This window comes from Girardinichthys multiradiatus, chromosome 7 (genome assembly GCF_021462225.1).
Source record: "Girardinichthys multiradiatus isolate DD_20200921_A chromosome 7, DD_fGirMul_XY1, whole genome shotgun sequence".
NCBI classification, from domain to species: domain Eukaryota; kingdom Metazoa; phylum Chordata; class Actinopteri; order Cyprinodontiformes; family Goodeidae; genus Girardinichthys; species Girardinichthys multiradiatus.
Window position 1 is genome coordinate 30,958,892 of NC_061800.1, and position 121,267 is coordinate 31,080,158.

General features: G+C 40.6%; 2 protein-coding genes and 1 long non-coding RNA gene across 6 annotated transcripts; 1 reads left to right on the top strand and 2 right to left on the bottom strand.

Moving 5' to 3' along the window:
- Positions 1–8,295: 8,295 nt before the first annotated feature.
- On the bottom strand, positions 8,296–59,373 carry si:ch211-45c16.2 (mitogen-activated protein kinase kinase kinase 13). 3 transcript variants are annotated; one of them, XM_047370691.1, is made up of 15 exons: positions 59,260–59,373; positions 39,498–39,573; positions 25,524–26,224; positions 24,000–24,183; positions 23,730–23,921; positions 23,007–23,165; positions 22,698–22,856; positions 22,503–22,611; positions 21,279–21,388; positions 21,070–21,186; positions 20,635–20,778; positions 15,273–16,011; positions 14,248–14,318; positions 13,812–14,103; positions 8,296–12,411 (listed from the first exon to the last, which is right to left on the bottom strand). In XM_047370691.1, the coding sequence occupies exons 3-15, from the start codon at positions 26,149–26,151 to the stop codon at positions 12,310–12,312; spliced, it is 3,006 nt and encodes a 1,001-aa protein (XP_047226647.1). In that variant the 5' UTR covers positions 26,152–26,224; positions 39,498–39,573; positions 59,260–59,373; the 3' UTR covers positions 8,296–12,309. The 3 variants fall into 3 exon arrangements, with proteins under 3 accessions (XP_047226647.1, XP_047226648.1, XP_047226649.1); XM_047370692.1 differs by lacking the exon at positions 59,260–59,373 and adding an exon at positions 59,083–59,252; XM_047370693.1 differs by lacking the exons at positions 39,498–39,573; positions 59,260–59,373 and adding an exon at positions 36,491–36,796.
- A 5,230-nt stretch (positions 59,374–64,603) lies between these two features.
- Positions 64,604–94,291, bottom strand: trpm2 (transient receptor potential cation channel, subfamily M, member 2). 2 transcript variants are annotated; one of them, XM_047371476.1, is made up of 32 exons: positions 93,947–94,291; positions 92,805–92,976; positions 89,609–89,789; positions 89,365–89,528; positions 89,102–89,282; positions 88,950–89,008; positions 88,670–88,870; positions 87,854–87,956; positions 85,963–86,084; positions 81,564–81,920; positions 80,103–80,240; positions 79,889–80,018; positions 79,672–79,817; positions 78,722–78,834; positions 78,505–78,603; positions 78,134–78,347; positions 76,290–76,408; positions 76,074–76,206; positions 74,617–74,788; positions 74,315–74,495; positions 74,057–74,238; positions 72,328–72,460; positions 71,831–71,918; positions 71,573–71,657; positions 71,328–71,473; positions 69,907–69,971; positions 69,781–69,810; positions 69,616–69,702; positions 69,459–69,537; positions 69,274–69,375; positions 67,172–67,288; positions 64,604–67,084 (listed from the first exon to the last, which is right to left on the bottom strand). In XM_047371476.1, the coding sequence occupies exons 1-32, from the start codon at positions 94,108–94,110 to the stop codon at positions 66,968–66,970; spliced, it is 4,380 nt and encodes a 1,459-aa protein (XP_047227432.1). In that variant the 5' UTR covers positions 94,111–94,291; the 3' UTR covers positions 64,604–66,967. The 2 variants fall into 2 exon arrangements, 1 of the variants encoding a protein (XP_047227432.1); XR_007039136.1 differs by lacking the exons at positions 64,604–67,084; positions 67,172–67,288; positions 69,274–69,375 and having other exon boundaries at positions 69,513–69,537; positions 69,891–69,971.
- Positions 94,292–117,076: 22,785 nt separating this feature from the next.
- LOC124871949 lies at positions 117,077–120,581 on the top strand. Its single transcript, XR_007039168.1, has 7 exons — positions 117,077–117,325; positions 117,669–117,729; positions 117,818–117,950; positions 118,020–118,352; positions 119,065–119,375; positions 119,449–119,603; positions 119,745–120,581. It is a non-coding gene; the product is annotated as an uncharacterized LOC124871949 (long non-coding RNA).
- Positions 120,582–121,267: the final 686 nt, after the last annotated feature.

Consider the following 121,267-nt stretch of genomic DNA (forward strand, 5'->3'; position numbering starts at 1 on the left):
TTCCAAAATTCCTGACTTTTCCAGAGTCCTTTATTTTTTCACTGTTCTCAGACTGTTTTATGTAAAATTCTAGACATTTGAGTGCAAAGCTTTTATTGGGTTTGTTTATCTAACAACTGATCTAATTGATTATAATAATCTAGAGGTCTAAAAAGCAGTGAAATGAAACTTGGATGGTGCTGGCTCAAAAGCTACTCATTGAATAGACATCAGTTTGTACAAATAAGTCAACACATAAGTCAACATAGGGAAATTAGATGCGGAGTACCACAGGGGTCCGTATTAGGACCAAAGTTATTTATATTGTACATTAATGACATATTCAAAGTATCAAAATTATTGAAGTTATTGAAACTTATACTGTTTGCAGATGATAGAGATATGTTTTGATCTGGGAAAAGTTTCCAGCATATCATAGAAATGATTAAATGTAAAAAAACTAATTAAAACTATAGTTTGACAGAAATAAACCAGAGTAAAACAAAGATTATTTTTTTTGGAAGGCATAAAACAGAACCTAATGTGGAATTAAAAACTGAAAACACACAAATAGAACTAGTTACAGAAGTACTCTACAGCAGATATGCACGCTTCCGAAAAAAGTAATAAGGATAATACACAAAGTTAGATCCAAAGAACAAACAACTCTGTTGTTTTTAAAATCATGTACATTGAAATTTCTGTATTTGGTTAAATATAAAACAGCACAGGTAATGTACATAGCAAGATATAATCTATTGCCAAAACATATTCAGGAAATGTTCCCAGAAAGAGATGAAGCATACAATCTAAGGAGAGATATGAATTTTAGAAAACAGAAAATAAGAACAATACAAAGTATGTGTATTTCAAGCTGTGTAGGATAGTTTGCCATGTGGTGGGGATCCTCAAACTTTAAGTTTGTGCCTAATTTAAGTTGTATAAATTTGTTACAAATTAGCTGTTTGTTGACTTGGAGGACACTCATTGCGGCAGGGTTCATCATCCAAGGATAATGACACATACTCATGACAACAGATTCAGTTTCTTACATGTAAACTGGGGATAGGTGAGAAGTTTGGCTATTGGCACACATTACACAATATTCATGGCAAGAGGTAACACCAGTTTGAACAAATGTTTCCAAAGATCCTTTTAATTTAGAACAAACCCACAAAGAGGGGGTGGCAGAGGAGCACCTGTTGCACTTTTCAGTTGCCAAGAAAAAAATAGCTAACATAGCTCTATTTAAGTGCAGTCTGTGAAAGACTTCACTGGAGAAATAACTGACTCATGGTCCATTGTTTCCCCACTAAGAGTCTCCAACAATCCAGTCCAAGTCTTTTTTCCTATTATCATTTATCCTTTTCTGAATAAGGGTAAAGTTCAGCAGTAAATGCCCTTAATTTGCTATATTGTCCGAGACTGGATGGCCCCTAGTAAAGAGCCACCGATTCCATACTCCTGGAGCACCCCCCACAGGGCATCACGAGGGACACAGTCGAATGCTTTCTCCAGGTTCACAAAACACATGTGGACCGGTTGGGCAAACTCCCATGAACCCTCGAGTACCCTGTAGAGGGTATAGAGCTGGTTCAGTGTCCCACGGCCGGGACGAAAACCACACTGCTCCTCCTGAAGCCGAGGTTCGACTATCGGCCGGACTCTCCTCTCCAATACCCTGGCGTAGGCCTTACCAGGCCTAAGCATCCGGGGATCGGGCCGCCGAGGTCTCCACCTTTGTCCACCACCCAATCCTCTTTGCACCGGTCCCTCACGGTTCCCCCTGCAGGTGGTCGGCCCACTGGTTGAGATTGGTTGAAAATAAATGAAACAAAAAACTTTTGAGTGGATCTGGGTTGATGCGTTTCTTTTTAAGGTAGACTTGTTAAATAAATGAGGTAGAAATCTATCCAACAACTAAAATCTTAGAAGTCCAGAGAACCATCAATGACGCCCAGCCTGAAGGTATGAAACATGTCAGAGATGCCGCCAGTCAGTTGTTTCCCCTCAGATCTTTTTGTCAGCACTTCTGGACCTTCAGCTGGTGCAGAGCAGCTGCGTAGAACCACAGTTGCCAGTTTTCCAGGGAGCCGTCCTGCCTGCAGGTTCAGCCTGAGGTCAGACTGTGCAATGTTCAGAGAAATTTAAAAAGAGAGAATTTTATCTCAGACTTTTTAGGCTTCATGTTTAAAGATTGTGGCAGTAAAGGGAGAAAATGACTGAAGAAGTACAGCTCTGGAAAACTTTTCCAAGAGGGAATACTTCTTTTAAAAGAGAAAATAACAGCAAAAACAGGTGATTTTTACATGTGGATATGTTTGAACATAACTAATTATGGAACAATAAGGAAGAACTAAATCTGATCAATTTGATCAAAATTAAGTACTGATGTTCAAAATAAATTTTAAGTATTTATTATATATTGGGATCCAAAATCGTTATAAAATGTAGACAGGGTTGTCTTTCTTTAAAGCCTTATTGCAAAGTTGTGTTATACTGTTTAGAAGTTAAATGTAGGTTGTTGTTTTTTTTATTGGTACTGCAGCTCATATCAACATGCACAAAAGTTTCCCAGGAAACAAAATATTACTAAATAATTTACACGACTATAAACTTTTTACTCTCTTGTTGCAACGTGGAACATCAGTGTATTCTAATGGGACATTCTTCTATGCGACAGACTAACACAAACTAGTGCATAGCTGTGAAGCGGAAGAAACTTCATACTGTTTTACAATTTTTAATAAAGACAAACCTGAAATGTGGGATGTGGATTTCTTGTCAGGCTCATTAACAGCTACCACTGAATAAAATCCAGTGGTACTGAAAGCCTTCAGAAGATATCTAACTAGTAAATAGGGTCAACTCCTGTATGTGATTTAATCTCAGTATAAATCCAGTTGTTCTATGAGGGCCCCTGAGATTTGTTAAAGAAGATTAGTGAACAAACATCATCATGAAGACCAAGGGACACGGTGGACAGGTTCAGGAAGGAAGTTGGGGAAGTTCAAAGCAGGGTTAGGTTATAAATCAATATCCCAAACTTTGTCACTGAGCACCATTCAATACATCAACCAAAAATGTAAAGAGTATGGCACAACGTCACACCCACCAAGATATGGCCGTCTGCTTAAACTGGGAGGCCGGGCAAGGAGAGCAGTACCAGAGAAGCAGCCAAGAGGCCCATGGTAACTCTGGAGGAGCTGCAAAGATCTACAACTCAAGTAGGAGAATCTGTTAACCGGACAACTATTATTCATGCACTCCACCTATCTGGCCTGTGACGAAGCGTTATGAGAAGAAAGCCAGAACAAGTCCCGTTTTCAGTTTGCTACAAGCCATGTATGAGATGCAGCAAACATGTGGAAGAAGGTACCAGAATGAAACGTTTTGGCTCACATGGTGTAGAAAAGGCCCCAAAGTCACCAGGGTGAGCTCGCTCAGGGGGTTGGTCGCAGTGTTAGTGACGTCACTGTTTAACTTCGTGTAAGAAATCGAATGAGAGGCTACAGTTGTGGGAGACCCGAATACTAGTTAGCGTAACGTGTGCGTGAATGACAAGTGAGTGTAATTACGGATTGAATTAGATATTCTTTGTTAACTGCTGCAAATGAAGGTACGGAGCTTCCTTACCCTATATGGCTCAGTTACCTGCGCCTGCTGATTAGCCACTAGCACATCGGCGCCTGCAGCTTGGGTGTAAATGCATTATGTTCATGTTGACTAACACTTTTATGTTCATTGTCTGGTTTCAGTACAGCTCCCAGAGTGTTATCCCTGCACAAATATGTGTCGTAATTAGTTTAAGCTGACCTTTTATCGGCCGTTGTTCAAAGCTACTGTTAACACTAACCGGAAGTAGCTTGCATGGCGTTTCACAATAAGAGCGCCATGCCGTTTCCGTTACAGGAAGTGCAACATTAACATTGACAGTGGCTTGACACATTTGAGATATCTGTATGTATAGTTTAATGTTCTGTTTATGATGTATTGAGGAGGAGGGATATTGTAATCTTTAATTTACCAACTTTATTTGTTTTATGCTGTTTATACCAGTCTGTTGACAGTAATTGGTTAAGCTAATTTCTGGATATGTTATTATTATAACCTAAGTTGTGTTTGTTGTTTTATAGGAAATCACACATACAGGTCCTTCTCAAAATTTTAGCATATTGTGATAAAGTTCATTATTTTCCATAATGTCATGATGAAAATTTAACATTCATATATTTTAGATTCATTGCACACTAACTGAAATATTTCAGGTCTTTTATTGTCTTAATACGGATGATTTTGGCATACAGCTCATGAAAACCCAAAATTCCTATCTCACAAAATTAGCATATTTCATCCGACCAATAAAAGAAAAGTGTTTTTAATACAAAAAACGTCAACCTTCAAATAATCATGTACAGTTATGCACTCAATACTTGGTCGGGAATCCTTTGGCAGAAATGACTGCTTCAATGCGGCGTGGCATGGAGGCAATCAGCCTGTGGCACTGAGGTCTTATGGAGGCCCAGGATGCTTCGATAGCGGCCTTTAGCTCATCCAGAGTGTTGGGTCTTGAGTCTCTCAACGTTCTCTTCACAATATCCCACAGATTCTCTATGGGGTTCAGGTCAGGAGAGTTGGCAGGCCAATTGAGCACAGTGATACCATGGTCAGTAAACCATTTACCAGTGGTTTTGGCACTGTGAGCAGGTGCCAGGTCGTGCTGAAAAATGAAATCTTCATCTCCATAAAGCTTTTAAGCAGATGGAAGCATGAAGTGCTCCAAAATCTCCTGATAGCTAGCTGCAATGACCCTGCCCTTGATAAAACACAGTGGACCAACACCAGCAGCTGACACGGCACCCCAGACCATCACTGACTGTGGGTACTTGACACTGGACTTCTGGCATTTCCTTCTCCCCAATCTTCCTCCAGACTCTGGCACCTTGATTTCCGAATGACATGCAGAATTTGCTTTCATCCGAAAAAAGTACTTTGGACCACTGAGCAACAGTCCAGTGCTGCTTCTCTGTAGCCCAGGTCAGGTGCTTCTGCTGCTGTTTCTGGTTCAAAAGTGGCTTGACCTGGGGAATGCGGCACCTGTAGCCCATTTCCTGCACACGCCTGTGCACGGTGGCTCTGGATGTTTCTACTCCAGACTCAGTCCACTGCTTCCGCAGGTCCCCCAAGGTCTGGAATCGGCCCTTCTCCACAATCTTCCTCAGGGTCCGGTCACCTCTTCTCGTTGTGCAGCGTTTTCTGACACACTTTTTCCTTCCCACAGACTTCCCACTGAGGTGCCTTGATACAGCACTCTGGGAACAGCCTATTTGTTCAGAAATTTCTTTCTGTGTCTTACCCTCTTGCTTGAGGTTGTCAGTAGTGGCCTTCTGGACAGCAGTCAGGTCGGCAGTCTTACCCATGATTGGGGTTTTGAGTGATGAACCAGGCTGGGAGTTTTAAAGGCCTCAGGAATCTTTTGCAGGTGTTTAGAGTTAACTCGTTGATTCAGATGATTAGGTTCATAGCTCGTTTAGAGACCCTTTTAATCATATGCTAATTTTGTGAGATAGGAATTTTGGGTTTTCATGAGCTGTATGCCAAAATCATCCATATTAAGACAATAAAAGACCTGAAATATTTCAGTTAGTGTGCAATGAATCTAAAATATATGAATGTTAAATTTTCATCATGACATTATGGAAAATAATTAACTTTATCACAATATGCTAATATTTTGAGAAGGACCTGTACACATACAAATATCCTCTCCTCATATGTTTCGTGGAAATAAAGAGAAGAAGAAATTATTGGATAAGTCTCCAGCCCTTTTCTGACCTGTACTCTGAATGGCCTTAAGAAGTGCTCTGGCTGGCACCCTAGTATGAACTTGATGATTAAACCTAGACTAGCACCTTAGTCTCTCCAGTACACATGAAGAGCACTTTAATTGGGGGAAAAAACTAACATGTCACATCTTCCCAAACACACAGTAAAACAAGGTGGTGGCTGCATCATGCTGGGGGATGCTTTTCTTGACTGAAGTTAGGAAGAATTGACGAGAAGATGGATGGAAAAAGTACCTTTCAATCCTGGAATAAAAAACAACTGTTAGAAGCAGTTGAAGGCTTGAGAGTGGCGAAGAGGGTCAAATACAGCCAGAGGTACAATGGGACATTTTACAGCAAAGGATATTCCTCTGAGAATGGCCTAGTCAAAGTCCAGACCTAAATATAATTGAGAAGTGGCAAGACCTAAAAAAAAAAAGTCAATGCTCACACAAGTTCTTAAAAACCTTGACACTTCTGCATCTTTCTTCTTGCACTTCACAGTTATGCACCACTTTGTGTTGGTCTAACACAAATGTGTCAAACTCAAGACACTGAGGCCCAGGATTCTGCGACATTTAGATACATCTCTGATTCTAGATGTCGAAATCAAATAATTAGCTTATTAGCAATACTAGAACTTGACTGCATGCTGGGAAGACATTTACAGGTCCTTCTCAAAATATTAGCATATTGTGATAAAGTTCATTATTTTCCATAATGTCATGATGAAAATTTAACATTCATATATTTTAGATTCATTGCACACTAACTGAAATATTTCAGGTCTTTTATTGTCTTAATACGGATGATTTTGGCATACAGCTCATGAAAACCCAAAATTCCTATCTCACAAAATTAGCATATTTCATCCGACCAATAAAAGAAAAGTGTTTTTAATACAAAAAACGTCAACCTTCAAATAATCATGTACAGTTATGCACTCAATACTTGGTCGGGAATCCTTTTGCAGAAATGACTGCTTCAATGCGGCGTGGCATGGAGGCAATCAGCCTGTGGCACTGCTGAGGTCTTATGGAGGCCCAGGATGCTTCAATAGCGGCCTTTAGCTCATCCAGAGTGTTGGGTCTTGAGTCTCTCAACGTTCTCTTCACAATATCCCACAGATTCTCTATGGGGTTCAGGTCAGGAGAGTTGGCAGGCCAATTGAGCACAGTGATACCATGGTCAGTAAACCATTTACCAGTGGTTTTGGCACTGTGAGCAGGTGCCAGGTTGTGCTGAAAAATGAAATCTTCATCTCCATAAAGCTTTTCAGCAGATGGAAGCATGAAGTGCTCCAAAATCTCCTGATAGCTAGCTGCATTGACCCTGCCCTTGATAAAACACAGTGGACCAACACCAGCAGCTGACACGGCACCCCAGACCATCACTGACTGTGGGTACTTGACACTGGACTTCTGGCATTTTGGCATTTCCTTCTCCCCAGTCTTCCTCCAGACTCTGGCACCTTGATTTCCGAATGAAATGCAGAATTTGCTTTCATCCGAAAAAAGTACTTTGGACCACTGAGCAACAGTCCAGTGCTGCTTCTCTGTAGCCCAGGTCAGGCGCTTCTGCCGCTGTTTCTGGTTCAAAAGTGGCTTGACCTGGGGAATGCGGCACCTGTAGCCCATTTCCTGCACACGCCTGTGCACGGTGGCTCTGGATGTTTCTACTCCAGACTCAGTCCACTGCTTCCGCAGGTCCCCCAAGGTCTGGAATCGGCCCTTCTCCACAATCTTCCTCAGGGTCCGGTCACCTCTTCTCGTTGTGCAGCGTTTTCTGACACACTTTTTCCTTCCCACAGACTTCCCACTGAGGTGCCTTGATACAGCACTCTGGGAACAGCCTATTCATTCAGAAATTTCTTTCTGTGTCTTACTCTCTTGCTTGAGGGTGTCAATAGTGGCCTTCTGGACAGCAGTCAGGTCGGCAGTCTTACCCATGATTGGGGTTTTGAGTGATGAACCAGGCTGGGAGTTTCAAAGGCCTCAGGAATCTTTTGCAGGTGTTTAGAGTTAACTCGTTGATTCAGATGATTAGGTTCATAGCTCGTTTAGAGACCCTTTTAATGATATGCTAATTTTGTGAGATAGGAATTTTGGGTTTTCATGAGCTGTATGCCAAAATCATCCGTATTAAGACAATAAAAGACCTGAAATATTTCAGTTAGTGTGCAATGAATCTAAAATATATGAATGTTAAATTTTCATCATTACATTATGGAAAATAATGAACTTTATCACAATATGCTAATATTTTGAGAAGGACCTGTAATTCCTTTGATTTAGTCGTGGACGACCGAGGAACACACCACACCAGCGGACTGGACTTTGACATCCCTGAACGAACACACAAAACCTCAATAAAATAAATTTGCTTATGGTTTAATAATGCAAAACGTGGAACGGTTCAAGGTGTATCATTACTTTTACACAGCGCTGTAAATGCCCAGTTTTTTTGGGATAAATAAAGACAAACTGCAGTGTTCTTGGTACAGTACATGAGCATTTATTCCATGCAATTTCTTTGCTTTGATTTTATTCTCCTATTGCACTGTACACTGAATAATACAGAAAAATTACAGGATTGGTTGATCATAATGCCATTCAACAGGGAAGAGGGTTGGAAATGAGAGAAACAAAGAAACAGATGTTTGCTAAAAGGAATGATGTAGCAATTTCACAGAAATCCAGACAGAAGTATTTTAGATTTTGATTACAAATGTGAAGGAATCGCTGCAAAAGTACAGAAATAATTGGCTCCTGACATGTTCCCTGGGGCTCATCTACCCTGCTGTAATTCTAACAACCAACCAGAGGATGGAAAAAGCTGGAGGAACACTTGATTCTGCTAACTACTTATTCAAAACTTTAAACTGCAATGATAAATCTAAAACATGAGTGGTCCTTCTAGAGGGTCAAACAGTGATATTGTTGCGCTTTTGTTCATCCACACAAATGCTGCCCTCCTTCTCACACCCATTCATTGTGCTTCCTTCAAAAGGAGAAACTGTTGGTCACGACATTTCTGAAGCTGCCTGAAATGAAAAAGAAAACTACTCCTGATGACTCATTCCAAATAAATTAATTCAATAATTGTGTAGGCCAGCTACAAAGAGGAGAAAAAAAAACAACAATAAAAAGATCACATTTAAATTAAAACTTCATGACAATCGTTCTTCACAGAATAGACGCCAGAGAAGACGAATGTTATTATCAGCTCGATCAGATTACATGAGGTTACTTTACATGTACGTAAACAGAAAAGAAGGTAGATGGAGCATTTTAAAGCTCTCGAGCACATTTAATCAAGATTCACGTTCCTGCAGTAGTGTTCAATACTGATATAAGGATTACATCCTCCTGCCCAACCACTCGGCAGCTTGTCGGAGCTGTGCGACACATTAACGAAAGAAGACGGAAAACGGATCACATTGCATTTACATTTATATACAGGATTAACACTGAGATATATGGTTGGTGAAAACCAAGAGCAGCTTAAAGCTCCATGGCCTCCTCTCTGGCTTGTGTTCCTTATGCAGATTCACAACCGTCCGCACACACGTCTGAGCTGACATCATTAACACTCAATCCCACCCTGACTGATGGGATTACTACAAATATGGATGCCTGACAAGGATCAAAAAAACTAAAATAATGCATTCATAAATGCAGTATCTCTCTTTTTTTTTTTTTTAAGATGATAAATTGAAAAAAAAAAAAGGATTATTGCTGGGATTATGAGACTTAAAAAAACAGATGTGGATGAGTTTTACATGAGAAAATGCAAAAATAAGTGTGTAAATGTCGCCATCTAGTGGCAGCTGATATATTGCTATCATTCAATAACACAAAACCTGAGAATCAAACCTCAAAAAGGCAAGTTGGAAAAAAAGAGAGAAAGGGATTAATTTCAAAATATATCCACTCAACGCTCTCATCTAACCCCCGGTCACCATGGTTACATCAAGTCTGCTGGTCTAACCCCCTCCCTTACTGGTCACCTGAGAGCTAACCTGCTATTTATTTTTGCTGTGCAGCCAACAGACAATATTTACAGGTGCATCACAATAAATTTGAATATCATCAAAAAGTTAATTTACTTTAGTGATTAAATTCAAAAAGGGAAACTCTTTATATAGATTAATCACATACAGGATTTCTAGTTCAGTAACTTCAATTTAAGACTTTAAGACCTTTTTAAGACCATTATGGTTTAAATTTAAGACCCACATAAATTAATAAAAAGAACTTATCAAATGAATACTTTACATACTCAATAACTTAAACTTAGCTTAATTAGTCATTTAAGTTACATGTATCTTTATAAACTTATCTTGGTATTTTTTGTTTTTGTTGTGTGTTTTTATTCATTTTGTCCTTAAGTTACCCACTTTTAACACCTTTTACACACTAACCCTCAATATTTATACACAAAACGTTTTAGCAAACAATCGAAATCTACGTTTTTCAAGCCAGACCTTGTCAAATATACACTTTTCCATGACCAATTAGCTGGTAGCGAATAAGGTTAAAAGAACTAACAACTATAAGCCAGTTTCACAAGCAGGTATCTTTCATTTTTTAGGGAAAGGCTGAAAGCTGAATCAAGTGTTACAGCATAACAACAACCTAATTCCCTATCCAGAACTACAATACATGGGACAAATAATTGCTACAAAAGCATTTCACAAAAAGATTTTTTTTAAATTATAATCAGAGGAAGAAGCATATATTTGCAAATTTAATACATAAATAAATTAAATTTAAGACCCATAATGCAAAATCTGGACATATATATTTTTGTTTTGAGACCTAAAAGTTAAATTATTAAATTTAAAACTTTTTAAGACTCAAGCCTTTATTTCTGTTATGCACTTAAGGCTGCAGTTATTGGAATTGTTGTGTGCTTTTTCTACCACACTTTTTCCTTCTACTAAACTTTCCTTTATGATATGCTTACATACAGCACAGGGAAAAGCCTGGTTCTTTAGCAGTAACATTTTATGGCTTATCCTGCTTGTGGAGGTTGAGGTATAATATCTTTATGAAAAATACTATTTAAAAAAATGTATTTATGAAATATATAAATAGATTTTCATTAGCTTTAAGCCCTAATTATTGTAATTAACAAGTTGTAATGATGAAATATTGACTGTGCCTGCAATGAAACTATATTAATTCCCATTTTGACGGTATTTGGTTAAATAAAATAAGTTTTTCATCATATTTTTATTTATGGAGATACACCTATATCATTATGAATCAGATTAAGTAAATAACCCTGCAAGAAAATGGCGAATGGTACGCTTTGGTACGTTCCAGGAAAAACAACACAAGATAAAAAGAGATACTGCATTTGAATGGCAGCTAAAAAACACCTACAGCACTAAAGGGTTGAACATGAAGGCTTTTCTTGCAAGAGCTTTTTTTGTTTTTAAATGCCTGGATGGTCCTTTATATTGACATGTGCCAGTCGAAAAACATTCTTTCACACAAAAATTGGTCCAATCCAGTTTCACAGTCCTCGAGCTATCCTGAGATGAGACTTGAAACTGCAATGTCTGATGGTTGAGGAAGGGGGGCTTATGCGAACCAACACACACCTTCTTCCAAAGCTCCTGTCATGACGTCTGATTGCTGATGCCGTCTCAGAAAGAAGGATGAGAGCGTCCTTTATTTTGTTTGTTTTGAGCTCTCAGATGAGTCGTCCTCTCCGTTGCCTGCTCGTCTGCTTCATCCAGTCCTTCTAAAATGCTTTGCATCTTGCGAGCATGCTCTAATAGCTATGCGGGGATCCTGATGATGAGACACATATAGAGTTTCCCGTTGCAATTTGCAAGGCGAGTTGTTCATGCTGGTGTTGACACTGTTTCCATGAGCTCATTGTTCCCTGTGTCGGCCACAGTCGTGACAAGAAGAAAGTGAAAGGATGTGGGATACCGGGTCACTGCGCTGTAAACTCACATCGAAGAGATTGCTTATTTTTCTTTATTTTTTGTTTTTCTTTTGACGGATTACCAACACGAAGATGCTCAGAGCGACTAGCAAGATGAAGGCCTGTAGTGATGCTCAGATGCATCAGTGCTTCTACACATCCATCCTCTCCTATCTTCTGCACCTTCATCCAGACGTAGTTTCTCACAAAAACACACTCAGTTTCAAAATGTCAGTTTCTTATTTCTCTGTTCGGATCAGAGAATCCTGAATTTCTCTTCAAAACTCAAGACAAAAATAAATTAAGAACGTTAGAACTATCTACTGTACATTATATCATTCAAAAGGGAATCCCTGGATGCAGTGCTAGTCGAGATGAGGTTAGGAGGGGTTGGGAGGGGATTACGCGGGACTTTGCTATAGGGTTTTGTTCACCATGTTGTCCTCTTATTGCTGTGTTTTCTGTGGAGGCCTCTGATCCAGACATGATGGCCACTAGGCAACAAAACCCCCCAAAAAAACCATCAAAAAACAAAAACAGATTCAAAGCCCTGCAGAGAGTTTCACCACGAGGATGGAGCCCCGACTTTGTTGTTTCTGATGGTGGTATCGGAGCACTCTGCCTCTGATGAATCACAGTCCGATTCCCCGAACTGCAGCGGGTTCTGAAGACAAAATGAGAAAACAACACGAGTAAAGATCCAGCAAGATGGATGCCTGTAAAATTAGGAAACTAGCTAGCTATCTTTCTGGGACAATTTGTGATAATTAAGCATGTGAAGGCAGCAAAACCAACTACTAGTGGTTGTCTTAGCCCAAAACCATACCGCTTTCTGCTATAATGCAAATAGTTTGAAAAACTGATATACTATCGTTAAATTAAATGTAAGTAGTTGTGCTTTATGCCAACTGAAATCTGGCCGCTAACTGCCATTTTGGGGCAAAAGAAAAAAACCCAAATTGTGATTCTTAGAAACTAGTTTTTGGAGCAGTTTGCACATGAAGTACATACAGCTCGGGTAAAAAGAAAGTACACCCTCTATCGATTCTAAGGTCTTATGTATCAGGAAACATAAGAGGAATGATCTGATTTCTACCAGGTTTTTAAAATTGTTTAAATCTAATCTCAAATGTACAAAACAGCTACAATTTATTGAACAGAAAACAAAAAAGTTATGTTTGGAAAACTAAACGCATCCTTGCTGCTTCTACAGGATTTAAGAAGTGAACATGTTTGGAGAAATTCAAACACAGCACATCGACACAAACACCTCACACCAACGTGTGAAACACGGTGTTGGAGGGGTGATGGTTCCGACTCGTTTCTCAGCCGCATGATCCAGGATCCTTGCCATCCTTGAGATGTGATCTAAAGCTTGGAGCAACCTGGGTCAATAACAGCAGCAAATCTACGACGGGTAGCTGAAAATAAAAGAGCTGTGGTGCTGCAAAAGCCCAGTTCAAATCCAGACTTCAGTATGACTGAAATGCCAAGGAGGGACCTTCAGAGAGCTGTGAGGAAATTAATGTCTGTGAACCTCGTTGAACTAAAGCACCGTTGTAAAGAAACATGAACTGAAATCCTCTAACTGATAAAGAGAAGCTGAAAACAACTAATTAAGGGTTACTGCTGTTTTTTAACCCTTCTTTTTCATTTTGGCCTCATCTTCGTTTTATAAACAACAACAGGGTGGAACCTGTGTTGTTGTGGACTTCAGATAACACCTAAATCATTTTAGAATCACCAAAGAACTGAATCTTTTATTGTGTTCTGATACAATAAAAACCTATAGCTGAAATATTTTCTTATTACAATGAATGTTTTTCAAGTTATTTGTACTATAGTGACCCTCGGACATCTTGACCTATTTAGAGACAGATTTGAGGCGAAAACACCCATACATTCTACAGTTGTTCTGTTTTAGAGCACAGTTCCACTTTTGTTGTCACTCAAAGCGCTTTAATATGTTGTAGAACTGAGTTCATTAAAAACAGGCAGCACATGAAAATATGTAATCTATTTTTCCATTAACGGTTAAAATAAAAGCTAAAAAACTCCACTGGCCTCATAGCTGTGTTCGTCAGAGCACAGTTTCCCCAGCGAGATCTGGGTCTTCACCCTGCGGACGGCGCACTCCTTGTCGGAGAGGCCGTCAGACTGGGTGGAGATGTCGATGGGGATGTCCGGTGTGTGAGACAGCAGCTCGTCCAAGTGCTCCTCCTGACTGGCGCTCAGCCTCTCCAGGGGTCCGCTGTGCGAGTGGTCGCTTGTGTTCCCCTCCTCCCCGTCAGACACCGACAGGTTCTCTGAGCTGAAGGTGGAGTAGGACTGGAAGCTGCTCATACAGCGGTGGGGCCTGTAAGGAGTCATGGGGGAAATCATTTAAGTATATTTTTTAGAGTCGTAGTCTTGCTTCATCTTGATTATGATGTGGAAAAGTTGCATTGATTGATTTAACAGTATTATGAGACATTAAAGGTCAGCTTGCAAAGTATTTTACCTCTGTCGCCTTGGAAACTCCACTTCACTGTCCACCTCTCCCTCCTCCTCTTCAGATGACTCATCACCACCCTGAAAAGAGAGGCAACAATGGCTGTTAATAAACAGATACTGACGATACAGACACAGTGCCTTAAAGTATTTATACACCACCTTTTCACATTACTACCTTAAACTTTGTTTAGTGTATTTTCATTGTTAGAGCCTAGCAAACGTATTCATACCTCTTAAGGTTTTTTGTATTTTTTCCCTTACAGCCAGTTTTTTTATGGATTGTTTTTTGACAGTAAGCTGACAGAAGAGGGATGGAGAGAGGGGGAAGACATGCAGCTAAGGTTGTCGGGAGACAGACGCTTTTGAACATGGATTGTGCATTTTTACCCCTGTGCCAGTGCCGCGCCTGTTTTTATGGATTTTATTGGGATTTGTATGTGAAAGATAAACACAAAGTATTGCATAACTGAATTGAAAGGACATTTCTTGATGGTTTAAATGTGGGATATGTATGTCCCTACCAGCTTTTACACATCTAGACACATTTTTTCTCAACATGGCTTGTAGCAGACCAGTAGGTTTGCAGTCACGTCATAGTCTTTCCATTTGAAGACTTGAACAGTGCTCCTTGAGATGTTCAAAGCTTTGGATATTGTTGTACAGCCCAATCCTCTCTAAACCTCTCCACAACTTCATTGCTCTTTGTTCATGAATGTTCTTCAAAGCACATCAGAGGCTTTCACAGAACAGCTTGATTTATACTGAAATTAAATTACACACAATTTCCCAAATGAATACCTTCTGAAGGCAACTGGGAACATTGAAATCAATTTTGGGGCATCAGAGTAAAGCGCGTTGAATGCAAATGAATGCCACGCTCTGTAATGACGCTCTGCAATGATGCAGTACTTGTGTTGGTCTATTAAATAAAATCCCGGTAAAACTTGGTAAAGTTTGTGGTTTTAATATCACAAAACGTGAAGTAGTTCGAGGGGTGTGAATATGTTCGTGCCGTGATTCAGGGCTGCTCACCTTTCCGAGTGGTCTGAGGGTGCGGGGCAGCGCAGAGGGCAGCAAGTGTTTGGACTGGGTGTGATCCTGCTCCTGCAGGGCAGCATTACTAGTGTCTTCTCCATTTGAGGCTGCCTCTTTATTGGGTGGACCCAGAGAAGACTGGTTGCTTTCTTGGGTGCTATGCAGCGAGTAGTGCGGTAATTCTGGTTGGCGCAGTGTGGGAGGCGTCTCCTGACAGTGCAAACAGCCGGGCAGAGGGTGAGCCTGGCAACAGGGACATAGTGAACCAGCACCAGCACATGGTATGGGGTTGGAGCTGATGGATGCATTCACAGCTGTGGAAATGAGGTCAGGGCTAGAGTCAGAAACGCGGCGTTGCAGGTGGTCGGTCTGAGGGCTGCGGAGGGGGGCAGCGGGGCCAAAGTAGCGCAGATTGTTGGCACAGTTGACAACGGCCTCCTCGCGACCTTTTAGGGGAAGAAACTGTCCCTCAGCTGATGGGTGGTTGCGGTGATGATGATGGTGATGGTGGAACGGTTCTTGCAAAGACTGGATGTCTTCTGAGGCTCCGGCAACAGGCTTCGAAGCGCCTGGGAACTCGTTGTGGCTTCCTTTGCTGTTGGCCCGGCGGTGGCGAGGTTTGCTTCTGTAGCGGGTCTTCCCGGGGGGCGTGGAGACTTTGGGGCTGGCCGACAGAGGTGAGGGTGAGGGAAAAGGGTCAACGCTGGGAATGCCGTCAGAGCGCAGCAGGTCCGGCCTACAAGAGATGCATTTAGGTTTTACAGGTTATGACCAAATAATACAATCTGTTTTAGACTTTATCTGCTTATTGCACTTTCACAGAAATAACTGAAAAAGCAGCTTTGCTGGGGAACAACTGGGGAAGAAAATTAAAATAGTAAAACAAAGAAAAGACAGTGCCCTCCACAATTATTGCTACCCCTGGTAAAGATTCGTCAAGAAGTTTACTGCAGGACTCAAACAGATTGTATTTTAAAGAGTTCATAATGCTGCACCCTATAATAATCTTCAAAGCTTATTTAACAAAACAAAGCCTCTGTAGAGTGTTTGTTGCCGAAAAGCTCAATCACACAGAAGCACATGGTTCTAATTTTAAAGTCTCAGGTTGAGCAAAAAATAAAGTTGAGCCCAAAATTCTTCATACACTCGACAGATTTAGAGTTTAACCTCTTAAGCCCCACAAGCTTCAGGTTCTTTTTTTTTCTAGGTTTATTGCTCAAACTTCCCTTAATTAAACATAGACATGTGTGGTATCCTATGAAACATCAGACTCTTGGCTAAAAGCTGATGTAAACCATTTCTACGAACACCAAACACAGTTAAAACTACAAGCAGTTGAATCAGAAAAATGCAGGAAGTGAACGCACTGCACTCTACAAAATGGATTCACCGGAAATCTCGGCCTCTGCTTCCTGATTGGTGGGGTTGACGTGAAGGACGTGTAGATAACTTTATTCTAGTGGCTCTAAGGATGAAAAGGAGGGATCATTTGTGCAATTCGGCCAATCCAAACTCGAGTTATTGGCGTGCGTAATGCAGGTTGTTAGTGTAAACAAACACTGAGTATGCTGTACCACAAAGCGCAGTCGCCACAGCTGTTACGCACCGGACCTTCCTACCTCTGGCTGTTTATGTACTGTGGTTATCATTTCGCATGTTCGAGTGTTTGTTTTTGAAACACAATGGCTTCTTGCACAAAGTTCTACACCGTCGCTGAAGCTTTGGACCTAATTACAATGGACTGCGGTACTGAAGTCTGTGCAGAGGATTCCTCATCTGAAGACGAAGACCTTATTTATCCCGACAAGATCAATGATGAGCTGGATTATGCAGTTCCGCCGCTTGAAAGGTATGTGATTTTAATTTTATTGTGAAATACGTTTAAAGATTGATTTTCTTTTTACACTAGTTCTTTGTGATGTCTCGTAATAAATGGATTTGTAAGCCACACAGTGGAAGATAGTACTGAAATGTTTGCATCTGTAATTAGTCCCGACACACCAACCTCCACCTGCCCGGTTAACAAGGGCGTTGTGAACACATACATTCATTCCTAGTTATTTTATTTTTAGCAATGCTGTTAAGTCAAGTCAAGTTTATTTATATAGCGCTTTTCAGCAACAAGGCACTCAAGGCACTGTTACGTATTTTATTGCGAAGATTGGTTTTTTTGTTTTTACACTGGTGCTTCCTGTTCAATAAATGTGCTCCAGTATGATTTAACATAGCATTTTCTTGTTCTATTGAAAATTATTAAAAAAATAAATGTGGATAATAAAACCTAAAAAATCCGAAACAGGCTGTTTTAGACATGTAAAAATGTAGTTTATTACATTTTTCAAGTAAAAACACAAGAAACCTCCACTTTTGCAGATGGTGCCAAATTGTGCCATATGGTGCCAAAAGGAAAAACGCCTACGTACGTCTTTACTAAAACCTCGGTAACTTTGCTTTGGTATACCTCAGCTGCATGAAACGTTGCACAGGTAATGTCCACAAGTTGATTTAGGGTTTTCTAAAGTTTGTAGCCTTCTTCATGATATTTCTAAAAGGTTTATATACTGTGCAATGCAGGAAACGTTTTGGCGAGGGAAAAAATCTTCATTTTTTTCTGTGTGCCATCCTCATTATCTGTGAAACAATAGCTGCTACTGTGATATTTACACTTATGATTGAATCTCCAGAGTGTTACCTTTAATTTGACACCAAGCTTATTTAAATAGAGTTTGTAGTTGCTGAGAAAAACTCTATTACATTTGGCCATGTAATTTTGAGCACAAACTTCACAAAAACGCTTTACAGTAAAGTAATAATTTTTTTTTTTACCAACATCTTTCTTCTGAGTTGAAGTAACATTAATGTTTTAAAGTCTTGACTTGAATTCATTCATAGCTAAAGATTAGGGTGATGGTGAGGAGCCCTTTAAACTTCAAAGATCAGGAGATCATCATCAAAGGTGTCATTTGCAGTTGGAACATGCAAAGGGCAGGTCAGCCAATGTCACCAATAAAGATTACTTAAATGTTCTCTTGTCTTTCCCATTTTGAATGGTTTTAAGAGAAATCTGACTCTGTGTATGTCATGGAAACAGAAGTCATACATAAAAGTTCTTGACACTCTGATCTTAAAAAAGTAAAGGTTAATAATATTTATTTCAAAGTGATTGTTAGGGGTGCCAATACGTTTGGTATCTGTTATTTTATTAATTAAAAACAGGTATTTCTTATTAAGGAATAGATGATGCCACTGCGATTAAAGATGCATTTATTTAAAGGCTTTCTGCACAACTATAAAGGTGGTGCCATAATACTTTGGGATGGACTCTATAACTTTTGCAAATTGATGTTTTCTCTCACTTTCTTTCCCTGATGAAAGCCGCTTCCTGTTTTCACGAGCTACAATGTAATAATAGATGGAAAATACACAGAACGGCTTTTTAGTGCAAAATTTTAAAAACTCAGGGGGGAAGGGTTGTTAAAAAAAGAAAATTCAGATGTGACAGTTACAAAAATATGAACTTTTTTGAATTAGTTTATGGGGTTTAATTTTTGTCTACATGTAAACTGGTTACTAATTTAAGGATTTGTTTTTTAGATAAATGTTTTCTACACTAGTTTCATACAAACAACTACAGGTCCTTCTCAAAAAATTTGCATATTGTGATAAAGTTCATTATTTTCCATAATGTCATGATGAAAATTTAACATTCATATATTTTAGATTCATTGCACACTAACTGAAATATTTCAGGTCTTTTATTGTCTTAATACGGATGATTTTGGCATACAGCTCATGAAAACCCAAAATTCCTATCTCACAAAATTAGCATATCATTAAAAGGGTCTCTAAACGAGCTATGAACCTAATCATCTGAATCAACGAGTTAACTCTAAACACCTGCAAAAGATTCCTGAGGCCTTTAAAACTCCCAGCCTGGTTCATCACTCAAAACCCCAATCATGGGTAAGACTGCCGACCTGACTGCTGTCCAGTAGGCCACTATTGACACCCTCAAGCAAGAGGGTAAGACACAGAAAGACATTTCTGAACGAATAGGCTGTTCCCAGAGTGCTGTATCAAGGCACCTCAGTGGGAAGTCTGTGGGAAGGAAAAAGTGTGGCAGAAAACGCTGCACAACGAGAAGAGGTGACCGGACCCTGAGGAAGATTGTGGAGAAGGGCCGATTCCAGACCTTGGGGGACCTGCGGAAGCAGTGGACTGAGTCTGGAGTAGAAACATCCAGAGCCACTGTGCACAGGCGTGTGCAGGAAATGGGCTACAGGTGTCGCATTCCCCAGGTCAAGCCACTTTTGAACCAGAAACAGCGGCAGAAGCGCCTGACCTGGGCTACAGAGAAGCAGCACTGGACTGTTGCTCAGTGGTCCAAAGTACTTTTTTCGGATGAAAGCAAATTCTGCATGTCATTCAAGGTGCCAGAGTCTGGAGGAAGACTGGGGAGAAGGAAATGCCAAAATGCCAGAAGTCCAGTGTCAAGTACCCACAGTCAGTGATGGTCTGGGGTGCCGTGTCAGCTGCTGGTGTTGGTCCACTGTGTTTTATCAAGGGCAGGGTAAATGCAGCTAGCTATCAGGAGATTTTGGAGCACTTCATGCTTCCATCTGCTGAAAAGCTTTATGGAGATGAAGATTTCATTTTTCAGCACGACCTGGCACCTGCTCACAGTACCAAAACCACTGGTGAATGGTTTACTGACCATGGTATCACTGTGCTCAATTGGCCTGCCAACTCTCCTGACCTGAACCCCATAGAGAATCTGTGGGATATTGTGAAGAGAACGTTGAGAGACTCAAGACCCAACACTCTGGATGAGCTAAAGGCCGCTATCGAAGCATCCTGGGCCTCCATAAGACCTCAGCAGTGCCACAGGCTGATTGCCTCCATGCCACGCCACATTGAAGCAGTCATTTCTGCAAAAGGATTTCCGACCAAGTATTGAGTGCATAACTGTACATGATTATTTGAAGGTTGACGTTTTTTGTATTAAAAACACTTTTCTTTTATTGGTCGGATGAAATATGCTAATTTTGTGAGATAGGAATTTTGGGTTTTCATGAGCTGTATGCCAAAATCATCCGTATTAAGACAATAAAAGACCTGAAATATTTCAGTTAGTGTGCAATGAATCTAAAATATATGAATGTTAAATTTTCATCATTACATTATGGAAAATAATGAACTTTATCACAATATGCTAATATTTTGAGAAGGACCTGTATGTCAATATCTGTTAATATTTCTTTCCACCAGTTTCTGCTTGTATTTTTCCAAGATGAAATAAAACAAAATCTTAGCATTTTAAAAAGAAAACATAAATTAGCTGCTGGGTTAAATTGCAGACCTTTTAGTAGACGGCATCCCAGGTTTGTGTGAGATGCTTCCTTTTTTCTTGATGAGCTTTTCAACAGCGTTGGACCTGACGATGGGCCGGACCAGGTGACGTTTGTAGCTCCCCGGATATTTCTTCTCCACTGCCTGTTCTCTCCTACAGAGACAACAAAGGTTTGTTTGGTTTCACAGGATGGGGATGTGAGGGAGAACGAAAAACACTCGCCTTACAGGCAGAGGCTGAAATATTCCTCCAGGAACAAAACCCTTGAAACTTCAGATCAAATTTTTAGAGTTGTGTTTACAAAGCAACATCATAGCAATTGACTCTATATATCGCTGGGGAAAGAGGAAACACTGATGCAGCACCAGCTAGTAAAGGCTTACTATAAGGAAATGACAGTAAGGCGAAACAACGCCTTCTGCACTGAAAAATATATCTCCGTACTTCATCAGTTCCTTCTCTCGGACCTCCAGCTGCAGCATGATGGCACTGAGCTCCATGTAGAGGTTGTTGGCTCTCTCCAGTTTTCTCTCATAGTGTTCTCGGATGTCCAGAGCATGCCTGAAAGAGAAAATGGGGGAAGAAAATCAGCATTATATCTATAAACCAGCGTCCTGTTCACCACCTAAATTCATCGTCTTTGTTACACAGACCTGAGTTCATCCCTCCTGCGACGGATCAGCTCCTCGTCCAGCCTGTGGATGCAAGTGCCTTCACTTTTGATCTTCTCAAAATGCTTCTTCACCTCCTCTCTCCACTCAGCCTGTAACATAAATGGAGTAAGAACCTGAAAGTTCAAATGCCTGCAAGCAAAACTAAAGGTTTGAACAGTACTTTCACATTTTTCAAACTTTAGTGTATTTCATTGGGATTTTATGCGTTAGAGCAACACAAAGTAGTGCAGTGTTGTGAAGTGAAAGCAAAAGGATACATAGCTTTTAAGATCTTATACAATAAAAATCTAAAAAGAGTGGTTTGCATTTGTCTACGTACCTCTTAACTCTGATACCCCTAAACAAAATACAGTTCAACCACTTGCCTTCAGATGTCTCCTAATTAGTAAATAGACTCAGCTTGTGTGTAATTTAATCTACAGCGGTTCTCTGAAGACATCGGAGGTTTAGTAGAGAACATCGGTGAACAAACAGCAACATGAAGACCCAGGAGCACAGCAGACTGATCAGAGTTAAGGTTGTGGAAAGTTTATAGCAGGGTGAGGTTACAAAATCATCTCCATAGCTTTGAACATCTCCCAGAGCACTGTTCAATCCATCCATTAAAAATAAAAAAAGAGTATGACAGACCACAGTGACGACTATTATTCATGAATCTGGCCTTTATGGAAGAGTGACAGGGAGAAAGCAATTGTTGAAAGAAAGTCATAAGAAGCCCATTTGCAGTTGCCACAAGCTCCTTTTTGGCCTGCAGGGGAAACACTGTGCGTGGCAGTAAACCAACCCTGGACATCTTCCTCACCACACAGTGAAACATGGTGGTGGTGGCAGCAACAAGCTGTCGGGATGCCTTTCATCAGCAGGGGCAGGAAATGTGGTGAGAGTCGATGAATGAGAAAAACTAAATACGACTTGATGTGCTGAGCTGTTGAGAAATAACCCAAAACGCTTGGAGCTGTGATTTCAGCAAAACGTGGGTCTACAACTTATTGATGCTAATGCACATCACGCTTTTCTGACTTTAATTTGTGAAAAAAAGTGCAGAACTATGTATCCTGGTCCTTCTACTTCACAATCCCACGTTACTTTGTGGTGGTTTTTCTGATAAAATTCCAAGGAAACACAAAGATGTTAAACAAAACCTGAAAAAGTTGCTGTACTGTGTGAAGTGTATTCAGCAGGCATTTTGTCTGAAATCCAAACCTGAGATTTGAAGTAGGTCTCCTGAGGAGTTCCTAAAACATCAGCAGAGGCAATGTCGAGATGGAGGAGAATCTGACGAAAGGAAGGCCTATTCCTGGGCTTGCCTTGCCTGGAATTAAGAAAAACACTGAAAGAATTAGGACTGATCTCAAAGTAAAAACACAGCAGATGTCACAGTATCAGGTCCAAACTCACCATGTTTGTTTCATGAGGATTTTAAATCCATCTGGGCAGGTCGAAGGGACAGGAAGGTGTAGGCTGTTGCTGCCCACACCCCAAATGATGGCGGACGAGTCCACATCTTTGTAGGGTATTTCTCCTGTGAGCAGTTCCCATAACACAACTCCAAATGACCTGCAAAACACAAGGTAAGAAAGACTCAAGTCTCAACATCCCCCAGATGGCGCCAATGTCTGATTTCAGATCTCATCAATTGCAGCAAAAAAAGCTTTTATCCCCTTTTCTTTATTAGACTGTGAACATATTTAAATATTTAAAACTCACCAGATGTCTACTTTTTCAGACACCGGCTCGTTTCTTATGACTTCCGGGGCCATCCACGCCACCGTACCCGCAAATGACATCTTTGTACTTTTATCGCTGAGCTCTTTAGACGTTCCAAAGTCGGAAATTTTCACAGTGTCGTTGTGGGTCACCAAAACACTGAAACGCAGAAAGAAAAATGTTACAGAAAGAGCTGATTTAGGCTAAACTATTCAGTTTGTCGATGAAGCTTCTTCCCTGATATTCCACTGAATTTAAAGAGCTAAATGGTGTTTTTTGTGGCATACTCAACTGTTTTCTTTTTCAGAATAGCATTTCTGAATCATCCCATTACCTAAATGAGACTGACCATTTACAGTGCTTTCAGCCAGCTATCATTTTGCTGACTAATACAGTGTTTGCTGCTGCAGCATGATGATATTGATTAGAGAGACAGAGCTACAGACACGACTGCAGAGGATGAGATAGAAGGAGGAGGAGCAGAGCGCCGTGCTTTTATTAACGGTAGCATTTGAGCAAATGTCACACTGTAAAAAGCTGAAGGGATGAATTGTTGCTGCAGCTTTCATCCAAAACATCTCAAATGGTATTACCGCAGTTCCTACAAACTGATTGTCAAATTCTAAACTAAAATTACAGGAGTACCTGTGTGGTAACAGCTAAGCCTGGGGGGACGTTTTTTTTACCCCCTTATGTGACAATAGCAGTAAACCAGCGGCTCACTTGGGAGACTTGAGGTCTCTGTGGATGATCTTGTGCAAGTGTAGGTAGTTCATGCCACCGGCGATGCCCGTGGCCCAGTCCACCAGCAGCCTGGGGGTCACCTTCCTCCCAGCCCTCAGCACTTCATACAGCTGACCCTGGGCGCAGTACTCCATGATGATGCAGTAACAAGGCGCCTGGGTGCACACCCCTCTGATATAGACAGAACAGGAAACATGTTTAAAAACCAGCATTAGGTAACAAATACAAAATTCTGCTTCTAGACCTTACTTGAAACTGATGATGTTGGGGTGCTTGAGCTTTCGCAGGGGTTTGATATCTGTCTCTTTCTGCTCCCGCACTTTCTTGATGGCCACTTCCTCAGAGCGAAACTTGCCCAGGAAGACGGCTCCCTGTGCACCGCTGCCCAGCCACTGTAGCTCTGAAATCTCCTCAAACGGGACCTCCCACATGTCTGCAATCCAGTTAATTACATTTTATCATTCTGTCAGCTACACTACTTTGTCCTGAAGAAACTATTCTTTGTGTTATTGGTTTATTTACTCTGTAAGAAGAACAGCACCTTTATACTAATCTTATATCTCTAAAGAAAAGCACAGAGCACTCAGGTCTTTGTCAGGTTAGCTTGAAGAAGAAGGATATTTTTACAATCTATCCAAGCAGGTAGTTTAAACATCTTTTTTAGACAGACCACCTTTTAACTGAGATCATTTGCAACGTATTGGCAAACTATGGCTTTAGCTAAATAATGCAAATGATCAAATGGAAAATCTTACAAGGACAGCAGAACTTTATTTCACGAGTTAAATTCACTATAACTGAAGCTCAGTGTGAAGACGTTGTTTCTTCTTAACACTCACCCCCTTGAAAAACGGATTTGCTTGTTTTGTTGTTGTTTTTTTTTCAGTTTTGTACGTTCTGTCACACAAAGTGGAAAAGAATGTAATCATTTATCATGGTGTTCTTTGTTTACATCACAAAAACATGCATTTTAAGAGGTGCGTCTATAGCTGCTTTGGACATGGGCAACATGGGCAGTTGCCTGGGTGGCAGTGGAAGGAAGCTGTGAGGCAACAAAAACGGAATAAAAAACAAAATAGATTTATCTCTCAGGAGTTTTGAATTATTATTATCATTAATAGTAGTATTTACATGTGCAGGAAGTGGGGGAGTTGGCACCCCCCTGCACTAATTTGCTTCAGACATTCAATCAGATCAACATGTATGTTGAGACACTGCTTATGGCAAGAGTGTCTCAGCGCTTTGTTTTGCTACGGTCAGCCAGGAAATCTGAAGAAACGACATAATCACTAACTGGGACTACTTCTGTTTACTGTATGTCACTTAGACGTGCAGATCAACATCAACGTAATGCCGTGCACAACGAACTACAACTCTTTCCCTGTTGTGTGCTGCTTCACTAGCAGTGATGATCAGGAGAAGTTATGCTGCCTCACTTTCCAGCCCACTGCATGGCTGAACAAGGCAAAGCTTCAGCCCATTTGTTCCTGACCTCCACGCACATCCTTTAGCCTGCGCATCAAGTCTATACAGGCAGCCCTGAAGCAAGGTGACTCTACCTTTACCCACGACCTTAATTCTAACCGACAGCAGCACAGCAGCCTCATACTAAAGCTGGGGACAGATATTCAGATACGGTTTCAGGAGTATATTACAAGACAGACACGTTTGATTGTTTTCTCAGAAGAGTTCAAGGGAGAGCCTTTTAATTAAACAGAGAGGATTTAGTTTGTTAAACCGACACCGTGCAGAGAGGTGAAACCAAGAGCTAACCTTGCTGTTGAAGCTTGTATTCTGTGGAGTAAGTTTTCCCAATAATGTTCCAGACGGGCCGAAGACAGCCGAACAGCCCCTCCAGGAAGCCTCCTGACCCAGGCCCGGCTCTTTGGAAGTGCAGCTTAATGTCGTCAGGGTGACGCGGGTGGCTTGGTCTCCCCTCTCCGCTGTGGTCCATAGGACAGTCCCCCTCCCCCATTTGCTCATCCATGCCACTCCCACACCCACCGTGCTCACAGGAAGCTGGTGAACCTGCTTCCTCCTGCTCTTGCTCCTGCAGCTGGAGCACGCTGTTGTCAAAATGTCCGCCTTCGCTCCGTGTCGAGTCCACGCTCAGGGCTGTGTTTCCTGGGCTGATGCCCCCCAATACAGAGTCCTCATCCTGGCCGGGCGTGTGAAGGGGAATGGGCAGGTTTGTTGGTGGGGCGAGGTCTGTGATAATCTGAGGAGGTAAAGTAGCAGGCAGAGCCTGAGGAGGCTGGGGTTGGACATTAGGAGAGTTGGATTTTTTCATGGCGTCCCCAACCACGGTGAGTTTAAGCTCCTCCTTCAGCTTCCCCACCAAAAGACTGGGGCAGGAGGTCCAGGAAAGCACCTCTGGGGAGCTGCCCATGGTGTCGTGCATGTGAATAAGCAGCCCAGTTACAGTGGGAGGGATGCGTCCTAATGCACAGGTTTCTATGGATGCTGAAAATCACCTGCAGAATAAAGAGGAAGAGGGGTATAAGAAGACAATTTTTACTAATAAAACACATGATGACACAATTACTTCCACAAACTGAAACTTTATCCTCTCATCTTCTTTCACAGATCTGAGACTGAGAGAGGCTACATTAATGATTATTATTTCAGGCCATGAAATGCAAACATGGCAGAGTGGATCACCCAAGAGAGGCTTTAAATCAGCACATGAACAGAGTGAACACAAACAATACTGTTTAGAGAGGGAAACCAAACGCAAACAGCTAGACCAAACCAACGGCACACAGAGACAGATGAGACTGGAGCTTTTCTGGGATCTCTGTGACCAGTAACAGTACAGAAAGTATTAAAGGTTGAGAGCAAACACATCTGGCACATACGGCCCATTCTCTCTGCTCAACCAGCTGTGCTGACCACAGCTTCTGAGGTACCAGAACCACAAAACACTGCAGCTACTGAGGTACCAGAACCACAAAACACTGCAGCTACTGAGGTACCAGAACCACAAAACACTGCAGCTACTGAGGTACCAGAACCACAAAACACTGCAGCTGCTGAGGTACCAGAACCACAAAACACTGCAGCTACTGAGGTACCAGAACCACAAAACACTGCAGCTACTGAGGTACCAGAACCACAAAACACTGCAGCTACTGAGGTACCAGAACCACAAAACACTGCAGCTACTGAGGTACCAGAACCACAAAACACTGCAGCTGCTGAGGTACCAGAACCACAAAACACTGCAGCTACTGAGGTACCAGAACCACAAAACACTGCAGCTACTGAGGTACCAGAACCACAAAACACTGCAGCTGCTGAGGTACCAGAACCACAAAACACTGCAGCTACTGAGGTACCAGAACCACACAGAACTGCAGCTACTGAGGTACCAGAACCACAAAACACTGCATCTACTGAGGTACCAGAACCACAAAACACTGCAGCTACTGAGGTACCAGAACCACACAAAACCGCAGCTTCTGAGGTACCAGTACCACAAAACACTGCAGCTACTGAGGTACCAGAACCACACAAAACCGCAGCTACTGAGGTACCAGAACCACAAAACACTGCAGCTGCTGAGGTACCAGAACCACAAAACACTGCAGCTACTGAGGTACCAGAACCACACAGAACTGCAGCTACTGAGGTACCAGAACCACAAAACACTGCATCTACTGAGGTACCAGAACCACAAAACACTGCAGCTACTGAGGTACCAGAACCACAAAACACTGCATCTACTGAGGTACCAGAACCACAAAACACTGCAGCTACTGAGGTACCAGAACCACACAAAACTGCAGCTACTGAGGTACCAGAACCACAAAACACTGCAGCTACTGAGGTACCAGAACCACACAAAACTGCAGCTACTGAGGTACCAGAACCACAAAACACTGCAGCTACTGAGGTACCAGAACCACACAAAACTGCAGCTACTGAGGTACCAAAACCACAAAACACTGCATCTACTGAGGTACCAGAACCACAAAACACTGCATCTACTGAGGTACCAGAACCACACAAAACTGCAGCTACTGAGGTACCAGAACCACACAAACTGCAGCTACTGAGGTACCAGAACCACAAAACACTGCATCTACTGAGGTACCAGTACCACACAAACTGCAGCTACTGAGGTACCAGAACCACATAAAACTGCATCTACTGAGGTACCAGAACCACATAAAACTGCAGCTACTGAGGTACCAGAACCACACAAACTGCAGCTACTGAGGTACCAGAACCACACAAACTGCAGCTGCTGAGGTACCAGAACCACATAAAACTGCAGCTACTGAGGTACCAGAACCACACAAACTGCAGCTACTGAGGTACCAGAACCACACAAACTGCAGCTGCTGAGGTACCAGAACCACACAAACTGCAGCTACTGAGGTACCAGAACCACACAAACTGCAGCTACTGAGGTACCAGTACCACACAAACTGCAGCTACTGAGGTACCAGAACCACATAAAACTGCAGCTACTGAGGTACCAGAACCACATAAAACTGCAGAAGCAAAACAGAATTTTACAAAATCAGTATCAACACCTTTTTGGATCTTTAAAGAGAATAAACACTTAAAGACAGAATTCACAAGAAATAACTGTGCCAATAAAACTGGCAATCTACCCAGAGATATCAAACAGGGGTTTCCTTCAGTACAATAATTAATGAAAAAAGTATTATATTGATTTGTCTAAACAAAAAAAGCATCATCAATCTGCTCTAGGCTCAGAATCCTTATTCAAATACTGTTAAAGATGTTAAGGATCTAAAGTGATTCTTTGGAATTTAAATTTAAAATTTTCTATATTTTTAAATAGTTTTTACATTTGCTTTGATATTCCTGACATTTATTGGCACATGTTTCTTTTAATTATTGCTTTATCATGTTATTTTCTTCAAATTATGATTATGTTTATTTCACTTGCTTTGCTGTATTGTCTATTTTACCTACGTGGACAAATAAAGTAACCTGAAGACTTGTTCCAGCTGGATGGAGAATATTGATTCAACAGAATATAAAAAGACACTAATAAAATATTTATCCCAAAGTCACAATTAGGTTTTATGTTTAAATAAGGTAGTTCAACATGACATGTTTTTTTTTTTTTTAAAGAAACTGCTGCCCTGTGAAAGCAAAAAAGCAAAATAAAAAAACAAAAACCACATTGAATTAACATTAATATGATGCAAAAAGCAAATGACATTATTTTCATTCTTTCTGCTCTTTATCTTAGTGACCTGCGGCCAGATTCATTTGTAACACTTTATGTCAGGGTGTCTTTATTTCCAGCACTGCCTCTAGGAGCTTTCAAGACTGAAAATGCTCAAATATTTCTTCACACTGTGGCTTTGAACTAGCTGCAAATTATGCCACATACTGAATTTTCAGCTGTACAGATACCTGGATCCTTGTACAAATAATAAAAAACCAAAACCTTCACAACCTAATTAAGGTTTTCTGCAGGCAGCAGAAAAGTGAGGGCAAAGATAGAGAGCATGTGAAAACAAATGAGATCAAAGTCCTTCAGGGAGGACACAAAGCTTTAAGTTGGCTTTTTATGGAGAAAAGGACAAATATTGTCCAATCATAACTCCTCCGGAAACAACTCAGTGCAGACGTGTTTGATGTTCAAATGCTATAAAACTAAGACTCATGCATGCATTCCTGATGAAAATAACGTCACAAGAAGGAATAAAAGTTGTAATTAAGCTCATCAAAAGGACTAGAGATGCACAGAGACATTTACCATATTTAGATTGATCCGCCCTGATTGGTGAACAGTTGAAAATGAAAACGTTTTTATCTTTTTCTGATTAGTGGACAAACCAAACCCAAGTGCTACTGACAGCATCCCTCTTGGATCTGAAATATGTTACTCAGTGAAAACGACCCAATTCTTTCAGTATCAGTGAGTTGTTTAAAGTTTATTCAGAAGATATATAAAGCTATTTAAAGTGAAGCTGTATTTTTTCCAAAATATTACAACCTGTCTGCAGTTTATCCGGGCTGCTAAAGAGCCAGAGAGAGCAGGACTTTCAGCAGATAACAGGAAGGCTGAGCAGAGCACGGCAAAGTTCTCTGAGATTTCCTAAAGTACATCCTCTAGGGGACATGACTGTTTAGCAATGCTAACAGTGCTAATCGTTAATAAGAGATGCTAAAAAGTGTTTAAAAATACAACTCTTATTTTCTCTGTTTAAGTTTGTAAAAATCTGTTTTAAAGCTACTGTTTTCTCACACACAGTATGACAATATTAATCATTTATACACTATAAGTTATTGACCATTTATGGCAGGAAGAGTAGAAAAACATTTAAAATGCTGTTCTGATATGTTATACAATGGTTCTTTAAGATAAGTCCGAATCAGTTAAAATCGGTATCAGCCGCTCAAAGCTTTAACTGGAGATTGAAAACTGTTCATAAATATCTGATTAATGCGTCTTTACAAAAGGACTTCAAAGGGACAAGTTAAAGCTCATCCATTTAAGGATATCCATTCTGATATAGTACTGTAAAAACCTGCCTTAATTTTTTTATCTGTTTTACTTCCAGCAGCCAAACTCTTATTTTCTTTGTAAGTGGTTTTAATAAACAGTTATTAAAGTTAAAGAAAAAGTTGGAAAGATGTTCAGAAAGCCTGGAGAAGTATTGATTAAGACCTCTTTAAAGGACTACATGAAATACTGACTGCTGGAAGAAAAATATCAATAAATAAGGAATAGGAGAAGATTTCTTTTGCCCACTTCTGTAGCTGCTGTTTGCATGTTTGTGCAAAACCATGTAGTATATCTCTGTGTATCCACTGGAGGTAACCTGAGCGCTGTGAGAGTGTGGCAGCTGCCAGCAGCTCATCTATAATGCAGGTGTTTGTCGAAGCAGGCTGCTGAGAGTGCAGGGAAGGAGAGAACGCTCTCTCAGGTATCCAATAAATCCGTCCCTTCCGAAGCAGAGACAAATGAGCCATGCGAGTCGAAGGCCGGTGGTGTAATTCCACCTCGCAGACAATCCTCAGACCTGGCCTTCTGACGTTGACCCTGCAGCGGGTGGATGTGGCTGGCCGGGCAGCGGCATAAAGACATACCCTAACCTCTGTAGGCGAACTGAAACTCTACAATTATCCCAGCTGATTAATGACCAGAGAGCACAGACGCCTTCCAATCTTTTATGTCTGTTTCCCGACACCAAGAGGAAGAAAGAAACCTCTCGCTCTCTTTCATCAATCTCTAATGGAAGATCTGGATGGAAAGGAGACAGAGGGTTTCATTTACGTAGTCATTTATTTACAGAACGTTCCGAAAGACATTGTGACTGACAACAAGGGCACGTAAATTGTTCCTCTGATGATTAAAAAATAGGGTTTGGGAAACATGGATATTGGTTCAGCAGAGGACACAATGCACATCCTAAGCAGGATGAATATTATAGAGAAAGAGCTAGATGGGGAGGGACAGAGGGGGAGAAATTTTCAGGAGCTGATCCTTTAATCCCTCCACAGGGTTACAAAGACATGCTCGAACAAACACAGATCCTGGTTTTTTAATTATTATTTATATACGTTTTCCTCTTTTTAAAAAGGCATCTTCATGCTTTATGGTTTGCAAATGTTTAATTAGAGATACACTTAACTCAAGGGAGCAGCAGTTATTGTATCCCTCATTATTTGAGTGTCTTGTGTGTGCAGAGCAGTTGGTGGAGGTGCAGGGGAGGGGATCAGGTTCACACACACATGCCCTGGGCGTGTCTGGCAAGATCCAATAATCCCACTACTCCCAGCAATCCACTGGGGAAGGCAGTTTATTTTATTTGTTGCAACGCTCAGCAAATGCCTGTGTGTCTTGTATCTTTACAAACAGCAGCTGAAACGTCCAGCAGGTTTCAACACAAGAGTGGAAACTCTGCACATCAACGAACATAATATTTGTGCTCACACCCGAGCAGCAGTCGAATCATCTGCGTCTCCGGCACTCCTCTCCTCATTAGCAGGAGTCCTGCTGGGACCCACCCAGGGGGAAAACCTCCTTTCAGGTGACAGCTGTGCCTCCAACAAAGAACCAATTTAGCCTCCATCCCACCTAATCAGTCACACGTTACCATGTCGACAGTGCATCCACCCTGACCCTATGCTGGCAGTGACATTCAATCCCATTCAGTCCTCTGGTTTGAAGAGGCCCAAGGCCACACTCCTGAAGTCATCAAACACAGAGAACCAAAAATGTTGCTTGAATAACAACAATAAGGCTTTTTGAATGAAAGATGCAACATTTGGATTAAATTTATCTGCTAATTGCACTTGAATCCAGTGCCTTCAGAGGTCACCTAATTACTAAACAGAGTCCAACTGAACCGACAGGCTGAGCAAGGAAAGCTTTTATCAAAGAAGCAGCAAAAAGGTCCATGGTTACTCTGGAGGAACTGGCGTGAGTCACAGTTCAGGTGACTTTCACAGATCACAACTGTTTGTTGTAAACTCTACAAATCTGGCTTTTATGGAACAATGGCGAGAAGAAAGTCATTGCTGAAAGAAAGCCATAAGAAGTACTATTTGTGGCTTGACAAAAGCCGTGTAGGAGAAACAGCATGTTCTGATCAGATAAGACCAAAACTGAATTTTTGGTCTACATGCAAAACACTGCAAGGTGGAAAAAAGACTGCTCATCACGCTGGATACACCATACACAGGGCGAAACATGATGGTGGCAGGATCATGCTGTGGGGACAGAGAAGCTGGTCAGAGGTGATGGGAAGAATGGCTGAGCTGAATAAAGAGAAGAGCAAAATAACAACCCTAAAAATACAATCAGAGCTACAATGAACCGAACAATGAACCGTAGATCAAAGCAAACTCGTGTTACACTGGCCCAGTCAAAGTCCAGACCGAAATTTAATTAAGAATCTGCCAAAAGGCTTTAAAACTCATGGGAACAGATAATCTCCATTTAGGATGATACAGCTTCAGCCATCATACAAAGAAGAAATGGCAAGTTTCAGTCTCTACATGTGCAAAAGCGGGAGAGGCATAACCCAAAGACTTGCAGCTGTAATTGCAGCATACGCTGATTATGGAAAGTATTGACTCAGAGGGGCTTCAAATGCCTGCCACACCTTTCAGATTTGTACTTAAAAAAACATATTTTAAATCAGAAAACCATGCACCCTTCCACTTTGCAATTTTGTGCTACATTATATTGATCTATAACATAGAATTTCACTAAAATACACTGGAGCTTGAAGCTGTAAAGTGACAAAATGTAAAAAAGTTTAGAGTCAGACAAGTAGAACATATAAAGCTCATTTCTGGGACAAAAACCTGCACTACAAAGTTCCTGTCCCGCTTGGCCTCCTCTCTTGAAACAAACAGATGGTGAGAGCTGTGCTGGGCTCCACCGAGCATGTGATAGTCTGCTTTTCAGGGTCATAGTTGAACAGCTGAACTCTGATATCTGTACTTGTTTCTCCAGAATATGGACCATTCAAGGTCTCCGTTCACTGTGTGAGTAAACAGCTATAAAACACAAACCATATATACAAAATTCACAGAGGTCAATGTTATTGTTCAAATGGACAAATCCAGAAGGTATTCAGATGTTTAAAAGCTTTTGACTCTGTTTTGGCCCAGTTTTAATTTTATTACAGGGAGAAATCAGCTGATGGCTGGAGAGGAAAGCAGGCCAATCAGCACAATGACCCTCACCTAGGGGTTAGACTTAGGATCAAACAGGAACATGGTCAATGCTGTGGCTGGAACCACAGGGAAAAGACCAGGTGGGGATGGTCTTTTCTGGGAAAAACATAAAGAACAGATGGATCAGATGGAGGTTAAGCAAACCATGTTCTCAAAGCTCATTGATTCAACATCATGTTCTGAAAAACTCAACCAAATGTCTGACAAAGAGAGGCCGTGAATCATTAGCACTCCAAACACACACAAGATTGGTGCCTCAAATAGCCTCAGCTGGTACCAGCCAGAACTGGAGAAAATAAATAACTGATGAAAAGACACGTCAGCTTCATTCTCCAGGCTCTTAGTGAGGCACAGCAGCCAGAACACACAAACACGCAGAGGCCAAAATCCTGCAACTACAGACAGGTTACAGGACAAACTGTGAAATAATCTAAATCAAACCCAAAATGTATAAAAACACACACAAGATTTCAACCTTTCATTATTTATCAAGCAAAAAAGGAGTCAAAATGTAAAAGCAGTTTATGCCAAATAAAAATATACCCCATGATTTAGTACTTTGTGAAACCAGCAATAATTTGAAGAAGTTTTCGTTTGTCAGTCTTTCACATTTTAAGGAATGTTGAACAGACAAAACTAATGATAAATATTCAGCTGCTCTGTTAAGACATGTAGCCTCTTCTTTAAACTAAAATACTGTGGTAATCACATGAGTACAAGATGTCCTGATCCTGTGGCTGAAAACGAACCCACATCATCACCCCACCACCACCTTGTTTCATGCAGTGTCATCTGTCTAAAGGACAATGTTTCAGAAGCCTCGTGGTTCATTTAAATCCAAGTCATCCATCCATCTATCGTCTATACCCGCTTATCAGTGCAGCGTTGGGGAGGGCAGGTGCTCCTCTCCAGCGGTCATTAGGTGGGAGGCGGGGTACATCACAGGGACAAACCCAAATCACTCTGAAAATATTTTTTTTTAAGAAAGAAGAGTTTTTGTGCTGGCAACAAACAAGCAATACTTGATTAGCTCTTTTCTAGTTGTCCTGCCATAAACTTTAACTTACTATCTAAAGCCTGTTTAGTTTGAGATGTAGCTCTTTATTATGCAGTTTTGCTGAGAATTGCCCTGTTTGTAATGTTGGAGTGAATTTGCTGGAATGTCCATTCCTGGGATGATTTGCAGCTGCCTTAAATGTTCGCCACATTCAACAGTGATGAAGATTATTACTCAATTTGCTTTAGGGGCCACCACAATGTGTACACAGACTTTAACCCGCTACACCATGAAGGGACTATCTCAGAACTGAAAGAGGATGTACTTCTTTTGCCATGATTTTATTTTCTGTACTGTCCCCTTCAAGCACCATGTTTTCAGACTTAAATTTCCAAAGTTCTTGTACTTTCAGCCCATTATTAAGTGTGTATAAACACTTCCCTGTGAATTTACGATGGACGTTTCTACAGACATAAGGCTTTAAATATGGAACCTGCAAATAGACTGTTAAGAAATCCATGGCTGGATAATAAGCGACTGAACAGAAAGACAGATACACGTTTAGAGAATACAAATATTATTCTCTAATTTATTTTCCCATACTTATTCAGAATGGGAAACCTCTCTATAAAAAGAGTTTGAAATCAACCTTTTCAAGCCGTAGTTTTATTCCCAGTAATTAATGACAAAAGAAGCTCCCTATAATCAGATTCCTTCATACAGAGGTTACATTTATTTTATAGATACAAAGACAGCAAGGCCAAAGAGGTGATGGAGAGAAGGATAGGTCCCAAGAAAATGCAAAATACAAGAAGAAGACTAGAGCAAAAAAATATGAAAAGAAAAACAGACAAAACTGACTAGTTTGCTGCAGCTACTGTTGCTGCCTGCAGCACAATGCTGTACCGAACAAGCTCTAATGGGAAAGCCATCCAGAGCAACAACAAAGGGCACAAGAGGAGCCGGCTCCATGTGAACTGGGCCCGTCTGCCCTGCGCGACCAGGAGACAGCAGCACGCTCGCACCCACGCACACACACAAAACAAAATGCTGCAACACCAGAGCAGCTGCTGCCACAACAACTCCCCTTGTGCTCTTTTAATGGGATGGTCTGCCTGGCCCGCTAACAACAAGGAAAGAGACGGACAAACATGCATATTGCAAGAGGCTGGCTGAGACTGACACCATTTCTTTGAATGGATGCAATATGGAAATCCACAGCTAGCTAAAAAGCTGAAAAGTGGGCCATGTGTGTGCAGTGGGACCAAGTCTGCTACAGCAGAAAGCCTGGAAATCAATTTACATTAGTGCTCCTGGTGGTTCCAAGCTCTCTATGATCCCTGCTTGCTCTTAAGAGACACGGGTGTACCTCTCAGAGGTAAATCAGCGGAAGTAAGACATTATACATTTGATTCTTGTCCTATTTTTAAAAAAAACGGAAGGACAAATGGATGTGCTCCACCCCTCCTCTTCCTCCCCTCTAAAGCCCGACCGCTGGCTATTCATCCTCCACAGTTATATAAAAATGCTTAGTAGTAGAGGACAGCGGTAGGCACACTCTGAGCTTTCCAGCTGCCAAGCAAATTAAGAGAGTGGTGAAGATGCAAACGGGGAGGCAAGACAAAGATAATAACGCAGGCAAAGTGGGCTAATTAGGGTTAAATAAGAGACTCTTCATGAGTGCGATTTGTGCATAAAAACAACATTAGCCCAGGAAAATCCAGTCATCCAGGTGGTACTTAAATAATCTGGTTGCATGAATGAAAAAACAAAGCTGAGGTGGGGGTGCGAGTATTTCTTTAACCTATATCACCTGTCCTTCAGAGGGCATGGATAACACTGCATCAAAAAGCAGCAGCAGCGTCACTGCCGAGTCTAAAATAGCTCCTGCACGCACCGACGCACGACTGCTCAAGAAACTCCTGCAGCACCGCTGCTGAGCAGGCCCTAAAACCCCAGACATACACAAACAGCACGAATACAAACAAGAAAATACCCTTTTTGTATGCATGTGTGATAAAAGATTAACTGCAAATCAGTGAAGAGGAGAGGTACCTACACTTCACAGAGACACGGCTTTAGAAGGTTCCTCACAGCTCAGATTCAAGGTCCTGTCACCGCTCTGAGGCAGGGATGGAGGACAGTTAGAAAGCCCCAGAGAGGATGGCTGAAAACGATGAAGAAACACCCAGAAAGGGATAGATGGGGAAAAAAGACAGGCATGCCGGTGACTCCTGCAGCACCTGGGCTGTGAGTGGGTGGGCGGTATGAATCGTTTCGGTGTCGCTCTGGTCCTGCTCACGTCACACTTTTCATGAATGGAGGTGTCTGACGCAGCAGAGGACACGGCTCAGAGAGGAGGAGGGATGAAGAGGGGATTTGTGGGAGGAGCAGATAGAGATGAAATGAAAGCAGAGGAGAAGAGAAAGAGGAGGCGGCAAGGGAGTGTGTGTGTGGGAGGGGTTGTATTTCAAAGCAGCACCAGCTGGAAACAGCAGGTTGGGCTGCAGTGGTGTCTCTGTAAGTAGGACAGACCGTTTTTGCACTACAGAAAATCCGTTTGGACCGAGATCAGTAATCAGTTTCGGCCAAGCCAACTGTGACAACCGGCTGTGGGCTGCATGATGTGAAATGAAACATCAGAGTGTGCAGTCTGTGAAAACAAAGCATCTTCTTTTACAGTCATGTGTGGCTGAAGCATAAAAATACCCTCTGTAGCTCCAAGAGTTGAATAAAGCAGCAACACATCATCTTTATTTGCAGCCTTTCAGTACAAAGGTGGAGAGAGAAATATTTGTGTGCATACAGCTAGGAGACTTATTTAATATTAGACTCATTTATGGGTTTAATAACAGACCACAGAGAGAATTTCAGCTGTAAAACAAGTTCTAATGCTAAGGGTTGAATAGTTGTTAATGATTTTGGCTAAAGAAAATGTTTACATTTTTATGAAAAATAAAAGTGGTGTTAGGGCTGTTAAGCAATAAACGAACTAATGTAATCCGTCTGAAAGATTTCAAAGAGCTTAATAGTTTTAAATTACTGTAAAAATAAGTTACAACAATACTACTTAAAGGTACGGTTTGGACTATCTGAAATTGGGTTCAGTGAACAGGTTACAACCAGTCAATATCTTACCTTAGTATCATGATCAGCTTAATGAAGACCGATCAGTTTTCCAATTTACAGCTCGCCAGAGTGAGGCCAAGGCAAACGTAGATTTCTTCCATTTCATACAAGTTCATACAAATGCTATTTTCTAAACATTTAAAACATCGCTGTTTGCATTTAGACAAAATAACAGACATGAAAGAATATCAGGCAATCTACTGTAAAAGTAAAATGGTGTGAAAAGGTTGGGATTCTCCAAACAAGATGATTTGTCCCTGATACTAGAGCTGGGCGGTATGACAAAAAATTTGTATCACGTTTTTTCTTTTTTTTTTAAAAGCATCTGGTGGTTTCACAGTATATAAAAGTGTTTTTTTTTTTCCATTTACTTATTTTTTCCCATGACTGGGCTTTTATATATGTTTGTGGCTTATTTTACTGTCAGGTGTTCAAGGCTTTAAATCAAGGCTGTAATCAAAGCATCAAGTACTTTGTCCCACAAAATTACACAATATATGAATGAGTCCATATGAACTTGCAGAAAAAGAGTTGCAGAATGTAAACTATTTTTTGTGGAAAAGGCAACATATTGAAAATAGAAATAAAAAGATATGCAAACTTTAATTCGGCTTTCTTTTCAAAACAAAATATTTTATGATGGTTCTATAAACACTATAAATTGACCTAAAATACTCATTGTTTAAGAATTCAAGTGTTGCAAGTATTTAAGTATTGCACAAGTAAGACACCAGCTTAATATGAATTTACAATATGTTATCATATGTTTTAATAATTATGTTTTCATCATTGTCCTGCAGTGGGACCATGTCATTGCATAGAGGGATTGTTACTGCACTCGTAATGTCACTCCACCGCTTGTTTTTCAGTCATATGCAGTGCCTTGGGAAAATGCCTGTTGTATGACCCTTTGGCTTAACTGTTTCACTGGGGCTACTGGTTGACGGTGGTCAACCCGACGAACCTTATAGCATATATTCCTGGTATTCCAACACGTTTTCTGCTGAGGTTACGAAGTAAGTTGCTAGTGTTACCACCGCCGGCAGCAATAGTGGCTCAACAAACTATACAGCCTTTTGTCTGCGTCAGATTTTTTTTTAAACCAAAACACTTCCAAACTACAGACACAGTTCCTCTCTTCAGCCCTTCTCCAGTCTCTTATTCTTTCTTTATCCACCATCTGAGACTCTCCCAGCTGTTGGCTAACAGACCGTTATGCTACCTGGCTAGCTAGAGAGCTCTACCCTTTTTTTTGTTATTTTGTTTTTGTTATTTGTTTATTTAACTTGTTTTTTTGTGGCACTATGGCTTCTATTTCTCACATTTTCAGACTGACATTGACCATTTAAAATGCCATGATCAGGATACTCGGGACCAGATTGGATTTGTCTTGGGAGTTAGATGCATATCCAGTCTCTGTTAATGCGAAGAGAGTTACGAAAGCCATCTACTGCAGAAAAGATACTGCCTGCTCATAACCTCTGAACAAAATCATAATAAATAAAAATCTGAATTATCCCTGAAACATAAACACTGCAAGATGCATAATATAACACGAAATAGAAGAACTACAAAATGTATCTTAAATTATTTTATGTATAAATTATAACAAACTCTTTGGAAGTTTAAAGTTGCTGACAAGTTAGCGGAGAAGTTGGCGGGAAAAAGATATACGATGGTATCCAGCAATGTTCTGATTCAAAAGCTAAATGAAAGCAGCCAATAATAAGAAGGTTTATTGCAAATATAATTTCAAGATGGAAAGACCTGAAGGTTGTAATGTCAAAATCAGAGCAATTCTTCCCAAAAGGTCACTCAGCATCCCTCACGTTTTCTTCTCCAATGTCAACGTGTTCTCTCCAGATAAACGTTATTGACATGCACTGGCAGCTTTTACCCTACTTATGTGTCTTAAGGTGTCTGCAGTGGGTACTGACCTGTCAGGTGGTGCATGAGCATCTCAGGGATCTGCACAGTGGAATCTGGTCTCTGGCTCAACTCCTGGCTGCTCACCTGCATGCAGACACAAAGAAGAGAGCTCATAAACGTGAGTGATAGGTGGAATTTAGTTAGAACTAAGTGCTAAGACGGAGGGCCTAAGACAAAAGGAAGCAGCAGAGATTAAAACTGACTGGCTGAGAGGAACAGATGCTCCTTCCTCTTGTTTCAGGCCCTAAACCTCTGGAGGTTTCTCTGCGAGATGGGGTGGGGCAGCAGGAATGTAGTGATGCACAGAGCATATCGAAGGGGGTTGGGATTTAGAACCGCCATGGTCCGGTGTCTGTCCTCAGGCCACATCCCACGGGGGGGACCCTGCCAGAGGAGCAGGGGTCGTATCCCGGGATGAATTGCTGGCTGAAGAGTCCAAAGCGACAAGAAAAGGCATGAAATGGCACTGAAATGAGTCAGTGCAGATGGTAGTGGATGCAGGCTCATCATTAACTCGTGATCTCTTAACATTTAACTTTAACTCAAATTGTGTAGTTATAGCTCTTTAGACTTAAAGCACAAAGACTGTGGAAGGAGACCCTGCATACATAAAGCACAGCAGGGTATTTCCAAAAAAAAGAGAGCTCTGGTTGACAAATATTGACAAAGTGAGGGAGAAGCCCTCAATATCCATGCAGGAGAGGAATTTTAATATCAGATCTGTTTGCTCAGCGAGAACATGGAGCCCTGATCTGAAGCTGAAACTCCAAAGTCCAGCTGATCACAAGACCTGCGTGCTAACGTGGAAAAAGAACACAATAAACAACACGAAACACATAAACCATCAGCGAGTCGATGATTGCATAAAACATTTCTAAAGCAAGTGATAATAAGAATGAGAAAAATAAATCACATAGCAAATTCACAAAACTAAAACAAAATGAAATAAGGAACTCTCACAAGGTGTCCGGTTTCACCTGATAAAATGCATTCAGTCAGAAAAAAAAGCCAAACAGGCACATTTTCACCCACAGTCTCTGGTAGGGTTGTTTTATAAAATATCGAATATAATAAACTACGAAATAGATCTGAACCATTCTCCACTAACAAGTTGTCCCACTGTTTTTATTATTACAGTTTCATAACCAATAAAACGTTCGGTAGTTTTATTCCTACAAGTTTAAGTACTTTAAATGAGAGCCAACAAGAAGGACCAAAGTGACCACAGCTATCCGTCTACTCTCTCCTCTGCAAGTCATTGCACACTGCAGGTCAGCTGGCTGAAACTATATTTCCCTTGCTTAAAAAAAAGACAAATTCAACCTAACCGACCAGCTAATTATACCTGTGTTACTATACCATTCTGATTTATAAGCACTTCAAAACAGCTAGTGTTTATTCTTAGGATAAACTCTAGCTGGGTGGAGAACATTATGACTTATATATTATTTTTTGCAGCAATAGTAAGAGTTGTTGCTTTTTTCCTTAAAATAAAAGCAATAAAATCATATTACACATTATTGTCTTAAATGTTTGTGTAATCATTGTGACACTGTGATATTTTTACTCAAGGTTATCATACTGTGAGAATCTCATGCGAGCACGTGTCTACTACATATCATATAAGCAACCAAAGAACATCTTGGTTTAAAACAAATCTATTTAACAAAAACAAAAACTTTACTTGCAGATAATCACGTCTGTAAAAGAATACAAATTTTAATCTCAAACATCACAAATGCAATAAAAAAAAAGCAAAAAGAGCATGCACAAACAAAACTAACACAGCTGAACAGTGTCTAAAGCCGCAAATTTAAACACAAAAAGTTAAAGTGACACCAAATCATTTCGCCTGAATTCCAAACTGTGCTGCAGCTTTATTCTTGTGTTTCTCACTGTGACACATAACCACATCTGAAGCATTGCAGACCACGTGCACCTACCCCCCCCACTCACTGATGATAAAATCCTTCACAATGAGACAATGCTCGTCGACATGCCAAACAAACTGCTTAGAAACGGCTCGAGGAAGATGACAAAGAGCCGTTGAGTCGGCCTCTGAGAACGTCCAGCCGCTCTGGCTTCGCTGGTGTTTCAAGGGTACAGTGAATGACTATATGACTGAGAGACGGTTTTCACAGTTTAAATGTAGCAGATGGTCAGTGCATGTTTCAAATTGTGAGCGAAGCTGAATTCAAACAGCCTCATATAGAAAATGAAAACAAAACTACTTTCTGTGCAACATACTCAAATATTTACAGCACAGAAATAACCCAGGACTATTCCCACTAACCCATTTATAATATTTACTATTACTAGTATGCATTATTTACACGCTGGGCAGAAGGACATGACCAGGTCAGTGGCACAGTCTGTACAGGCACATCTCAAAAAACTTAAATATGGTGAAAAAGTTAAACATTTTCTGTCACTTATTTCATAATGTGAAACTCATATCATTGCATATAGAGAAATATTGAATTGCCTGAAATAGGTTCCTGGATACTCTGAAAAATTCAAAAAAAGAAAGGTGTAGCATAAACAAATGTTACTGCTGGATTTATTTCCAAGGAATTGATAGAGATGGCAATAAATGTGGCATCAGTGATTTTGCTAAAACCTTTTTCAATCCTCATTTCTTACCCCTCCTGAATAAATGTACTCAAATTACCAGTTGGGACATTAATGCCAAGGCTTTGAAACATCTTTATTAGGTGCTGTACTTTTATTCATGGCAACGTTTATGTCTATGACCATTAATTCTAGTGTTGAGAGCACGTCATGCCACTCCTGTTATTACTACTTCAAATGAAAAGAAACACTGTAAAATAAAAATGACTTTAAACCTAAATATGCCAGGGATATGAATGGTTTTGGGCTTAACTGTGTACAACAGCAACCAGTCCCGCTTCAGAAAAGGAGCCGTCCTTGGTGAGAATCAAGAAGCTACCCTCATATTCATAAAACTGGAGTGATGTCAAGAAACTAATTAATTAATCCGTTACTTTTTACAAGGGTTATATCGTAAAAATAGCAAACATCTTATGTTTAAAAGGGGAAAATATCAATAGAAATGGACAAAATGACAGGTGCTCAGGAAACATGACAGAAGACAGATTAGAAGAAATAGAATAATAAAGATAAATAAAATTAATTATTCTCTTTTAGGTTATGATTTCCTATAATAATTAAGACAGTTGTAATTTAATTCCCAGAGTCTATCTTACTGTAGACTCTGAACAACTTAATTGCAGATGTTCTTGCATATGACTGGTTAAGTTTATAATGACAAAGAAGCACAATACTAAAATATTGTCGCAAACACTAATGTTCAAAATGGTAAAATCAAGAATGAAATATAAATAACAGACATATGTTGTTATTTTTGGGTCAAAAGTGTAGTTTCAACACTAATCCACCCTTCTAAAAGAAGACAGATCTTTAAACATACCTTTTTAGGAATAAGTGAGACCTTAATGGTTCAGTGTGAGCAACAACAAATGATTATAGCATGAGAAAGTAGGGTTAGGGTACGTGAATTACATAATAAAATACTTTCTTCCTCAAAGTTTGGAAACTTTTTATGCGTTGTGAGGTAAACAGCGGGGTTTCTATGAAGATTCCCAACACACAAATAAAAAAGAATCTGACCTCCGTTTCTCAATCTGCCTCATTTCTCCGATTGCAAAACATCTCCTTCTCTGCCTCCATCGTCCGTGGTCCCCCGACACGAAGCACGGCCAGTCAGCGATACATGTGCCCCGGCTTCACAACCAAAGCTGTAAACCACACTCACCGGGCTCCGTTATACACACTCATTACTATTTCACCGGCAGCGGAACAGCAGCATTGACAGCTCCTGTGTCCCCTTCATTAATAAGAGACGAAGCAGCATCGCACACAGAAGCTTGCAACGGTTTACCTTTCCAATCTGGGCCCAGATATAGACGCTGTCACACACATCTATAATTACTGACAAATACACTGTGCTGTAGGGTTTGTTGGCTACAAGCAAGCAATACCACAATGGGATATTTTCTGATTAAGGAGAGTAAATCAGAGTCTGCAATGCAAATACAGCTCTTAGATAAAGAAATGAAAAACAAAAAACCACAATGACATCCAAATGTTAAAACCTTTTATTGACTTGAGCAATATCCTTGAATCTAATATTAAACTCCTAATCATGACTGGGGTAAATATTCCGGGTCCATCCATGTGAGCCGATTAGTATTCCTAACTTCAGTGCATGACGATGTAAAAGTAATCACATCACTGGAACTTGTGTCATCACGTTTTCTCACATTATAACCACCTCAATGGATTTCTTTAATAGATCAACACTAAGTAGCACACAGCTGTGAAGGAGAAGAAGAACGACACAGGACCATTCCCCACAGCATGATGCTACCACCACCGTGCTTTACCATAGGGATGGTATGTTCAGGGTGATGTGCAGTGTAAGTTTTTTTTAGTACTGGCTGATGCATGTAGGTAAAAATGATTAATTTCTGCCTGATCTAACTGCTGTGACCCCTACATGGTGTGTGGCAAACTGCAAACAAGACTTCTTCTGGCTTTCTTCTTGCCCTTCTTCCATAAAGTGCAAAACTAATAGTTGCAGTGTCTTTAGATTTTCTTTCTTTCTAGATTTGCTTTCATCATTTTACAGTCTTGAGCAAAGTTGAATGTTTTATCTGTGCCATATTATTTTTGGCTAACCCTGAATGTTTAACCATGGAAGCTGGGAGCTTCCAATATTCTCTTTATAGGACCTCCTATCTGAACCTAAATGTTTTTGGTAGTTTCTTTTCTAAAAGGATGTTATAACATGCATTCTTTAGAAAAGTTTATTAGATTACTTTTTGCGTTGGATAAATTTGCGGAGAAAAACAATTTATTATCCTTCCCCTTTCTGGAGTTGTGAAGAAATGTGAAGGCAATGAATTTTGAAGCACTGCTGTTCAATAGTATGTCCCACATCTGTGCTCATTCAAAAATCCTGGCTACTTTCTCTCGTCTTGTTAAAAGTAAAAATAAATAACAATAAACCGCAGAAAAATAATCAAAATTACACTAAAATTAGCAAAGAAAAAATAATCTCTTCATTTTTTTGATCCTCCTCCTTTCTCCTGTATTTTTAAAATATTAAAAATATTAGTATGGCGTAGGGCCTCCTTTTGCGGCCAATACAGCATCAATTCGTCTTGGGAATGACATATACAAGTCCTGCTCAGTGGTCAGAGGGATTTTAAGCCATTCTTCTTGCAGGATAGTGGCCAGGTCACTACGTAATACTGGTGGAGGAAAACGTTTCCTGACTTGCTCCTCCAAAACACCCCAAAGTGGCTCAATAATATTTAGATCTGGTGACTGTGCAGGCCATGGGAGATGTTCAACTTCACTTTCATGTTCATCAAACCAATCTTTCACCAGTCTTGCTGTGTGTATTGGTGCATTGTCATCCTGATACACGGCACCGCCTTCAGGATACAATGTTTGAACCATTGGATGCACATGGTCCTCAAGAATGGTTCGGTAGTCCTGGGCAGTGACACGCCCATCTAGCACAAGTATTGGGCCAAGGGAATGCCATGATATGGCAGCCCAAACCATCACTGATCCACCCCCATGCTTCACTCTGGGCATGCAACAGTCTGGGTGGTACGCTTCTTTGAGGCTTCTCCACACCGTAACTCTCCCGGATGTGGGGAAAACAGTAAAGGTGGACTCATCAGAGAACAATACATGTTTCACATTGTCCACAACCCAAAATTTGCGCTTCTTGCACCATTGAAACCGACGTTTGGCATTGGCATGAGTGACCAAAGGTTTGGCTATAGCAGCCCGGCCGTGTATATTGACCCTGTGGAGCTCCCGACGGACAGTTCTGGTGGAAATAGGAGAGTTGAGGTGCACATTTAATTCTGCCGTGATTTGGGCAGCTGTGGTTTTATGTTTTTTGGATACAATCCAGGTTAGCACCCAAACATCCCTTTCAGACAGCTTCCTCTTGCGTCCACAGTTAATCCTGTTGGATGTGGTTCGTCCTTCTTGGTGGTATGCTGACATTACCCTGGATACCGTGGCTCTTGATACATCACAAAGACTTGCTGTCTTGGTCACAGATGCACCAGCAAAACGTGCACCAACAATTTGTCCTCTTTTGAACTCTGGTAAGTCACCCATAATGTTGTGTGCATTTCAATATTTTGAGCAAAACTGTGCTCTTACCCTGCTAATTGAACCTTCACACTCTGCTCTTACTGGTGCAATGTGCAATCAATGAAGACTGGCTATCAGGCTGGTCCAATTTAGCCATGAAACCTGTGCACGGTGGCGCAGTTGGTAGCACTGTTGCCTTGCAGCAAGAAGGTCCTGGGTTCGATTCCCAGCCAGGTGTCTTTCTGCATGGAGTATGCATGTTCTCCCCGTGCATGCGTGGGTTTTCACCGGGTACTCCAGCTTCCTCCCACAGTCCAAAGACATGCCAGTTAGGTTAATTGGTCACTCTAAATTGTCCTTAGGTGTATGAATGAGTTTGTGTATGGTTGTATGTGTGTTGCCCTGTGATGGACTGGCGACCTGTCCAGGGTGTACCCCGCCTCTCGCCCATAGACTGCTGGAGATAGGCACCAGCTTCCCCGCGACCCACTATGGAATAAGCGGTAGAAAATGACTGACTATATATATATATATATATATATATATAATATTGCCAATATAAAAACAGGGCAGCCAATGGCAATATAAATTAATCTCATTATATTTATTTTTCATTTATTTGTTCCAATCTGTTCTTTTTTGTTTGATTTTTGATATCTTTCTTTTGGACATAAGCCATTTGCAAACCCAACAAAAATATCTTCAAGCTGGCAAATATCGGCCTACTTTAATGGCAATATATTAGACAACCTCAAGTCATTTCCTGTTCAAAGACTAATGTGCTCACTTACTGAGCGAGGACTGTTCTGCTAATAACCTTATTAGAGTAATACAATAAGGGACTGTAAGCCACATGAAACAATCATAAGACCAAGTTTATCTTCATCAGGAGGTTCCAAACTAGAGGCTGAAATTTTTTCGGGAGTCCCACGGGTCACGGGATTCCCATGGGAATCCCGCGGGACGGGAGACAGCATCAGTAAAGATCACGTGATTGGGACGGTACAGAATAAAAAATGAACGGGAGCGGGATCTAACCAATAGGAGGGAGAATAAACTAGGATCAATTGTCTTTGGAAATGTAAAACTGAGACTTTGTTATAAACTTTAAGAAAAAAACAATTGGATCGACGACGCCATTGTGTAGTTTTTTTCCAAGAAGCCTATACTATAATGCGAGTCAAACGAACTACACGACCCACAAGCCAACAGTGCTTCTGCTCGATGTTTTCCACCTGCGTTCAGAATGGAGGGAGCAAACGCAGGTGGAGAACTGGACGTGGTAAATTTGGATTTGTAACGTAAAGTCAGAAGTAAGGACTTATCTATTAAACTCATAGAGCTGACAGGAAAGTCGCAAATATTACCGAACTTCAGGAGAGTTGAATGTAGCGGTGTTAACATGCAGTCTGCTGCTTGTAAAACGTGTTTAGTCGTAATCACGTTCACCAGTGATTGAGGGACACTTGTAAGGCAAATTCTGGATTAAATCAGCCCTGCATCTCTTCATTCATCAAATCAAAAGTACCAACATGTGTCAAGTCTCATCTGACCAACAAAATTGCTGCATGTGCGCTAAAGATTTAAGAGGTAAGGTACGGAAGCCCGTGAGGGGACATGGGGAAATTTATTACTTTTGCGTCCCCACGCAATACTTTTGCGTTCGGCATTTTGGAGCAGCAGCACAGATGATAAACTGCTCATAAAACATTTTTCTGTGGGAGCGGGATTGGACAGGAGAGAAAATACACTCCCGTGTCACCCTCTATTCCAGACACAACCTCCAACCGTGAACCGTTCTGTTGAAGAGGAGAGCATGCAAAGTACAGCAGGTACGATGAACAGAGAAGACGTGGTGGTTGCTCTACGTCTAAAAGCTGGGACGAGCATCTGCTCAGACTGATGCATCATCAGGCCCACAGAGCTGCGGTTTTAAATCCCTTCTCCTTCAGGGCAGCGGAAGGAAAACCACACTGTCTTTTCTTGGGAGAATCTTTGGCTCCGATTTTTTATGCAGGAGCTCGGACAGCCAGTTTCAGAGTGGGTAGTCTTATTTTAGACCGGAGTACAGTCACTGGATAAGGAAAAAAAGAAAACTCTATTGTAGTTGGGTCCAAGGTTTCTTTGAAGACTTTTGAAGCGTGTGGATTTCTGCGGACTAAGAGGAAGAACACCGCTGGACGGTGACTTTAGTAGCTCTATAGAGTCACAGGGATTCCAGATGTGACTCCTTCTTCCTGGGAGCCGTCATGAAAATAAGACTATGCATTCTGGGATTCAGAGTTTTTACTGGTCTCTTTTGCACTCTGTGCGCAGTTCAGTTCTTGTTCTCCCATCCATGGCTGGGGGCTCAACACACATGCAAAAGCTGATCACAGACAGGGGTTACATATTTCTGTTTATACAACTAATTTAATTAAGGTAGAACCAGATCAAAGGGCTAGTAAAAAGTATGTTACCCCGACTATCACCTCTCTCTATGTGGATAGCTATCATGTTAGATGTGGAGTTGAAATCAAACTTTTAGGCAGTGCTCCAGCTGTTTTTTCCAACAGATCAAATCCTGTTCTGACATCATGACCAAACCTGTAATGTACTACAATGTAAATTATTTTCCACGCAAACCCGGATGATTGCTTGGTTTTACATAAACAAAGTAAGTTCTCCCCACAACAGCCGCTGACTTTGGGAGACAGATAATACTTGAAAGGATTACGGTGCTGAGCCCACCAACATCTCATCTGCTGACCAATCTGCACAGAGAGGAAATTACATAACAATAACCGCCCCACACCCCCGAAGGATTCATCCAGCGGCACCACAACAATCCAGATCCTGATTTCCTCTTTGTGGTGAGTTCAGAGTGGGCTGCAGGACCAAACAGATGAGGAGCAGCAGGCGCAAAGCCAGTTTCAACTATCCTCACTCTCAAATGCCTCCACCTGGTAATCCTAAGCGTGATTTAGCAGATTGCGTGCAGAATCACGATGCCGAGCACAGTGGCCGCTCTTAGATAACACAAAAGGATTTCAAGGCTTTCCGATCCTCTTCCTTTAAATCAATAATAACAGAGGTGTGAGAATGTGAACACATGTCGTGCTTCCTCTGTTTTCTTATTTAGACAACAGAAATAAAGACTAGGGGCGTGCAGTGGTGGTAATCCTGACATTATATTAGTGTAACTGGGGATGCATGGTACTGAAGTATGAAAACAAACAGATGAACAAAGACAAGGGAGGACTCCAAGTCAGAGATACATAGTACAGTATGAACCAAAGCCACATAAGAACATTTTGTTGTGTTTTTACAACCTGGATAAAATCCGTCACTGGTCTTTAGAAACTTTAAAGTGCCTGTGAGATCGAATTTTCATGATAAATCCACATACATTTATGGACAGTAAACATTGAGAAAATATTTTAAAAAGTGAATTTATGCCACTGAGATGAACAGTTGTTGAGATATATGGTCATAAATTTCACTAAAAAGGCATTTCCAGATTTCGCGATTTTGTTGCGCTCTTTTATGACGTCAAAGGGAAACCCAGCACATAAACTGCTGCTACAATGGCCAGCAACACAGACAGCAGCGAAGAATCTGATACTTTAGATAAATTTCAGTCACTATAAGAGAGAGACGCACCAGAGTCAGGAGAAGAAAGTCAACTGTCATCAGATGGCAGAGCACAAGTGCTGCGGTGTGCGGACGGCCATCTAATTGGATCAGAGGCTATTTTTGCCGGAGCACGGAGTCAATATACATGAATCATCCCGCACCAACAGGAAACAGAACAAGCAGAACATCTGGATTTTGAAAATAATTCGTTAAAGATGGACTAGATCTCGCTATAATACATAAGAAGTAATAATTACATGCATATATTTATATATACACACATGTATATATTAGCAGTTGTTTTCATTAGATCAATTAGATCAATTACTGGGTTAACTAAGGTATTATAAACCGAGCAACAATAAATGCACTAAATTAAGCAAGAAATATAGCTTCGCTGCACTCAGTGAACTCACCCATTGTAGAACAAAACACATGAAATTATCAGGATGCATAAAATGAAAAATGAAGCAGTTTAACTGGTTTAACTTCCACAGGATGAGTTGTTGTGGACTTGCTACATCATTTATCACTGGCTTTTATTGAGTGATCTGCGTATAGTTCTTGGAGTTCCACTGGGCTTCGCAGCGGACCAGACCGGACCGGACCGGACCAGATACAGTATAGATCCAGGGTTACGGTAAATACGGCACTGAGTGAAACAAACGGATGGAAAGTGAGCAGCATGGAGCAGCAGCAGCAGACACAAGGGATGATTGAAGATCTGAAGACACTACCTGGTGTCATTTTTTTTTTTTACTGTATGTTAGAATCTTTTGAAAAACATTTATTTAAATATATCGTATTCATGTGTAATTTATCTTATTTTAATACTAATAATAATAATTTTGGGTTATTATTATTAATAATAAAAAATAATAATTTCGGAACAATAACTGACTTTTGTGACAAGGAGTTTTCTTACCTGCTGGGCCTTGATCCGTTTAGCAGCAGCAGCAACAACCTTGTCTTTATATCAGATGCTCTGAACAGCGTGGCTATAGTCTCTGCTTCGACATTCTCCTTCGTCTGTCAGATATCTGGACCTCTGACATAGTTTCTATTGCAAATTCAGAGGTTTCTTGTTCATAGCAGTTTGCTGCCATCACCAGCAATGCACCACTTCACCATATTAACGCTGTTTTTAACGCAACTTGGCTTCTACCTGAACCGTTTATCATGGACTCTCACACATTGAATGTCCGAAGACTTCCCCTTAGACGTCATTTCCGGACAACTTTGGACTTGCAAAATTTTATATCGAAATATGCCTATTTTGTGTCACAATGTTCTTTTGACATGTATGTAATCCTAATATCATGTCAATTACTGCAAAATTCCTTCAATACAAGAATTTCTTCTTTGAATTTCTGCATTTGTGGGAGAAGCGCACTTTAACATCACTAGAAATAAACTGGAATACTGTTGAACACTTTGTCTTTATCTAAGACCATTTCCTGTTAGTAAAGATAACCTTACAGTAGCTAAAAAGGAAAGATATAAAAGTGTGTCCATTCAGTGTTTCCCAAACGTCTCAGCTTTTACTACACAAATTTACTATGGAGACTAGTGGCTCCCACTTTAGCCATTGCTTGTTTTGGTTTCTTATTTTGATTCTGAAAATCTGCACATAGGCAGTGAAGTGTACGCAAAATACTAACCTGAGGAACGAAAGGAACAAATAAATAAAGCATTTCACTTATTTCTTCTAACTTCAGATTATAGTAAAAACAGTTATATTTAAAGATAAGCTGCAGAGGTCCACAGAGAAACCAGAATCTAAAATGTTCTGTTGAGGCACACTGACTGATAACAAGTTTGAAGATACCTGTAATAAAGGACACACCTTAGTTAAACATGTCCCTGTGGTCAAACTATTTTCAATCTTTTCTAGGGGTACCGTCATTTATGTCCAGGTGTGTATCATTAGTTTGTTTTTTAAAATGATTCAGTTGAACCACAATTCAAAAGCAATGCCTGATTTTCATTGCTTGATTTTCAGTTAAGTATTATTTATTATTACTTTTGTCACTTGTAAGTTATTTCTGTGACCATTGTGGGCTTTTCATACATTAACAGAGGGGTACCAATATTTTTGTCCACGTGTGTACTTCTCTGCTCCTGCTGTAGTTTTTTTATGCATATTGGTCACATGGTGCTGCGCCCTCATCAACCTATTATCTGAACTGCATCAGGCGATCATTACTCACACATACATGAGCATGCATTATGGCCGTGATCTATAAATAACCGTGCATCCCTGTTGTTTATGCCCTCCATTCTAGAGTCGCACACATCGGAGGTCAGGGGCACTCGAATACAGCTTGTATGACTCTGGTTCTTGCTCCTCCACTCGTGTGTGTTAATTTGCTCCCCATGAGGCGCTGCAGGCTGTGGTAATTATAGAAGCCGGCTAGCACAAATATCACCAGAGAGGAGTATATTTTAAACAGAGCGCAGCATAAATACAGTATTTATAGACTCAAAGAATACAAGAAAAATGCTGCATTTGGACCAAAAATGTACTACAGTGAAGGTTTTTAAAGCTTTGTAAAGAAGGCAGGTCTTACAGTTCAACAATGCAGAGTTAATCTAAGCCCCTCGCAGCTGCAACTGTAATACCCCTTCCCAAATATAAAAGGATGTAGAGCTTAACCCAGTTCTTAGCAAAATCCCAGTCCTCAAACAGGCTTAGCAGCAAGCCTGTGTCCAGCACAGGTTCTCTAGAAGCTAAAGGAGTCCAGAAAACAATCTTTATTTTCCTAACCCCTCCGAGATGATGTTACTGGCATTTAGTGATCTGACAAAGATGTGACGAGTGTTGAGATGAGCAGGCTCTGCATGGAGAGCTGAGGTTTCAGATGGAGGCAGGGCCTATAGAGCGGCTCAGACGGCGTCATTATCAAAATGTCAGTCAGCAGGAAGGAAAGGAGGAGACGGCCTGAGAGAGGTAGGGAGACAGAGGAAGAGGAAGGAGATAGAGAGGGGGGAAAGACTTTCACATCCCTCCTTCAGCTCAGCTTTTGTTCTTCGGTTGTTTCCACTCATCGACTCTTCAAAGCCTGCGTGCATCATGAACACTCAGCACATCAGGGCTATTTATAACAGCTGGAAGGCCTCGGTTTACCAGATATGCCAGATTTACACAAAGATAATTTAACTTATTTTAACAACAGCATTTCTAGGAGTGCAGTGATGTCTTGGCCCAGACACCGCCCAGTTAATGGGCAACGATGCTGTTGGAGATACTTGGACATACAAATAATCTGCAGCAGTAAATGTAGAGAAAGGTGGTTCTACAAAGTACCAACTCGAGCGATGAACACACCCCATTTATAAGATTGCATTTGTAAATTTAAAAAAAACGTTTCCTTCTACTTCACCATTATCTGCCAGTTTGTGTTGCTGCTTTACAAAAAATCTCAATAAAATACAAAGAAATTTATAAAAGTTAGTATAAACAAAAATAAAATAAAAGAACCATTCAAGTTGTTTTAATATTTTGTCTTAAAAATGTTATTTCAGTCTTTATTTTCTACAGCTAATTCAAAGTGAAATAATATTAAGAAAAAAAAAGGTCTCTCCACTTCTTTCCTGTCAGCTTATGGTCGAAAAAAATGGCCAAAATAAAGGCCGCTACTGCCGCAAAAATACATAAATAAATGATGAACTTTGCGAAAAAAATTAATTATATGCCAGTTTATCAGCCAGCACAAACCTTAAAGATTATCTTTAATCTCATCATTTATTGGTTAATTACCAGTAGATTTAATCAACATGTCACACCCACAGCTCACAACAGAATGTACACAAACTCGAGTTAAAAATCCACACCAGTGTTTTTACTTAATCCTGCTTTAATCTCTTTAAACACAAATCTGCAAATGAATAAGCGATTTACGGTAACAGAGGCTCTCTGGTTTCTATTTGTTGACCAAGTAGACTTGGTAGATTACATTTAAGTGTGCTTTGGTTGCGTGCAAAACCAGATGTATTCAGAGCATCCTAATTTATACAGTGAAAAGGAAACAGCATCTCAACAGTGTGCTTGAAAATCGATTATCCAGAGTTCAGTCTTTACCAAGGACCCTAAAATTATTGCCCCTTAGATGTTTGGCCATAAAACTGAAGGTTCCCGGATTAATCAGAACCTAATAAGAAAGCCTAGATTATCACAGGAGAAATGGAGAAATTGTATTCACATAAAAAAGGCAATAAACAATTATTATCAAAATAAATCACTCATAAAGTCACATTTAGCCACATAAAGCACAGCCTGACAAAGTGCTGGAGCTGCTGCTCTATTAATGTGACCTAAAACAGACCAGGCAACGATCCAGGACTGGATTAAAGAGATCAGACCAGCTGCAAGGCTGCACTGCTCCTGCTGCTACACATGTCAATTACATTAATACAGCTTCCTGTCCGGACGCCAGCATCAGCACCGCATCAAGGCCTCTGCTGACGCTCGGGACTCAGCTGCACAGGCATGCAGGTGTTTTTGAAATCAGCGCCATGTTGCAGCAGCAACAACTTCTCTATCTGACGGGTCCAATTTATTCAAGCAGATGGGATTTGAGGGTTAAACTACTTAAAGGATAAGACCAGTGGCATTCAGTACTTTTTTTATTGTGATTAAATACCCTGAAAAGGCTAAGTATGAGTTAGTCCACCTAACAAACACTGCCTTGTGAAAGTATTCCTATCCCTTTAGTTTTAACCACCTTTCGCTCCACTAAAAGCTGCAATCCCTTGAGGTCTCGGTCAGCTTTGCACATCTGAACTCTCTTTGTGTAATGTCTCAAGCCCTGTCAGATTGTATGGCAGCGGTCTCATTTCAGGCCTATCAGAGATTCTTCATGAAATTTAGGTAAGGACTTTGACTGGGCCATTTCCAACACATGAATATGTATGTTCACAGTCGTTTTCCAGCTACTCCAGTCGTTTGCAGCCTCTAACATGTTCTTCCAGAATTGCCCTGTATTTATATCCGGCCAATCTTCAATCAACTCTGACCAGCTTCCCCGTCCATGCTAAAGAAAGGCAGGCCCGCAGCATGATGCTGCCAGCACCATGTTTTATTGTGGGACTGTCTGCCTACAACACTGCCTCATTTTCCTTTCACTTTATGCTAAAGCACTACATCATGTGGACCTATTATATAATATCCCCATAAAATAAAAAGAAACAACATGACAAAATGTGAAAAAAAACCAAGGGTTCAAGGTGTGAAGAAGTTGGACAAAAACTGAAGCCCAAACAGCAAAGTTCATTCACAGAAACAGAAGCAAACAGTAAACGTGCTGTTGGCCATTTTCAGTCCGGTTATGACATTTGGCACAGAGCTGGGAATTTCCAGCACTGGGAGGTTGTACCCAGTTTGAGACCGAGCCAAAATAAATAAGTTTCCCTACTTATCAACATGAAGGAATGTGCCTCTCCTTGCAACAGTACAAATCCAACAAGGAAGCATTGTCAGATGTTTTGGTCATTAGTTAAACGTCTTCATGGGGTAAAAATAACAAACAGTGGCAGTACCAAACCAGAACACCCTAACATAAATAAAGTTATAGCAGCCCAAACTCCAAGGGCGTTTTCACACCTATAGTTTGATTACTTTCGTCCAAATCATTTGAAGAGTTTTTCAACTTGTAACTTTTTCAGGTGGTCCGGATCCTTCTCACACAGATAAAACTCCAAGCAAATCCAAACCTGTCACTACAAACCAGAATGTATCAGCCAGTTTTTTGGCCAGATGTGTCCAGGGCGGGAGAACCAAATGTATATACAGGAAGCGGATCCTGTGCTTTAAACTAGTAGAAACACAGAGAATGTAATCAGATTATTAGTGTGTTTCTGAGTAATATATGATTCCCAATTATCTGAGCAGTATACTGAATGACTTTGACAGGTTGCATGGGACGTTATGCTTTTGTTTACTCTACCGCGTCCCAACATGCAAAGTAAACCTGGCTGCAGGAAGGTATTTAGCTCAAGCTTACAGCACCTGCTAGCTGTGTTGGATTACAGTCACACCATAAACGAAACGCTCTAGAGTTGATTTGGTACCGTACCGAGACCACCTCCTCCAAACGGTCTCAGGACGGATGTTTTGGTCCGCAGCCTGACGCGATTGCTGTGTTCACAACACAAACAGACCGCATTAAGGGGGGAAACGTACCGGAGTTCGTTATAAACAGACTAAACACTTCAGGTGTGAAAACACCCTAAGAGGCCGGTCTCAGATTTATCCTAATTTTATTTTTAAAAAGTGAAGGAAAAACAGTCAGTTGCTGTCTGATTAACTGATGGTGAATATCCCACATTAAATGTTCCTGCCTCCATGGTTAGTTGACCCAAATGTCTCGTCCCCCGTTTCCTCCAGTCTTGAATATATGCAGAACTGGATTTTATGTTCAAGACACAGAAGTAGAAGGAAAGTGGGTAACATTGTTTTGGGGTTTTTTAAATGAATAAAAAGCTGAATAATGTGAAATACATTGATATTTGTCCCCTTTTTCTGCACCCTCTAAATACAATCCAGCGCACCAAAATGCTTTCAAACCCCCCCTAATTAGAACATAGAGTCCATATAATTTAATCCCAGTATGAATGGAGCAGTTCAGTGAAGGTCACAGAGGGGTGTTAGAGAACATTAGTGAATAAAAACGACCATGAAGAGCAAGGAGCACAGCAGACAGGCCAGGGAGAATGTTTTAGAGAAGTTTAAAGCGGGGTTTGGTTTTAAAACAACATCCCTAACACTGGAAACCTCTCAGATCACGGAGGTGACACAGATCATTGGTGGAAGAAGGTGGTCTGGCACCATCATGCTCGGGGAATGCTTTTCTTCAGCTTTGTGCTGCTCTATCACAGTAAATCCCAAAACAATACCTTTAAGTTTCTGATTGTAAAAGGTCCAATGATACAATATATTAGGGATGGACGATCAGCTTATTATTATTATTATTATTATTAATAATTTATTGTTAGATCAAGGAAAATAAACTACTGTGATAACAGCTGTAATTTATTATGACAACGTTAAATAACTGATAAAGTTTGCAAGCCTTTCCAACATAAGGAAGCTTGATTGCTACGTTTGCTATTTGAACTATTTTTATTTTGGAGCTTTGGCAAATGTTTAAATCTTGGTAAAATATGACTTAATGCATTTATTGCATGCTATTTAAAAAGGTACAGTTGCACTGTAAGTGGTGTACTGAAGCAGCCAATATGATGAGTGAGCTTTAATTTTAGAGCAGCATTGTTTAATAAGCCTGTGTGTGCCTGCGATAGATGGATTCCCAAAAAGACTGTGATGAATGTCTAAATACTTCCCATCAACCCTTCTATCGTTGTCAGAATAAACACAACAAAGTACTGCGATAATATTTAAATCCCATGTCACCCAGACCTACTGTAAATGGCAGGTATTACCGGTTGCATGCATTAAAAGCTGTGACCTGCGGAAATAAAAAATAGTCACTCTTTGTTGCGCCCAGCTGAGGCATAATTATCCTTCGTGTTTGTCTGCTCTGGTTTGCTGTAATTTGGGTATTATCTGTTTGCGTGACACAGCAAGGAACACCAGAGAGGAGCCTCTTTCCACTCTGTGTTAGCAGGGAGGGAGGCTGCATTTGGCTGATTGGTGTCGAGTGTAAACTGTGGCTGCACCGCATTCATGGAGCACGTGGACACTTACTGGAAACTCGACACAATCCTGCTTCTGCTGCTGACAGCACACACACACATACACACACGCAGAGTCCACTGCTCAGACGTTTAACACTCTCTGCTGTCAGAGGATGTCGATGGAGATGAGGAAAGGTCAGACCATGAAGCTGTTGTGACATGAAGTCTTCATGAAAGACAGATGAACAATTGTGTTTGATTTGTATCAGATGGACTCTGAGGGAAGCCGGTCGGCTTGCAGAAAGCACGCAGGAAGAGAGGACACGGAGAAAACATATAAAAGATATTATCTGTGTGCAGGTCATTATGCTGATCCGAGTAAACAAATGCACTTCAATGCATAAGGGTCACCAACCGTGCAAAGCGTCTGGTGGACTATTGAAATCTATATGGTTGAGAGGCTTGCAGAGGTCATTTTAGAGATTGGCAAGTCACATTCTAAAGTCAATACACCCTAGTTAATCTTTAAAATTAATGTATCAAGAGCTCATAGAAAAAGACAGAAAAGATCCAGGAAATGATGCTTTATCAAAGTGTCCATGCAATTCTTTACAAGCTTTGACATCTCTGCTACTAAAGAAACATCCTGAGTAGTAGTAATTTATTTTATCCAGTAGTTTAAATTCAGGGAGCTTCAGACAGTGTCCTATCAAATACCGCATCCAAGCCGTGCTACTGCGGTGCCAAAGAAAGCTAAAAAAAACTAGTTATACAGAGCTATAAACAGCAACACTTAGCTTTCAAACATAAAGGCAAAGGCAGGAAATGAAATCCATAGATTTAAGGGCAGCCACCGTTAAAAATTGGTCATTTATATTTTGGTCAGAAATTGACTGGTCGGCCAGAGTCATACTGGTGTTGGATGTCAAGAAGATCTGGAGCTAGATCAAACAGTTCAAAAATGATCTTGAAACAGATGGGGAATCATTGAAGAGATTTACATACCAGAGGTATGTGTTCAAGCTCTTTTGTTCCGGCAAACAGACAAACTACTGTATTCTGGACAGTTTGCATAAAATGCAGCGAACAGTAATGATCTAGAAAAACATCACGAAGTGCACATGACTAGCAGCTCTGCCATTTGTGCTTAGTTCTTGTCGAATAAATTATAGCACATACATGTATCATATGTCGCTGTTCATCTAGGGTTGTATTTATTCAATTTAAGACCTAGAGATAAGAAACATGATATTTAGAAAGTAGATTTTTTTTTTTTTCTTATTTAAAATGAAACAAATAATACTCAACTGAGCTGATACTTGAGCACAGGCTTTTCTAGTTCAAGTAAAATGCAGTGCATTTTTCATCTATAGTATTTCTTTAGAAAGATTACAAGCAAAATATGTTTTGTTTCGTTTCATTTTATTTCAAAATATGTTGAAGAGATATCAGCTAAAACCGTGTTGGGAGGTCTGAGCTGTACAAAAACCGCAGATCAGAAACCGGCCACAAGATTCTGATCGGTGCATCTCTAGTATTTTAATAGAACTTTTTTTTTTTTACTCATATACAAACAACTGTTTGGATATTTATATTTTTTTATTTATCTAACTATATGACTCTAGAGGACTCAAAGTGGGTATAAAGTATTATTTGTAAATATAAATAACCGAAACAGTAAGCGAGTTTCCTACCACATAAAAACACTTGTTCTGACCTCTGAGTGATCAGTTAAACCAGAAGTGCAAAATAAAAACAAACAAACAAACTGGAGGTTTACAGTAAAAAGCAACCTGTCTCAGCCACGTAGTCAAAAGTGCTGAACAAAAGTCCAATCTGAGGACACCAAAGCAAACATCTCTCTCCTGGACACTATAATTTTCCCTCCTCTCCCACAGCAGAACTGTAATTCACTCCTCCTCCTGGTTAAAACAGCTAAAAGGTCTGTGTGCGGATCAAAACAGAGCAGGACTGCTCACTGGGTTACATAATGAAGAGAGACCAAGAGTCTTAACCTTTCCCTCCTGCTTTCAACCCCAAGACCTGCTTCACTGTTCACCTGTTAGGGCTGAAATGAACCAGAAGATCCAGGTGCGGGTTAACGCTGAAATATATCTGTAATGCACGCAGCTTTCAGGCTCAGGGTCCATTCATGAAGACCAATGGACAGACTATTACCAGTGCTGGTCGTCGTGTTAGAGCCAGTTAAAGTGCAGCTCTGACAGCTGCCCTCGGTCCGAACATTCAGCTCCATCACAGCACCGAACCAAGATGTCTCCAACCGCACCGTTCAAACATCACACCGAAGCTCTGCCTCCTGATTAATAATGTTCGACTTTAACGTTGGATAATTACCGTTTCTCTCCTCTGAATGAGACGTCGGTCCGCCGCTGACTCTTCGTCCATCTACTCGTCCAGCTACTAGAATGGTACAGTCTGACGAGCGTGCTGCGTCACTTCCGGACAGTGTCACCTGTAAACAGCTTGGCAAAGATCGTTTATTCTCGAGAGGCAACAGTCTCAAAAGGAATATGGAGTTTCATTTGTGTCATGGAACTCCATATTTTCCATGTCCAAAAAATTACTTTTCTCCCATTTGACGAGAGAACCTTCTTCCACATATTTGCTCTGTTACGACATGACATCTTGCAAAATCTAAACTGAACCTTTCATAGCTTTCTTTCAACAATCGTTCCAATATAAAATTTTGTGGAGAGCACAATAGATTTACCCACCTGAGCTGCGGAGCTCCGCATCTCCTCCATAGTTTCAATGGACCTCTTGGCTTCTTCCCATTTGCAAAGCCACTTAGTTTGGGAAGGCCATGTATCTGTAGGTGTGCAGATATACTTACCTTTTGATTAAACAGAGCTCTGTGAGATGCTTCAAACTTTGGAAATTGTTCACTAACCTAACCTTGATTTAAACTACTCCACAACGTTATCCCTGACTTGTCTGCTGTGTTCTTTAGTCTACTTAATGCTGTTTGTTCACTCATGTACACAAATGACCCTTTGATCCTGTCACAGAACAGCTTGAGTTATATTTATACTGATACTTTAATTACTACTTATCTACTTATGTGCTTTCACTACATTTCATAAAGGGATATCAAAATAGAGGGCGCTGAATACAAATGCACACCAAACTATTCAGCTTTGTATATTTTAAAAACAAGGAGCTGCACTTCTAACCCAATTATATATATATATATATATATATATATATATATATATATATATATATATATATATATATACATATATTGTTAGGTTGTTTATATTAAAAATTATTTATAGCCAAGCTCTGTCGTTTCTTTAATACCTTATATTTTTTGAACCAGGGGTTTGTATTTCAGATTGAAATTTTATTTGTGCCTCTAAAAGTAGAACAGTTGCATAGCCTTTAGCGTCTGTGATTCATTCTTGTTGTGGAACCAGCTCCCAGAATGGCTTCATGATCAGACATTCTTGTCAACTTGTCAACAGTAGAGATAAATGTTTTTTTCCAAAGTGGGAATTACTTGATCTTTTATACTGGTGTTTTTTTCTTTTTTTATCGGAATCAGCTTTATTGGCCAAGATTTTGTGCACAAACAAGAAATTGGGCTCCAGTTTCAAGTGCTTACAGCATACAGACATTTAGTATAAATATATTAACGTTAGAGGAGTAAAACAAAAATAAGGGAACAGTATGTACATGTATGTGTACACACAGCCATTTTTTATATGACCCTGAAGGTAAAAGTCTAAACAGTTTTTGTCTGGGATGTGTGGAGTCTGCAGAGCCACATCCATACAGCCAAAAGCTGAACTGACATACTTATCCTGATGCATTTATTTTATTTATTTTTATTGGATCGATTTACTATGAGTTCAGATTGCAATAAATTAATTGTGTTGAAATCTTATTTAGTGTAATATTTGATCCTCCTTTGTTCAGTCAAAACTTAGACTGACATCAGAGATAGTGACATGTGTGTTATCAGTGCTCTCAAAATAAACAAAATGTTGCTAAAACATTTTTTTTCTATTTGACAAAGGGAACACAGTTTGATGTCCTTCTTCTTCTTGCACCAACAAGGCAATTCCCTAAGAGCTAATACCTAAAAACCTGATATAGATGACCAGAGGTGACGCCTCTCTCAGGTCTTGTGTCAGGTCCTTGTTAGACTTCCTAAACACGTGACTTCCACATACAATTTTTCACTCCTGAGACCTTATTTTGCTCTCCATTTGTGAAATGTCCTATTTTGTTATCACCATCATGGTCATAGAGAGGGAATGTGATTGCAAAGCCCTCTGAAACAAGATTATTTACAAGGGAATCTGCACATTTTTATTGAAAATAACAATAAAAAAGATAATATGGTTTCTAACATTTTTCCTTCTATATATAAATGGATAGATAAACTACTCCCCAAAACTACTTTCACTCCTGATGAAGATAAACTTGAGCCCTTGTTGGGCCTTTAAAATCACTCCTCTAACTGTGGATCTTGGCAACTTAAAGGCGAGTAACTATTTTCTTATGTCTTCTCCTGAATTATAAAAAACAACACCTATCTGTTTTTCTTGTCTTTCCCATTTTGAAAAATAGCTAAAAGAAATTTGTCTGTGTGCCAAATCATATTTATACAAAAGCCAATTAGCAATTGAAAATTCCTGAAAGTATGTTTTAGTTAGTGGGTTGCACGGTGGTGCAGTTGGTAGCACTGTTGCCTTGCAGCAAGAAGGTCTGGGGTTCGAATCCCAGCCTGGGGTCTTTCTGCATGGAGTTTGTGTGTTCTCCTCGTGCATGCATGGGTTCTCACTGGGTACTCCAGCTTCCTCCCACAGTCCAAAGACATGCCTGTTAGGTTAATTGGTCACTCTAAATTGCCCTTAGGTGTGTGAATGAGTGTGTGCTTGGTTGTTTGTGTGTTGCCCTGTGATGGACTGGTGACCTGTCCAGGGTGTATCCTGCCTCTCACCCATAGACTGCTGGAGATAGGCACCAGCTTCCCACAACCCACTATGGAATAAGCGGTAGAAAATGAATGACTGACTATGTTTTAGTTAAACTTGTTTTTAAGAAATTGTGAGGCGATCCAATAATTGTGGAACCAGAGATTTTGTTCCAACACACCTATTTCCTAACATGTTTTTTCCTCCACTGAATAAATACACTGAAACTGAATGTAGTTTTTCAGTGTGAGATTGTGCTCCTGCTTTAAATGATTAATTTGTTAGACTCAAAGCATAATTGCTTAAGTCATATTTTAGCTTACTGTTACAATCTCAATAGAAATACATTGAACTTCCTGATAAATGTGTATTTTCATGTTTTCCGAGAATGTTTAGTTATGAATATAAGGCTATGGATGCACCAATGGAGGTAATTATGCTATGAGGCAAACAAATTTAAAAGATTCGATGAAACTGCTCACCCCCCACACCTCAACACACTTCCTACGTGTCATTTTTTTCTTTACATTGTATTCTTTTATGTATGTTTTTATTACTGTTTTTATGCATGTTTAGCACCTCAGATTTCTAAAATGTAAGGTGCACTACAAATAAAATGTATTATTATTACCAGCAGTAGTAGCAGTAGAAGTAATTGATCTAATGTTTATCTTTTATTTTTTGTAAAAAAAAAAGAAATATATATATATACCGAACCATATATATATATATATATATATATATATATATATATATATATATATATAAATATATACAGGGGTTGGACAATGAAACAGAAACACCTGTCATTTTAGTGTGGGAGGTTTCATGGCTAAATTGGACCAGCCTGGTAGCCAGTCTTCATTAATTGCACATTGCACCAGTAAGAGCAGAGTGTGAAGGTTCAATTAGCAGGGTAAGAGCACAGTTTTGCTCAAAATATTGAAATGCACACAACATTATGGGTGACATACCAGAGTTCAAAAGAGGACAAATTGTTGGTGCACGTCTTGCTGGTGCATCTGTGACCAAGACAGCAAGTCTTTGTGATGTATCAAGAGCCACGGTATCCAGGGTAATGTCAGCATACCACCAAGAAGGACGAACCACATCCAACAGGATTAACTGTGGATGCAAGAGGAAGCTGTCTGAAAGGGATGTTCGGGTGCTAACCCGGATTGTATCCAAAAAACATAAAACCACAGCTGCCCAAATCGCGGCAGAATTAAATGTGCACCTCAACTCTCCTGTTTCCACCAGAACTGTCCATCGGGAGCTCCACAGGGTCAATATACACGGCCGGGCTGCTATAGCCAAACCTTTGGTCACTCATGCCAATGCCAAACGTTGGTTTCAATGATGCAAGGAGCACAAATCTTGGGCTGTAGACAATGTGAAACATGTATTGTTCTCTGATGAGTCCACCTTTACTGTTTTCCCCACATCCGGGAGAGTTACGGTGTGGAGAAGCCCCAAAGAGGCGTACCACCCAGACTGTTGCATGCCCAGAATGAAGCATGGAGGTGGATCAGTGGTGGTTTGGGCTGCCATATCATGGCATTCCCTTGGCCCAATACTTGTGCTAGATGGGCGCGTCACTGCCAAGGACTACCGAACCATTCTTGAAGGCCATGTGCATCCAATGGTTCAAACATCGTATCCGGAAGGCAGTGCTGTGTATCCGGATGACAATGCACCAATACACACAGCAAGACTGGTGAAAGATTGGTTTGATGAACATGAAAGTGAAGTTGAACATCTCCCATGGCCTGCACAGTCACCAGATCTAAATATTATTGAGCCACTTTGGGGTGTTTTGGAGGAGCGAGTCAGGAAACGTTTTCCTCCACCAGTATCACGTAGTGACCTGGCCACTATCCTGCAAGAAGAATGGCTTAAAATCCCTCTGACCACTGTGCAGGACTTGTATATGTCATTCCCAAGACGAATTGATGCTGTATTGGCCGCAAAAGGAGGCCCTACACCATACTAATAAATTATTGTGGTCTAAAACCAGGTGTTTCAGTTTCATTGTCCAACCCCTGTATGTATATATATATATATATATATATATATATGTATTGTTATTTTTATTGTCGTTTTCGTTGTTACTATTAATATTATTAGCGCCGCTCTGATTTGCAAGTAATTGGTAGTGTGGTATCACGAAATAAAAGCAGAGTGAGACATCTTCTTTTTTCTTATCTGTGCTGCTGTGGTGTGGTTAAAAATATCTCATCTGCACCGTCTGTACTTGTAGGACAAACAATACAAAAAAAAAATGACTCAAAAAATCAGAGCAGAACTAACATTTTATGTAGACCTACTTAGTATATGTACATAGTCTAAATATTGACTTCACAATAAAAAACAAAATACTATTTATACTCGAATTATCGCTGTGGCTGCTGCTTTAATTGAATGAAAGCTTGATGACGGTTTTTACACTGAACACATATTACTAGGACCGGTATCTGGTCAAAACAGCGGTACAGATTAGGAGGAGGGCGTGAAACCGATACTACAGCATGTGTCTGGCCACCTCCCCTTCAACCAATCAGAGGCGGCGGAGGCTGCTCCGAAACTGAGCTGCAGCACCTGAGCAGGAGCTGAAAATCCACTGACCTGAGGTAAAAAATTAAACATAAAGAGTCCTCCGAGTTGTTCCTGTCTGCTAAATACAGTGAAAGCACACACATCTAAGTAATTAGATGTGTGTGCATGTAAAACAGTAAGAAAACAAAGCCAGTGAGTCGTTTTATTGGATTTTTACTGGAATAAAAGCAGAAAGTATGGCAGGAATTTAAAATGTTTAAGGGGTGAATGGACATGCTAGCAGTGCATTATACTGAAGGAAGCGTTCCAATAGTACTTTATTACAGTTTTTTACATAGACTGAGTCAAACAATTACTGTATTATTTTTGGGATATCATTATACACTGTATTGACTAAAGAATTCACTCACCAGTACAAATCATTAAATTCAGATGTTTTAAATCACTTCTATGGCCAAAGGTGTATCAAATCAAGCACCTACATATCCAGACTATTTCTACAAATATTTTTGAAAGAATGGTTAGCTCCCAGAAGCTCAAAGAATTCAGGTAATGAAACTTTTTCCTACTAAAAATTACATAAGTAACTGTTAGTGCTATTATAACAGGGCTGATGTGCAGCATTCAGACAAAACATTTTGGAGAATTTCATGCTGCCAATACTGTGGAAACAGCTTGGAAAAGGCCCCTTGCTGTTCTAACGTGACAGCACACCAATGCATAAAGCAAGGTCCATAGACATGGATGACCTAGTCTGGTGTGCCAGAACTTGGCCTGCAGAGTCCTGACACCGACCAGACAGAACTACCAGTATAGCATTGAAAACTGCGAGTCAGACGTTCTTTTCCAACTTTAAAAGAGACATATCATCCAAAATCCACTTTTTTTTAGCCTTTAAATACATTTTGTTGTGTATTTGGAGTCTGTAGGAATTCAGAAAAGTGTAATTTAGTCTCTCCAGGTGTTGTGGAGATATCTTTATGTTATGTTCAGGTCATATTTTTCAGTCCTGTTCAGTTTTCTCTGTCATCTATTACATCACAGTATTTGCTGCAGAAGAGCTAAATAAAGGTCATGGACGTCTGGCTGATCAATTTCGCGTATATTCATTTTTAATTCTCTTTGAGATTTTGTAGTCCAAGCTCAAGTATGCCTACGCTGCAAGAGGATAAGTTCGGTTCGGTTGTTCGGTGTGTTAACCCGCATCAGAACCTCTTCAAAATGGTTGTTAAATTTGATTTTTCATGGAAAAAATCCCACATCAATGAAGGATTTGCTAACAGACTTCATCGGATTAAGTGGTCAGTTCCTTCTGTCTATGGAAACGACGGACACAGCAAAGCGGTAAGCTGCAAATAACGCTAAAATGAAAACAAACTCTATTTTACCCATTAATGTACTGTGTGTTGATAAGATGTCCTGGCCATTGTTCAGATAGCAGTAGCATCGTGCCTTCTGCTTTTGTCAGTGCTGTGTGCTGCTTTTAGCTCCTTGAAGACATAATCATACTATGTGTTTTGAATAGGATTATTACACAAACAGTTTTGCATTGTTTTTGCCATTTTTGTCTTGTTTCTGCTACGCTAGATTTATCTGTTATGAAACTACAAAAATGGCTAAATGGGTTCAAGTTCAGCGCTGTTTGATCTGGGGGGGCGCGGAGTGTGAAGCGCCTCAAAGCATTTAAAGAGACGGCACGAAAACGAGTTGCTCTCAGATGCTCCTCAGAACATGGGTAAAAGAGCCTGTGGAGCTACAATAAGAAGGAATTCAAACCAAAGCATTGCAGTTCCACTTTATATAGACCACAGCTGAATGATTTAAGGGTGGAAATAAGAGGATTTAAAAGCATGATATGTCCCTTTTAAGTCCAATACAAGAACAGAGAAATTATTTATTTTACTCAAGGCTGCAAAAAACAAGAACTTAGATTTTGCTTGCAAGGGTATATTATATTTCACAAGAACCAAAGTGCAGAACACCCAGGAAGTCTTTATAGGTCTATTGTACTTCAGCACACCCACTTTATATTTTTTAGAAACCATGCAAAAAAGGAGTTCAGCCCAGAATATCATCAAGAACAAGCTGCAAGAACTCCCGAACCAGGGTTGCAAGAACAGAATGTCATTTTGTTCTTGCAACCCCGGTAGAGAGAACAAATTTATCTGTTCTTGCAGAGTATTAATTGCCTGTAAGTGTCTGACCTCACAAATGTGTTTCTAGAATATTGATCTTACATAAGACAGTGATTTGCATCTTTTGCAGTGCTGTAGCACAGCTTGACCCTTTTGCCAACACCACTACTGTACTGATCATGTGAATTTATATGTACTGATTGTAAATAGTAATGCTCAGTTGCATATTTCTGGGTTTGTTGGGTCTTCAGGCAGTGACCCAACATACCTATTTTTCTGATAGTGTGATGAATTAACATCAATTGTAACAAAAGGCCACGCTGAAAGGCACAAGATGATCCAATGATTGTCTTCAAACTGAAAGATTTCAAGATGAGTTTTCTTGGTGATATATGAATATAACAGTGCTGAAAGGGACCTGAATTATCAGAACTTCCTGCTGTGAAGTGCCGCCACCTGCTGCAGCGAGACTATTTGGTTTGGACTGAGTCTGGTTTTGCTGCTGACCTCTTGCCACTGGAGAGAGTCGGGGCTGCTCACCACCTGAGAACGACAAGAAGAAGTTCCTCCTAAACCTCTTTATAAAATAACTTGTCTGTATTTTATAAAAATAAAGTAAAACCTCCCCACCATGTTGTTAAGGTCCACCATCACTTGGCTTGTTCTGTCCAGGTGAATATTTAGAACCGTTGTTTCCACCCAGGCGTTGTCTGTGTTCCTGCAGTCATCCGTGTAGCCCTCAGAAACCTGAAACACAATCCAGTACAGATCAAGAAATGCATCATCATTACTCAACTCAGCAAATAAACATTATTCCCAAAGAGAACCTAAATTAATGCATGAAGGAACATGGATTCATAAAAGCAAACATGTTCTATTAATAGTCTTGTTAAAGTGGTAAAGCCTGAAACCAACTGATTTATGTCTAATCTAATGAGACCATAAATTAGAAACTAAACATTATGATCTTTATAAAGAGAAGTTTTATTGCAGTTTTCCTGTATTGCTGGTCTTAGTTTATGCCGGGTTGACCCATTAATGAAACTGTGTTTAACTTAATTACAGACATCTCACGTTACTTTTCCAAAGACAGGAGTTTGCAAAAATGAACCTTTCTACAATTTGTTAGGTTACACCCACAGACAATGAATGAATGAATGACAAACAAAGACTTCAATGTTTTTCATCAGGAGCAGCACAAAGTAGCATACATGTAAGGTAAAAGGAAAAGGATACATGACTTATTTAAAAATAAAGTAGCTTTAGTGAACATCTAGTCACAGACTCAATGGGAGTTAGTTCTGGGCTTTGACTGGGTCATTCTAACACATGTAAATGCTTTGATCCAAATCACCCCACTGCAGCTCAGACTGTATGTATAGAAGGTTCTGCTCCTACTGGAAAGTGAACCTCCACCCCAGTCTCAACATCTTTTGCAGGTTTTCTTCCTCTCCCCGTCAACTCTCACCAGCTTTCCTGTCCCAGCTGAACAAAATCATCCCTACCACCATGCTTCACTGTGGATATGGAGTGTTCAGGGTGATGTACATTGTTAGTTTTTCACCACACAACATTTTTTAATGTTGGCCAGAAAGTTACATTTTGGTGTCATCTAACCAGAACACATTAATGGCCTAAATGGCCTGTGGCAAACTGTAAACTGGACATATTGTGGCTTTCATTCAAAAGGTGAGATTTGTGGAGAGCACCAGGGCTGTGGTTCTTTACAGTTCCTCCAAAGCTACCATGGGCCTCCTGGCCTTTTCTCTTGTTTAATGCTCTCCTTTCCCAGCCTATCCATTTGGGTGGAAGGCCATGTCTTGCAGGTTTGCTCACTCATGCTCTATAAAAAACCTCAGATGCTTTAACAGGACAGCTGTATTTATACTGAGATTGAATTGTACACAAGTATAGTCTGTTAGTAATTGGTGATTTGTTAGAACATTTGGTTGAACTCTTTTTTGATTAGAGGTTGCATGGATGTACAGTTGTTAGCACTACTGCCTTGCAGCAAGAAGGTGCTGGGTTCACACGCCAGGTAGGGCCTTTCTACTTTGATTTTGTTTGTTCTCTTCATGCACACAAAGGTCTTGGGTGCTCCCACTGTTAACAGGTCTCTCTAAATTGTTTTAGGTCTGAGTGAGTAAATGAGTGGTTGTCTTCTCTGTTGCCCTTGGACTGTTAATCTATCCAGGTTGTAACCCTCTTTTGTCCATTGACCAGTGGAGGTAGGCACCAGAACCCCCACAACCCTGCATGGAAGAAACAGGTATAGAAAATGGTTCTATGGATAGATTTTACTTCAAAGTATTAGAGTAAAGGGGGCTGAATATAAATCCATGCCACAATGTTAAAAATTAAGTATTTCTTTCCATACACTACACAATTATGCTTTCTTTAGGTCAATTGCACAAAGTTAACTGAAATTTCTAGTTGTGACAAAATGTGAAAAGGTTTAAAGGGTATGAATATTTTTGCATGGCACTGTAACCGCCACTGTAAACAGCTCTTTTGTTGAGATCTTATACGGAAATAATTTAGGGAATGTGTGTCGTTGGTAGCGATTTGACAACAACTGAGATTTTTAAAGTGCTTCTACTTGAGATGAGATACTTTATTATCCGATAAATCATTTTTCTTCAGCAACTAGCAACAGATCGCACAGTGCATGCTCACATACACATATATTTCTTAATGGAAGTGAAACCAAAATATCCAAACGCCAAACGGACCTTTGTTCCCTCTGATACTTTTACGTTTAGGGCTTCAAATAACGTATTTCTCAGAATTTTCTTCAGATTTCCTGGCAGGTGATCCACAGAGTCAACGGCGCCCTGAACATTTAGAAAATACAGATGAACAAATGTACTTCACCAAGATGTTAAACAAACCAAAAAGTGAGCCAACAAGCACCCACCCCAGGGAGAGCTAAAGATATCCCGTTCTCCTTCAAAAGCGCCAAGTACTCCAGCACAGACATCTCATTGTCTCTCCACCTGAAAAATCCAATTTCAAACTCTTTAGATCTGAGTGACAAACTTTTTAAAGCCATGAAAGGATGTTAGATGACCTACCGTGTAACCACGAGGTCTAAGTTCAGGTTTGGACCAAGGCGGCTGAGTGCGCCTCTTCCCCTGATGCCTGTCCTCCCTCCTGGGTTTCTAATGATGACCAGATCCATAACCAAGATGTGCTCATGAGGTTACTGAATATCAGGTATACCTTATGATTTAACTTACCTATAATTATCTAAGTCTTCTGGTTCAGATCTAGGATTAAAGGAAAAAGTACAGATAAAAAAGGTTTATGCAGAGAAGGACTAAAGGGCCTGATCATTAGAGGGAGGTACCTTTATGAAAACATACCCAGCGACATGGCCGTCACCGTCTTGAGCACTGTAATAGGGCGGCATGTATAAGCTGAAGCTGACCTGCCGAAAAGAAGAGATAAACATCCGAATTCATAAATCCTGAGCATATTTTCTGAGCTGTGATTTTGAGAATGAATAGATGTGCCACGGCTGCATATGTACTCACACCCTTGAACGTTCCCACATTTTGTGAATTACAACCAGAAACGATGTATTGTATTAGGATCTTATATGACAGACCCACACAAGGCTATGCATAACTGTGAATCTTATAAAAAATAATACATGGTTTTCAACATAAAACAAGGTATGGTCATCCACCTAAGCCGCCAACTAATGCACTGGAAGCATTAATCAGAGAGGCAGCCAAGATACCCTTACTGACTGTGGGGGAGATACAGAGATTCAGAGCTCAGGTTTGAAAACCCCTTAACCACATGTTTATTAGTTGTGTCCTTATGGAAGAGTAAAAAAAAGCCATACAAATTTATTTCTTTGCCACAGGAGTTGAAGGGGACAGAGTCGGTAGGTAGAGAATGGCACTTTGGGTATAACCTTCTGACCGACATGCAAAACACTGGTAGAAAACACTGCAATGATTGATTTAACTCTGGTTCTGATTTTTTGATTTATTTTGTATCTTTAGTCTTTTATGTAGTATACTACTAGTTTTGGTTTATTCTTGTAATTTTAGTTCACTTTTATATCAATTTCCCTTTAGCTCTGTAATCCATTTACTTAAGTTCTGTGAACTTAAATTGTGATTCTGTGTTGATTGATCCTAGTTATCATTCTCGGTGTAGTTCTCAGTTCCTGTTTTTTTTGTGAATAACTGTCTTTGCCCAAGCACGGTTTTCCATTTATTTCCTGTGATCCTTGTCTGGGCTGTTTCTAAGTTTTTCATCTCTTTAGTCTCGTGTTTTCTAGTCCTGCTCTGTTTAGACTTTGCTTTCCAGTTGAACTTTTAAATATTTCCTTTAATACTTTTCCTTCTTCCTGGACTCTCTCAGCTGGTTTCCATCCACAAATTAGACTCATCTGCTTTCATTCTGGTATTCACCCTCCCAAGTATTAAAACCTCTCAGTTTTAGTTTTGGTTTGCCAGATTTATCTGTTCTCACATGGATTTAAACCTGTTTGTCATCCTTCTTGTTATAATAAAAAACTCACCTTGTCATTAAACTGTCTTTCTCCTGCCTGTAATTTGGTTCTCCACAAACGAAAACACTTACAAATATTGCACATAATGCAATACCAATGGATGTCACACATTTCAGATTTCTTGTGCAAAAAATGTTGAAAAATGTGTATAATTTGCCTTCCTTTTCACAATTATCCACCACTTTGTAGCGTAACAAAATATGAAAATGTACAAGAGGTATGTAAAACTGTTTCAGAGCACTGTTTGTGAAGTACCTGCCAAGTTACGTACTCCTCTGGCACAGGGAAGCGTTCAATTTTGGTCTTCGGGTAGTAAAGCTCACGGGACTTCACGTGGAACCTGCCCTCTTTCTCAGCTGCGTTCCTTAAATAGTTGGAGGACTCATCTGGAACAGTCGGGCCTGCATGAAAGAGCCAACAAAAAGGCATCGTATAACTCTACATAACACAGAAACAATGTGAATGAAAGAGTGTGACTGAGGAACTTTAACGGTTTATACTCTGCGGTTGAGTTTCTTTTGCAGGAACACCCTGAGATATCAGACTGTCCACAATCCACTGCAGTGCTTTGGCTGACTGTGTGACCTGGAGACACAAACAACCAATAATGTAACCAGCTGCACAGACAATGATGGAGAAGGGTTGTTTTCCTCATTTGACATGTGGAAATAAAAAATGTATTTGTATACTGTTATCCAGAAGCAACATTAAGGGAGAAAACAGTTAAGAAAGTGATTGAGAAAAAATCAGTTGTTAACCTGCTCCTCTAGTTTTTCCAATCTCCTCATCACTGCAGTGGAGGTTGTTTCTTCTTCGCTCTCCCATTTTTCAGTTAAGGTGGTAACCCTCAGGAAACAAACGAAAGCAATATGAGTGACTGAAATTCACATTAGCAGCAGTTGAACCAATAAAACCACATTTTTTCAAGTTTTATATGAAACAAATCATGTAAGTAAACTACTTACAGTTAATGCAACAAAGCAAGTAATTCCCATAGATCAAACAAAAATGATGAGTTAAAAAAATATTTTTCAGGACAAATGAGTTTGATTTGTTATAAATACAGAAAATTTTGGTTTAAGATTTAACATGAGTTTAACTCAAACAATGTTGTATTTTAAAGTTTGGCCCACAGGACCATTTATGTTATTCTGCATAGCTTTAGTTCAAAACCTCACATGGAGGCATGTTGTTATTTAGTAGCCTGGATTTGACTAAAAAACAGAGTAGAGAATAACTTTCTGCAGGATTTTACTTTTGGGATGTATCCAGGATGCGCCTCTCCATACTCTGGCTCTGCTCCAGCCGAGCAGACAGCATGTATTTGTCCTTCATCAAGGCCTCCCAGGACAACAGCTCCTCATCCTCTATCAGCTCAAGCTTATTCTCTGAAAAAAAATGTGTGGTGTGACTTGTATAACCCTCATCTTTAATTTTGTTTCTGTTTGGGCTCAGTGACAAGGCATAACATACAGTGTAAAAACAGACAGCACTGACTCTGAGGGAGGTATATAAACGAAGCAGTATTTTCCTTCCAAAGTGTCAAAATATCTTGTAATCTTTTATGTTGCTTTAAATAAGCAGTTACTCAGGCTTTTAGGAGACCTTTCAAAGTTTGTAGTTGGACATAGGCTGCTTTTTCTCCTCATTTTCAGTCAAGTACCTTACAACTTATAAATTCATTCAGACATTCAAAGCACCTAAAACTCAAGGAAGAGCCAGTGCTGTGTCTGCACAACATGGCGAAGAACCGGTTTAAATAGGATCTCTATATATTAGCTACCAGACGTTTGTGATAAAAAGACAACTTGTTTCCATTTAGATAGATTAAAAGATAAAGTATTTTAACAAACAAAAAAGTGATTCCTAGAGTTTTAGCTGGAAATGTGATTCTAGTGTACGATTAGTTGAAATATATGGTATCTCTCAGCTACCAAGTCAGGTCTTTAATTAATTTTTCAGACTTTTAGAGACTGTTTATTAGCTTTATGTATTCTTTCATCCTGACTTTTTAGTTCTCCACACCCTTCACAACAGGCTGTCATCATCAGGTATAAGAACTGGACAGTAAAATATGGAAAACACAGCCAAGGACAAAACAAGAACTTGAGAAGGACCTTCAACAACCTAAAATATTTGGAAATGCATCTACAAACCCTCTTTTGACTGAAATTGGCTGATTTTCAGATTGAATCGATTAGAATCAGCATCATTGCCAAGTTTGTGCAAACAAACAAGGAGTTTGACTATGGTACACTTTGATTATTTTTTTTTTTCAATATCAATAAATGGAAATAAAAATATATTTTAAATGTACATATATACACAAGTGACTTTACAAGAAAATATAATGTAAGTTCATTCCAAGTATGCATGATGTTGTTCTTAAGTGTCAAGTGTTGATCAGTGAAACAGCCAGGGGGAAGAAACTGTCTCTGTGGCGGCTGGTTTTAGCAGACAGCGCTCCGTCAGTCAGAAACTCAAAAATCAGATTTTTTCTATCAATGAACACACTATACCTAAAACGTTATCCGGCTAAGCTGACAACACACTTCAATGTGCAAGTTATTTTTGTGTAACGACTTTTTTCAGCATCAATACAGTAAATTCTCATTGATATTGACGCTAGAATTACCAAGACTACTGTTTTAGTAATGCTAGATGTACTTACGGTGCTGATTGTTAACATAAGATGCCAAAAAGTGCATAAATGTCAACTTTTAAGAATTTTGTCTTTGATTTAAATGTGTGAAATCCAATTATACAACAATTGCTCTATTACACACACAGTATGACATTACCTGTACTCCTAATACAGACAGTTAATGATTGTTTGTGACAGGAAGCAATTTTAAACACTGTTTGAGTTCTTTTGCAGTAGTACAGCACAGTTCAGCACATTAAGAAGTCCATCAAAAGCAGTGGACCTGAGATCACCTCTTGTTAATTATGACACATCTAGAAATCAGGGACTAAGGCCTTACTGAACTCATTGTGACTGATGCGGGGACAGCATTGCACCATATTCCTGATGAAGAGGCAGAGATGACTCAGGATTATGAAAGGTGGAGGGGCTGCTGGGCGGCTGTGGTACTCCTTAATCAGCTCATATCTTTGAAACTTCCAGATCTTGTCCGTGTTGTCCTGGATTTCCTGGAACGTGAAGCTGCACAGGTGAAAGATTTACAGATTGATTATGTTGGAGACGAAAGCTGGCGGATGGTGTGATGCTAAAGACTCACTTAAAGATAGCTATGAGGAGGTTGAGCAGCAGTATGTTGGCAAAGAGCAAGTAAACGCAAAGCATGATGATAGTGAGCCACTCTGGGAATGCTGGCATTTGGTTTTCATTCAGCACAGGACACTTGGGCTTCAGAGGATCCGTACCATTCATGCTGCATGATTCTATGTTGAAATGAGCATCTGCAGGACACAAAACACTGAAACTGGAACATGCAGTATCACTGAGAAAACTAGTTTTATATGCACACAAATTATGCCTTTTCTCACGTAATAAAACTACACAGTGCACTGCTCCACTCACTGTCAATATTTTCAGGGAAACTTCCAAATATAATAAGGTACGGTTCGTAAACAGCCCCACGGATGATCCAGTCCAGCCGACTGTCATTATGGATGAGGATGCCTTGTTTGGCAACACCGTACGCCACAACCCAGATGCTCAGCAGAAACATGAAGAAGAACATATCCATCATCTGGAGCACAAAATTAAATCAGTTGTAAGCCAAAAAGACGGAAAACAAATCGAACTGCAGTTACTGACACATATAATTATCCAATTTCTTCTTAAAAAGAGAAATATGTGAGTCAGGACCAGATATACTCTCTGCACCAACAACATTAAAGACATGGATTAAATTAGCTGAAACAGATCATTTTAAGATAGAGCAGCTTTGTATTAAACACTCTGAGACATGGTCCCTACATACTTCCCATTTTGAATTCCAGAGACTTAAATTCCCAAATTTTGTAGTACAATTTTGGGCCCTTCTTACGAATGTAAGAACAAACATTTACTGCTGTAGTATGGATGTATTATCAGTATGCTGCAAACAGCAACCTGACATTACAAAAAAAGTGAATGACAGGAGTAAATGCTTATAGGAAAATAAAGATCAATGTTTTTTTCCCGATTCTTATGTGAACAGACATATCTGCGGGTAGTTATTTGTCATCATTAATATTATCAGCTTAAAAATATTTAAAACCATGTATAGCTGTAGTTTTTATAGGGGTAGTTGCCCAGAGAGGCATTAGAAAGGGTGAGCAGGTTCTCTGTTGTTTTTGTGCATGTGCTGTCAATTGGGAGATGGTCTCCTCTTGTGTTAGGTAGACAACCCCTGCTTGCTGCTCAGAATAAGGAGACTAGCTTTCATGCATTAGATTGTGGGGCATTTTAACCTGTAGCAGAGTCAAATTTTGGAGGGGTGGCATTATATTTGGAGGGGCTCTCCCAGGGAGTCATTACTGCAAGAACGTCCCCTGAACATTTATCCTTCCACTTCCCTATGCATTTATTCCTGTTGGTATAACAAATAAAATCCCTCCAAAATACACTAAAGTTTGTGGTGCGATTTGAGAAAATGTGACAAAGATTAAGGGGTGTGACACTGTACATGTGTCGAAAGGTTGTCGGTGAGTAATGCAAAGGATCAGATTGACGGGTTAAATGTTGCACTAAAGGCTTTGATGAGAAAAATTACCTTATGGGAAATGTCTCATTCTTAATGAGAATAACTAATTTAAGCAGTTTCTTTTTTAGAAACTCAGATTTAGAAAACAGGAAGCAGAACAACATCTATAAAGACACATCATTTTTTCCTTGATTTACAAGACAAAACATACTAAGGACTCTGTACCCTGCTGAGAAAATGTTATCTCCAAATACAAGTTTAAGGACTAGAGGTGCATAAGAGTCATGAAGTGCAACGCTCCACTGTTGTTTCCACATTATATTGGGTTGATCATTAAACCCCTCACCATCTTCTTGACTATGATGATTTTAGGTCCCAGTGTTCGACTGATGGTGAAGATGGCCATGAGGCGGAGGCAGAACACCACAAAGTCGATGCACAGGATGATTTTACCTGCGTAGAACAGCTCGGTTGTCAGCCTAAAGTAAAACAGTTGGACAATCATAGATTATTTAGTGGCTTGAAAGACCTCCCATGTTTGTCTGAGAGACAGAGAAAGTACCTGAATCCAAGTCCCACACAGAACAATAGGATGGACAGGATGTCCAAAAGGTTCCACAGCTCGTGAATGTACATCTTGGCTTTTTTACAAAACCCAAAACCATCAGGATCATGGAAGAGCTGAGACAGAAAACAAAGATCTAAACATTAACTGAATATAGTGTGAATAAGGGAAACATTCTAATCATTTGCTAAGCTGCACAGCTTTTCATTTCAAGAGAACAAATATTATAAAGTTATTCATGGTGAGGAGACTGCAACTCAGGTGGAAGAGCAGTCGTCTTGCTATCGATTTCAGCTTCCTCCTGTCACATGTCATTGTGCCCCTGGGCAAGGCATGAACCTCAAGCTGACTACCGATCTGCATACCGGTATATGAATGTGTACGAGATTAGGTGAATGTGGCCATGGCATAAAGTGCTTTAAGTGGTCGTATGACTGGAAAAGTGCTGTATAACTTCGGTCTGTTTATTGTTAATTTGTTGATGTAGAAATGATTCTCTAAAAGGTAACACAAGAAAAGGAAAATAGTTTTGCTCATACAGCACACTTAACAACCACATACATAAACCTGGTAAGGGTGTGTAGAAAGCCTGAAAATAAATTCATCCTAATCATAATGATAAAAAAAAAAATTTGAATTAGTGAACAAATTCACCAGCATCTCACTTATTGGCACCCCTGCTGTTAACACTTTGCACCTCTCCCTTTTGCCAATAGGATATCACTTAGACATCTAAAATAATGTTGGCGCATATAGAGAGAGATCTTTAATTATTCCTTTTTGCACAACATCTCTACATCAGGATATGTTAAACTCCAGTCCTCTAGGACTGGGATCCTACAATGTATTTTTTCAGCACACCTAAATCACTCTGTAGAACTCTGTAGAACTTGATTACATGCTGACAAGGTAATTCAGCCACTTGAATCAGGTCTGTTAGAGCAGGGACACATTTAAATGTTGCAGGACACCGACCCTAGAGGACTGGAGATTCATGTCCCTGTTCTTAATTGTCCAGAATCCTGAGTCGCTTCTTATGCTCTCTTCTCTTCAGCTCACCTTACAGGCTTTCTATAGGATGTACAGTATGTCTGGGGACAGAGATGGCCATGGAAGAAGGTTGATTTGGGTCTGGTGGACAATTTCTGTCTTTATTTGGCTATTTGTTCTGGATCCTTATCCTGCTGAAATACCCAGTCTCAGTGTTTTGGTTGAGTACACCTGATTTTTATCTAAAATATCCTGGTATTAGTTCATGGTGCAATGCATTGTAACAGGGTTCTTAGGAGGAAAAACAGGCCTGCACAATTACAGGTCCTCCACCATACTTACCAGTGGGCATGAGATACTTTTCTACACATTTATCCTTCATGTCCAACCCAGCTGTAGTGTTTGTTCCTGAAAAGGTCAATCTTAGTTTAATCTGGCCAAAGCACAGAGTTCCAGCTAAAACTCCCAATAATTTCCCCATTGACTGCACGTGCAAAAAAGCAATAGAAAACTTGTTTGGGGAGCAATTGAAGGAAAAATAGGTTCTATTTTTATATGGGGCTCGTATGCATACCTTTTTAATGACACCCTTACCATGTGGGCCATATCAAAAGCCACCAGTGTATATCTAAATGAAATGCATCAGGTTCATTTATTTTAAATGGACTATTATGGTTTATTCCTGCTAAATGAAAGTTTTCAAATCAAATTAAAAGTTTCATTTAGTTCTTTTCAGGGTGAGAATGTACAACTGCAATAAAATATTGATTTGTTTTAAGGCTTTTTACACATCTTTCCATCAAGTGTGGATGCAGCAGGATATCAACAAGTGCTCATTATATTTGTCTTACCTGTCTGATCTCCTCACACACCAGAGAGATCAGCCAAATGTAGAGCAGCTGCTCTCGTGTAGATGGCGTACTCTGGAAGTCGATCAGCAGCACCACGGCAAACAGCAACAGGAAGGCGAAATACGAGACGATGTTTCCGTAAAACTTGACCTGAGGAGAGCAGTACAGTCCCTCCAGTTTGGACCAGCAGCCCAGAATGTTCCTATTCTGCTCACTGTGGGCAGAAACATCCCCGTAACTCTCATTTAATCAATTATTGTGGCTTATAAAAGAAGTAAAACTTGAGATGGTCATATAAAATCTTACAGATTGAACTGATGGCAAATGTCGTATGGGTCATAAATTAAATAAAACAGAGATTGTACACTCACGGGCAACACTCATCTGTCCTCCAAGTGCTTCCTGTCACTTTCTCCAAATTCTTCAGCTCCTCTTTCCTCTCATTGTCTCTCTGAATGAGTTCAACACTCCTAGAAAGAATCACCGGACCAACAGATATGAACAGATGTGCAAAATAAATGTGGAACGACATATAATTTATAAATTCCTGAGTGTTCATTTATGAAATTACTCTCAGTAAGAATTCACCTGAAAACAAGAAAGTTGGTGTAGATCAGTGGGAAGAAGACCATACAGACCAGCACCTTCCACACAGGATTGACGACTGAAATCTCACCGCACCAGATTTGGGTTAGAAGAGCCTAAAACACAAGCGTCTTATCAGAGGCAGTGTTGCATAAATTGTTTCATCACAATATTTTGGTTATGAGAGGGCAGACTTAAAAAAAAAAAATCCCTTACAGGGATCTTAAACACTGGAGCAAAATAAACAGACATGAAGTTAAATTAACTTTACTTTTAAATTATTAAATATGCAGTCACATGTGAGTGTATTCATATACATCGACCTTTTTCTCATTTTGTCACATTACAACCACAAACTTCAATGCACTTCTTTTATGTGGACGAGTTGTCCTAATGGCAGGTGAGCCTCTGCCCTTGTATCAGGTCTTTTTCTTCCAACATTTCCCTGTATTTTGTTCCATCCAAACAGGACTTCTTGTTGCTTTCTTTTTGCTAGCTTTTCCATAGAGATCAGATTTGTGGAGTGCATCACTAATAGTTGTCTCGTCCCCTGGTTCTACCACCTAAGCTATGCATATCTGCAGCTCCTTCAGAGTTACAATAAGCCTCTTGACTGCCTCTCTGATTAACGCTTTCCTTGCCTGGCCTTTGTGTTTAGGTGGACGTCCATGTTCTAGATGGCTCGCAGTTGTCCCAAACTCTTCATTTTCAGATGATGGATTGAAAATGTGCTCTGTAAAAAGCTGTAACTCTGCCTTAAGCTTCTTCTCAGCTTTCTTGCTGTCTCGTACGTTAATTGATCTTCATGCCAATGTCAAAAATGTGAAACATTTCACAAGGTATGAATTATTTTGCAGGGCACTGTACTTCATTTTGTTGGTGAAGTCCACACACTTTGAAATGCTACATGTCTTGATTTATAAAAACTAAATAAAATTTGAAATCTGCTCTACCTGAACACCTGACTGAGCCACAAAGTTTTTATCATCAGCCTCCAGCGCCAGCCTCAGGCACGTTGTCTTGCCCCAAAGGGGTGACATCCGAACCAGCAGCTTCTGGGCTCGCTCCTCATCACTGTTATGGCACTTGCTGTACACACCTGAAGACACAAATGTAGGTCAATAAATCCCAGCCCTGTTAGTAAAGGTTCTCTATACCTCTGTCTCATACCAATCGCGTGATTTTCATAATGACTGGCGAGCTCCAGCATGTCCTGAGTCTCGTCTGCATCACTTCCCTCCTCTGCCATTTTCTTCAGGATCTTACTGGCAGCCAAAGCAGCAGACATGCAGTCTTTACACTGTGCACACAGAGAATGCAGAGTTGTATACAAAAACCACTTTGAAGTTGCTTTCATTTTGTTTGTGCAGGGGTTTTAAATTACCTGCTCCCAGGCGATTTCAGCCAGCTCCTTGTTGTTCTGGACAACAGCCCAAAGGAAAAGGTCTCTGCCTGCATCCTTCTGAGCCTCAACTCCATCCTCCCTCAATGGATCCTGGAAAGTTGTCTGATCTTTGAAAACCTGAAAGAGAAGTCAGGGATTGGATTTTATGGATTAACTGGTCAGGTAAACTCCCATTAAGCTGTCAGAGATAGAGGAGTAAATGATCTCAGGAAATTCTTGGGATTAAAAATAATTTTCACTAAATACTAAACAAAAACAATGGTAGTGATAAATTTTAACTGGAAATACTGGAATTAAACCAGTATTGCCATTCAATGCAAGAGGTAAATAGTTTCCACATTAATATTATTATTAATATAATATAATGTAATATAATATAATATTATATATATATATATATATATATATATATATATATATATATATATATATATATATATAATATAATATAAATATAATATATTAAAGTCATCCAAGTTTTTATATCTTCAAGACATGCTTGTAGTCTATCTAACTGGTTGGGCTCATCAGGATTCATGGATAAGTAAAGCTGAGTGTCATCAGCGTAACAGTGAAAATCTATTCTATGCTGCCTGATAATTTTACCTATTGGAAGCATATATATAGTAAAGAGAATTGGCCCAAGTACTGAACCCTGTGGTACTCCACAATTAACCCTGGAGTTTAAATATGATTTATCATTTACATGAAGAAACTGGAATCTGTCAGACAAATAAGATTTAAACCAGCCTAGCGCTGTTCCCCTGATATTGTAGGATTTTTTTACCCACTGAATAAAGTGTGGAATGAAAAAATATATACATACACATATATATATATTGAGAGATTATGCTAAAAAAGCTAAAGCTAAAGCTTTTTATACAAGTAAACCAGAAGAGACAATAACTGCAGGACATTGCAGGCTTTTTTTAAATTTTGAAAGCTGTAATCTGAATTGTTTCACATGAAAGATAAATTAACAACAATTTTAGCATATTTTATTACATTTTGTATAAAAAAAACAACAAATTGAAAAACATGAAGAAAACTACAGTTCAATATACTGTGATATTTGGATTTCTAAATTATTTTTCAAATATTCAAATGAAACATAATACATTTTTACTAATGGGAAAGAATATATTTTGAGGTGGCAAATTAACCAAATGGCTTAAAATTAACCACTACAGCATAAAATTTTTTTGGCACTGGTATTTCAATTCCAAGGTCAAATTTAAAACCATACATTAATTAGAAACTAGCTAATACCTGCTACTAATATTACTTCTATTACTAATATTGGATTACTGAAAAACTTTAATAATTTTCTTTAAACTGGTTTGGATTACCCACCAGTTATCAATTATGAAAATTATGAAAAATGCAGAATGTTGTACATATAGATGGCCATAGGCAAGCAAGTTGGGTAAGCATACTTACAGATACTGAGGTGTCCATGGACAGGTGGTACGTCATGGTGGATGAAGGATAGATGGGTTTTGTAAAATTTCCCAGCAGGTGGCGCACTTCATCAGAGACATGAGTCAGGGAGATCGTTTCCCCTACCTTCCTACCCAGTACCTTGCTCCTGCTCCTGCTGCTGCCGCTGACACGTTTCACCCTCTGGGCCAGCTTGTACAGAAAAAAGCAGTTGGGCAGCTGTCTGTAGAGCTCACACAGGGTGTCGTCATCCTGCAGGAAATCCCTCAGACACACACCATTCTCCAGCAGCAAGCTCACAAACTGGGGGTTGTTGCCAACCAGGGCTGAAGTCATGGCCCAGTGGAGATCGCTGGACTATAGAAAGAAAGGTAGAACCTTCTTTTGTTGGCGGAAAACACACCAGTTTGAAGAATATGAATCTCATGTGAGATCTGATGGGATTATTCTTTAATTATCATATCAGTCAAAATCTCTAATGCATATTTATGTTGGAACGCACAATTACTAAACCAGTCATACACATAATAGCACCATTAATTCTCCTCACTGGCCAAACTCATGAGAAGCTCAACGAGCAAAAAGCTTACTGGGATAAGAAGACCAGTGGGTTTTACTGTTCCAATCCCAGTCAGGTGTTCCAATGAGACGAAAATTTCCTCTGTTTATCCACAGCTCTAATCTGGCCTCCAATAGTAATGGAAATAATCTTGGTGTCATCTTTGATCAAGATATGACCTTTAAATCGCACAAAAACCATATAGATAGATAGATAGATAGATAGATAGATAGATAGATAGATAGATAGATAGATAGATAGATAGATAGATAGATAGATAGATAGATAGATAGATAGATAGATAGATAGATAGATAGATAGATAGATAGATAGATAGATAGATAGGTAGGTAGGTAGGTAGGTAGGTAGGTAGGTAGGTAGGTAGGTAGGTAGGTAGGTAGGTAGGTAGGTAGGTAGGTAGGTAGGTAGATAGATAGATAGATAGATAGATAGATAGATAGATAGATAGATAGATAGATAGATAGATAGATAGATAGATAGATAGATAGATAGATAGATAGATAGATAGATAGATAGATAGATAGATAGATAGATAGATAGATAGATAGATAGATAGATAGATAGATAGATAGGTAGGTAGGTAGGTAGGTAGGTAGGTAGGTAGGTAGGTAGGTAGGTAGGTAGGTAGGTAGGTAGGTAGGTAGGTAGGTAGGTAGGTAGGTAGGTAGGTAGGTAGGTAGGTAGGTAGATAGATAGATAGATAGATAGATAGATAGATAGATAGATAGATAGATAGATAGATAGATAGATAGATAGATAGATAGATAGATAGATAGATAGATAGATAGATAGATAGATAGATAGATAGATAGATAGATAGATAGATAGATAGATAGATAGATAGATAGATAGATAGATAGATAGATAGATAGATAGATAGATAGATAGATAGATAGATAGATTGAAAGAATTAGCTAAAATACAATTTCTAAGTAGAACTCCCACCTTTACGTGGTGGAGGGGTTTGACTCTCTTCTACTCTGGAGTGGCCCGCTTGGAGAGGCGGAGGGCTGCGGTGGGTTTGCTTGTTGCCCCCCCACCTTAGCCGTCTCATGTTGGGGTTTATCCCGGTGGATGAGAGAGTTGCATCCCTGCACCTTTGGGTTGAGACAGGTCTCTGACTGCTTTTCGGCCAACAGGCTGAGCGGTAGTACGGAATACCCGGCCTTCTTGGTGTCCCTGTCGGAGGTGCTGCATAGTGCCCCTACCGGGAACTCCGTTATTCTGCGTTGGGACTTCAACACCCACATTGAAAATGACAGTGACAACTGGTTAGGTGTGATTGGGAGAAATGGAACTCCCTGATCTGAATCCGAGTGGTGTTTCATTTGTGGACTTCTGTGCTAGTAACTGATTGTCCATAATGAACACCATATTCAAGCATAAGGGTGTTCATTAGTGCAATTGGCACAAGGACACCCTTGGCAGGAGGTAGATGATCAACTTTGTCGTCATGTCCTTAGACCTTTGGCCGCATGTTTTGGACACTCAGGTAAAGAGGGGCAGAGCTGTCCACTGATCACCACCTGGTGGTGAGTTGAATCTGCTGGAAGAGGAGAAAGCCAGACAGACTTGGCATGCCCAAGCGTACAGTGAGGATCTGTTGGGAACGTCTGGCGGAGCCCTCGGCCTGGGATGTATTCAGCTCCTACCTCTGGGAGAGCTTTTAGCAGATTCCAGGAGTTGGAGGTCGGAGACATAGAGTTCAAGCGGAACATGTTCTCCGCATCTATTGTCGATGCCGCCGACCTTAGCTGTGGTCGTAAGGTCTGCAGTGCCTGTCGCTGCGGCAATAACCAAACCCGGTGGTGGACACCGGCACTAAGTGATGCTGTCAAGCTGAAGAAGGAGTCCTATCGGCTGTGGTCGGCTTGTGGGACTCCTGAGGCGGCCAACGGATACCGTGAGGCCAAGCATGCCACGGCCTGGGCTGTGGCAGAGGCAAAAACTTGGGCCTGAGAGGTGTTTGGTGAGGCCATGGAGAAGGACTGCAGGTTGTGCTTCGAAGCGATTCTTGCAAATTGTCAGGCACCCCAGGCGGGGGAAGCAGTGGGGGTCGGGAGCTGCTGACCTCGACTGGGGACATTATCGGGCGATGGAAGGAGTACTTTGAGGATCTCCTCAATCCTGCTGTCACACATTCCCTGGTGGAAGCAGAGGATGGGGACTCGGGGATGGACTCTTTCATCACCCAGGCTGAAGTCACCGAGGTGGTTAAAAATCTTTATGGTGGTAGGGCTTCGGGGGTAGATGAGATCCCCCTGAGTACCTCAAGTCTCTGGATGTTGTGGGGATGTTGACACACCTCTTCAACACTGCATGGTGGTCGGGGACAGTGCCTCTGGACTGGCAGACTTGGGTGGTGGTCCCCCTTCATAAGAAGGGTGACCGGAGGGTGTGTTTCACATATAGGGGGATCACACTTCTCAGCCTCCCTGTTAAGCCCTATGCCAGGGTATCGGAGAGGAGAGTGTAGCCGATAGTCAAACATCGGCTTCAGAAGGAGCAATGTGGTTTTCGTCCCGCCCGTGGAACACTGGAGCATCTCTATACCCTCTACAGGGTACTCGAGGGTTCATGGGAGGTTGCCCAACCGGTCCACATGTGTTTTGTGGACCTGGAGAAGGCATTCGATTGTGTCCCTCGTGGTGCCCTGTTGGGTTTGCTCCAGGAGTACAGAGTCTGGGGCCCTTTATTAGAGGCCATCCGGTCTCTGTACTAGCAGGAGTTTGGTTCACATGGTCAGCACTACGATGGACCTGTTCCCGGTGCATGTCGGACTCCGGCAGGGCTGTCCTTTGTCACTGGTCCTGATCATAACTTTTTTGGACAGGATTTCTAGGCGCAGCCAAAGACCGAAGTGGGTCAGGTTTGGGTACCAGTGGATTTTGTCTCTTTATTTTGCAGATGACGTGGTCCTGTTGGCCCTTTCTAGCCAAGACCTATAGCATGAACTGGGGTGGTTCGCGGCCGAGTATGAAGCGGCTGGGATGAAGATCAACTCCTCCAAGTCCAAGTCCAAGGGCATGGTTCTCGACCGGAAAAGGGTGGTTTGCCCTCTTTAGGTTGGAAGGGAGTTCCTGCCTCAAGTGGAGGAGTTCAAGTATCTTGGAGTCTTGTTCATGTGTGAGGGGAGAATGGAGCGGGAGATAAACAGATGGATCGGTGTGACTGCCGCACTAATGGGGGCGCTGCGCCGGTCCTTTGTGGTGAGTAGAGAGCTTAGCCGAAAAGCGAAGCTCTCGATTTACCGGTTGGTCTACGTTCCTACCCTCACCTATGGCCATGAACTTTGGGTCATGACCGAAAGAACGAGATCCCGGATACAAGCGACTGAAATGAGCTTCCTCCGTAAGGTGGCCGGGCAATCCCTTATAGATAGGGTGAGGAGCTCGGCCATCCGGGAGGGGCTCGGAGTAGAGACGCTGCTCCTCCACATTGAGAGGAACCAGTTGAGGTGGCTCGGGCATCTATACCAGATGCCTCCTGGACGCCTACCTATGGAGCTGTTCCAGGCAGGTCCCACCAGGAGGACGCCCAGGGGACACGCTGGAGGGATTATGTCTCTCGGCCGGCCTGGGAACGCCTTGGGCTCCCCCCGGAGGAGCTGGAGGAAGTGTCTGGGGAGAGGGAAACTGGGTGTCTCTGCTGCTCCTGCGACCCCGTCCCGGATAAAGCGGAAGATGACAAGTGCGAGTGCGACGAGTGCCTGAACATATTTAATCATGGTTTCATTGCAATCATTTTGAATAAGGCTGCAATGCAAATTTTTTTTTTTTTTGCCTTTTTAGCCTGCACGGTGCTCTAAATCAAACTCACCTTCCACTGGCTTTCCTCTGTGAAAATCTCAGTCTCAGCTATGTCCACTCGATTCCATGCTATAGCCAGCCCCAGCTGCCTCTTCCAGGACTCAGATCCCTGTGATTCACCAGTCCTCGAAGCTGATGGAAGGATTTACATCAACTGTTAATGTCCTTAGAATAGCCACTGCACACACACTCATTCACTATTCATTAATGGAAACTAGAAGGGTTCCAGTTAGATGGATCATCATAATATGAACAATAATGGAATGTTCAATGACGAAGACTCACATTGTTTTAGTGCATTGAGCTTCTTCTACACAACATGCATTAGGCCTGCTCTAAAGTTATGTTAAAGAGGCTCAGGAAGAAGCATTGCATGTTTCTAAATACATCGGTACATATTGTTCTGTGAAACCAGTGTCAATTAATGCCAAAAAAATCCTTGTTGGTTTTCAATCACTTTACATTTGACACCTTTGACTTGTGACTGAGTATCCTGAGAGGCAACATAATCCTCTCTGGGAGAAGTGTTTATTGCATTAGGTATTCTCACCTTCAAGTCCATTAATGTGCTGTGGGTCTGTGCTGCAGTCAGTCCATTCAGAAATTTACACAGTGCCTTTACAAGTATTCACAAGCCTTGAAATTGTTCACAGTGACTTTACAACTAGAAACTTCAGTAAACACCTACTATGATTTTATGTGATAAGCCAACACAAAAACCTGCATAGTTGTGAAGGGAAAGCAAAATATGATTTCGTAACAAACAAAAATCATTTTGGCATATGTCTCTATGAGCTTTGCACATCTAGTGATTGAAATTTTTGACATTCTTCGTCGCAAAATAGCAAACGCTCTCTCAGAATGGATGGAGAGCTTCTGTGAACATTAATTTCCAACTTATGAAACAGAATCTTAATTTGATTTATATGAGCTTCGACTAGGGCACACTAAAACATGAATGTGCTTTGATCTAAACTATTCCAACGAGCTTTGGCTCTATGTTTAGGGTCAATAGAAGGTAAACGTCTGCCCCAGGTTTTCATCCAGAATATTTAGCTCCATCCATCTTCCCTTTAACTCGTCAGCTTTTCTGTCCCTACTGGAGAAAGACATTCCCACAGCATGATGCTGCCACCATCATGTTTAATTGTGTGGATGTGTTATGGGTGTTGATTTTCCACCTCTGCATATCAGCCTAAAAGTTTAATTCTGGTCTAAACTAAAAACTGACCATAGCACCTTCTTCCACATGTTTACCATGTTCTGTGTCAAACTGCAAACAGGACTGCTTATGGCTTTTTTTTAACAGTTCAACAAACTTACCACTTTCCTGTGTAGCCCAAGTAAAGTGCATGAAAGACAGTTGTTCAGTCAGCAAATACTCTTACTTTAGATGCGGATCCCTGCAGCTCCTCTAGAGTTACCATGGGCAGCTGCTCCTTGCCTGGCCTGTCAGTTTAGCTTGACAGCCATTTCAAAATGTGTAACTTATCTGACTTGTCTGCTGTGTTCCTTGGTCTTCATGATGCCATTTGTTCTCAAATGTTTTCTTAGAAACGTTTGAAACCTTCACAGAACAATTTAATTTACACTAAGATTAAATTACAAATTTACCTACAAATTAGCTGACCTATAAGATCAGTTGACTGCAGTGGATTTTATTTACAGGTTTTACTAGAGTAAAAGGGGCTTATAAAAATACTTTCCACACTTTATAGTTTTTTTTAATTTGTAAAACAAATGTAAAAAATCATGTATCAACTTCCTTCCACATTGCAATTGTAAACTTCTTCCAGTATGTCATTAAATAACAATAAATACATTGGGGTTTGCAGTTGTAACATGATGACAAGGGAATATGTTTCAGGGTTATAAATACTTTTGCCAAGCAGTGTAGTTACCTTTGAGAAGAGCCTGAAGGATGGCCACATCCACATCCCCGTGACCGTCCTCTCTTGCTCTGAATACTGTCAGCAAATGAGACATCCTGATGATGTCTTGAATCTGGAAACAGAGCAAAACATATGGCTAGACTCACAGTGCTGTTGCCTTTGTTGCTTTTAGGAGGTTTTGCTTCAGATCCTAACATCGGAGGGAAAATATATCAAAACTTTAATAAATGCAGCTTTACCATTTTAGATAATTGGTAAAACTAGGGAAAAAACGATAGAAGTGTGAGAGTTTTCAGTTTCATAAAAAAATGAAATGCTTGATATACAGGTAAAGGTAGAGAAACCTGCTTATCTTTTCAAAGGCATAACGGAGTGTCCACTGTCAATGCTTTCTTTACGTTGGCCGTGTATTCAGTGAGACATTTATCATGCTGTAAAGTAAAGTTCTTGCCAATTAGAGGTTACGAAAATCTGAAATGTGCCTTTTTCACAAACTTATTTTCATTAAGCTTCTCAACACCGCTGGATGAAAGGCCCATATCATGACACAGTCTCTCCTGGGCTATCCTGTTTATCCATTTAAAACCAGATGTTTATTGACACAGTATACAAAGACACATATCCTTTTTTTCCTCACTGTCTCACAATACATCAGATTAAATTGTTCCAGTTTTAGGTCAGGTTGTAATAGTAAAATCATTTCTATTTGTTAAATGCCACAACAAGAAGGATAATTATTTTAAGATTTTAATTATTTCCTTCAAATTCAGATGGTTACATACACTAAGATTATATATCATGAATCAGAACAGTGTGTTCACAAACCTTTTTTGTCGACTCTATAATGTTGAGTTCTGAGAACTGTTCACACTCTTGACCGAAAAACCTCTTCAGCAGCTGCTGGATGAGGGTGGTGGTGACCTGGCTGATCGGCAGTCCAGACACCTGAGCAATAACATCTGCTATCCTCCCAGACCCCTCCAGGATCACACAGGGTGTATCGTTCAGCATGGCGCTGTAGATGGTCTGTGAGGAGACACAGATGACGGGTCAGATTACCAGAAGCCCAAAGATGGAAGGAAGATTCAGAAAACTGCTGACTCACGTTGAGCGTGCCCGGTCCTCCATCCAATACCACACAAACCACTGGAATGGTTCCACTCTCTGGATGATAAATAATGAAATCAATTATTTTAAGTTCAATATAATTACTTTTGAAGTTTTTATTTTTATAGTGAGGATACATCTCCTTTTTACCTTTATTTCCAAGATTTTTGGCTGAGATGTATTTCTCTAGTCTTGCACGCAGCTCGATCTCCACACCATAGCGTCCATTGGTCCCATCATCAACCAGCAGGAAGTGGGTATGATTGTTATCGAGACAGGACATGCGTCCCTGATTTTGTGTTTCAATCTTATATTTAGCTGGAAAACAACCCTGCAGAAAAACACAAGGAAAGGTATGAAGGTATCACACAAATCTATTTAAAGACATAATGTGAAAAATGTATTCATCTTACATCTTTATGTACCAGAACGTCCCTGTTGTGAATAACTCCCCATGTTGCTATTCCAATAGCCACTATGTTCCCCTGCATGGGGTTACTCAGGGCATGGTCCCTCACAGCCTTCCCCACATGCCTCATCACACCCGTGTGGGTACCACCGGTGATGATCCACGCACCTACAGATGATGAAGTTTCACTGCAAGCATTTTTAGCTGATAACCATCACACCTATCTCTCTTTTTTCTGTCTGTCTGACCTGTAGTCTGGGCCACTTTAATAAGTCCTCTGTGGAAAATCTTCTTCAGCTGGGACTTCAGGTAGAAGTTTTTGGCCCCTCCAGTCACTGAGATGAGCAGATTGGGAGGCGATAGTTTCCACTGGTTAGTCAGTAACTTGTAGAGCACATCAGGTCTGGTGTCTTCAGACACTCGTGCATACTGGCAATGAACATTCAAGGAGTAGCATGAAAATGTGAAGTTATGCATTTACAGTGTCTTACAAAGTATTCATACCCTATAAGCTTTTTCAAATTATTTTGTTATACTATAACCACAAACTTTGTGTATTTTATTGGGATTTTATGTGATAGACTAACACAAAATAGTATATTATTGTGATGTGGAAGTGAAATGATACATGTTCTTTAAAATTTTCTTTACAAATAAAAATCAGAAAAGTTTTATTTGCATGTGCATGTACATTTACCGCCCTTCACTCTGACGCCCCTGAATAAAATCCAGACACCTAAACTGACCGGGTACTGAGAGGCCAGGCAAGCAGAGCATTAATTGGAGAAGCAGCCAAGAGACCCATGGTAGTTCTGGAGGAGCTGCAGAGATTCACAGATCTCGTTGAAGAATCTGTTCAGTGGACAAAAATTAGCTGTGCATCTTACAAATTTGGCCTTCATGGAAAAGAGTCAAGAAGTAAGCCAACATTGCAACAAACCCATATGAAGTCTCGTTTGCTGTTTGTTATCAACAGTGTGGCAAAATACATGCAAAACACTATGTGTGGTGGGAAACTGACTGCAGATTATCCTGAACACACAATTCTTACTGTGAAACATGGTGGTGGCGGCATCATACTGTGGAGATGTGTTTGTTTGTAACAGAAATGATGAATCTGGTCAGAGTTGATGACAAGATGGAAAGGCTGAATAGCGTTAAACCTTGAGAATTGATGCTTAAAATCAAATGTTCCTTGGTAGTACAGAATTGATAGGAGTCAATCCAAAAGCACACCACACTTTTCAGATGTTTTTGAAAAAATTGCAAAAACCATGTATCATTTTCCTCCCACTTCACCATTGTGTGCTACTTAGCACAATACATATACCAGGCAATCCAAAGCACATTACATACAATAACAGGAAATGATTTAAAAAGCAAAACATGCCTTGAAAAACATTGCATAAGAAAAAATTTTTTTTTAAATGCAATATAATAATAAATCTGACAGTTTAATTACTCATGAGTGATCAGGCAAACAGTTAATTAGCGAGAGTTTTCAAAAATGTTTTTAGTTCTGATTTTAAAACAACCAAATGTTTTTGCACATCTCAGGTTTTCAGGGAGTTTGTTCCAGTGCTGAGGAGCATAGAAACTAGATGCTGATCTGAGACGTCTATGTGGTTCATATTTGACAAGTAACTCAAATGATATTCAGTCCAAGACTATTTTGTAAATAAACCAACCGCAAAATAAAGTCTATTGTTTTACAAACAGAGAACCATTGCAGTGAGTTAAGCACTAGTGTTATATGATCCATTTCCTGGATCTGGACATAATTTTAGCAGCTCCATTTTAGATGAGCTGCAGCCGCCTGATTGATTGTTTTAGACAGAGACCAGTAAAAACATCAAAACAGAAATCTGACGTAGTGAAAATAAAAGCATGCATCAGTTTTTCTGTGTCCTGTTTGAGAGGGAACCCTTTATTCTTGCAATTTTTTGAAGATGATTGTAAGTTGATTTAGTAACAGATTTTATGAGGTTCTTGAAATCTAGATCTGAGCCCAAAAGGACACCAGGGTTTCCTAAATGCTGAAATCTTTAGCCCCTCTTAGTCTAGTTGAGTGCTGATATTTATCCTTGCATTTATTGGATGGAAAATTATGGATTCTGTCTTATCTGCATTAGCAGGATGAAATTCTGACCCATCCAGCCATTGATATTTTGAACACACTTGCTGAGAGAATGTAGCGGACTATGATCATGTTGTGACATGTGGATCTAAAGTTGTTTCCTCAGTATACATACACTATGCTAGGAGATGTTATAGTTCTCTATAGGCAAGGCTAAGAATAATCATATAGGTGTTAAATAATAGAGTGCCAAGAATAGACCCTTGAGGAACCTCGCAATTGATTTTTGTTGATCCAAATTAAATAATTACCAAATGACACAAAGTAGTCCCTATCTGCCAAACAAGATCTGAACAGTTTAGCAGAGTATCAGAGAATCCCAACCATTTTTCCAGCCTCTATATGTAATGACCAACCATGTCATAAGCAGCACTGAAATTGAGTAATACCAAGACAGAGGTTCTAGATCCATCACTGTTAAACCTAGTGTTGTTCAAACGTTTTACCATTCAAGTCTCTGTGCTGTGGTATGGTCTAAAGCCTGAGTGGAAAGCAATGAAGAGATTACTTTTTTATTGTTTATTTAAGGGTTAATTTATTCATAAAATGTTTTTCAGTCACCTTTGCCAAAAATGTTAGATTGCATATGGGTCTGCAATTACTTATCTATCCCAAAAAACGTGAGATAAATAAAGGCCACTAGTGCCTTAAACAAAATAAAATGAAATAAAAAAGTTTGATCCTCACTTTGCAGGGGCCTGTGAAAAGTCTTTACAATCTACAATATTTCAGAGGCAACACAGTTGAACTTTTTATTTTTTTTAACCTGCGGGCAACAAATTAAGGCAACAAGTTGTGTAGTTTAATCAATTAATTGAGTTTGTTAAACTAATTTAGATGCTGTAATGAATCTGGAGGCACAGGAGACATAATCAGGTCATCAGAAGAGGAGCCACATACTGCTTGACTTATTCTCTGAATGTACTTCTTTAAAAATATGCAAAGATTGCAGGACTTGTTGGATAAGAGTTCATGAGGGACAGGCGGTGATAGGTTTGTTAGCCTGCCAACAACAGTAAATAAAGTTCAGATATTATTAGAATAATTAGAATAATATCAGAAAAATATAACTGCTGCAGCCTTTCTAACTCCTGATTATAGTAAAGAAAAACATTTTATATGTCATAGTGAACCTGAAGCTTTCAATTTCTCCACAGGTGTTCAGATTTACAATATTCAGACTATCTATAAGGTCATCAGCAGAAGCTGTAACAAGACCTGGGGCGAATATTGCAGAGGTGTTATCAGTAATACAGCGTCTTGTTGCATAATAATATTATTTTTAAGCTGAGATAGGATAAGTGTACCTTGCCATTCCGCTGCCACAAACCATCAAAGCTGATCTTTCCAAAAGCATCCGTTGGTGCCTTGTGGACATGCCTGTGCTTGTCCCAGGTTTCCCCGGTGAAGTCCTTTGGCTTGATATCTTCACCAGTGTGCTCCGTCTTTGCGTAGCCACAGCAACATATTTCGTCTTTACTAGAGAAACACAAAATGACATGATTTCACATGTTTATTTTGGTGGAAGAGGTTTAGACATGTGGGCTATTCACTGTGTTACTGTTATGATTTGGGATTGTTAGGTTTTTGGTTTCTGGGTTTTTGTTGGTCTTATTCACAGTTCAAGTTTTGAATCACGTTTCTGTTTATTTTCCTGGTCATGCTTTAGTTCTGTTGTCTTGTTCCTGTTTTGTCAAGTTTGGTTTTCGGATCTGGTTTTGCTTTTGCTTCATGTTTTTCTAGTTTCTGTTAGTTTGTGTTCAAGAGTCTCTGTTTTGCTCCAGCCACGTTTTGTTCTGTTAATTCGGATCACCTGCACCTCTTAATCTGTCTTCTTGTTTCACCTGGTCACACTCCATGAATACTCACCTGTTCTGTCATTCATTGCGGAAACATTTCTCAAACCAAGTCTTGTTTTTTGATCATGCCATGCCTGTCTTGCCTGCCCGTTGCCTCCTGCTGTGAGTGAGTTTTTGTTATTAAACCTTTTTACACTTAATGACATGCTGCCTTCTATTCTGCATTCTGGGGTCCTATATCTCGCAAGCCGTAACAGTTAAGAGTGTTATCATACTGTATCTTGGCATTGTTTCTTACCTTTATCTGTCATTACATTTCAGACAGTTGGATAAATAAATTGGAAAAAGTAACCTAAACTGATCTGATTTCTCAGTCATCAAGCAACATTTGTCATCTGGCCCTGCAATAAAATCAAGACCTAAAACGTTAATGACATTTGAGGTTATAAAATTATAAGATTTGATTGCTTCTTTGACGATACAAAACATAAAAGTTCTATAAATAGCTGTTTGCAAGTCATAGCACTTTAACTGAAAACACAGCAGAGACTCAAAATGAGATTTAACTGCAGTAAAAGCAGTTTCCTCTCATTATTAGTGAGATTATTAGAAACTACGAGCTCAGCTTAAAATCTGTCAAATTAGCGTACCTGGGATCCCTCTGAAAAAAGCAACATTCCTTCTTCAGGATGTTCCTCTTGATCCACAAGGCAAGGTCATGATGCTGGACAAAAGGGGAGACGGACAGATGTTTAGATGCTTCACTAATTGCAAGAGTATTAACCGACCAAGATTGATTATCGGCTTCCGTCATGCTGTGACAACACAAAGATCGCTATTGATCAGATTGGAGTCGAGATGCAGAGAAACAGCATAGCAGTAGAGAGCAGTCTCTGCAGCCTCAGCGGTGGCAGACAGTCAGCTCTTCATCAGTGCAGTGCAGGGAAGAGATACTGCGGAGTAGGAAGCTGCACTGACCCTCAGCTCTCTGCACAATGGAGGCAGGGGATCAATGGAATACTGCTGATACTGACATGGGGAGGCAACTATCGTTGTCCGATGAGCTAACCCCTCCCTCCTACTTCCCCATGTCTAAAGGGATTGCTCAATACAGCTCTCCATCTAACGGGTTTGGACTTCCCTAAACCTGAAAGATCTTACTAAGCAGGTTTAATGAAAGTTCAGTTTAAGTTCAGTTGGGAAATGACTCGCCTAGTATGGAGTTAAATTTGTCTCAATATTATTCAATCAAACAAAAAACTAATCTCAATCAAAAAAAACCTAATCTCAATCAAAAAAATAATATTCAATCAAAAAAACCTAATCTCAATCAAAAAATATTAAGTTGTGATCAAAACTTTCAGAGTTGTAACGAATTTTTTTTTTAAATTGAATATTTTATTTTGGGGAGAAAAGAAAATTGTTTGATAAAACTTTTTTTGATTAAAATGACTCATTTTTTCTCACAAAGAGAAAAAAGTTATTTGCAAGACATAAACTTTTATTTGCGCATGTCAAAAATCTTTGGTTACGAGTCTCGCATTTTTGGTTTTGACGCTCTCTGTTTTTGGTTGAACTCAAAGAATTTTGAGTTCTGGGAACATGAACATCCTGGGCGGGGCCTAAAGACGAACGCTGTAAGACGTTTCCCTATTGGTTAGCGCTGACTAAAGCAGCAGACTCTGATCCCCCGCATCTCTGAATTTCTGCTCGAACTGCAGGGCTTGCAGCGTCGCTTCAGTGAGGAGACATCAACTGTACAGAAGAAAACTGCGGTTAAGACAGTCAGAAATACGCGGTCACGCCAGCCGACACCAGCTCTCTCTTAAAGATTAGCGTTGCGCATACAAGGTGCTTTACGGTAATGGAGCAGAAAGGACGCAGATCCTGGCAACGGTTGAGAAAATAAGAGGAAAACAGAAAAGTAACCTACAGAACATTTATATTAATTACATTTTTACAACTTTCACATTCATGTTTTATGTAAAAGAATAAATATTTAATATTTTACTGTACAGTTTTGGAGAAATATCTTGTCAAAATACCTCAAAATGCTCAACCATTATATGCATTTGTCCCACCTTCAGGAATTTATTTCTCCAAAACCATGAGAGGTGACAACACAATCTCTTCAGATTATATTAGAGGGTAATCTACGCTATAACCAGAATTAGTATTTCATAATTTTACTGTAAATGTTTGGAGAAATACACAACTACCCCAAGTGTAGTACAAAACAGAGTCCATGTCGGGCAGATGGCATCCCATAATCCTGTGTGTTGTCCTCACAACCCGTGATACTTCCTCTCCTGTGCAGTTCCCTCACCACACTGTCATGCTGAGACACAGAGTGCTTTCCACCGTGGCCCTGCAGATATCTGTAAGCAGCTGAGGAGATGAAGAAGAGCTGTTGTTGTACCTTCTTCAACAGGCGAGGGGCGTTTCCGGTCCAGGAGAGTTCAGAGGAGATCTGGATGCTCTTGCACTTTAAGTTGTCCAGACCACTTCCCAGGACCTCATCGACCTCACCAAAAAGAAGCGTTTGTGGTACTTTGTTGGGATAGTTGTGTATTTCTCCAGAAACCTACTGTGAAATTATGAATTACTATTTCTGGTTATAATATAGATAACCCTCTAATATAATCTGAAGAGATTGTGTTGTCACCTCTCATGGTTTTGGAGAAATAAATTCCTGAAAGTGGGACAAATGCATATAATGGTTGAGCATTTTGAGGTATTTTGACAAGATATTTCTCCAAAACTGTACAGTAAAATATTAAATATTTATTCTTTTACATAAAACATGAATGTGAAAGTTGTAAAAATGTAATTAATATAAATGTTCTGTAGGTTACTTTTCTGTTTTCCTCTTATTTTCTCAACCGTTGCCAGGATCAGCGTCCTTTCTGCTCCATTACCGTAATGCACCTTGTATGCCCGACACTAATCTTTAAGAGAGAGCTGGTGTCGGCTGGCGTGACCGCGTATTTCTGACTGTCTTAACCGCAGTTTTCTTCTGTACAGTTGATGTCTCCTCACTGAAGCGACGCTGCAAGCCCTGCAGTTCGAGCAGAAATTCAGAGATGCGGGGGATCAGAGTCTGCTGCTTTAGTCAGCGCTAACCAATAGGGAAACGTCTTACAGCGTTCGTCTTTAGGCCCCGCCCAGGATGTTCATGTTTCCAGAACTCAAAATTCGTTGAGTTCAACCAAAAACAGAGAGCGTCAAAACCAAAGATTTTTGACATGCGCAAATAAAAGTTTATGTTTTGCAAATAACTTTTTTCTCTTTGTGAGAAAAAATTAGTCATTTTAATCAAAAAAAGTTTTATCAAACAATTTTTTTCTCCCCAAAATAAAATATTCCATTTAAAAAATAAAATAAAAATCGTTACAACTCTGAAAGTTTTGATCACAACTTAATATTTTTTGATTGAGATTAGTTTTTTTTTGATTGAATATTATTTTTTTTGATTGAGATTATTTTTTTTTTTTATTGAGATTAGTTTTTTGTTTGATTGAATAATATTGAGACAAATTTAACTCCATAGCCTAGCCTCTGACAGCCTTCATCCAAAAGTCTCGCCCTTCTTCAACTGGAGGTCTGGACGACTGAGTAGCCTATTGCAGTCATCCACACCTTCGACAGTCACTTTTGTTCACGGCTGCTCATTCCCTAATTTACAACTGGCTCTTGGTATATGGGCTAGGTTAATTTTAGTAGCTCAGCACGAGCCCCAAGGGCGCTGTTTTAACAAACTTGACTAAGGCAACCTATAAAAACCTCCTAAAATATCTTAGAACCAGGCAACAAAACTTTTTACCACCAATGAAAAACCAACAATACAGTGACTCAAATAACTGAATGTCCACGATTTAACTAGAATTTTATATGCTTTATTTAATTAGTAACGCTTTTGCAGGGGTCAGTAACAGCTTAAATTCGGCCACACAAAATAATTTCAGTAATAGAAATGAATCAATCAACTCAACCTGTTGTTCACTGATGCTGAAACTAGTGGGTTTGGAGAAGCTTTGAAGACGGAGGTTCATCCATGCACCTGATGGAGAAGAATTCTTCTGGTAACATCGAGTGGTTTCTTGAAGGAAATACAACTTAATCTTCAGTTTTCTTCCCTTAAGTGGCATGCACTGATGCTCCAGGCTTTGATGGTTAAACAGGATCTTTGTTGTTATTTGTCTCTGAAGACAGTAGTTTCCAGAGGCTGAAGAGTTGAAGGAAACCCGGGGACATAAATGAAGTTGATTCAGGACTTCCAGAAGCCTGAAACTTAGAGCAATCAGCTGTTCACCGATCAAGTTCACTTCTGTTGTCTGGATAAAAAGGCTTTAGATGAAATCAGATTCTTAATCTTGAGGCACAGTCCTTCTAAGGCAAACGGGTTGATCCTCTTATTAATTCAGTCGATCAGCTGGGCTGTGTCTCTGGTCCTCTGATTCATCTGTAGCATCTCTCCGATCTTGTTCGCTGGTCTTCTGCGAGGAAACAACCAACTAGTTCCTCTATTCTTGCCCATTTTATAGAGCATTTCCACCAAACCCTTTGTGCTCATTGGCCAGTGGTTGTTGCCATGGCTGTCCCATTGGTCACCCATGACAAAAGGTGATTTTCTGGAATTTCCCCAGTCGTGTCCATATCAGACATGCCATCATCACCTCAGTCCTGAGCTGTCTGCTGGCCTCTTCTTTGACCTGCGCCCCCCGCTTCAGTCATCAGCCTTGTGCTGTAAGCTACAGCTCTCACTTCCCCAATTCCCGAACATCTGCTCTATCCCTGTCTCACTCAACGTTACACTTCCTCTTAAACAGAGGCTTTAATTCTTACATTGGTGCTGCTCAAACTTTTGGTTACAGCGTTTACTTCATTTACAGTTTAAAACCATTACTTAAACTTCATCCTTTTTATTCATACACCACACAACATTATCTCTTTCTTTATATTTTTGCAAAACATAAGACAGATAATATATGGCAGGAAATATGTGGCTCCACACAGGCCTCCAGGCTGTCAGTTCTAGAATATGAGAATATGCTTGTTTCACTCTCTAATGCTTCAACTGTGTATTTTAATAATTATTGCATGGATTACACAAAAGGATATTTATTGTAGTTTTTATGGATTTAACTGTAGCAGTTAATGAATGTTGCATGGATTACATGGAAAGATCTCACCTTATTTTGACACAACCAAGCATCAGAATTGTTCCAAACCAACACAAATGATCTATTTTAAAAGAAATACAAATTGTAGATTGTAAATAATAATAAATATAAATACATTAGAATTTTTTTTAATTATCTGATGCATTGAAATCATTCATTAAACTACATATTCAAAGTGCCTTGGGAAAGACAAGTTAAGTTTATTTATATAGCGCTTTTCAGCAACAAGGCACTCAAGGCACTCAAGGCGCTGTACATACGGAAAAACATTACAATGATACAGAAAATCAAACAACAGAGACAATTTAAAAAAATAAAAATACAAATAAAATAAAGAGAATAGAATGATGGATAAGAAAATGAAAGAAGAATTGGACTGAAAACGTAATTAATAATGTTTAGATGGCAGAGTCAAAGGCCACTCTAAACAAATAAGTTTTTTATCTTGATTTAAAGCAACTTAGGGTTTTGGCGCTTTTACAGTTTTCTGGCAGTTTATTCCAGATTAGTGGAGCATAAGAACTAAAAGCTGCTGGTCTATGTTTGGTTCTGGTTCTGTGTATGCAGAGTAGATTTGAGCCAGAAGACCTGAGAGGTCTGATTGGTTGATACACTGACAACAAGTCTGTAATATATTTTGGTGCTAAGCCATTCAGTGATTTATAGACTAACAGAAGTATTTTGAAGTCTATTCTCTGAGCTACAGGGAGCCAGTGTAGGGACTTTAGAACCAGGGTGATGTGCTCCACTTTCTTAGTTCTAGTGAGGACGTGGGCAGCAGCATTCTGGATCAACTGCAGCTGTCTGATCGACTTTTTAGTCAGACCTGTGAAGACACCGTTGCAGTAATCAATTCTACTAAAGATGAACGCATGAATTAGTTTTTCAAGGTCCTGCTGAGACATTAGTCCTTTAATCCTGGAGATGTTCTTTAGGTGATAGAAGGCCAACCTAGTTACTACCTTTATGTGACTCTAAAGGTTGAGATCTAAGTCCATCACTACACCCAGGTTTCGAGCCTGATTGGTGGTTTCTATCTGTATTAACTGAAGCTGTGTGCTAACTTTTAAACGCTCTTCCTTTGGTCCAAAGATTATTACTTCAGTTTTGTTTTGATTCAGCTGAACAAAATTTTGGCCCATCCATGCATTGATTTCTTCTAAGCATTTACCCAGCGCTTGAATGGGTTCATAGTCACCCGGTGACATCGTAACGTATAGCTGTGTGTCGTCTGCATAGTGATAACTTACGTTGTTGTTTAAAAGGGTGGCTTGTCCTCTTCAGGTTGGAGGGGAGTTGCTGCCTCAAGTGGAGGAGTTTAAGTATCTCGGGGTCTTGTTCACGAGTGAGGGAAGAATGGAGCGGGAGATCGACAGACGGATCGGTGCAGCTGCCGCAGTAATGGGGGCGCTGTGCCGGTCCGTTGTGGTGAAGAGAGAGCTGAGCCGAAAAGCGAAGCTCTCGATTTACCGGTCGGTCTACGTTCCTACCCTCACCTATGGCCATGAACTGTGGGTCATGACCGAAAGAACGAGATCCCGGATACAAGCGGCTGAAATGAGCTTCCTCCGTAGGGTGGCCGGGCACTCTCTTAGAGATAGGGTGAGGAGCTCGGCCATCCGGGAGGGGCTCGGAGTAGAGCCGCTGCTTCTCCACATCGAGAGGAGCCAGTTGAGGTGGCTCGGGCATCTATACCGGATGCCTCCTGGACGCCTTCCTCGGGAGGTGTTCCAGGCACGTCCCACCGGGAGGAGGCCCAGGGGATGGCCCAGGACACGCTGGAGGGACTATGTCTCTCGGCTGGCCTGGGAACGCCTTGGGCTCCCCCCGGGGAACTGGAAGAAGTGTCTGGGGAGAGGGACGTCTGGGCGTCTCTGCTGAGTCTGCTGCCCCCGCGACCCGGTCCCGGATAAAGCGGAAGACGACGAGTACGAATACGAGTACGAGTACGTTGTTGTTTATTAAACTCTGAGTTAGGGGGAGCATGTAGATATTGAATAGAAGGGGCCCTAAGATGGACCCTTGTGGAACGCCACATGTGATTTTTGTGGTCTCTGATGTAAAGTTACCTACTGCCACAAAAAAGTCCCTGTCCTTCAAGTAGGATTTAAACAATTTAATTCAATTCAAAGATACTTTATTGATCCCCGAGGGGAAATTAGAACTCCAGTACAACCCATCCAAATATACATCATGACACAAGACAAGGGGTGGTGACCGAGGCTTTGCTGCCCACTCACACAGGCTCTGCCCTTGCTAGATGAGAAAAGAGGCCACATTAGGTAAGTAGAGGGAAAAAAAATCATATTTCACACCTTATCCTTAGCAGGATACAGTTTGAGATTGTAAAAAACCTCAGCCCATGAAACAACACGTATGCAAAACAACATCATGCCAGGACCGGTGAAGGCTGTGTAAGTGGGTGCATATGTTTATCTTGAGCATGTGTGTGTGTGCAAGTGAGTGTGTGCAAGTAAGTCCATGAAGCACTGTCACAGAGGCCATTGTCCTTGATGGTACGTTGGAATGTTCATCAACCGGTCATTCTGAGCAGCTCCACAGATGTCTTCAGGGAGGGGAGGGGGCAGAGGGAGCAGAGCGTCATGTTTACATAACTTCCAGGAGAAGTTGAAGATAGCCGTGCAGGGGAGCCAGATTCAGAAAAACAATAATTATTTGGGTTAGGCTGACTCTTAATTTTCCATCAGCCTTGAGAGTCTCGCTGGTGCTTCTCAAAGGCGAATCCAAACAGCCAAATTTCTGGTGTTCTGCCAGATCCGAGCGAACAACTTTCTCCAAGATTTATCCCATTTCACCCTTGAGTCCAGGAACCGCAACCTGCCTGCGGTCCTGTGTAAGGATCACATCCAGTCTGCGATTCAGCTCACGTAACATCTCAGTCTGAGTGCTGATCGCCCTGAAGAACCCATCATACATGCCAGGCAGCCTCACAATTGCCAGAACAGCTGCTAACATTCTCCGAATTTCTTGATATGCCAGGTAACTGACTCCAAAAAGCAGAAATCCTGATATCAAACATCCAATTATATACATATCTTCCACATGTCCGACTGACATTATTGACAAACACACAATCCTCCACTTCTGCCAGGAGTCCATTGTGTATCCAGAGAAAAACGTCCCGTCCGGACAAGAGGGTTCTCCTCCACCCTGTCTTTTCGTCGAGAAAATTTGATCAATTGCATTGAGAGACCAGCTGACCAAATCCATAACTCAGAATTTGGAAGATATCCAAAAAGAGGCTCCAAAAAGAAGACAAGACACAGAGCTGAAGCAGGGCAGATATAGGAGGGGGTGGGAGACAGATAAAAAGCATCCTCCTCCACCGAGAGCAGAAAGAAATTGAGTGCTGTACCAGAAAGGCCGACCCAGTTTTCCAGGCGCTCTAATAAAATGGAGTGATCAACAGTGTCGAATGCTGCACTAAGGTCCAATACCAGCACTGTGGTTCTTCCACAGTCTGCATTTATACGGATGTCATTGAACACCTTGACAAGAGCAGTCTCTGTACTGTGGTGAGCAGGAAGCCTGACTGGAAGACATCAAAGCGGTTGGTCGTTGTTAGGAAGTTGTTTAACTGCTGAAACACAGCTTTTTCAATAATCTTACCGATGAATGAGAGGTTTGATATAGGCCTGTAGTTCTGTAGTAGCAGCTTGTCCAAGTTGCTCTTTTTCAATAGAGGTTTAATAATTGCTGTTTTCAGGGCCTGGGGGAAAACACCTGACAAAAGGGACGTGTTTATTATTTGTGTTAAATCAGATGTTATGACAGGCAAAGCTTTCTTAAGGAAAGCTGTGGGTAAAACATCGAGACAGCAGGAAGAAGAGCTTAGTTGCTGTACGATTTCTTCTAAGTTTTTGTAGTTTATTTGGTGAAATTGGAAAATTTAGTCAAAATCAGTTCTAGTTGGAGACAGCATTGATACTGGAGTTGATGTGGATGTGCTGACTGCCCTTCTGATCTTTTGGGTTTTTTCAGTAAAGAATTTAGCAAATTCATTGCAGGCCCTGGTAGAGTGGAGTTCAGATGCTACAGTTACAGGAGGGTTGTTTAACCTGTTGACCGTGTTAAATAATGCACGAGCATTGTTAATGTTTTTGCTGATGATCTCAGAAAAGAAAGATTCCCTTGCATTTTTCAGTTGTAGGTTATATCTGTATAGTCTCTCTTTATAGATAATATAGTGAACCTAGAGTCCAGTCTTTCACCACCTGTGTTCAGCTTTTCGACACTCCTTTTCTTCCACTTCTGACTGGTGGAGCATTTCTCCATGGAGACATTTTCTTCCCAGAAACGACTTTCACTTTAATTGGAGCAATTGAATCAATGATGTCTGAGATTTTAGAATGAAAGTTATCTACCAGCTCATCTACAGTGTTACAGGGCAAAGTGGAGGTAGAAGAGTAAATCTGGTTAAAGGTTTCAGCAGCACCATCCTTAAAGATGCGTTTTCTTATCATGTCTCTTTGGCAAACTGAGTCATTGCAGGTGATACTTTCAAAAATAACAGAAAAGTGGTCAGATAGGGCAACATCAGTTACAGACACCTTGGAAATGTGTAGATAACGTCTTATACTGGCTTTTACAGCTTCCTCCTCTAACACAGATGTTCTGAGGAGAGAGGTAACCTAAAGGTCATACACTTTGGAACACTTTAGAGGACTTAATAAAATAATTTCCATTACAGTACATTGGCAGCTACATCTGGCTGGAATAATGAGGCTCTAAAAACTGCCTTTTTGCACGCCTTAAACGATCCTCTAAGGGACGAATTAACCAGGCTAGAGGAGCCTCCTACTTTAGATGAGGTTATTTCAGTAGCAACCAGGATAGATAACAGAATAAGAGAAAGAAGAAGAGCACGAGCAGAAAGGTCATATTTTCACCCCCAGTTAAGGAGTAATTCTCCATCCGTTGTCAAGGCCTCATCACAACAATCAGCTACCGAACCCGAGCCCATGCTGCTAGGAGGAACCCGCTTATCTTTTGAAGAAAGACAAAGACGAAGAGTTTCTAGGCAGTGTTTTTACTGTGGTCCCGCAGATCATTTCGTAGCAACCTGTCCTGCCCGTTAAAAGACAGGGTCCACCGGCTTTGAAGGGGGTGGTTGGTGGACCAAGCTCAGAATAGTAAAGCCCCCAGATTCAGCTTACCTGCGACTCTTATAGTGGGTCAACGTACATTGACTGTATCTGCACTTATAGACTCCGGCTGCGAACAGAATCTCATAGATCTGGATTTGGTAAACCAGGCAGGAATAGAAGTGGAGTCCCTTGAATCACCACGTTCAGTTTTAGCTTTAGACGGAAAGAGACTACAACATATTACACAACAAACAAAGCCAGTGGAACTACTGTTATCTAGCAATTATAGGGAAGAAACATAATTTTTTGTATTTCCAGTATCTCACGGTTCTCTGGTTTTAGGATTCCCCTGGTTACGACAACATAACCCACATCTAGACTGGTCAAGGTGTCGTATAGAGTCCTGGTCCGCTAACTGCCATTCATCTTGTCTAAGATCAGCGTTCACACCAAATCTATCCCCACAGGCTAGCAGTGAGGACGAAGAAATCGATTTGACTCATGTACCTCAAGAATACCATGACCTGAAGGGAGTGTTTAGCAAGAATAAGGCTCTTTCATTACCTCCTCACAGACCCTACGATTGTGCAATTAACCTTCTCCCCGACGCACCTTTGCCCTCTAGCAGACTCTACAACATTTCACATCCTGAGCAGAAATCTATGGAAGACTATATCAATGATTCCTTATCAGCAGGAATTATTCGTCCTTCCTCATCACCACCAGGTTTCTTTTTTGTAGGGAATATGGATGGCTCATTGCGTCCCTGTATAGACTATAGAGGTTTAAATCAGATCACCATTAAGAACAAGTACCCATTTCCACTTATCACTTCTGCTTTTGAATCTGTTTATGGAGCCACTGTGTCTGGTTGTACCTGACAGTTTATTGCTTTTTTTTTTATTGTTCATTACTGTCTCTTATGTTTTTGGCTTTGTTCTTTCTGTCACATTTAAGCACAGAGATTTTACAACTGTCTCCTTTTAGGGGCCCAAGTTTTTCCTGGACATGCTCATTTCTGATAGAGTTACCACTGGGGCCCAGACTGTATCACAGAGAAGTGATTTGAAGGTCCTGATTAGGAGGAGATAGATTAGGAGGTGGTGGGGTCTGCGGCATTTGGAAGATGTTGGTTTAGTAGCAGGGCCTCGGCCACGGGGGGTGTTGAATGGAGAAGATGTCAGAGCCATTTGGGTCCCAATCTTAAGAGCTCCTTTCATGTTATCAGAATCCAGTAAAGCAAAAAGCGGGCTCAGTGGGGAGATGGAGTATCAACAACCGATTGCACAGAACTCTCCCATGTTCTCTGCTGAAGGTCGAAGCTGCTGGTGGATTATTTACTGAATAGAAGAGATTAGATGTGAGACGTCTGGCTCCTGGCTTGTTCAAACAGAAACCATCTTGTTTGAAGAGTTGTCTTTTTTCCCAAAAAATATTAAAGTTGTCGATGAAGTTCACAGGTGTGGTAGCACATGTTTTTTTCAACCACTTATTAATCATCAGAAGTCTGGAAAAAATCTCATCTCCACAGAAAATCGGTGCAAAGGGTCCGCTGAGAAACACCTTGATATTGAGACCTCCAATAATATTCAGAAGACGAGTGAAATCCTCCTTCAGTCTTTCTGATTTTTTCTTAGCCACGTCATCTATGGCTCCACAGTGTACAATAAGGTTTTCTAGAGACAGGCGCTTTTCTGTGATTGCAAGAATATTCTCTGAGATATCGGACACCGCATTACTGGTACCAATCATAACTTCTGTGTTTTTCTTGTTGCAGAAGTTTTTAATCCCATCCACAGCTGTGTTGCCCACTATTAGGGTTCTTGGTCCAGGGGGGCGCTTTTTCTCTGGCAATTTAGGAGAAGACTGTTTTTTTAGAGTGAAGGTTGTTCTCAAACCTTTTATTGTTCTCAGAAGATGGATAATTTTCCTGGTTTTAATTCTGTGGGCAAATCTGTTTTGGAGAGGAATTCCATTATTTCCAGCTGTCTCACTCCTATTAGTTGTTGTGACAGCAGCTCGCTGTCAAAGTCTCCTTTTCCCAGGGGAAACGGGGGCATTTCTCTGTAATTCTGGCCCTTCTAATTTATTTAATTGCTGAGATCTTCCAGTGAGTCATCCACCTTGATTTTTTGGGCATGCCCCTAAAACATGCCAGGGGGGGTCTGCCGGTAGGTTTATTCTCAGTGTTCTGATTGCCGGCTGAGTTGTTGAGCTGGCTGTCACTGTTTGGGATCACAGTCAGAGTTGAATCATCATTGTACCCCATATTCACCTCCACATTCAAACTACGCACTCCATAAGCCAGACCTTTATATATATATATAAAGGTCTGGCTTATGGCAACAAAATGGAAAAGAAAATAAAGAAAGGGAGAGAGGTGGAGCAAACAGTTAAAAGGGAGGAGATAAGAATAAATGGAGAGAAAGAAGGATAACGAGAATACAAGATAACACTCCAGAAGTCTGATTCTACACCCGCAGAATTAGAGAGAAAGAGAAACAAAAAAGAAAAACTGTGTGTCTGTAAACACCTTAATCCTGTGGGTGTATGTGTGATGCAATTGTGTGTTTGAGGTTTCTCCTTAAAAATGATTCAATAGCGGGCGTGCCACCGACCCCACACAGAACCCCCAACAAAACAATGTGGTGGTAGCATCATGATGTGCGAATGCTGGAAATTGTTTTCTTTAGGGAGGGTGGATGGAGTTAATTACATAAATAATAATAAATAAATGTATTCTGGAATTAAAATTAAATAATTCTGGAGGAGGGCTGCACGGTGGCGCAATTGGTAGCACTGTTGCCTTGCAGCAAGAAGGTCCTGGGTTCAATTCCCGGCCTGGGGTCTTTCTGCATGGAGTTTGCATGTTCTCCTTGTGCATGCGTGGGTTCTCACCGGGTACTCTGGCTTCCTCCCACAGTCCAAAGACATGCCTGTTAGGTTAATTAGTCACTCTAAATTGCCCTTAGGTGTATGAATGAGTGTGTGCATGGTTGTTTGTGTGTTGCCCTGTGATGGACTGGTGACCTGTCCACGGTGTACCCTGCCTCTCGCCCATAGACTGCTGGAGATAGGCACCAGCTCCCCACTGCGACCCACTATGGAATAAGCAGTAGAAAATGACTGACTAATTCTGAAGGACAAAGTGTTAGAGTCAGCAAAAGACTTATGACCATCACAGAGGTTCAACTTCTAGCAGGATGACAACCCTAAACATACAGCCACAGATACACTGTAATGGTTTATATGTGTTAAAATGTCCTAGTCAAAGTCCACTCCTAAATCCGATTGAATATCTGTCTTAATACTTGACAACTGATGTTCTCAGACCCTTTCCGTTTCATGTGACTGACTTTGTGCTTTTTATAAAAGGAAATGGGCAAACATTTTAGACTCTCAATGTGCAAAGCCAGTAGAAACATATGACAAAAAAGTCTGCTGCTGTAAATGCAGCAAAAGATGTTTTTAAAAAACCATTGACACAAAGAGACGTATGTTTGAACCATATATCATTGTTTTCCACCTCACAAAAATTATGTTTTTGTTGGTCGTTCACATATAATTCAATTAATTACATTGTAGTTCAAGCTCCAAATATGACAAACTGATACATAGCAATATTTGTCACTATCAAATCAATAAGGGCTTGATTTATTTCCTGCAAACATTGTCCGCCTTTATTAGAGATTCTTGCAACTTTTTTTTAATCTTAAATAGATATTTTTCTATTATCCATGTAATTACGTATGCTAGAATTGATGGAACTCGGAACCAAGGAAACTTAGTAGAAAAGAAATTAAAAGAAAATCATTACCTCAGGACGGTCAGATATTCCCCTTTTCGGGTCCTCTCTCTTCTTCCAAAAAGGATTCTTGACTTTGTGGGGGGAAGATTTGTGTTTAGATCTACTCGCCATGTCTGAGTAAGTAAACAATAAAGAAATAAAATAAAACCTGTAAAAATAAGTTTATCACTACTAAGTGGACAAAGTATGCTGAACCTGTTTCTTGTGAAGTCTGAAGAGAAGCTGTGGGTCTCCTGTCTACTAATGTAGATCGTTCTGACTTGTGCCAGCATGTGAATTCATTTGCATTTTCTGTTTCCTCCATTCATTTCTCTGCAATCTCAAGACACCAAAACCAACCAGCTTTGGCAGGAAGAACATGCTAACGGTCTTTGAATTTTTAAGCTCTGGATGTCAACACTACAAGAGTCAAATTGCCAGGATTTTTGAGTATCATTTTACAATCAAAAACAATCTGTTTCCCTTTGAAGTCCTCAGGCTAGAGAAAGTGCTATACAAGTGCAGGCCATTCACCATTTACAATGGAGCAAGTATAGCAACTGCTCCCCCATTTTAAAAAGTTGGGCTGCAAACTGATGTTTTTGCTACCTCATATTTGACTCAATCTGATTACCCCCTGTAATCTGTCATAATTACAAACTCTACAAATTATTATTGCTTTTTTTATAATTGCAAACTATAAATAAATATTAGGTAATACAATTGAACATTTTAGTCCCAACCCCTTCAAATCTGAGTTGTTTAAGTCCAACTCACCCCGTGAAACACAGTCAGATTTGGAAACAGAAGTTGTTTAATTTCAATATGTTCTGTACAGTGAGACAGCCATTGAGAGGGAAAATAAATGAACTTTGCTGCATCTCTTTCACTCACTGTAAATCAGCTAAAGCACAGCAGAAGGGTACTTTATGCAGATGAAGGCTGTTTGGGCCTCCCAGTGTGCCGCAGCAACATGGAAAGACAGGCAGGTGTCATAAAGTCTGTGTCTACTGCTCCCATTTGTGGCAGGAGGCATCCCAGTAACTGTTTTCTAACTAAATCAAATTGTAAATAATTTAAATATACATATTCAATCAGCCTATATCCAAGAAATTGTGAACCCTGTATACCACCGGATCCTGTTCTCCACAAATATGAGGACTCGTTTCTGCATTGAGTCGATAAAGTTTGTTCTTAGAGTTTTTCATTTTGCAGCAGTTGTTCACTCCTGAATGAAACACTGTTTTGTAAGGGTGAGTCCTATTTAATTGATTTAGAATGAACTATGTGTTCTGCTGTTAAATAACAATAAGAAGTTGTGTTTGGACACCGATAATCAATAAAATCAAATCACGACCTGATAAGGTTGTTCATCAATTGTTTAGTCTTCAAGAGACAAAAAGTTTTATTATAGTATTGTAGCTAACACATAAATGATTTGACACAGTAAAACACACCCAAAAACCTAAAAAAATAAAGGGTGTGATAAACTTTGTTTCTTTACATCTTGTTTTTATTTCTGGTTAAACTCTTTGGCTGAAAATATTTTCTCACTCAGTAGCTGACAGATTAGCTTTGAAAGTGGGTGCCTTGATTTGGACCAGTACTTTTCTTTCAGTTCCCATAATCACTTTTGTCTGTAATAAAACATTTAGGCCCTGTTCCAAGTCAATACATTTTGTGTTACTGTTTTTGGCAAGACTTCAGCTTTCGGTTTTCAGCTGCCTTTTTTATTAGTGTTTTTTTTAGTGGTTGTGATAATTATGATTTGTTTCCTCAGAAGTCCTTCTGAAGAAACAAGTCACATCATGGCTCTTCTAAAGCATGTTTACTTGTCTGTGCTTGTGTACTGTGAAATGTTTTTCATTGGAACCCAAATACACACCTGAATGCACAGGTGCATATTCTAACCAATTGAAATCCCTCATTCTAGAGTGACGAAAAAGATTTACACTTCCAAAACATTTGATAGAGCTAGCTCTTACTAGGATTCGATTGTCTGAAGAAATTCATCCAAAGATCACACTGAGTAATATTTAAGGCAAGGCAAGGCAAGGCAAATTTGTTTATACAACACATTTCAGTAGCAAGACAATTCAAAGTGCTGTACATGAAAAAAAAGAAAAAGAGACATAGAAAAAGAGTACATTACACATTAGCATGATAGCATGTGTGATGCTATCATGTCAATATGGACCAAACTCTCTGAGGAATGTTTCCAGTACCTTGGTAAATCTATGCCATGAAGGATTAAGGCAGTTCTGAAGGCCAAAGGGGATGTAACCCGGTACTAGCAAGGTGTACCTAATAAAGTGACCGGTGAGTGTAGTTTGGCATACTGTGAGCAGCAAGGACTCAGTCCTTTGGAAGACCACAAAGAAAAGAAGGAGCAGTTAAAGGCCATTAAACCACACTAGGGTCGAAGAAGAGGAATACACCTCTCAGTGCGAGGCAGAGAGTGGCTGTGATCCTGCTGGTACTTGCGATGAGCTGCTCGGAGCAGTGTGTCACATATAAAACAGTTTGATGTGGAGACTTTTTCCTGCTGAGCAGTTTATTGTGTGGCACAACATACAGTCATAAAAATTGAGCTTTAAATTTCCGGTGGACGTCCGGGGCAGATTTGGACGGCATGAACCTCACTCATGCCCAAGTGTGCAGTGCACATTTTGTGACAGGTAAATAAATAATGTTTGTCTACATTTAATGTAATAATATTCTGGAAAGTAGTCTGCCAAGACCGTGAGCTGATCAGTTGATTCTGCAGCACTCAGCGCTGTGACCTACTTCAGTAAGCTGCGTTCTCACGCCTTTACCAGCTAGATGTAGGCTGCAATTTACCTTTACTGTTATACTGTAAATGTATTATCTAGGAATATACCTATTATGCAATTATCCAATGAAAGGCAATATTTAATTTATTATGGATTTTTGCTTATGTTGTGGCTATGAAAAAATAGTTGTGTGGCCAATCGTCTGGATTTGCACTAAACAAACCCAACAGGCAATACATATGGATCCACCTTGTTGATGACCGCAATTTTCTTGAGGTACATGGCCTTATCAGGAGGCTGTAATGACTCCAGGTGTCCTCCATGGTTGAAAAAGCATGCAATGTTGCAATGTTGTGAAAAGCATGAAGCGACACGGAAACATCCAAAATGGCGGACTGGAAGTGAGGCTGCAACTTCAGTGAGGTCAAGGAAAACCCCACATTGCTCGACTCATGAGCTGAGGCATCAAGATGTTTCATTTGCTCTGCTGTGCCATCAAGTGGACAATAAATGTAAAACAGACAGCGTGATTATAATGACAGGAATTTCTTGTGCAAAGCTTTAATTGAATAAATAGATTAATCGGTGTTTGTGATGCCAATAAATTCTGAATATGGTCTCAAAAAGAACCCAGGGCAACGGCGGTGAGAGCGCCGAATCTTAACCACTACACCACCAGAGAACACTAGTTTGTTAGGAATAACATTTCTTGTTATTACTTATAGATGAGCTTTCACACACACAACATAATGAAAAAGTATAAATCTTTATGTTTTCACTTTTGTTAGGATATGGATAAGAATCCTTATTGACGTACATTACAAGGACAAATGACCTACAGTTTGACATAAAGTTTAGTACATTGGGTTTGATTGTGGAACAGTCTGTAACCGGGTTGATTAGAATGCTGCAGCAAAACTCAGATTGAGTAATGGACACCTGCTATTGCACACTCTATCAGACAACACAGTGGTGACACAGTCTGCTGGTTAAGACTGAGGGAGTGTATATCCCTTGCAAGGGCGTGCCAGATATAAAACTACATGCGACCTTCTTTCGAAGCTGCTTCATCACTTTGATCACTGAGTGGATCCAGGACGGGAGCCTCAGCGCTGATCTCTGTAACCATTACTCTGCCTTATTTAGATTAAAAGTGTTAAAAGTAGAGTAGGTTTGAGAGTCATTCCTTTAAGAGAAAGTGTAGTAAACAGTGGTTTCGACTCCGGTAGTTCCGGTAGTGGCTATGAGGCGTCTAACCACCAACAGGGTGCGGTAGCTCAGACAAGTTCAAACTGATTTCGACTGCTTTAGAAACTACCATTGAAAGGGACAGATGAAGCTGGTGGACGATAAAATCAACAGCAACTTTATACTAGTGATAAACATTTCTCTATCTGTTCCAACACTACCCTCTTTATTGCTGATTCCAAAGCACAAAAAACCAAAACGCTCTAATAGATTGCTAATGCACACGCAATACAATCCCAAGACAACTAAATGTGACTGGGAACCAGCAGTGCTCTGCTGTCCTTTATACTTCGAATCACTCGCAAACTGGCAACTGGCAACCCAGTTCCTGAATCAGTCACTTCATACAGCCGGTTCTCGAGGCGTTGAACATCACCACATGTGTCATCGACACAAGCCTTAATACACACACCACAAAAAATCTGCCTGGATTACTTGACGCACACTGTGAAGCAACGGCACACTGGACACATCCCTAAGGACAACAGAGGATCTGACATGTAGTAATCCCCGGCATGTCAACAGTGAGGCACAGTGGTGGAGAGGCGATGATTGGGGCTTTGCAGCCAAGGGACCAGGACACCTTGCAATAATTGAGTTGCTCATGACCTTTACTGTATATCAAAGTATTCCAGAGTCAAGATGTGATTCTATCTGACAGGTTAATCTTGGTCCAAATTTGGTCATTGACAGGACAACGATACCAAAGTGGCTACAACAAAATAGCTGATAAATTATACGAATCAGGGTGTTGCTGTGGATTCATTAAAGAGCAGAGAGCTCTGTGGAAACAAATGTCTACAAACTTCAATGAACTGAAGCAAGAAGAGTTATAAAAAAAAAAGTGAGCTGGGATTTCTCCTCAAGAAAATGACAACTTATAGTTAACGCTGGTAAGGGTGGATCCACAAGTTATTTTTATTATTTTTGTTTTTTACGTGTCCTGTCCAGAACAGCAGTACTCACAATTGTAGTCTCACTGCCAAGAAGAAGCCCAACAGATTTACTAAAAGGGTAAAAGGGAGAGAGGTAGAAAATAATAAAGGATAAAGAGAATACAAGATAACACCCTAGAAGTATGCTTCTCCACCTGCAAAAACACATATTTAACGACGTTACAGAAAAGTAGATGGTACTAATGAAAGCAAGATGTATGCAGCTCAGTATAGAATATATCTGTGTATCTGTTAACACCTGAATCCAAACATCTGTGGGTGTATGTGTGAGCACGCTTGTGTATATACGGTTCCTCCATAAAAATATGCAATTGCGGGTGTGGGGAGCCACAGACTTGTCCCCTAGGACCTGAGACATCCAAAGGCCCTCCAGAGCAAGGGAACCCGGAAGGACCACCGCTAGGACTACCACACCTCCCCCAGAGAAGAGCAGAGAAGAGTCCAAGGGGAACCATCCAACAGCCAAAGGGCAGAAGCCAGAGGGAGCTGAAAGTTGCAGCGACGAGCCCCATCGGCAGCGTGAGCAGATCCAGTCATAGACCCAGAGACCAGAGACCGCGGGGCACATCACCCCCCAGCAGGGCCCTGACGGAGCCAGGGGGCCCAGGCCCCACCAAGCTGCCACCAGCAGTGAGCCGACATCCAGCCCCAAACACAGAGAATCACCAATACACCAGCAGGAAGAGACATCAGACACCAGCAGGGAGTGTGGTGGGGAGGAAATTGGCCCCACATTTGAAGGAGTCCACATGGTCCAAAGGAAACCACCAACCAAAGCAATCCTAGGACGAAACAGTCCCAACCTCCCAATGAATTCTGATCTTAACCTCATTAACCCTAACATGAATCTCCCTACAGGGCCACCGCCAACCAGGATACAGGTATAAAACACATGCCCCCGAACCCAAATGCCATGAATCCCCTTCCACAGGGGCACACCCACACTGAAGAGCTCCACCCTCAAAAAGCTGATGAAGACACATCCATACAACCCTGCTCCAAGCACCCCCACTGCACCCCGCAACCCACCACACAGTGCGTCACCCCACCCTCCATCCGCAAGTGCAACAAAGCAGATACCACCAAGCCCCGTACTCACAATGGCCCCCTCCAACCTCACACCAAGACAGGACCAACTCCCCAGTTCCCGGCCGGCAATGGGCCAACACCACATTACAGACAGATAGGGGAGAAAAATCAACCAGCTTAGCTCCACCATCACCACTCAGCCAATCCAAATGCCAGCGATAACACATCTGGACTACATACATGAGGATTAATAAATCCCAATCCCAATAACGGTTCTCTATACCTCTGTCTCATACCAATCGTGTGATTTTCACAATGACTGGCGAGCTCCAGTATGTCCTGAGCCTCATCTGCATCACTTCCCTCCTCTGCCATTTTCTTCAGGATCTTACTGGCACCAAAGCAGCAGACATGGAGTCTTTACACTGTGCACACAGAGAAAGCAGAGTTATATGCATAAACCACTTTAACGATGCTTTCTTTTTGTGTGTGCAGGAGTTTTTTAATCACCTGCTCCCAGGCGATTTCAGCCAGCTCCTTGTTGTTCTGGGGAACAGCCCAAAGGAAAAGATCTCTGCCTGCATCCTTCTGAAACTCAGCTCCATCCTCCCTCGGTGGATCCTGGAAGGTTCTCTGATCTTTAAAAACCTGAAAGAGAAGTCAGGGATTGGATTGTATGGATTAACTGGTCAGGTAAACTCCCCATAAAGCTATCAGAGATGGAGGAGTAAATAATCTCAGGAAATTCTTAGAAAAGAATATTATTTTCATGAAATACTAAAACACAGAAAACTTTGAATAATATTTTTGAACTGGAAATATCGCATTTAAACTCATATTACCCCCTAGAATAGAATAGGTCTTTTTTTGTCATTGTACTGGGGGGTACAACGAAATTGTGGGTGGTCGCGCTGGGCTACCGTACACCAGTAGAATAAACAACAACAAAAAAACAACAAGGCATGTAAAGCCACAGCGTTGACGTCCCTGGGTTCATTAGAGACGGAACCAGTTTGGAGAGTACCACCACCTACTCCAGGAGCAGCATCTGGATGATGATCACTTTCAGCGGCACTTCCGTCTATCCAGGACCCAGTTTGAGGACCTGCGGTCTTGTGTTCGGGGACTAATCGGCCTCTGGGACACCAACGACAGGTGCTGTATCCCCGCTGCAGAACGCCTGTTCATCTGTCTTCAGTGAGTAAAGAAATCTCAGCTTATTAGAAAAACTGCCAAATTGTACTGTCCAAATCTTCTAAATATAATAAAAAATTTTGTGTCTAAACATATGGACGAGGACCACCAAAATACACCAGGCAAGAACTGATATGACAACAGAATGTAGCATGGTAGTGTTGGAGAAAACCACTCGCCTCCCAATGGATCTTATTTTCTGGAAGCAAGACTGATAGTTAACAAAAGAATCACAAGACAATTTAATGCAACCATTCAAACTATACTAGATCAGTATAGTATATTATAGTATAATAACATTGTATACATACAGTGACCTTTGTCGCTCCACTGAATGCAGTCAGCTTGCCCAGAACCTAAAAGGATAAAGAGTAGAATACACACAGTTCCCTTATACTAGCAAACACTAAGGGGTGGGGCAAGAACTGATACGAGAAAGGACCAAAACCAAGCACCCCCAGTGCGGTGGTATTAGGACAAAAGTGAAAGGGATGATCCAAGCTCTGACATTATTGTACAGCAAAACTCATGGACATGGAATTAATTCACACAATTTCTTAAAATACAAGAATTTACTAACAAAAATAAGTCAACTCAAGTCAAACAAATTTCAATCAACAAACTTTTTGCTATGCTAAAACAATCCAACTAAACTACCAAGCAGAATGAAAGAATAAGGAAGACTAATGGGCTATGTACAATATAAACAAGTTGATCAAAGATGGTTGAAAACCATGACCGAAAGAGTGATGCAACATTACCATGCAATGTTATTTAAGTTTGAGAACCAAGGATTATCTTGAAGAATCTGGAAATGAAGTTAAGTTAGTCTTGGAACTAATTTAAGCAATAATCAGCATACCTTTAAACAACCATTCACAGTGCAAGATCAGATAAAACATTATTTTAATAAAATAATATTTTAAAGAATGATTTGGTGAATAAAATCAACCTTCTGGATGACCTATTCTCAACAGTGTTTAATTAGCTACCTTTATTTATTAAAATAATATTTAAAGAAATATTATTAAGGAAATAGTAGGGGGGGTCACGTGACCAAGCTTTAAGATGGCAGCATAGAGAATAGCTCCAGAGACAGTGCTCTAACATTTCTTTAAAACCCTTGTAAAAGCAAGATCTCAAAATATAAGGCTCAGATATGCCTAAAGCGTCATCTGTGAAACAGTGTGAAATTTTTTCGAGAAGGCATAAGATAAGTGCCAGGACTACAACATGGACTCCAGCGTGGGGTACTGAGGCTAACATGGCTACAATAGCCAAAGTGCTAGAGGAGCTAAAGCTGCTGCGGTCGGATTTTGGAGCCAAACTGGACCGTGTAGATGGAAGACTGACAGGAATTGCGAACGCTGTGGCTGCACTGGAGAGAAAAGGGTCTGAAGTAAAGCAAGACCAGCTAAACCAAGCGGCTCATATGGAAGAGGCCGAGGCCCGCATTGCCGATGTAGAGAGCACACTCGAAAAAGCAGAAACATCGCTAACTTCGGCTATGAAATGGTTGCAACTGCTCGAGGCTAAAGCAGATGACCTAGAAAACCGGGGAAGACAAAAGAATCTACGTGTGTTTGGCATTCGAGAGAGAGCAGAGGGAAGTGGCTGCAATTAGCACCGGACGAGTCATTCACACTCGAGCGGGTACACCGTGCGATGGCCTCTGGAAAACCGAACTAAGGCAGAGCGGTTTTGATTCGCTTCTTAAAGTTCCAAGAGAAAGTGTGTCGAAAGGCGAAGAAAAGAGAAATTACATTTACAAGATAAATCTCGAGCTAATACGGACTCTATGTAAACATAACTGATTGTTGTAGTTCAATTATTACAACTCAAACTTAAATTGTTTTTGGGATTAATGCTAACGGCTACATTTTTTAAAAATTGTTATTGTATCACCAAGGGTTGAATATAGTACTTTATTTTATACTTAGTAGATGCTGTATACTGTGTAGGGTTTTGGTTTGGAGTGTTGGTGAGGTCATGTTGATAAGTTGCTTCTTAGCGGTATGGATCAACGTCCTCCAAAAGTTCAGTTCAAGGAAAGGGGAATGCATTTCAGTTAAAGAATTGCAAATGTTCAGTAAGGGATTGTTTCATGTCGAGTTTTCTGTGTTGTACAAGTGGTTGTGTGAATGTTTGTACGAGCCTGCATTTTCAATACTATTTTTCCCTACTTTACTTTAGTATCCAACAAATTGAAGAATTTGATATTATGAAAGGACAAACAGCACAAATATCTTGAATATTAGAATTACAAGTTGGAATGTCAAGGGATTAAGGAAATTAACTCAACTGAAGCAAGTACTTAATCGATTAAAAAATTTGAAATCTAAAATAGTTTTCCTACAAGAAACTCATTTAACTATGTCAAAAACATATTTCGTAACTAAAAGATGGCAAGGTCAGGTGTATCACTCTTCTTTCACTAGATACACTAGAGGGGTTATTGTTCTTATACATAAATCAATACCGTTCCAGCCTGACAATGGACAATGGGGCAGGAGCATCGCACGCTTTCCTTGTGTGCACGCCCGGTAGCGAGAGCTACCCGGCCGCACCCCATCCACCGCAACGCACCTATGTCATACAGTTTGGCCTGGCCGGCTAACCAGCCGACTTCCCCACAGCAACGGGTAGCTGAGTAGCTGTAACACTAGTCTCTTTGTTCAGCTACACATGGATGACCGGGCAACTTCACAAAACCAGCGCCCTTTGGAACTCCTTCTCCACAAGCAGTTCAGGTAGGAGGTGGTGTTTGGGCAGACTAAATTTATTTTGGATGAAATAATCTGAATAATGTTTATTTCATAATGCTTGTTTTTGTTGAGAAAATCAGCTTTCTTATTGCTAGCAGACGAGCAGCTCAGCTAATGATTTGTTGTGTTGTGTTTTTAAAGTTAAGACAAACTTCATTTAAAGGGTGGTTTTAAACACAGATCAGCCATAACTTGTGCTGTCGACGCTTATGCATTGAGATCTTTTTTAATGGTATTTTAAAAGGTACATGTGTGACTTTAAAGGAGTGGTAGCAAGCTATAAGTTTCCTGTTTTTTTTTTTTGTTGCTTCAACCACTAACGGCTAAGGGTAAGGCTAAACACATGACTCGCCACCATCTTATGAGGCCATAGACTTCTTCATCAACAGGTGAGCGCCAGTAAGGAATCATTTATCCAAAAAGGTGTCGGGATCTGGGTTGTGTTTGTGTATTTTGTGCTTGCAACTTGTGTTTCAGTGTTTTCCAGATTGTGCTGAACTTCCCAGGTGTGTGACAGCTGCAACTTATCCTGCTGATTGCTTGGTGGAGTATTTAAGCGGGAGGCTACCAGTACTTCGACGCCAGAGTGTTTGTCTTCTGTGGTAACAAGGTCAGCCAATGCAAAGTCTATGCTTCGTCTTTCGTTTTGTGGATTAACTTTGTACATGTGTTTTTGCAGATCAGAACCAGGACTTTTGGATTTATGTCTTTGAGCCACAGATTCTGTGAGCTAAGTGTTTTCTGGTTTAACTTCGTTTTGTGGATTTCGTTCTCTACTTCATTTTCGTCTGGATTTTCGACCAAGCTGGCAGTTTCCTGCAACGCTCATCTCCTGGACCAAGAACAAAGCGCTACCTGTCCACCCTCCACCGCAAGTATCAGCACAAGGAAACAGCATCACCTTTCTCCAAGCACAATTAAGTCACTGCCTAATGATCAACTAAGTAGACTGGACTTCAACAACCCGAGTTCAGAATCCCTCTATCCCTGGCTACCCGACCACATCCATTCAGTAAGCCATTTATGTTTCCTTCCTGAAATTTCTTGGTTTTTGCCATCTATCTGTGTTCCCTGTATTTACCAGTTCTCTTTCCCTCTTCCCCAACAGTTGTAGTTTTTGCCTGTTTACGTACCCTGTTCATTTTGTTTTCCAAATAAACAACCTTATAACTTTACATTCTCTCTCCGGAGTGTTCTCTGTATGTGGGTCAGAGCTATTACGAAAACGATGACAAAAGGTTGTTACCGCCAATCTAGGAAAAAATATCTCAATAAGTATTATTTTACTAAATGTTATAGCTAATTAAACACAATTAAGAAACATTTATCCAGAGAGGTTGTTGGTTCTTTTCAAAATAATATTTCCTTTAAATATTATTTTAATATGTCATTGATAATATTTCCTTAAATATTATTGAACTAAAACAAGACAGCTAATTAAACACCTTTGTGAATTAGTTATCCAGAAGTGTTAGAGTTCTGGGAGTTTTTTTCTGTTCACCTGTTTTACCTGCTACTAACCCCATCCAACCTCTCGATGGCATGGTAGGCGTTGAGTCCACAGGTGTTCTCCATCAGCCTCATCAGGAGAGGAGATTAAGTACCCAACGTTGCCAACACTCTGGCGCCTGAGTGTTAACCTGCAGTGGTAACTCTAGCTGGCCAAGACAAGTCTCCTTGTGATTTTTTTCTGAGCACTTACCTTCTCGTGCCCTCCTTCCCAGGTTACCTCCAGTTCCGAGCTTCTTATCCAGTCTGCGTTTGCAGAAAATCCTGACTCTCTCTCCGCAAGAGAACTTCACGGATTATCTTCTCAGTTGGCTGCATTCGGGTTTCAAGTCTCCTGTCGCTAACTGTGAACGAACCTGGCACAACCTACACCGTACTCCCCTCCAAGATCATCCACCTGGTGCCACCTCCACCTCAAGTGCAAGTAAAACAGAATTACCTGGACCTTTTACTTACCCGACATGCTCCCAGAGTTTTCCATCATCTCACTTCTCCTCTCCCCTGGCGGATCTCCTAATTACCCTCTGTAAGCAAAATATATCAAGATCAACAACTCAGAATATTACCTGTCACTTACCACTGATCCCTTCTCCATACAGAAACTCACTTCGATCACTCCTGGAACAACAACGCCACACAAACCAACAGATTGAACAGATGTCCTCTTTACTTCAGCATGCTCTGAACACCCTAAGCCCCGCTGCACCAGAGGGTGCCGCTAAGTCCGCCATCTCACAGCAACTTCTTCATTCAGGTGATGTCATTTCCCCCAATCCGGAGAAGTTTTCCGGTGAGGTTGGTAGTTGTGGAGGTTTCCTCCTACAGTGCTCCCTAGTGTTTAATCGCTCTCCACAATCTTGTCCCCATGGTGACGTTAAAATCTCTTTTATTTTAGGACTCCTTTCTGGAAAGGCACTAAGATGGGCTGAGGCTCGCTTTACCGATTATAATCGCTTCGGCTGCACTTATAATGATTTTATAAGTGGATTCAAGCAGATTTTTGACACCGAATTAGATCGGGCAAATACAGCCCGCCGTCTGTGGGCATTAAAACAAAGAAATAAACCAATTTCAGAGTTTTCTATTGAGTTTCGTACATTAGCAGCTGCTTCAGGTTGGGATACCTGCGCTCTTAAAGCCGCCTTTTCCCAGTCCCTTGACGAATCTTTGAAGGATGAATTAGTTTTGCTTGATAAACCCAAGACTAAATGAATTTATAGCTTTAGCTACTCGAGTTGATAATAGTTTGAGAGATAGAAGTAAGTCACGTTTTTAAAGGTTTGCTGTAAGATCACAGGCACCTCTGAGCCCAGCTGCAGCACCTCGCCCTGAACCATTTACACCTTCTCCAGAACCCATGCAAATTGGTCGGACTCGGCTCTCCCCAGAGGAACGTCAAAGAACAATGGAACCCAAACAGTGTTTATACTGTGGCACACACAGACACTTCATCGCCTCAAGCCCACTGCGACCAAAAGAGAGGGTCCGCCAGTTGTAAAGTGGGAACCCGACGGACCACCATTTCACCCCTACCAATAACAGATTCACCATACCAGCTACCATCTTGTCCTCCCAAGACTCACTCCATTTATCTGCTCTCACTGACTCAGGAATTGAGCAAAACTTAATCGGCCAACGCTTGGTGGAACAGGCTCAGATTGACACAGAACTCCTTCCTATCCCTCACCTGGTTTCTGCCATTAACGGTAAGAACCTTCAACACATCACACACAAGACCAAGCCTGCAGAATTAATAATTTCTGGAAATTATCATGAACTGATATCCTTCTTCGTGTTTCCTGTATTTCAGAACCCCCTAGTGTTAGGTTTTCCCTGTCTCCAGAAGCGCAATCCACTCCTTAACTGGTCTAACTCTTAAAATAGTTCCTGGTCCATTAACTGCCTCTCTTCCTGTTTACATTCAACCGTTCTACCCAAACAACCAAAACCTGATCCTGGAACAGCAGAGTATCCTGACTTAACTTCAGTTCCCGAGGAGCATATGGGTCTAAAACAGGTCTTCAGTAAGACTAAGGCTCTGTCCTTACTCCCTCACATGCCATACGACTGCGCCCTTGACCTTCTCTCTGGGGCACCTCTGCCCTCCAGTAGACTCTATAATGTGTCACGCCCAGAACGACAGACCCTCGAAAAATATATCACTGAGTCCCTAGCTGCAGCCATCATTTGTCCCTCATTGTCTCCACTAGGGCGGGTTTCGTCTTCGTGGGGATAAAAGATGGATCCCTCCATCCATGCATTGACTGCACGGAACTAAATCTTATCACAATCAAGAACAAATATCCTCTTCCACTCATCTCTTCCGCATTCGAACCTGTACAAGATGCTACCATATTTTCCAAACTTGACCTCCGTAATGCTTACCATCTCGTCCAAATCCGCCAGGGGGACGAATGA

Excerpts from the sequence above, each read along its gene's own strand:
- si:ch211-45c16.2 (XM_047370691.1), bottom strand. The coding sequence starts at position 26,151 with ATGCACGACACCATGGGCAGCTCCCCAGAGGTGCTTTCCTGGACCTCC. Across the intron at positions 20,779-21,069 it reads CGAGAGAAGGAACTGATGAA|GAGAGAACAGGCAGTGGAGA; the intron begins GTACGGAGATAT and ends TTGTCTCTGTAG. Across the intron at positions 14,319-15,272 it reads CCCTCAGACCACTCGGAAAG|GGTGGTGATGAGTCATCTGA; the intron begins GTGAGCAGCCCT and ends CTCTCTTTTCAG.
- trpm2 (XM_047371476.1), bottom strand. The coding sequence starts at position 94,110 with ATGACGGAAGCCGATAATCAATCTTGGTCGGTTAATACTCTTGCAATT. Across the intron at positions 89,283-89,364 it reads ACGTTCTGGTACATAAAGAT|GGTTGTTTTCCAGCTAAATA; the intron begins GTAAGATGAATA and ends GTTTTTCTGCAG. Across the intron at positions 74,496-74,616 it reads TTTCCCTGAAAATATTGACA|ATGCTCATTTCAACATAGAA; the intron begins GTGAGTGGAGCA and ends TGTGTCCTGCAG.